General features: G+C 46.4%; 6 protein-coding genes and 2 long non-coding RNA genes across 14 annotated transcripts; 4 read left to right on the forward strand and 4 right to left on the reverse strand.

Moving 5' to 3' along the window:
• Positions 1–8,551: 8,551 nt before the first annotated feature.
• LOC135809281 (very long chain fatty acid elongase 4-like) lies at positions 8,552–18,992 on the reverse strand. The gene is made up of 8 exons (XM_065322596.1): positions 18,839–18,992; positions 16,022–16,112; positions 12,779–12,966; positions 12,488–12,565; positions 11,851–11,907; positions 10,704–10,818; positions 9,521–9,648; positions 8,552–9,203 (listed from the first exon to the last, which is right to left on the reverse strand). Exons 2-8 carry the CDS (start codon positions 16,083–16,085, stop codon positions 9,024–9,026), a joined length of 810 nt encoding a protein of 269 aa, XP_065178668.1. The 5' UTR covers positions 16,086–16,112; positions 18,839–18,992; the 3' UTR covers positions 8,552–9,023.
• A 17,130-nt stretch (positions 18,993–36,122) lies between these two features.
• LOC135809282 (protein lozenge-like) lies at positions 36,123–43,600 on the forward strand. 6 transcript variants are annotated; one of them, XM_065322603.1, is made up of 4 exons: positions 38,246–38,379; positions 38,464–38,543; positions 41,357–41,615; positions 42,824–43,600. In XM_065322603.1, the coding sequence occupies exons 3-4, from the start codon at positions 41,384–41,386 to the stop codon at positions 43,216–43,218; spliced, it is 627 nt and encodes a 208-aa protein (XP_065178675.1). In that variant the 5' UTR covers positions 38,246–38,379; positions 38,464–38,543; positions 41,357–41,383; the 3' UTR covers positions 43,219–43,600. The 6 variants fall into 6 exon arrangements, with proteins under 6 accessions (XP_065178670.1, XP_065178669.1, XP_065178673.1 ...); XM_065322598.1 differs by lacking the exons at positions 38,246–38,379; positions 38,464–38,543 and adding an exon at positions 36,123–36,255; XM_065322597.1 differs by lacking the exons at positions 38,246–38,379; positions 38,464–38,543 and adding an exon at positions 36,288–36,651.
• Positions 43,601–44,797: 1,197 nt separating this feature from the next.
• LOC135810799 (uncharacterized) lies at positions 44,798–69,420 on the reverse strand. Its single transcript, XM_065324235.1, has 5 exons — positions 67,795–69,420; positions 63,706–63,897; positions 60,693–60,851; positions 48,342–48,614; positions 44,798–46,348 (listed from the first exon to the last, which is right to left on the reverse strand). The coding sequence occupies exons 1-5, from the start codon at positions 69,343–69,345 to the stop codon at positions 45,596–45,598; spliced, it is 2,928 nt and encodes a 975-aa protein (XP_065180307.1). The 5' UTR covers positions 69,346–69,420; the 3' UTR covers positions 44,798–45,595.
• A 686-nt stretch (positions 69,421–70,106) lies between these two features.
• Positions 70,107–72,510, reverse strand: LOC135810444 (uncharacterized). Its single transcript, XM_065323937.1, has 2 exons — positions 71,127–72,510; positions 70,107–70,111 (listed from the first exon to the last, which is right to left on the reverse strand). The coding sequence occupies exons 1-2, from the start codon at positions 72,508–72,510 to the stop codon at positions 70,107–70,109; spliced, it is 1,389 nt and encodes a 462-aa protein (XP_065180009.1).
• Positions 72,511–86,036: 13,526 nt separating this feature from the next.
• On the reverse strand, positions 86,037–86,687 carry LOC135810800 (uncharacterized). Its single transcript, XR_010552397.1, has 3 exons — positions 86,602–86,687; positions 86,391–86,454; positions 86,037–86,067 (listed from the first exon to the last, which is right to left on the reverse strand). It is a non-coding gene; the product is annotated as an uncharacterized LOC135810800 (long non-coding RNA).
• A 9,606-nt stretch (positions 86,688–96,293) lies between these two features.
• On the forward strand, positions 96,294–96,946 carry LOC135810801 (uncharacterized). The gene is made up of 3 exons (XR_010552398.1): positions 96,294–96,379; positions 96,527–96,590; positions 96,916–96,946. It is a non-coding gene; the product is annotated as an uncharacterized LOC135810801 (long non-coding RNA).
• A 9,460-nt stretch (positions 96,947–106,406) lies between these two features.
• LOC135810803 (uncharacterized) lies at positions 106,407–121,209 on the forward strand. Its single transcript, XM_065324236.1, has 5 exons — positions 106,407–106,851; positions 108,502–108,693; positions 109,007–109,165; positions 111,455–111,730; positions 120,194–121,209. Exons 2-5 carry the CDS (start codon positions 108,616–108,618, stop codon positions 120,944–120,946), a joined length of 1,266 nt encoding a protein of 421 aa, XP_065180308.1. The 5' UTR covers positions 106,407–106,851; positions 108,502–108,615; the 3' UTR covers positions 120,947–121,209.
• A 2,419-nt stretch (positions 121,210–123,628) lies between these two features.
• Positions 123,629–141,286, forward strand: LOC135809283 (linoleate 9/13-lipoxygenase-like). 2 transcript variants are annotated; one of them, XM_065322605.1, is made up of 14 exons: positions 123,629–123,856; positions 125,605–125,715; positions 126,749–126,786; positions 127,388–127,474; positions 128,204–128,326; positions 131,613–132,080; positions 133,153–133,321; positions 134,072–134,287; positions 134,795–134,946; positions 135,413–135,510; positions 137,290–137,371; positions 138,470–138,551; positions 138,708–138,877; positions 140,287–141,286. In XM_065322605.1, the coding sequence occupies exons 2-14, from the start codon at positions 125,616–125,618 to the stop codon at positions 140,521–140,523; spliced, it is 2,022 nt and encodes a 673-aa protein (XP_065178677.1). In that variant the 5' UTR covers positions 123,629–123,856; positions 125,605–125,615; the 3' UTR covers positions 140,524–141,286. The 2 variants fall into 2 exon arrangements, with proteins under 2 accessions (XP_065178677.1, XP_065178678.1); XM_065322606.1 differs by having other exon boundaries at positions 125,605–125,709.
• The last annotated feature ends 2,893 nt before the right edge of the window (positions 141,287–144,179 follow it).

Genomic DNA, 144,179 nt, shown 5'->3' on the forward strand with positions numbered 1-144,179 from the left:
TGGTTTGCTAAAGAGAATCGTCTCAGTACCTCATGGTTACTAGTATCTGACAAATGCCTCTTATTGCTAGTCTGCATTATTGAGCATAGCAGAATTGATCATGTCACAAGTAGTGTCAAGACTTGATGTCCTACGATTATACTCAGATCATGTTGTAACTTCACGGGAATATCCGTCCTGCCACTTTACGCTCTCCCAAAATTGCCTGCAGGAGTCACGTGCCTGTGCAAGGGACAATGCGTTTGCATTGCTTACGGATGCAAGCGGATGGAGTGTAGACCAGATGAGAAAAAGTGATCCAGATATTCAACTAGCTTGGACCGCCATTATAAATTTGCCTGATGCCTGGACTATCTGAACATTGCTCCAAACCAATCCACAGAAGCAATACCCACACAGGAAGCCAAATGATAAACCCATTCATCAGCTATCGAACCTTTCATCAAAACATAATGCAGTGCATGCCTACTACTACTCAAACGAGATCAACAGATGCCACATGCCACACAGATACAACGTGGAGGCTCAGTATTTTCAAGACCCCGTGCAGTCTAGACAACTAGAACAACGAGGTTTGCACCTAATGTCCCTCGATTTGCTTGCCGTATTTAGTTCCTTGCAATTGAAGCAAGCCGTATCCGAGAACCGGTCACTGAGTTTGCAGTGTCGTCGTCGCGTGTATGTTGCCGTGGTGCTCTCTACCCTCCTGTACGGCGCCTCAACCTGGACAACGAAGGCTCCGGACCTACGACACCTCAACCTTTTCCACCATCAATGTGTCAGATCTATCGTTGGAGTGTCGCGACGGCAGCAATGGGAGACCCACGCAACGTCCTCAGCCCTTGCAAAGGCCCTTGGAGTGCCTGAGGACATTGGTCACATCATATGGGAATGACGTTTGCGCTGGCTTGGACACGTGGCACGGAGGGAAGATCACCGGTTGCCGAAGTGTGTTCTCTTCGGTGAACTGCCTGCCCCGCGCCCCGCGCGTGATCCACGCAAGAGGTGGAGGGACGTTGTTATGCATGACTTTGAGCCGGTTGAGCCACCGGTACCAACATGTGGATGGTACGATGCAGCCCAGAACCATCCGGAGTGGCGTGCCATTGCCCATCGACCACACAAGGCACCCTCTGCTGCTGGCTACGGTTGCGCCTGCGGCCGCATGTTCCGTCGAAGCGGCGACCTGAAACGCCATCAGTCATTCTGTCGTGGACTGGAGAAATAACAATGCGGTATCATTGCTACGCAATGGGCAAGGTCAAGGTGTGTTTATGGTGGTACAGGTAATGCTATGTACGCCTCTTTGGTCGCTCACACATTATCCATTGCCGGCATTGGTTACACGTTATTATCAATTTGTTATGACCTTCGCTGGTCTGCACACCCACCCACTCTACTCTCTGAAGTTGAGACTTTCGTTTGCCATTTCATCCGGTAGTTTGACTCTCTGAGAATATCCCTGCTACATGTACATGTATAATATAATTTATACTTTACAATTATCCTTGTACGTGTCTATCTTCTTGACACCATGACTTTCTTTGAAGGTCTTGTAGCTATGAAATGTTATTTGCTGCAGGCCATGTGTGTGGTGTGGTGTGTGTGTGTGTGCATCCGTGAATGTCCCACGCTTGGCCCGTGGGTAAATATACAGTCATGTATATGTTATATGCCACACCAATTTCGCTATCTGTATAATATTATGCAGCACAGTGGCAGGCATAGAGAGAGAGAGCGAGAGGGAGAGAGACGTTTTAATGTCTCTGATGTGAATTCTTCACTACTACATAATCTACATTGTACTTGTATGATCGAGCGTATGAGTGTGTGTGTGTGTGTACTTGTATGATCGAGCGTACAAGTGTGTGTGTGTGGGTGTGCATTTGCAGATTTGGTGCTTCTCTTGCGACGGGCGTATACATGGTGTGTGTGGGTGCATCCGTGAATGCCCCATGTGTGCGTAAATATACAGTCATGTACGTGTTCTGTGCCATTCAATTTCACTAACTGTATATGCAGCACAGTGGCAGGCATAGAGAGAGAGAGAGAGAGAGAGAGAGAGAGAGAGAGAGAGAGAGAGAGAGAGAGAGAGAGAGAGAGAGAGAGAAGAGAGATACGTTTTAATAATGTGTCTGAGGTAAATTCTTCACTACTACATGTACTTGTATGATCGAGCGTACGGATGTGTGTGTGTGTGTGTGCGTGTGAATGTCCCACGCATAGCCACGTGCGCGGTTCCACACAATTTCATTATGTGTAGAACAGCGGCTGGTAGAGAGATAGAGACAGACAGACACAGAAAGACAGAAACGGAGGGATGCTGCGCATAAAGAGCGACAGACAGAGACACAGACTCAGAGAGAAAGAGACAAAGCACAGACTGAGGAGAAAACAGACAGATACAGACAATCAGACACAGAAAGACCGAGACAGAAACAGAGGGACGCACATAATGAATGACAAAAGGAGAGACAGACACAAAGACTCAGGGAGCCAGAGACAGAGGGTCCTTAGGGAGAGACAGTGAGAAAAAAACTAAGAAAGGGAGAGGCAGATCGAGAAGGAAGAAGACACAGAGACTGAGAGAGAGACAGAAGAGAAGCAAACGGAGAAACAGCGACATAAGTACAGGGCCAAGAAGACAGACAAACATAGAGAGACAAGCAGAGAGAGACAAGCAGAGACAGACCAAGACAGGGAGACAGCTGGAGAGTTACACAGACAAACACAGATAGGCAGACAGAAAGGCCGTGACGAAGATTCAGAGAAACACAGAGAGAGAGAGAGAGAGAGAGAGAGAGAGAGAGAGAGAGAGAGAGAGAGGGGGGGGAGAGAGAGAAGAAGAGAAGAGAGAGAGAGACACGCGCACACGCACACACACAGAAACAGAGAGAGAAAACTGAGAAAGAAAGAGACAGAGAACAGTGACCGAGTGAGGGACAAAGAGAGACACACAGAGAAAGACTGAAGAAGAGAAGCAGACAGAAAAACAGAGACAGACAGATGGAGACAGAGAAACAGAAAGGAAGACAGACAGACAGACAGATGGACAGACAGACAGATAGGGACAGGCACACGGACAGAACGAGATAGGCAGACAGCTAGAGAATGACAAAGACAGGCATACAGAAAAACCAAGACACAGACAGAGACACATAGACAAAGAGAGCGAGGGGCAGACAGATAGATAGAGAGATTATTAGAATAGAGAGACAGACAGACAGAGAAACATGTGGAGACACACAGATACGAGAGATTTCGTTCGTTGGATTTCTAATACTGAAGTAGTATAATACAAGTACGTAGCAGCATAATGCACACAGATCTAGAGTGCTGAGAGTTGTCGAATGCGGCGAAAGCAGAGTGTAGTAGACACTACTGTACAGGAGTGAAGCAAAGCTGATTTGTTGTAATGCTGCCTGACTGCTTGCCTGTGTGCAATAATGAGGTGAACTCATAAAACAGTGAGCCGAAAAAAAATATGATTAAAAAGCCGATTCACAAACCAGGTAAAGACAGGAAGAGAAGGAAAGATATGTGCGCATATACCCTGCACCCGTGCACGCACACACACACACAAACACAGAAGGGAGTTGATAGGTGGAGAATTGCGAAAACAGGGGACCCAGTGTGCCCTCAAGGAGATAAAGAGATAGAGATAGATAGAGAGATATTTTTGGCACAGTATATTCGGCCCTGGTTTAAATATGGCTTTGGAATTTATTTTTCATTGCAATCAGGTTCGGCCTCATTTCTCTGTGCTGTGCTAATGAGTCCACAAAGGACGAAACAGTTCTGTCCCCAGATTGGATAGATAGATAGATATAGATGAAGATAGAGAGAGAGAGAGAGAGAGAGAGAGAGAGAGAGAGAGAGAGAGAGAGAGAGAGAGAGAGGAAAGAGAAAGACATAGGCAGCTGTCTTGGTCATTATCATCCGATGTATTCCGTGTGGCGTAGACCAGGTGTGCATTGAGAATCCTTTCACAAGGCATCGCAATAATTATAATTACGGAATTGGGCAGTAATGCTGTGCTAGTCTTGATATGTTTCACTCAGGTCATGTCTGATATCGTTGGCATAAGAGAAAATCAGTGGGTGTACATCCACTGCACTTGCAAACTTGCGTGTCTCTCTTGCGACGAATGCACATGGTACTTGGTGTCTGTGTCAATTGGCTCATTCTGTGGGCGAGTGGTCACTGCCTGAGTTCAATGTCGGAAAAGGTAAGTAGCTCTAGAGTGCAGTATAGAGAAAATTATGCCAAATACGCGGTCATTAGGAGAGACTATACCAGCAACTTCGACTCATATACTTCAATATCTAATTGGATCTGTACACAAGACGCTGCTCAGTGGTATTGGAGTTGTGGTTGATCAACAGCGTATCTTTTAGGTACATGTGGCATCCATTGGTCTTGTGTGAGTGACACTAGGCATGAAACCGGACAACGTTGGTGAAAGGTTTCATTACCAAAGAACTTGATTGGTTTGCCATTTAGCTTCCTGTGTGGCGTCACATCGTTTCCGTGGACTGGTTTAGATTCTTGCCCACGTTTCCAGGAGTCCAGCCAATTAATAGCAGCCGAAGCTATTTGAATAGCCAGATTATGTCTTCTTATCTGCTCTGCACTCCATCCGCTTGCATCAGTAAGCAATGCAAACACGTTGTCCCCTGCACAGGCACGTGACTTCTGCAGGGAATTCCGGGAGAGCGTAAAGTGGCAGGACGAATTACCGTGAAGTTGCCACATGATCTGAGTACAATCGTAGCACATCAAGTCTTGACACTACTAGTACTTGTGACATGACCAATTCTGCTATGCTCTAATGCAGACTAGCAATAAGAGGCATTTGTCAGATACTAGTAACCATGAGGTACTGAGATGATTCTCTTCGGCAAGCCACCCACTCTGCAAAAAAATGCGCCAAAATTAATAATCCGTCATCTGCCTGCTCCAACTTGACTGTCCTCCTGACAAGTGAAAACCGCTGGCGTTGTCCGGCCATAAACACCATTATTGGCATCAATCCAACGCATTAATCCAACGCCTTCGTTGCTCCTCATCTCTGCAGCTCATACCAATAGGTCTGGCACGTCGAAAAACTAACATACTCGGAGCTACAAGCTACATTTTCAGAGACAGGGAGTTGCAAATGGCAAGAAACCCAGATTCCCTTCACCTTTGGCATCACGAGCAATGACCATTTATCAGCCAGCAATGTTTTACTAGAGCAAAGGCGCTGGCGGGAACAGAAACAGCAACGTTTCTTTCTCAGCAAAAACAAATAAAAAGGAAAGGAACAAAAAAGGATCAACACCATGTACCAGGGATTCGTCCATACCTGGTACCCAGGCCAGGTGTGTACTACCCCTGGAAAGGCTCTCCCACAGATTGCAGTACAAAAGCCACGGCCAAGTGTCCCACTGAGGTGCGGTCGCTTGCCCGGACCGCTGGGACGCGGACACCTACGAAGAGCAGCCTGTGACGTTTATTTTTTATGACAGAAAATCCGCAAAAATAGTTGGGCTTGTCCCTTTAGCCTTTCGCTGCACGGATGATGTCAAGGTACTAATTACCCCCCCCCCCCCCGGTTATCATAATTATAGCTATAATCTGATTGGACTTCAAAATAATTTACTCGGTCCAAAACATGTTCACTGTGACTTCCTCAACCTTCTGAATACTTTTCAAGAGAATTCACAATATCAACCAAATTGCAAGGGAAATTCGCCTCGTTGGGCCATGCTAAATTAATTAAATACGATATCAATAATATGCCAAATTGGAAATGATTTAGGGCTGAAACGATCATTCAATAACTCCTACCGATCAATCAATATCATTAAAACGATCGATATTATGATTTGTTATTGGAGAAATTCCACGGTACGTTTGCTGCTACGTTAGAAATTTGTGGCCGTGCACTGTTGACATCTGCAGACATCTGGCTGGTTTTATCAACATGAACTAGAAAATTTCATGTTTTTCTCAGCAGAGCAAAGAATCCTGTCATCACCCTCTGGCAACTGCTCTTATCTCAGACCTCTCCGGGGGCCACAAACAGTGAACCGAAAAGACAAAGTCTTCTCTGCCGATCTCTTTCAAAGCCCGGCACAAATCAATTTTACTGCATTTGGAAGTACATGATTGTACTCGTATTCACCATCGGATGGAGAGCAAGGGCTCAGTAGAATACTGTCCGGATATGCATGTCTAATAAATCGCTACTGACTCAGCACTCATTTTGAACACCGTACGATTATCGATTGCACTCTTAACGATCGATATGCGAGTTTTCGCCGGCCATAATTGTTTCAGCCCTAAAATAATTGCCAAAGCCGAACTAGTTACACTGAGTTACAATGGACGAGTCACAGTGTACTGTATGCATTTTGTATACTGGCCAGTGCCGGAGTGCCGCTTCACAGATCACGATTGCCTAGTATCTTATAACGGGTTGTCTGTTTATCAGTATGATAGCTTACTTCTCCACTGAGGTACACTGTGTATGCACAAGCAGACTACAACAAAACCAGCCGAAGCGGTGGTAGTGTAACAGCCTGTCAACAGCAGGATTGCTAACAGCATAGCAATCCGATAGTCGATACTTGCTTCACTTCACTGAATGCGATAGAGGCGGGTTAAAAGATAAAGGCAGCATAATAATTCAATGACTATCTCAATTACGCGAAGCTGCAAAAGATCCTGTTCTAAAGGAGTAATCTATAAAATCGGATGTGAAGATATTTGACTCATTTGAGTATATAACACTTGAGACTGTCACTATTGAAACATCATTACGGATATACATGTATGTAACATTATTCGGGTATGATTTTTTCACAGGCATGATTGCGCATCAAACACAAACATTACCATCTTACTTCTTAGAGGGTGAGCCAGTTGTTAGGAATAGGTTTGCTTGCCAAATTTAGGTTGGTGTACCCCGCGACTATCCCGCAGTACATGCACAGCTAACACACAGTGGCACCGTCACTTGGATGGGACGCCGCCGGCTCAGGAACTCCACTGATCAGCTACACCACAATTTCTGGCACAACGCTGGAGCCATTCACGCAGGGATTCGGCTTGGAACAGCACACGCAGCAGCCATGCATCAGCTCACAGACAGCTTCACTTGGATTGGACGAGCAACCGGGACACTCCTGTACTTTCTCCAGATGGTGTTCCCCGCCGACAACATTTTGGTCATTGGCAGATATATCGGCTTGCCCTTCTTCGCCTAGTTGAAACTCTGTGTGATTTCGCACACACAGTCCCTGCGGCCGAGTAGGATAGTAAGCCTGCAAGAATGTGCAGGTTGGAGAGAAGTTTGCACAGCAGTTTACTCTGTCCGGATAGCTCAGGGTGTTACAAGAGCAGTTAGCCCATCCAGAACAAAACGCTGTCTTGTGCGCTGGGGCCGCAGCACTACCGCTGTGGCTACTGCTGCACACGGCTCTGTCCTCTTCGGTGACTGACGTGAAACTCGAGTTCCAGTTCTGGCAGCAAGTCAGATTGCAGCGGGACGCGTTGTAAAAGAGGAACAGATCTTCTGCTAATGCTTTTCCCTCGTCACTGTCCACGCTACATCGGCAGCAAACTTCGGGGTAGCTGTTTTCCAAGCCGCCGAGCTCATAGTCATTATCCCATCGAACCGGACTGGTCAATGCTGGTAACGAACCAGACCAATTGACCAAGACTACGACGGCCAACAGGAGTTTGCCATTTTGACCCATTTCGTATCCCTGAGCTTCAATGAAGAGTTAGACTGAGACACAGGATTATGATTCCAATCGCCACAAAGCTCGCTAGTTGAGACAGACACGGCGTTTTCCTCTCCAGGAGGCAGGACTCTGCTGTCGCCCAAAGTATAATTGATTTTTCGCGGACTAATTCCTTCCTGAAATCGATACAGTACAGCTTTTCCCGTTTATTTATCCTGGTGCCACACCGTTCCAAGACGTCAGGCATACGCAATCCGAATCATCATGATCATACTGACTGTAACCAGGGGGTACTACAAAAAAAGTAACCCACACTCTTCGATTACCGGGGGTAGAGTCTACTCTCTACGTGTAATTGTAATCTACAAGCTGCTCTTTGACACAAGTAATTATTATTGACGCACCAAAGACAGCTATGAGTTATGGCTGCAGGCAGGACCGGCTTACCATTTTTGCGCATGTAGTGACGGGGACGCAAGCTGCATGACATTGGCACCCCAAAACTACAGAAGTAATAGTATTAGTAATACTGCAACTAAGTAAGTTAGTGCAAGCCGGAAAAAGCCAGCACCCGTTTAACTAGAGATTTGCAAGTACAGCCTGAGGCCAATTTACATCTGGAAAAGTTAGCGCGGATTGGGGACAATTTCATTTAATAGGGTTTTTTTGCAACAGTTCTGCGCATTGCATGCACGGGCTTACTGTTGCAGCTTCACACCCATCGCGCAAAGCACGAACCCTTCCAGCCGCTGATTACAAAGGTTTCCAGTCTCATGATTACAGAGTCAGGAGAACGACGTGACCGTGTTATATTATACTTTTGATACGCTGTGATTATTCACCAGACACTTGTGCAATTATTCCTGTCAGCTGCCTCTTGCATGATAGAGTAGAATGTGAGAGTAAAATAATTTAGAACTCATCCTAACAATCTGTGAACAGAGCAATTCAGACAAGAGAAACGTGAACACGATATATGAGCCTTCTTCTAATTCTGGCTATAGAAATAAATATGCTACTGTATTCAAAGCTCATAGTTTTCTGTGCTGAGGAAATAGATTTTGAAGGACACTTTCAGCGGTGCAAACAATATTATGCCAATATAAATATCAGGATAAAATCAACGCAATCGATCATCGATATCTCTGGGTTCTAAGTTCTGCTGAGGTAGATAAGAAATAACATCCAAACAATCATGTATGGCTCAACGGGCATAGCGAGTGGGCAGACAGATCCATGCCCTGACCGCCTCCCACCCTTCCTTCCAAGGTCCTCCGATGGTTCACAGCCTCAGTTCTGTTTGCCCTTCTCTGCTTTCGGTGACTTCTGGTAGCTCCTCTGGTAGAACATGGAGAAGAGAACGAACAAGCTTCCAAGGTACAAGAACATGATGACCTTCCACTCCGCGGCGTGATCACATTCTGCCCAGAAGCTGTAGATGATGATCAGCAGGCCAGCCAAAAACTGGATCTAAACGCACACACAGCACAGTGCGCGCACACGCACACACACACACACACACACACACACACACACACACACACACACACACACACACGCGCGCGCGCACGCACACACACACACACACACACAGCACAGCACAGTGCAGACACAAGTTCAAAACACATAGACCGGCAGCAAAAGAGTCCGCAGTGGCAATACACACATGCAGTGCCCATGCCGCCACCATTCACGACTTGATTTGCCAGGAACAGTCACCACCCACGGCTGTACTGGATATACTGCAGCAATGCCATCTTCAATGCCCGACCCGCAATGCTACTCACCAACTGCATCAGGGTCAAGTATTTCTTCCACCAGAGATACTTCTGGAACTGCGGTCCCAAGCCAGATACAAAGTAATAGGAGTACATCAGAAAGTGGATGAAGGAATTGAAGCATGGCCAGAACCAGGCTAGGAACACACGCAGGAATATAAGCACATAAACAATGGAATTAAATTAGGTGCAAGCCGGGCTTCGATCTACACACATACCCCCCCCCCCCCCACACACACACACACACATGCACATCCTCAGACTCGCGGGCACACACACACACACACAACAACAACAACAACAACAACAGCAGCAGCAGCAGCAACAAGATAAACTCATGTGTCCGAAACAACGCACTTCACGATCAGGAAGCAAAACCGAACGGCTCAGGAAATTCCTGTGCCCGATTCCACAGTCTGCATTTTTGGAGAATGGCCCAAGCCATTCAGCATGTCGGAGTAAAGTGCTACCACACGAGCTCAACCGACATTCGGATATTAGTTCACGTCAAAATTGCTAGCTTTTACAATTTCCCACATCTCTGCCAATTCAGGGCTGACAGAAGCTGGAAGAGCAACTAATCGTAACTCATGCAGTTGCTCACCCAGTTTTCATTCGGTTGACTTTATTTGCACAAAAACAACAATAGGTCCGAGTGACAATACATGTAGGTCGAGTAGTACAGCTGTAATTCTAGAGTCGTGGTCAGAGATATCCGACCCGCGCGTCAAAAGTAGCGCTGCCTGTCTATTTCAATGGCATCATGCACGGTCCAAAACCCATCCAAGGGCCGCATGGGCCTTGACACTGCCGCAGTTCCGGCTCATGAGATTTCTTTGGCCACAAATGTATTAACAAACCCCAAAGAGAATATAGTACAATGAGCACACCCTACACCACACCAAGCTCAATGGGAAACTATAGCACTGCAGTACGCAAAGACTAGCATAATCACGCACGACATCATACTGCACTATGGTTCGCAGTTCACGGTACAGTAAAACCTGGTTTAAGCGACCACGCCACGCTGCAAGCAAAAGCGGTCGTTAAAGCCAGGCGGCGTTCTTTAGAACCAGGTCCCACAGTGTCTGTGTAGAACTGTTGGTGCATGGAAAAACGGTCGTTAAGAGCAGGTGGCCGCTACACACAGAGGTCGCTTACACCAGGTCTTACTGTAGAACATGCAACTTACAAATTCCACCCGTGTACCACCTGGCCGCCATGTAGCCCACCACGAGAACGACAGCATGGTGATAGACGTGCAGGAAGGTCACCTGATTAGTCTTCTTGCGCAGTATGAAAATGATCTGGACGTGAACAGCCACAACAGGTAAGTGAGCGACGACCATCTAAGACCAGCGCAGCACATCGCGTTGCCAATTGCACGCACGTGTATACCCAAAGTAGATCTCTTTACAGTTTTAAAATGTCACTGCTACCACACTACACTCATGCTTCATTCATGCGTGCGGTCCGGGACCAGGCACTGCCTGAAACATATATTCGAATGAGTACCGGCCAAATATACGGCATTATGACGTCACTATTTCCACAAAAAGTGATAAAAGAGTGCTAGTAGCATATCCACTTCAACTCGCTCAAAGGGTAGACAGAATTACGTACACGCTACATCAGTGTTTGGATAACTGGGGTATGAGTGTATCAGCAATCACTAGAGTCATTTTCTCAAACTTTCACAAGTTCCTCAAATCTCACAGTACTCATGAAACCTAGGGCATTGGCGAAGGAAGGACGGAATATGATCAGCACAACATGATGCATGTATATACACCACAGGTGAAATACACATGTATAGGGGCTTCCATAATACACTAACATTGCTTTTCAGGGGCGTCGGACACATGATCATAATCATTACGGTATTGCCCAAGTACAACATCATCGCTTATAATACATGTACAATGATATTGAAATGGGAATGGGAGAAACTTCAAGTTCACTGTAAAGTTTCAACTGCGAAGTACCTGGTCAAAAGCGAAAAAAAAATGCAAACCTCGCCAGGACCGAACCGGGGGCATTGCTTGTCATGAGCAATGCTTTAACCAGCTGAGCTAAACCCAGACTGTTATTTTAATGATACTGGATCAGAATTTAGAAAATGTTAAAGGGAGTGCCCCAGACTGACATCTACGATGGTTGACCGCACCATCCTAAAATACCTTCCGAAAGTGACACCCCACATTTCATACGGACTACACCTCGGGGATCAACAGATTTGTTAGCTGATGGTATGTATAACACTACTTTGAATAAATTGTCCCTGTACCTTTTAGCTGTCATACATATCATCAGCTAACATACATACCAAAGTAAATTACCGTGTCTGAAAACTCAACGCCCTTTGATATGTAAGTCAACCAAATGACGGAAGCCAGCTGTGCAAGAGAAAAAAAATGCATACCCAACACACAGGCATTCAATCACAGAGGAGCAGCACATGCGGAACCACTCTTGTTCGTCGTGATCCTGAATTCCATTGCAAGAAATATGATTTTGCAGCGAAGATGCATCGTCACCTACATGTAGAATTAATTTCACACAGCACAAATAAGTCAAGCTCTACTGGCCATGGTCCTCACATACACACACAGGTAACTGGTTACGTAGCATTCACCCAAACTGCCATTTTCGAGCTCAGTCACAGGGAGGTTACAGTCACTGATCATCAGTGCACCTTTCCCAGATTTGGCATTTTGTAGTTGCAGTATTATATAATTCTGATTTGTATGCCCCGGGTGCTCGGATGCTGTCTCTTACAGGTCAATAGATTCAATCCTGTCACTCAGCATTGAAGGAGTCCGGATGGATCGTGCTTCACCGCAATGAATCACAGGAGAACCCCGATCAGCAGAAAGTCGCGTTCCTCGGAAGCCTACGGTAGTGCAGAACCATCTCCTAGTGCACGCACACTAAGCTCTAAGCACATCACCATGCACGGTAATCAGAGCTACTTACGCGGACGGCTTTCGGATCGTCGCTGTAGTCTATACCAGTGCAATAGCGGTTGTCAAGGTGATAGGTGACCAGATGTAGCTGCATAGAATCGTAGGAGAAATTCACCACTGAGAATCAAATAAGGTCATCCACCCCATTACGCTTAGCATGCATCAAATTGATTGTTTCTCCGCCTAGCGCTCAACCTGTATCTGCGCGTCACGACATATCGGCATGAAGCAATAACATGAAGAATCACAAGCATGCATTGCATTGTGCAGTGGTGTTCTAGTGGCATGAGCCATAAAGTACCTCCGTCATCATATAGCCGCTCCACACAACCATCAGCAGATTGTAACCGGCCATCAACCCACGCAGTTCAAATGGCTGTCGGTTCTTCATCAATTTTGGCCCGAAGAAAACAGCCAGCAAATACACCACCAGCCACACTATCATTGGCAGCGGAGAGCGTACTAACGGCCAATCAATACTTCTTGGATCTGCAACACACAGACACAGACATACATGCACAGACACACACACACGCACACACGAGTGCACAGACACACACAAACAGACACACCGTGTGTGTGTGTGTGTTCCTTGAACTGCAGACCTAGCAGTGTGGTGGAATCAATAGCAGTATTGGGGAACGTTTACGCTCTCCGACGTAACATGTACATGATACATACAACTCGGCGTAGCCAGTGACTGACAAAACATTCGTTACATCGTAACGAATGACGTAACGAATGAGCTTTGGAACAATGCTTGTTAATTATACGCATTCCCGCGTTGAAGTGTAGCAGCAGTATGCTGCGTCCACAGCTTCGCTTATGCAGAATGGCTTGGGTGAGAGGAGAGGGGAGAGAAAGCAACAAGGCAACCAACATCTATGAGATTGGTCACAATAACACGAAGAGAACCAACCTACATATGCATGATTGCACAAGAATGGAGACGACCAATTATAATGGCTATAATCATTGTGCCACAAAACCGGTACACAGGAGATCTGACGACAATGTAACGAAACATAAAACTCAGTTACTCAATACAGGTTCCACTAAATTACAAGAGAACAATGCTACAACGTTAGAATTGCCGCTAAATTATCGCAAGTGTAGAGAACGAGTCCAATACAAATGAAAACCATGAACAGACTGTCCCGAAGTTATTTTGGGAACAAATTGTACTACATGACTGTACTTGCTGATACTGACGCTGAAGGAACACGAATTTGAGTTGAATACTCACGAAGTCTTGTACATGCACATCATTATGCGCCGGTGTTGTGGAGTAAGCAGGTACGTCAGTCACCAATCCAGCTTCAGCTCCACGCTCGCTTCAGCAGAATGTTGCCCGCGTTTGCTTTGCCTCCACACGGATACACGACCAGCGCAGAGTCCCGCAGCTCCATGGCCGTAAGGTCTTGATATTCGCCGTTAGCGCCGTCAAGTCTCAGTCCACCTCTCACACCAAGCCGCCCTATAAAAATCGTTCTCTCTCCATTGGAGTGCTCCCCAGTTGCGCGAGGAGACTAGAGAAATTCCTCCGGTGAGCGAGGAAGAAGAGCGGAGTTACCCAACTCAACCCAACTATGCTTGTTTAGTATGAGTATTAAGTGCAATACTGTAAGGCCAGTAATGTTACTAACGATTTAACGAATTTGAACAATTCGTTAACATTTGAAGTCATTACGTGCAAAACCATATGTGTCTGTACAGTCATTTGCCGGTTTTGAGACAGAATTCGTTAGCATTTTTTCACCTCGCTAACCTACACAAATCCGGAGATCGTTAACATTAATTGATGTTAAAATATCTGGTCTTACAGTAGGTCAATCCTGGCTGTAACAGCGTACCGCAAACCATGCATTTCAGTTATAACTAGGGGTCAAACGGGTGTACCGGGTACCCGGGTACCCGCCCGTTAATCTCAGGTACCGTTAGTAAAAGGGTACCCGTTTGTAAAAAAAAAAAGAAAAAAAAAAAAAAGGTGATCCTATCGTATTCCAAGACTCAAAATAGGAGTGCGGATACTCTTTTCCTTTTTCCTGTGCATTCCCGCTTTCGACTTTATCAGGCAGGAGCAGGCTGAAAGACAGACTTGACAGTTGTTCTCTCCACTCTAGTGCAAGTAAAAATCCTCGTGCTGGAGGTTTTTGATTGTGATGTGAGAAAATGCAAGACTTGAAACTCGTTCGAGGTGGCAGCTGAGTAACTAGAAAGTTACGATGGTTCTCCGACATCGAACCTGCCACAGTACTTGATGAACTAGTGTCACCAGGCTGAGTGACCAGTCGGAGTGTCACAAACGGTGATGTCCGTAGGTGGTAGCTACTTCGAGAAGTACATGTATGATACTCATGGTTGTAGTTTGTTCCTTCAATCGACGAGCTGAAAAGTAGTTCGAAATATTGCATACAAGATTACGGATTTGTGAAGATTCATTTCACAAGTTCAACAAGCTAGCAGTAGCAGCTAGCTGGCCAGCAGCACATCAGCTGTGTCAGGCACCCCAGCTAGCTATGGGCGCGAACATCTTCTGAATGCAACGAGTACCAGTTCTCTGCGAACATAGCAAATAGGACTGCGCGAGATCACGGAAGTTTTGCTAAACCACTCTGTCCTTGCATGGCTTGAATCACATCGATCTGCAGTTGATTTGCGTACATGTATCAAAATACATGTAGCTTGTAGGACCATCTACATGTACGATTGTAAGTTACTGCCTGTGAAGTTATGTACATGGGCAAATGCACGGATGACATTCATTTGGAACCTTCATTGCCATAATAATAATTATGATACACGAATCAATTGCGAATAATAATGTAGTATCAAAATACAATCTGAGAATATACAAATTAAAATCATTATTTTACGTGAGAAATGCGCAAAAAAATAATATGGCTGCTAGAGGGTACCCGTTAACCCGCCCGTTAAGAAAATTACCCGTTCGTTAGTTAAAGGTACACCCGTTTGACCCCTAGTTATAACAGATACCCGTCTACCCCTGACTTCATCTTGTGAAAGAGGATGATCTGCAGAAATGTGGAAGTCATCAGGTTACCACAAGGCAACTTGAACTGGATAAACCATGACAGCAACTTCACACTTCAGGTTTAGAATGCTGTTGTCGATGGCCGCAGGGCGGAAGGTAAGGATATTGCATGCACGTACCTGTATGCCGGACCGTGGAGTGAATGAGGAGTCTGAGAAAGACCACCTTTGAATAGTTGGAAACTTGGAATATATTGGCAAGACTGACTCATACAGCTCCTCGAAATGATACCGCGGGCCCTGTACTTTCCTAAGTGCTACATGCTCTACCACATACATTCATTTCTACATTGGGAGGTGGAAATGGGCCATTCATTTTGCGATGAAGTAGAACACTAACGGGAAGAATAGCGATTGTGTCAGCAGTTGCATAGGAACCGTGTTCAGCAATGTGAGAAGACTCAGTGTTGATCTTGCAACACACTGCCTCAAGAGAGTCCAGTAGCCTGTGCGAAGATGCAGCATCCAGCGGGCTGCCACGGGTTCTTACCTGGCTTAACGTGCCACGTGTTCTCCCAGAACTGGAGCGCGCCATCAAGTAAAGTTTCCGCCATGGCGGAACAGGTATTTTGGTGGTAGTGCTGCAAAACAGAGCAGCATACATCCAAGCCACATGGACAACAGGCGTTTAGACAAAGAAACGGGAACTTATGCTGCAAAGGCTATCTGCGTACACATGGTACCGTCACTGCCTATTATGAGCTCAGTTGCATTAGTTTCTTACACAAAAAATAGTATAACGCCGGTCATCAGTCACACCACCGGGACTCGAACCAGGGACCTTGCTATTCGCGAGCAATGCTCTAACCAACTGAGCTACAGTATGAAATTGCTAGTATAGTGTATTAGTGATACATAGAAAGTCAGTGTGCGTACAGTACAGCTAAGACAATGGTTCAATCACACCTGCCACGCACTGCACTTCTGCAGCCCAGCTATTGTAGTCTTGTAAAGTAAAGTTAGCCGGATTCGCGGCCGCATCACGTCTCGTGTTTAGGAACACAAGCAAATACATTCACATCGGCGGGCCACCACTTTGCCCATATATCCATAATATTATATCCTCAGTGTCGAATGCAGACCTCACAAGTGAGTCAGGGGAGAGGGGATAAGTCTCTCAAAAACCGGGCGCGTAAAGGCCCTATAACCCCATAAACCGCATCCTTGTTTCCCTCACACAAAGCAAGTGAGTACTAGTACCAATTCACCGTGGGTGTCGGCACCGTTCATTGCATGAAAAGTGGTACTAGCCCACATCACCACGATTGAGAGAGTACTTAACACACTCCATGTAACCAGCGCAGGTTTGAACTCGCAATCTCATGATTCGCAGGCAATCCTACAAACCAATCGGCTATTCGCGTTGGTTGTGTAGGCACTTTAATAATGACACCACTTATGTTTTTTCCTTGCATCACTCACTTCCATCAACGTGAATCCAGGCGTGACAGACCATCATACCTAGGTACCTGCACACTTGCTGCCGGTCTTGATAATAAAATGATTGTGATTGATACTTCCTCGACCTATGTTATTAAATTTTGCTATTGTTCGTAAGGCCACCCTTTCTTTTTTCGTTGTTTAACCCTTTGTCCTTTCGCCCATACTTGAACCGTACACCTGTGTACGGTTCAACCCATGCATGTTCAAAGCGACCTGGAAGCTACGCGGATCACCCGATCCACATGAAAATTCACGTGCACACAGCCTATGCTATGTAGAGGATGATACACGGGTCGCTGGGGCTAGTTGCCATTTGAAAAATTTCAGGAAATCAAAGTCGAAGTTTGCTTGCGCCGTGACTTCCGACATGGCAGCACGCAGGTCGCTTGATGCAGATGAAGTGCTTGTTTGAGGATAGCTGGAGAGACCCAAGCGACAATCCTATGTCCTCTGATGAAGAGAACGAACTGGACGAAGCCTTAGTAGAAGGTGTTGATTCTGATTTTGATGACGACCGGATTATGATGTCGTAACCGTCGACCCAACTGTCGGACATGTCGACCGCTCCGATTTGAGCGCAGGATCGGCAGAACAGCACTCGCGTGGTGAAGAGAGTGTACCACCGCCGTGTCTTACCCGTCGTGGAGCAGCAGAGTCAGCTAGAATGCCGCAGCACGTGGAGCGGGAGCGTAGTCCGATCCCAGAGAGGTCCAGATCTCCGTCACCTGCGCGCCGTCAAACTCAGGGTCGACAGCCGCGCAGAGCGAGCAGAGTAGCCGCACGGGGCCGCAATGTCGTGCATGTCGCCACTGGCACTCCTCTGGCTAATGCTCCGTGTTTGCCCAACATGCCAGAGGTGCTACTCCAGGTCATACTTGTACAAATTGCACATTATTATACATAGGAAAGAACTTGAACTTTGAATTTTGCCGATTTTTGCCAAAAAATCATTTTTGATACTCTTGTTTAGCCACGCCTATCTGAGGAATTCAACCCAAACTGCATTTTTAGTTCACAATTATCATAAGCTTTCAGGAAAACATAAAGTGTACATACAAAATATCAGCTGCTTGGGAATGGTGAGTGGATTTGTTGAAGCAGGTACCCCTCACATACATTTTGGGCAAAAGGACAAAGGGTTAACGTCCGCGCCCGCGTACCTTTTTGCCTCCGACCGGAAAAAAAACAAGAAAGTAGTAGTACCAATAATATGCGAAGTTGTAAATGCATGATTGTGTAGTTTCACAGTGTGCCGATCATGACCCTTAAACTTATCATCTTGCCTCCCGGGCATGCCTTTGTCTTGTGTTCTTTTTCTTTTTTTTGTTGGCTTTTAAATATCGTACGGTGTGTGCCCATGTAAAAATCCAGATGTAATGAATTCATGACATGCTAACTCCATGCTATGTACCTGTTTTGTTGGATTCATCAGGCATGTGCTCCAATGTACCATCAAAGAGTGTTGTTCTATGCCTGCAAGTGCCGTTAGAACCAGAAATATTGTATATATCACATGCTTTACTGGTCAAAAAGTTTGATTGGGGTTTCCAGTTTTTGGAATGGGCTTGTTTTTTCCGCCCTCCCGCGTACCTTTTCGCGAAAAAAAGGACGTTAAACAATGAATTAACAAAGGGTGGCCTAATGGCAAATTTCAAGCGCAGTAAACTAATAGTGGATATCCATCGTTGCCATAACTAGCTTCTTGCACGCGATGTTGTGTGCGGAATGCGCTCGACCCATTCGATTCGTGGTTGCCTGAAAAGCAGCAGCTTTGACACCAACCCAGGTGTACCACGTGTAGTGTAAATATAATTTCGGAACCTCTTTAGCAATATTTTGCCTCGAATAATCTACAAGAACTCACCGCAATGTAGAAGATCCACACGCTAGCTTGTCTCGTGTTTCGGAAGAAAGTCCACACCGCCAGTTGCTATTTGCAAAGAAAACTAACTTTGAGCAGCGCGACAACTAAGCTTGAAAAAAGACTAGTGTCGTAGCGATCGACCAAGATTCCGTCGACGTCCCGACTCCGTTACTATTACAGTCATGACTGATTGTATCCTCCACATCCGACGACGACGCACATGCATGATGGACCATTGATTTGGCCGTTTGACTGGGGAAAACAAAACCGTCGAAAGGCATACATACTTCGCGTATTTCTGACCGTAGTGTGGTGACTTGAATCGTGCATGCCCGGGATCGGGATCGACCGAGTGTTCATGTAATGGTGTTGACGGCCGCTACGGACAAAAATTATTATACAAGACTCTTGATCTTCACAAGATTTTTCAGCTTCACGTGCTGAGCTCGGTCTCGCCATGGACTTACCCCGTGACACGACCATGGCGCGACCCAGCTCAGCACGTGAAGCTGAAAAATCTTGTGAAGATCGAGTCTTAATTCTTGTATAATAAATAAATTATGTGCATGTGGTCTACACAGATACTGTCTGTGCACGTGTGTGTGAGTGTGACAGCAAATACAAAGGATCAGTTGGGGAAGTGAACTGCCTGAAAAGAGAAAAAATCGCCAGACCCACCAGGACTCGAACCTGGGACCCTGCTTGTCATGAGCATTGCTCTAACCACTGAGCTAGCCTATAGTATGGGACCAGGCCGTTCTCCCAATCCGTTCAAAAATTAATCACTTTTCGTTCACTTCTGGTAGGGTCCAGAAACTGACCGTGGTTAGTCCCCTGCCCTGGGGGAGGGAGAAAGACCCAAGTGCCATCAGTATGTGTGGCACGTGTTGTGAGCTGCATTTGGAGTGGAAAACTTGTCAGCGCCTTCTAGGTTCGGCCTGGTCCCATAGCTCAGTGGTTAGAGCAATGCTCATGACAAGCAGGGTCCCAGGTTCGAGTCCGGGTGGGTCTGGCGATTTTTTCTCTTTTCCGGCAGTTCACTTCCCCAACTGATCCTTTGTATTATTATTATTATTATTATTATTATTATTATTGTGGAAAGGAAAAGGACATATGGATGCGAGAAGAGTAACTCTCCATCACTGTAACTGGATACTATAATACAGTCAGAAAGTGCAATAACTAGGCACAAAACTGACAAGAGTACTGAGACATCCGACGTCCTGACACCTAGCTTCAACACATCTCCGTAGCGCTAACCGACAGCCTTCCAACTTGGAAGGTTCAAGGTTATGGAAATACCAAAGAGGGGAAGGCAAGCGCAACGAAAACGAGCAAAAAGCTACAGTCCCAACGGAACAAAGAATGTCGATTGTTACTGAACCGTGTGACGAGACCAGTACGATACAGTAAAACCTGTGACTACCGACCACCCCTTGGTGCCAGCAAAAGCGGTCTTTAGTAGCAGGTGGTCTTTAGTTAGAGGTTTGCACCGTGTGACCATATATAGATCCCATCCTGTCCCTCCCATGCTTCTCCGTCTTGACCATTACTTTTCTTCTTTTATTCACCATGGTTGGTTAACACCCACATCTCCCGTACTGGCTGATTTTCTTCTCATGCCATGAGGTGTTGTCTATAATAATAATAATAATTATTATTATTATGAACTTAGAAGTTGCGACTTCGGCGGTAATAGTCAGGAAGTTGGTTGCTCCACCGAGGAGCACACGCTTCTTGCCGAACTTGATACTTGACTGACTCACGACTGCCATCCGGAGCACACGAGGAGCACGTCGCACCTTCCGCTCGGCAAACCTGAAAGAAAGCACCACTCCCTGCTCAATACACAGTGTTTTGGGGAATTCACCCCTCATCAGTTGAGCTTGAGTAGGCTGAGGAAGATTGTGCCTGAAAAGCACCACTTATATACTGCTCTCCAGGCCAAACCATCACCAGGGATACAAACTTACAGAGACGCTTTGTTTCCAGCGCGACAAACACCTCGTGAAGCCCCAGGTAGCAGCGTGAGTCAGAGTCGCTCATGGAGTTGTGCTGAACAGACGTTGAGACCCAGTATAGCTATTCACAACGCTGTCACCTCCAACAACTAGTCGCACGTCCGCGTGAGGGACAACAATACGAACTTAGAAGTTGCGACTTCGGCGGTAATAGTCAGGAAGTTGGTTGCTCCACCGAGGAGCACACGCTTCTTGCCGAACTTGATACTTGACTGACTCACGACTGATGAGGGGTGAATTCCCCGAAACACTGTGTATTGAGCAGGGAGTGGTGCTTTCTTTCAGGTTTGCCGAGCGGAAGGTGCGACGTGCTCCTCGTGTGCTCCGGATGGCAGTCGTGAGTCAGTCAAGTATCAAGTTCGGCAAGAAGCGTGTGCTCCTCGGTGGAGCAACCAACTTCCTGACTATTACCGCCGAAGTCGCAACTTCTAAGTTCGTATTGTTGTCCCTCACGCGGACGTGCGACTAGTTGTTGGAGGTGACAGCGTTGTGAATAGCTATACTGGGTCTCAACGTCTGTTCAGCACAACTCCATGAGCGACTCTGACTCACGCTGCTACCTGGGGCTTCACGAGGTGTTTGTCGCGCTGGAAACAAAGCGTCTCTGTAAGTTTGTATCCCTGGTGATGGTTTGGCCTGGAGAGCAGTATATAAGTGGTGCTTTTCAGGCACAATCTTCCTCAGCCTACTCAAGCTCAACTGATGAGGGGTGAATTCCCCGAAACACTGTGTATTGAGCAGGGAGTGGTGCTTTCTTTCAGGTTTGCCGAGCGGAAGGTGCGACGTGCTCCTCGTGTGCTCCGGATGGCAGTCGTGAGTCAGTCAAGTATCAAGTTCGGCAAGAAGCGTGTGCTCCTCGGTGGAGCAACCAACTTCCTGAATAATTATTATTATTATTAACTGGTTTGAGGGAAAGAGACAAACGGGAAAAGTCTGAAGAAAAAATTGACTGTCACCACCAGGACTCGAACCAGGGACCCTCGCTTGTAGCCAGCGATGCTCTAACCACTGAGCTATGGTGTAGTCGTCATCCAAGCAGAGACCGTTCAATGTTTTCTTCAGACTTCGTAATTATTATATTTATGATATGTTTGCTGTTTGCGTTATGCAGAGCTCACTAACTTGTCAGTTTGAGCACTCTGGCAAGGCACGTTCGGGCCTGATTGGAAATTTTTATTTCCATTGCCATCAGGTTCGGCCTCATTTCCTCTGTGCTGCGCTGATGAGTTCAAAAAGAACGAAACAGCATGCTGTCCGCAGATTGAGTATGATTATGTTTATCAAAATGCAGCAATTTCCCAGGACTTGCGCAATGCCATTCTTAATCCAGGTCAAACAACACTTGGAGAGAAAGACGGAGAGATACAGAAAGAGAAAGAGAGAAGATTAATTTGTTTGCAGACATCAAATTCAGCTGCTACTTCTGAAGCCAGGAGTCAAACGTTCCCTGTGGAAGTTTCGTTTTGCGCTGAGCTTCAAATGTGTTCATGCGATCAATCGTACCGACTATCCTTGTTGTGACTTCTCGATTTTTGAACGCGATCCTTCAGCATCAGGACCTCGCGGGTCTGCTTTGTTTCTGGATTCCTTGACGCCATCGTCGATTCGTTTGTATGACTGGGGTGACAGAGCCGCTCAGTCTTCGTCTCTCCTCCGAGTAGTAACATCGAGCAGAGCGCGCTTTCGATGCGCTCTCCAAGCCGTTTCATAATTATCATGACATGTTTATTCTTGACAGCGCTTGAAATTCTGACAGGTGTATTGCAGTCCACACGGACTCCACAGTCAAAATGGCCTGCGCACATTTGTTCAGCTGTAGTACCGAAAGATTCCTTTCAGGATCATGGAAAATCAGCAAAATTTCAAGAAGGAGCTTCGAGCAACATTTTATTTCCTACATCGCGGTCGCTAGTTACGGGTCAAAAATCGTCTTTGGGACAAGAAAAGGCGGTCGCTGGTCGCGTTCAGCAGGTAGTCGCTAGTCACAGTGAATTTTGAATGTGAGACCGTCCGTGCCTGGCCAAGTGGTCGGTAGTACCAGGCTGGTCGCTAGTCACGGTGGTCTTTAGTTACAGGTTTTACTGTATTTGACAAAGCGGTCTACAATGGTCTACATGTAACTACAATTCGAAGCAGCAAAGCAGCACACCACCCAACTTGGGTGGGTCATAAATATCAAAGATAAGTAAAGAAAGGGGAAGCTTTGCGAAAACAAATTATACAAGCCGAAAGCCAAACTCCTACAGTACTCCTCATGCATGACGTTGTGATGGACTGTCGGTTAGCGCTACGGAGATGTGTTGAAGCTAGGTGTCAGGACGTCGAATGTCTCAGTACTCTTGTCAGTTTTGTGCCTAGCTATTGCACTTTCTGACTGTATAATTATAGTATTCAGTTACAGTGATGGAGAGTTACTCTTAACTCGTATCCATATGTCCTTTTCCTTTCCACATTTATTTATGGCTCAACATCCGAGTTTCAAATTATTATTATTATGATAACAGTATTATTTGAAGAAAATGTTGAACGGCCTCTGCTGGGATGACGACTACATCATAGCTCAGTGGTTAGAGCATCGCTGGCTACAAGCGAAGGTCCCTGGTTCGAGTCCTGGTGGTGACAGTCAATTTTTTCTTCAAACTTTTCCCGTTTGTCTCTTTCCCTCAAACCAGTTAATACAGTATTATTTATTCATATTTTAATAGGGCAGTCCCCACAGACTCAAGGTCTTCTTACGGGGTACCCTAAGAATGAAAGTAATACATGGCGAAATAGGGATGGCGATGCAGCAGTGCGGATATCAGATGGAGCACTATTCCATCTGTCTGCAGTCAAATAAGAGAGAGAAAACAGACCGTAGCGTGAATAAACTCGGGGTAAAACAAGACCATTGGAGGAGTGAAGGCGGGTCTGACATTGCAAAGTGTTAGCTGCTGAAGAGCGAAGTACAAAGAGGTCTCGAAGAAGGGCACTGGTCTGGCCTAGGACGCAACGGAAAACAATTGAGTACAATTTTAAACTGAAGCGGACTGAAATTGGCATTAAAGAGAAGCGTGCGAGAATTGGGGCTGAATGGGAGGACGAGGGGTAACCAAACACTATCCGTAATGCACGTTTACTGATCTTGATCAGGTTATCATATTCTGTGGTGCGAAGACAGTGTACATACGCATTACTCGCATACTCAAGAGTGGATTGTATGAAGGATAAGTAGAATGTACGTTTAGCTCGGGTGGTCAGGAGGCGACGTGTTCTGTACATGGTACTTAGCTTGGCGCCAACTTTCCTCCGGAGGGCTGCAACTTGTGGTTTAAAGGATAGATGATCATCGATGATCAAGCCAAGGTATTTTACGCTCAAAGCTGAGGAAAATAATACTAATACCGTCGAGCATTAGGAGGCGGCTAGCAGGAGTGGTCGGAGTACGGATATGCATGCACTGAGTCTTTGCAGTATTGAGTTTGAGACCACGCTCAGAGAGATAATAGGCAACGTGAGCAATGTCTCTTTCCAAGGTAACTACGGCTTGCTCTGCACATGAATTGGCAGCGTATAGTGTAGTGTCATCTGCATACAGCAACGTGGTCGACTGCTTAACATGGCAGGGAAGGGAGCGGGTGTAAATCGTGAATAGTAGTGGTCCCAGGACGGACCCTAGTGGGACGCCACGGGTGCAGTGGTATGGCTCACCTGGGGAAGACTGGGGAGTTACGACTCTCTGGGTTCGGTCAGCCAGGTAGCTCTGAAACCAGGAGAGAACTGTGTCTCCAAGGCCACAATCAAATAGTTCAGAGACTAGAAATGTGTGATCTACACAGTCAAACGCTTTACTTAGATCAAGGAATGCAGCTGCTACGCACTGGCCTTTATCTAGACACCTGTGCCAACTATCAACACAGAGGGTGAGAGCATCCTCGCAGGAGTGGGAACGCCGGTATGCAAATTGTTGAGGCGGTAAAAGGTCAGGCTCAGATTGAATATATGTCTGCAGCTGTTCGTAGACAACGCGCTCCAATATCTTCGATGCCACAGGCAATAGGGATATCGGACGGTAATTGGTTGCCTGGGTGCGATCTCCTTTCTTGAACACTGGGCAGATGTCTGCTGCTTTGAAGCCCGTGGGGAATTGTCCTTTTTGAAGAGACTCGTTGACGATAGTAGTGAGGGAACTAGCAATGTACTCATGGTTACTCTTCAGGAGGACTGGTGGTAGCCCATCGGAGCCGGTAGCCTTCCACGTTTTCAAACGTCTGAGCATACTGGAGATGGTGTTTACAGAGACTGGCTTGAAGGATAATATGAAGGCTCGCTGGATTGGTGGCCCAGCGGGTCGTCTGGAAGCTGAAGTAGAGGAGTCTGGGCTGGTGACCTGCGCTTCAAATACCGTGGTCAGGGCAGACGGGTCGACGGGAAGAGTAGCTGGGAGCTTATGGCGACCTAGGAGGCGGTTCAGTACTTTCCACTGAGCATGTGCGTTTGCGGCATTCGATGAGAACTGGCGGATGTAATAAGCTTCTCTCAGCTTACGGTTGAGAATAGTTCCAGCGCGTCGGGCAGCACGGAATTCTTGTCGAAGACGCTCATCATTACTACATTAGGATGCTTGCGTAGCAGTACAGATGAGCAGAGCAGTGCAAAAATGCCACACCATAGACATTAGAGAGTAGTTGGGTGGACACTAGGGGTGTGCGGATAATGCTCGAAAAGGTGGCAGATTCTGCTCGAAAAGCAGTGAAAATGGCAGAACCATACGAACCTTATGGCGGGCAATTCCTCGAATTCTGCTCCATTTCCTTATCCACATACCAAGCATGCATGAAACTTACCAGAAAAAGTACCGAATTCTGCCAATTTTTCTGCCGGCATTATCCGCATATGCCTAGTGGACACACCAATCCCCCCTTCCCCCCCCCCCCCCCCAATAGCCCTTTCCCAAAGGTGCTCGCCCTTTTTTCGTCCTTTTTGGCCCTTTTTGGAAAAGCCCGTTTCTTTCGGCCTTTATTGCGTTTTTTGGGTAATATCGCCCTTTTTGAGCTTTTTTAGCTGAAAAAGTCCTAAAATCTGTTTGCTCATGCATGCGGTCACAATTTCCGAGTGCTCGATATCTGGATGGGCCTTGCACGCCGCATTTTCGGGGCGGGCAACAAGTATTAATTAAAGTTGGTTAAGCTTGTACCCGGTGTATAGAATGCTGTAAAAAGTGGGTTTTTTGAACTTTACTTCCTGTTTTGCCTTTCGTGGACCCATAAATGGAAGAGTGCGTATTCATTTCTCAGCTTGGGTTCATATCTGAACATGTATCATGGCTATCCTTCACTGAAAAAAGAGCACTTTTTGCCTGTTTTCACTGAAAAAACAGCACTTGCATTTCGGAGGCTCGGCCTTCGAATGTGACAGTGTGTGTTAGGCCCAAAATCGCTCCGTTTTCATATAATTCATAGCGCTTTAAAGACAAACACATTCAACCTCATTTCCCGCCAAAACCAACCCTTCCCAGAATCTCTTTGGCCTTTCTGAGCCGTTTCTTGAATGGATTACTGTGACAGTGTTCTGGGGTATCACTGCACTGGGAGGGTGGGACACTGTCACATTCTCAGCCTCACCTCCTTATGCAACCTCAATTCCACGTCAGACCTTTAGGGTCCTAGCGGAATTTACGATTGCATTTCGGAGGCTCGGCCTTCGAATGTGACAGTGTGATTTTCAAAGACAAGGCTGAGATCAAATCCCAATACAGTACTTGCTCAAACATGTATTCTCCACAGTGATAGAGCTGGAAAAGCAATATTATAGCATAACAACCGTTGAACGTCATCCAGTGCAAACATGAACGACAGCACTCGCTCCTCAGGGTAACTAGCCTGACAAGAGAAAACCTCCACACAATTTACGGCACCCTAAGTGATGCACAGACAGTGCCACTCATCCAGACTACATTACACATTGTACAATGTACATGAATGCAATGTTCGGATATTCCCACAAATACTAATACTGCAGTTGGGTTACTACCACGGATTGCACTATCAGTAGGTGAAACATAGGCACCCTCAGTCCGGAGAGGCAGCAGCTGAGTAGGGACAATGGAAGGATGATTATGAATGGCTGAGCTATTGAGCACAGCTTGTGACCATTATAGTGGGATACAAATGTATCAGGCTGGCTCCAATTGGCTGCCAGCTAGGCATCTGACATACAGATGACAGCCTGGAAAGCGGCTGCAGCTGAGGCGCCGCGAGTAGGTGTAATGAGCCTGGAAGGCTGGATCAATTCCCAAACAGAGACAAGATACCCTTCAGCCACTGTGCCAGAGTGGATGAGCCCACTGGTATGTGAGGAGCTGGGATTGCCAAGCCAGTGGTAGAATGCTGATTGCTCTGGTTTCAATCGAAACTTGGCTGTGCGGGCTCTAAATTCTCGAGCATAATCAACTACATTTGTAGGCTAGCCAGACTACCTAGTACTAGTAGTAGCTTGGGAACGAAGAATGAGTTTGGACTTCCGGACCTCTGAGCCTTTGTCGGCGAGGTAAGCTGAAACATCAAGTAGCACCTGCATTTAGTTGATATCCAATGAGGTCAGCTCAAATGATCGAGCTGACTTTGCAAACGCAAGTAGCATTATAGCAATAAAAACTGCTTTATGGCAGTTTTCTAAAAAAAGTTATTGTGTTCTAGTCCATGGACCCCGTCTAAAAAGTAAGAAATTAACGAAATGTGATAGCCGAAAATTAAAATTTCACACAAAACCTCACAATAATCACAGCACTTGAAATGCTGCTTTCAACCCTAAACTTGTACTGCACCAACAATTGGCAACATGCATGTCATGCATGCATAGGAAAGAGGATCACGAGGGGAAAAGGTCTTCTACATGTAGCTTTTCATTTTGTGTGTGATTATTGTGAGGTTTTGTGTGAAATTTTAATTTTCGGCTATCACATTTCGTTAATTTCTTACTTTTTAGACGGGGTCCATGGACTAGAACACAATAACTTTTTTTAGAAAACTGCCATAAAGCAGTTTTTATTGCTATAATTTCTTTTGTTTTTTCTGTCACCAATCAATGGAATGCCCTATCTCAATATGTAAATTTAAACTAAATGATGGCCTTCACATCATATCAAGAGATCAATACTAGTACCGTATTATACGCATTGATGTGCAAGCCTTTTCTTGCAGAAAATGGCAAAATGCATGTTCTTTGTGCGGGGAAACATGTGAGTACGTAGTGGTGGACCGTGGTGATACTTTTTTTAAACGGAGGTCATTCTGTGCATGTTGCTGTAGCAGAATTTCATGACTCTGTCATAAAATTGGCTTGCCTTTCAGATCTCCCCACCCTCGATCAGATTTATTTGAGAAATGTAACCAGGTGCGTGTCGCAGATGTTTTTGTTGATTCTGTGTTTATAATGGTTTATAATGATGGGGTTTCGTGATATGCATCATATTGCACTGAAATCGTAATCCTGTTGATGTCGATACAACTTTTGGAAGTAGTTCAATGACTTCAAACTGTTAGTCCACGATTTTCTAAAACAACACAGCAGAAGAGGAACAATAAACATGTATTTAAAATACGAACTTAGAAGTTGCGACTTCGGCGGTAATAGTCATGAAGTTGATTGTTCCAACTAGGAACACACACTTCTTGCCGAACTTGACACTTGACTGACTCACGACTGCCATCCGGAGCACACGAGGAGCACGTCGCACCTTCCACTCGGCAAACCTGCAAGAAAGCACCACTCCCTGCTCAATACACGGTGTTTCGGGGAATTCACCCCTCATCAGTTGAGCTTGAGTAGGCAAGAAGCGTGTGTTCCTAGTTGGAACAATCAACTTCATGTATTTAAAATGTAAACAAATACATTGCTGAGTCCGACACCTCCTTCCAACAACTACACTGATGTTGAGGATAAAGGGGCAAGGCTATGGTTGGAGGTACTGAGAGATAAACAAGGCACTCCATAATAATAAATTCTTACAAATTTTTTGGTGAGTATGAATGATATCCAGTCGAACCTCTTTAGGACGAACCCCAAGGGACCGATGGTATTTATTCTGTGAGTTTGTCTTAACCTATTTATAACCAGTGAATACAATTATTTCTCCAATAGACATACGAATAGATTTCTTCTACAGCGAAAGATGATTCTAAGCCACACCAACTCATTGACTCGTCTCATATGAAACAAATGAGTCACTAGAGAGGTTCTGCAAAACGAAAATGCGTACAAACTTTCGTTCTACATCATGAAGTGCGAAACTTCGCACGAACTTTCGCAACTTTGGACGCGAAACTTGCAGGGAACGCGAAATGAAGTGTCGTAGGAAAATTCGTGAGATCGGGTCATGGCGTACGTGCACTTGGCCCGCGCAAACTACGAAAATGTGCAGAACGCAAAATTCGTGCAAAAATTCGTACACGCTTTCGCAAGGACTGTCGCGAAACTTCGTTCGAATTTTCGTTTTGCAGAACCTCTCTACTGAACGTTTCTTTAGCAACATGACGGCAACTGAAACAGCAACAGAGAAAGTACGATACATGTTCTGCACATTCTTGCAGGTACTACAAACAGATTGCAGATCGTAATTCTTGCTTTGGCGGCACGAAACTTTATTTGGGGCAGTGCAATCTCGGCGGTACTCACAAATAATAAATCAAACAGCCCAGACGTAGAGACTAGACTCCAGTAAACAAATCCAATCATACAAGTACAAGATCTACACGAGACGAGACTGCACCCATTGGCTTGTTTCGTATGAAGCAAACAAGTTACTGATCCTCTCCACAATGGAGATTTTCCCTGATTTGCGAATAAATTTTGCAAACTCGGTCAATGGGTCCTTGAACCTTTCCCTCCAGATTGGGAACTGCCAACGATAGTATGTCACTGACCAGTGCCTTACTTGTAACGTACCAATGTACAATGAATATGAGTACTTCGACAACACATCTAACATAAGCCTTACCGTCAAGAAGGTGAACTCGCGTTCTTCGCACACTGTAGACAAGGGCAAAGAGATAAAAATGGATCTAAATCCGAATAAAATCAGCACACGTTTCCGTAAATGAAAGGGTGAGTAAAAGCAAATGAATCGAAGGAAACAAAGAGATCCTGTCAGCTTTTCCATTATTAATTTTATTGCATTCCGCCCAAAATCAGCACACCTTTCGTAAATGAAAGAGTCAACACAAGCAAATAAATCAAAGGGAACTGGTCAACTCACCTGTCATTGAGTAATATTCCGCGAAAGGAGGTCTCAGCAGCGCCGAAACGAAATAAGCCAGGCCAGGAGACGAAATATCCGAAACAGCTCATACAAGAAGCAGTTCCAAAGAAGGAAGTTCCTCGCGCATGCACATCCGAACGTTCGAACACGGACTGCACTGCATGCATGCAACACAATGTCTGCCGTGCACGTGCACCGCACGCGGCTACCACCCGTTGGTAGATCTAATACCGAGCACCTTACGTAGAGACTTACGTAGCCTAAGTGAAATACCGAGCACCTTACGTAGAAACTTACGTAGCATAGCGGTGTCGTTTTTCTTGCCATGTGAACACAATAATAGAAAAGCTGACAGGATCGCTTTTCTAAATAATACTAGCATTACACACTAAGTCTTCGTGGACAGAAGGGGCACCCGAAGTTGAGCTTTCAGACCCAGAGGCCAGAGCACTACTCTTATCCTACATCATCTTCACGTCCCATGTGTTACCACACTATGGCTGTGGTGGTCGCTTTTGGTGATATATACCACGCAGGACGCAACACACATGCAAGTCTTGGCTAAGGGGGAAACCGGATGGGTTAGGCAAGGGGGACGGCAGAGCTGACCGACACATGTTGATAGTGCGGTACTGCTTACCTTCGGAAACCTGATCAGCTAAGAAGTTAGCTAGTGAGGCAGCCATGTGATCTTCCTACCGTGCACCCAATCAGCTGTTCTATAATCGGAAGGCTGACTCGTATGAGACAGTAGGTCCGTCGCGTCTCCGTGTGGAGGCGTCTGCTGAAAGTCCCAGCTGAGCTGTAGTATGCCTGAGATGGTCCAAATGGCTAGCCGGAGGCCCTGCAGTGGATGTAGATTCTTCCCATGGATCAAAGAGCATAGGGTCGCGCTGTGGCAGCTGCCAAGAGCACTAGATCAACATCTGCAGCAAGAAGGGATAGAACCCTTGTACCAGCTAAACTAGAGCTACTAGAATTGCTCGCTGGATCCGATGTTCCCGGATGCAGCGTAGACACGCGTCCACCAAAGCAAATGGTGGAAACAGGTAGCCGTTCCACCACATGGCCGGCGGTGCCGTCAGGGCATCGGACCACTCTGCCACTCGGTCTTGGCCGTGGCTAGCTGATGTACGCCGGCAGCTGGAAATTGTGCCGCGTCACGAACAGATCTCGGACAATTGGATGGCGACTCTCCCTGATCAGCTGAACCAGCCCTGTATAATTGGATTGAGCTGCCAATCGCCGCTCTCTTCAATGTTCCATGATAGAAAACCGGCCTCAGTGTTCAGGCGACCGGCACATGGAGGGCTTTGCGGTGTAGCAGGCGCTGCTCGACTCAGGTCCAAATGTCCTTGGCTAGTTGGCATAGCTGATGAGAATATGAGTCTCGTATGTCCCGCCTTGGTGATCAACATAATTATGCAACTGCTGTTGTGTTGTCCATCTCTAGCCCAGCAATACTGTTATCAGTGACTGGCAAGAGCAAACGTCTGCAGGCCCAGGAAAACAGCTTGAAGATCCTTCCAGTTGATACGGAAGTAAGTTGTCCAGATGTGTCCATGGCCCTCCCGTGGCCCGGTTCTGGCACACTGCGCCCCGACCGTAGTCGGATGCATCCGATGATATGATTAAAACTGGCGGGGCTGGCACTACTGCCATGGCATTGTGTGCTGCCGACTGGTGTGACCACCACTGCAAGGAGGCCGTCCTGAGGCTCGAGCGTCAGACATATTCTTGTCCCAGGCCGCTCCAGAGCCCGGTGTAACTGGAATTGGAGATTCCGAAATCAAAGCAACGCTACAAGTAGGCAAATTGCTATCCGGGATGCTACCATCCTGCCAATGAGGCTTCGCAGCTCTCAACAGCAAGCTTCACCACACCTAGGCTATAAAGTAAGACCCGTACCCATGGCATGGGGCACAGCAGATCTCTTTTCCCAGTTAATAGCTGGGAACGGGTATTGTACATAACATAACCGATCCACCGCGAACATGTCGATACTAATAATAATGCACTCCACAGCTTGGCGTAGTGACAAAGGAGTCTGCGGGGTCTTGGTGCGTATGTCGCGCCAGAGCTGGACTGCCCCTGAGAGCCTTCTCGCCAGGCTGTCCGATACACCAGGGAGTGTTTCCACTTCTGCGCTGATGACCACTGGGGATGCGCATATGCCACGACCGATTGGTCTGGTATGGGGCCCCGGTCGGTAGCTTCCGAATGGCAAGGGGCCCCTGCGCCAAAAGGGGCGACCGGCCGCTAAACGGGCAGGTGTCACAGCAGAACGGAGGGGACTGTGGAATGCCGTATAGTTTGAAAGCGGGATTAGTGGCGACGCTGTGCTCGCAATAGGTGCGATGCATCCACATTGCCTGATTTAACCTTTTCCATGGTCTTGGCGGAAAACATTTTGCCACTGAGATTTCCAGTCTCCGGCAGCTCTTAGCCAAGAGCTTGTGCTTGGCTTCTATCAACCAGTTCCGCCTCATTTTGGATAAGGACGCATTGGCATACACAGCACCCAACCACATCATCAGCCCTTGGCATCAGTAACGTGTCTGTAGTACGGTGTGCGGGGTCTCGCATGCGCCTCCGCCATTATTGTTGCATAGCAGCTACACCTTACGCAGTTATCTGGTTATGGATGGGTCGGGCAAAGTACGTGGACTGTTTTGTCAACATAAGTATCCTGCATCATGACAGGAGCCTCAATCGAACACGATCATAATTAAATCTACTGGCCGCGACCAGCGTCTCTGGATCGAATACAGCTTCCAGCAGCTGTCGTTCAGGCTTTCTCCCTGACCCTTGCTACATGTCATGACATGTAGATTAAAAGTATAATAATAAGGCTTTGGAAATTTTATTTTCCATTGGTATCAGGTTCGGCCTCATTTTCTCAATGCTGCACTGATGATCATATCAGTCCACAGTCATTATGAAGGATGAAACAGCATGCCGTTCCAGTGTCCGCAGAGATTGAGTGTAGATAAAAATAAAATGAAAAAATGTTTATTTTTTTTGTAATTAATTTTTATTTCAAAATTTTGAAGGACGCTTCACGCAGCTTCATTATACTTGAATTGTTTGCAGGCAACCTGCCTACACTCAAGAGAGCACTGCATTTCACACAAATCCGTTGGTATCGTTACAACGTTTCGGTCTTTATGACCATCATCAGTAATAATTTTTATTTATTAATTTTTATTTCAGACTGATCTGAATCAATCATAGGCCAATTCCTTTTCATGTACACAAGGCATGGCCATCGTGGAAATAAAGAATATTACTTATTAGTACAGACAGTATCACTATCTAATATTCTACTGACGGATTTCCGCCCGTCAAATTGGACCGCGCTGAGTTTCCGCTCAGCCACGGCCGTTCCAGTTCCCAACTCAGCAGCTGGATTTCCGTCCAGCTCCGAGTGATCGGAATACATAATAATCTACTGGCAGCCGCCAGTGCCTGCGGATCGAATACAGCTTCAGAAGCTGACGATCGGCTAATTCTACTGACAGATTTCCGTCCGTCAAATCGAACCGTGCTGAGTTTCCGCTCAGCCACGACCGGTCAAGCTCCTGTTGAGCACATCGTCCAACTCAGCAGCTGGATTTCCGTCCAGCTCCGAGTGATCGGAATACATAATATAATCTACTGGCAGCCGCCAGTGCCTGCGGATCGAATACAGCTTTTAGTAGCTGACGATCGGGCAAATTCTACTGACGGATTTCCGTCCGTCAAATCGAACCGTGCTGAGTTTCCGCTCAGCGACGGCCGTTCAAGCTCCTGTTGAGCAAATCGTTCAACTCAGTAAACTGGATTTCCGTCCAGCTCCGAGTCACGATTGGAATCCGGGTCGCCACCCGATGCCACTGAGTTTCCGCTCAGCAAGGCATGCACACTGCTCCGATATGAGCATGTGGCGTTGCTTACGAGGCCATGGTTGTGACAAGAATGTCAGAGAGAAGTAAATAATTGAAACGTTCACAAAACGGAGCGAAGAAAAAGGTCGAAGACGCTCATCATTACTACATTAGGATGCTTGCGTAGCAGTACAGATGAGCAGCGCAGTGCAAAAATGCCACACCATAGACATTAGACTAGAGAGTAGTTGGGTGGACACTAGGGGTGTGCGGATAATGCTCGAAAAGGTGGCAGATTCTGCTCGAAAAGCAGTGAAAATGGCAGAACCATACGAACCTTATGGCGGGCAATTCCTCGAATTCTGCTCCATTTCCTTATCCACATAAACTTACCAGAAAAAGTACCGAATTCTGCCAATTTTTCTGCCGGCATTATCCGCATATGCCTAGTGGACACACCAATCCCCCCCCCCCCCCCCAATAGCCCTTTCCCAAAGGTGCTCGCCCTTTTTTCGCCCTTTTTGGCCCTTTTTGGAAAAGCCCGTTTCTTTCGGCCTTTATTGCGTTTTTTGGTGAATATCGCCCTTTTTGAGCTTTTTTAGCTGAAAAAGTCCTAAAATCTGTTTGCTCGTGCATGCGGTCACAATTTCCGAGTGCTCGATATCTGGATGGGCCTTGCACGCCGCATTTTCGGGGCGGGCAACAAGTACAGTCAGTATCGCCTATAGCGTTGGTGTTTGATTTTGAGCATTTTATCACTATAAGCGATATATTACTATGACCGATACTGCATGCAATGTATGCGAGTGGGGTGTCAAACGACTCGGCGCGCCATGCACATACACACTACTTACATGTACAATGCCATGTAGCTGGCTGTAGCTGCTGACACACAAAATCTGGATTTCCTCATGATGGAGGCATATTTTGACAACTAATTACTTGTACGAGATAAACTCACCAAACAACACTCACTGGACAAGTTCTTCACGCAGAAAGTAACACCCTGTTCTCCTCTGCCATCACTTGATTTTACATCAATCACTATAACCGATGCAATAATAATGTAATAAAGGTCTTTTGAAATAAGAATTTGATCACTATAGGCGATATATTACTATAGACGATTATTAGTATACGCGATAACTGTGTATACTTAGTTATGGCAAATGAAAATGAATTTGAGAAATTGATCACTATATCCGGTATATTACTATAGCCGCCAACCTTATAGGCGATACGGACTGTATTAATTAAAGTTGGTTAAGCTTGTACCCGGTGTATAGAATGCTGTAAAAAGTGGGTTTTTTGAACTTTACTTCCTGTTTTGCCTTTCGTGGACCCATAAATGGAAGAGTGCGTATTCATTTCTCAGCTTGGGTTCATATCTGAACATGTATCATGGCTATCCTTCACTGAAAAAAGAGCACTTTTTGCCTGTTTTCACTGAAAAAACAGCACTTTTTCAGCACATTTTGAGGGACGCGAAAAGCACTAAGTGCGAATTAAAAGAGCACCTTTGGGAAAGGGCTACCCCACAACATTATTTTAAGTAAAATAGTTACTTCTCAGTTCTCACCATAGAAGCTGGAAACCAAATTGTGCAAACCGTACAGCGCTTGTGACAAATCTACAAGTACATGTACATGTACCAGTGTGTACCGGTACAAGCATTTTAGTTCGGAGCGCGGCATATACATGTGGGTGCTAATTATTTACATCTAGATCTACTTGTACATGTACATACATGTACGCGCGATATACGGTGCGCGAAATGACCGTCACGTACATATCTACGCACCCACGCGTTTGGTTCTGCAAAATAAAGACGCAGACTCTACTAGCTACTAGCAGGGAGTAGTACAATACTGGTATTGTACTACTCCCTGGCTACTAGTACCTACATTGATTACTTTTGTACATGACTGTATCAGTGTATGCAAGAGTACCCCCACTAATGCATTATAGTCTTGTTACCAGGGAGTCGTATCTATACGACTCCCTGCTTGTTACAATGTCATGTGTATGCAGTCTTGAATCATTGTGAATGGGATAAGGTCATAACCAGGGAGTATTTTACTACTCCCTGGTCATAACAGATAAGCAGTCACAAGACTGGTGCAGATGTCATCGTGACTGAGCTGCTGAGTGCTGAGTCTGCTGACTTGGTAGACCGTCTCCGCGGTTGCCGGTGCCTGATGCCAGGTAGCAAGCAGCTCATTGGGCCGAGTTCTGCTTTCGTCCTTTGCGAGAACCGCTTTGGTGCTTGGACTTCGACTGGTAATCTTCGAGGTAAGCAGATACATGTAGTGTTAGTAGTCAGGGTAGTAGTAGAGAGACTTCGAGGGGCTACAACGTCTTATCGGTATAAAGAAGAATTCAGGCTCATCGTTGCGAGCCATTCGTCGGCTATGCGGTAATGCTATAGCGTGTAGTGAATTTTCTTGGCGTGTTGAACAGTTGCGCACTGCGAGTGAGAATCACTGGCTGCTAGGAACAGTACTGTGACTGCTGACTACTGTAGAAGCTGCTCTGCCACGTAGTATCCCAGGAACCCAAACCCGCCGTCCCTCAACGCTCAAGGCCTCTAGCAACAGTTCGCTTATCTGGCATTGCGGATTCGCGCTGGCTGTGCAGGCCACGAAGATCATCAATACTAGTAGGTAATAATAAGACAACTGCAAGACGGTAAGACCTCAGCCAGGCAGCATCGACAGTGGTCTCTTATCGATCTCGTTCTGTTGATGTGTGGCTACAACGCTGTAGTGAGTTATAAGACGTACTCAGTACACCAATAAACGTAGGCCGTGTACTACTACTAGTACAGTAGCTTGCAATCCCAGCGACTAATTTCCTTGCACTTAGCAGCAGAATTCTCCACCTGTCACATAGCACTTGGCAGTAGTTTTTGTTGGCCCTATCATGAAGGCTTCATTGAAGCGCAGGCTCTCATTCTGAGCGTACAGTACGGATTGATGTGACTACCAACTGTTATCAAGTTCTCTACATAATCGTACTCAGTAAACGCAGTAATTTTATCCAGAAACCGGAACGCAAAAAAAGAGCTTGCACTTTTGCTGCACACCACCACACATGCAACACAAACTACAGTCAACTTGGCTAATAACAACTGCGGATATAACGACAATTCGCGAATAACGACTGCGGATATAACGACCATTCGCGAATAACGACAGAATTTCCATGCCCAGAGCAAAGTCCCATCTAACTGTAATACATATAATGAGACTTCGGGTATAAGGCTGTCCCTGCGGGAATTTGCGGAAAAAATCCTCGAAAACTTGCGCAAGAAATTGCGGCAGAAAACAACAAAAAATGCGGCGAAAAGTGCGGAACTTGCCAGGAACGCGCGGAATTATTGGCAGAAAATTGCGGATTTGGGCCAAATCACGAAATTTGTTGTATCCTGAGAATCGCTATTTGCGTACTGTGGAAATAACCTACAAGCAGGATCATGGAAAGCACTGTATACTGCGTGAAAAGTGCAGAAAATGTCAAAAGAAGTGCAGAAAACAACAACAAAAAACGCGGAAAATCGCGGGTCTGGGCCAAAATCGCGAAATTTGTTGCGTCCGTGGAATCGCGATTTCCTGGAGGGACAGATAAGGACACTTCGCGAATAAGGACACTTTTCTGATGCCCCGCCGAGTGTCGTTATAAGCGAAGTTGACTGTACATGTACGCTCACATAAGACCTACGGAAGCCCAAGCCGCGTAATAATAGTCATGATGAAATGGACACTGAGAACTTGAAAGTGGACTGGACGAAACCAATGGCCTGGAGTGCAAATACCAGGACACAACCGGATGCGCAGACGTGGATACATTTCGATTTGGCAGCTGCCTGTGAGCTAGCGCCTCCATGTACTTTCTACCCAGAATTTTACTGATGGCAGAATATACATGTACTTACCGGTGCATGGACTTTAAATAAAATTCCTCAACAACAACAACAACAACAACAACAACAACAACAACAACAACCCCTCTCTAGTATTATTATTGTTACATCCTCATATTTTCCCGATTTGGTCCCTTTTGGTAGTACCCAACACTGTCGAGCTAGTAAAATAAACTATGTAGAGCTGCTCACTTTATTTTATTCCAGGCCTGGTCAGACTGCGGCAAAATCGAAATAATCCTAGGATTATAATCCGAATCTCCATAGTAACTTGCCGCCAGAGCGGCAAAAGCGAGAGTTGACGCTCCAAAAAAAAAAAGCAAGAACGGACCACGCTTTTCCGCTCCAAACAGGATTTGACGCTGATACGCCATTGACGCTGATAATCACTGATTTTTTCATCTCGATATCGAGGAGCTAATTGGCCACGGACAACAACAAAACTCATAAGGATGGTTGCAAGGATTGCACTGAAGGTGTTGGCGATCCCCAAGGTGAAGGAATTTGACGTCGTTCTTGGAGATTACCACTTGACGCTCGAAATGAAGTTTGAATTTTCACTCTCCCCACATGTGTAGTGTGATCGCGATTCAAATTCTGGACGCTGTTCTGTTTTCGTCAGGCAACCAAGACTTGCCGCAGTCTGACCAGGCCCTAAGTACGTACTCTGATACACATAATTATACTCTTGCTTAGTATGTAATCTCGTACTCTAGTTTATGCTTTAAATAGTACTTTATTTGGAGTAGCGCTGAGCCGGGTAGCATTTTCTTCGAGTATCGGGTTCGGGTAGTTTTCCACGGGTAGCACCGGTACCCTATCGGGTAATGTTTCCATGGTAACACCACACTGCACCCCTTCCCTTACACACTGGGAAGACATGCGGAGTATTACATGAATTTATTCCCGTAGCTATGCAGAAGACGTTACTTCAGTAACGTCTGGCGCTAGCCAGGGTCCACACAGCTTTAATTTGGTGTTTGTTTGTTTGTTTGTTTGTGTCACGCCTGGAGCTATCCCGTATCTGTCCCGTATCTGTGACTACAAAGGCTGTACAGGATTGTACATAACAGCTGGCCACAATATTGGCTGGTACCGTATCTGTCCCGTAACGTACCATCAAGCACAGCTGGCCACAAACAGCTGGCCACAATATATGGTATAATATGTGATATATGGTTCAGTTCCAAGAGGAATCTGGAGCTCGCTGAACCAATCGATAGTCGATAAGCACTGGCCGACGAGGGACCACTCTTTGCAGGCTCTGAGGGATGTATCGAATGAAGAAAAGTTGAACTGACTTGGTTCGGGAGGGGTGGCAACACTTCGTGTGTCTCGCTGACCTTGTAATTGGAGTCTGGCGAGGACAATGTCGTGGTCGGAGGTACCCAGCGGTGCGGCAGTTGAGAGGTTAGAAAGAAGTAGTGGGTGGTTTGTTATAACCAGGTCTAACGCACTGGCATGACCACTGTGTTGGGAGTAATGTGTGGGAAAGGTAACGAGCTGTGATAGGGAGAGCATTTGAAGCAGACACAGCAGTTGATGACGAACCGCATCTGTGGTCGATCCATACCATTCCGAGCAACGAGCGTTGAAGTCCCCAGAGACGAGAAGCATGGAGTCGGGCATAGATAAGCGTTGCAAGATGGCTTGAAATTGAGGAAAGAAATTATCGGTTTGGCGGTCTGTCAATGATGGCGGCCTGTACACCGATCCTAAATAGCGCAAGAACGTGAAGCAACTTGGAAGAATGAGTATGAATGCGAAGTGTATCGGGGAATGAATGTAGAGCGATTGTGCGGGTTCGAATCCCAGGTTTTGCCTTGAAATAAAAATAGGAGAATTGAAAATTTATAACATCCCTATGCTTTTTTTTGTGAAGGTCATCAAGGCAAAAAAGCATAGCGTAGGGCCCTGAGCTTCCAAGCTCTCTCGTTTGTACACGTGCACTGTACATGATGTCATCTCCGACTTTGAGTTTTCGGGTACTATTCTGTACCCGTCTACCCGAGGTCCTCACGGGTACTATCAAGAGTAGATAAACAAGAGTGTGCAACTCGCGGATGGGTTGGCCCACGGCGGAATTTTTTGTTGACGTAATCTTTTCGACGACGCACGCGCTATGAGTCTTTTGGAAAGTTTTCCCTCGTGCACTTGGCCGCATTTGCACTACAAAGTCGGTGCCCAGCACGTGCTCTCACACAGCTCTGCAGCAAAATGCGCGTTCTTCTGAAAAAAGGTGACGTCAACAAAAAATTCCGCCGTGGGCGGGGGTATCTGCAGATTGTGCAGGAGAGATCCGGAGTTGCACACTCTTGTTTATCTACTCTTGGTACTATTCTGTACCCGTCTACCCGAGGTCCTCACGGGTACTATTCTGTACCCGTCTCCTACCCGAGGTCCTCACGGGTAGTACCCAACTACCCATGCTCACCCCTAATTTGGAGCACGGCAGTATCGATCCGTGTTGAAGTATGTCAGTAGTTGTGAAGTACAATCATGTACATGTACCTTGGATAGTAAGTAGAGTACACTTTCCTGTTACCCTTCAGGAAGTAATTAGTTATACTGTACCATACCACACCATACCACACCATACCATACCACACCATACCATACCACACCATACCATACCACACCATACCATACCATACCATACCATACCACACCATACCACACCATACCATACCATACCATACCATACCATACTATACCATACCATACCACACCACACCATACCACACCATACCATACCACACCATACCATACCATACCATACCATACCATACCATACCATACCACACCATACCACACCATACCATACCACACCATACCATACCATACCATACCACACCACACCATACCACACCATACCATACCACACCATACCATACCACACCATACCATACCATACCACACCATACCATACCATACCATACCATACCACACCATACCACACCATACCATACCACACCATACCATACCATACCATACCATACCATACTATACCATACCATACCACACCACACCATACCACACCATACCATACCACACCATACCATACCACACCATACCATACCACACCATACCATACCACACCATACCATACCACACCATACCACACCATACCATACCACACCATACCATACCATACCATACCACACCATACCATACCACACCATACCATACCACACCATACCATACCATACTATACCATACCGTACCGTACTATTACTTTCAACCAAATGAATCCCTCAATAGGCATATTGCCTTTGGGTCATTTCATAATATTAATAATAATAATTACTACTAGAAGTATACCACACCATACAATTACTTCAAAGTATTTTACCATACCAAACCTTACCACACCACGCCACATCATAGCATGCCATACTATATACATGTACCTACGCTGCTGATACATGCACATATCCGTATGTGGTGTACATGTATCTGTGTGCTGTGCAGTTGGTCACACACTAGACTAGTGCTAGGATGCCACATCACCACGGCGGCGGAGGCCATCATCACCATGGCGGCGGAGGCCATCATCACCATGGCGGCGGAGGCCATCATCACCATGGAGGCGGACACCATCATCACCACCGACCTGGACCAGTGTTTGGTGGCCATCATCACCATCATGATCCTGGTTACGGTAACCGTGCCTACGTCGGGTTTGCACCGCTCGGCTGGTCCGGCTGGCGGTACGCCCATCCACGCCGCAGTAAGTCCCCCCCCCCCCTGTGTGTGTGTGTGTGTGTGTGTGTGTGTGTGTGTGTGTGTGTGTGTGTGTGTGTGTGTGTGTGTGTGCGTATACATGTATGTGTGTGGTGTGGTGTGTGTATGTAGCGGTGCATGTATGTATGTTCATATGGTAAAATGACCATGTGATCCGGTGTGAGAGGCCACAAAGGACTTAGGTGAGTCACTCTGACCTACACGAAGAGAAACGTGTTCGTCGTGGGATGATCCTCCTGAAAATGCACACTCTGTTTTACGTCTCTCTTCATAGAGCAAGCCGAGGTGGTAGACATACCATGCCAAACAACTGTGGTACAGTCAGACCTCGCTTAACCGCACACATCTGTTTTCCACAAAATATCCGGATAGGCGAGGGAACCGGATAACTGAACACACATACGGTATATGCATGTGGCATGTCAAAAGCAGTGACATCGTACATACATGTACATGTAGACTAGACGGGTCCTATGCAGTACAACTAACGTGCACAGTATGTAAAACAAGCGAGGAAAATGACAAGTGCATGCAACTGAGTGCTGTCCGCATGCACCCAGCAGGTCAAGGACCTCATTTGCTTGTACAACTCCCTGATTCTAGCTTCTGCAAGCCACATGCAACCGGATACGACGAAGCTTTTTGTACACATTTTAACCAGTTTGTACACAAAATCATGCACCGGTATGCGGATGGTGAGGTCCGGTTATGTTGTATGCATAACATATGCTGCACATCGGTAACCAGCGATTTTCTTCCGGATGGCGAGGGATCCGGAAAAACGAGGACCGGATAAGCGAGGTCTGACTGTACACAAGCTATCTTGTGCGAGCGTGCAATTATGAGTGTCTAAAAATCCTACAAAAAGAAGAAAAAAGAGCAATCCCAATACTAGTATTGCAACGGAGGTCGGATGCCAATTTATTTTATTCCAGAACAAGTCAAGTTCGCATGCATTCACGTATTTTTCTCAGTCATTCCCTGTATAATCCTGAAGAGGAGGGAACGAACACGTTTTATACCGGATGTGAAGTGTAAATCCCAACACCGTTTAGCAGATTAAAAGCTGTACGGTGGTACATGTATGTGTGCACACCATTTCGAGAGTTTTTGTTGGTGTTGTCTTGAATTTCCTTACCGTTATGAATAATTTACATGTAAGCTTTGTTTGGTGGACGTGTCTACTTTTTGTAGGGTTGACCATTCTGGTAATGATCGTTGTCATCTGCATGATCATCCCGGGAGGAGTGATGCTAGGGCTGTCCTCGTCAGACGTGTATGCGTCAGGATTTGTGGCAACAGCCATTGCCCTTATTGTGATAGGAGCCATTTGCCTTGGCATAGCACTCTTCCACTACCGACGCCAGACTGTCTACGGGAATCCCGCTTCTGTCACCATCGTGACCGACTCGCCCGCTCAGGCTGCTGCCAGCGCGCCGGTGTCCTATGGAGCAGCCGCGACCACCGCACCGTATGCGCCCCAGCCGGCCACCAACCCGGCGTATGGTGCAGCACCAGTCTCACAAGTTCCCACCGGCAACGGCGCTGCGGACGCACCGCCAGCATACAGCGCAGCTGTAAAGTACTGACTTACGCAGCAGAGTTTCGCATCTTCGTAAATCTTCCAAAGGCCTAGATATTCATAGGCTCATGACGTGTACTAGTACTTGGAGCAGGCCTCCAGAAATGTTTTTACTACTATAGTACTTCGAAGTATTTTGTTGTTTTTAGATACGAACACTCCTTATGGAATATTGATATTATCTTTTGGCAAATCCATGGTGGAAAGCTATCACTTCTGTCTATCCCCGTTATCTGGTATCTTTGCTGCATACCATAATTATATCCTTCTAATTAAAGTTTTGCACATATCCTTGTCTTATTGATTGCGGTTATCAAATTATCGTCTCCTCGCCGTTTGTTTACATATTCGGGAGTGAGTTTTAAAAGGACACTCGTGTCTCTCTCGAATCCGGACTTGGAAGTTACGGATATCTCGGTCTACCGGGGCCGCGGGTGCAGGCAGGGAAGTAGGTATTTTGCCTACGAGAAGATGCAAACATTCTGTTGTGGCACTCCATAAGAGAATGAGTCACCATAGATGGTTCTTCGTGAATGCATCTACATTTCCCGGTGGTACGTATGGTAGCATTTCCCAATTGCAGCGTCTACCCGTATTATCTCTATCACAAGTGCTGTCTCTTGTAGAAGCCCAGTCTCTATTATAAGCGCACTCCAAGGGGGTTTCGAAGATATACAAGCGCAGTCACTCACTCCAATGCCGGTATAAGCGCGGCAGGGCTTGTAATGGAGAACTGCATAATTTGTTTAATGTACATGTACAGAGTGATGCCTTTAGCTGTACCATGTTGACCATACCGGTATAGGTATGGTGTCCACTCCCTGGCACAGGGTACAGTCAACCAGGGAGTCGTAAAATACCGGTATTTTACGACTCCCTGCAGTCAACCCTAGTACTCTGTATATGAGATTAGCGGCGGATGTCTTGCTAGCAGGGAGAAGTAAAACACCGGTATTTCACTACTCCCTGCTTGCTACTGTTTTGAAAACTGGTGGAAAAAGCGACGTCATACGCCAGATCTCCGGCTCTTGCCCATTCAAACATATGTGATGCAGAGATACAAACTTTTCAACGTCTTAGGCGATGCTTGGTCCCGGGCCGCCAGAATGCTAGTTAAATTTGTTTGGAAAGGACAGACGGCAGAACTAGTAGCAGCCGGAGAAGAAGATACAGTGTGTATCGGTTTTATAGTGTGGTCGTGTAAAAGAATATACTGCTTACAAGAATGACCTCTCATGTTTTCATAATCATAACATGGATTTCAAGTGCACTTTCATTCTTACCGAAGCAATTTTATCGCATAGTAGAATATATCGGTCCTAAGAATGGACTTTGTGTAGCAAAACATGCCAGGTTAATACAAAGCGCATCGCCTGTAGTAATAACATCTGTCCCATGCAGTTCTGATCTGACTAGCGTTGCGTCGTAGTGCTGCATGTTCAACTGTTGTGGTCATGTAACTCATGTTGGATAGCCACATGGTAAGCCTATGGGACTATGACCAGCCGCATGCACAGTAGCACTACGTTGCACGTACGATGATCTTCCTGCCCCTGCGCACATTATGATATTATGTCACACTTGATGTATCGTGTGTAGGAAATATCGGAAATAAGAATAGAAAGTCGTTTTTCAAACACCCAAGCTATAACTGATACCTACTGTACGTTTGATCTAGATTATTTCCATTCAAATGAACAATTTGGCATTCTAGAGTACTGCAGACGCTACCTCCACGACACGTACATACGATAGGCACAGGCCTATCCAGATGCTAGAAGTCTTCCGATGCTTAAAAAGTTGCACTAACTTATTTTAATAAAACAAACCAGCGAATATTTAAAAAAAGTAAAAGTCAAAATAATGGCATTTGACTAACGTATGCATTGCGGTACGCAAACAGCAAGATTAAGAGGCAAGATATTCTACAGCAGGTGTTATTGCGCATGAACAATGCAGCATTGCAAGTCGGTCCTTTCATGTCCTTGGATACAAATTTCCGGTCTCGACTTGTACTATAAAAGGACACAAACTCAAAGCTTATTGAGGCAGAAACTTCCATACGTGTCAAGTCTAAGTATAGTGAAAATCACCTCACCTGATGAATAAAGTGAACATAGATGGCGAAATTGCCAGGTTATGTCTGCAACGGTTCCGAATCAGCAGAGCTACATCAGTGCTTGTGAATTGTCTCCAATGACTTTGATAATGCCATTAAAATGACGGGATGCTGGTAGCAGTGTGCAGTGTACACCTTGTTTGCAATGTTGACAGTTTTCTCCGTGATGAAATAACCGCTCCATTCATCATGTAAATGGAATGAGTTAGAAGTAGCAAGGCTGCTGGCACACCGTCTCAGCTAACTTACTGCAGTTCATATGACCTTACTTTTGTTCTCCTCGATGAGTGAAAATGAGGAGGAGAAAAGCGAGAACTCTGGCAGCCAAACCAATGCCGATCAGCATGAACAAGCAGAAGGCAAAGTTGGTCAGGCTATAGTCCTGGAAGCCAGCATTGTACTGTACGTAAAACGCCATGATTGGATGGTATGCGTTTGCCTCGAGTTCAAACATGGCCTCGGAATACCACTTGCTGTAAGCCATGGTGTACGCAAGTGGTCCGATGTAAGTGTACGTTTGAAGCTTGCAGATGGTTGACGACGATCCACCTGACAGGGCAGCGCACATCAGGGCAATGACGATAGTCCCCATCTTGCTGTTGTCTGGATGGAGGACTACAGAGAGGAAGTACCCAGCACCCAGACAAGCCCAGTAGGTGAACATCAGTACGATGTACATGTCTTGGTAAGATGCTCGAGGTGCTGTAAATAAGTAAAACGGGCCCAAGAAGAAGACGGGATATAAGATGATGATCGGGATGTGTCCGACAGTGATAGACATGAAGTAGGCAAGTCGGTTGATCCCACTGGAGCTCTCTCGCCAAAAGATGGGACGGGTTTCATCCGTACCAAGCGGTCGTAGGGCTGTGATCATGCCGGTGAGACCCAGTGCAAGCCCTGCCATTACATGGGCCACTTGCCATTTGAGCAGGTCAGACCGCATAAACAGGATGCCAAGGACAATTCCACACACAGCTACCAGTGCAAGATCCGTTGCGAATTCCACGCGCGTTCTTAGCTGTGCACGAACACCACAGCAGCAACCACGACAACAACAACAACAACAACAACAACAACAACAACAACAACAACAACAACAACAACAACAACAACAACAACAACAACAACAACAACAACAACAACAACAACAACAACAACAACAACAACAACAACAAGAACAACCATGAGAGTAACACAAAGACAGTGGCAGCACAACCCATCACCACCTACAGCAGCGGCAGTGGCAGCAGCAGCATCACCGCCACCACTACGGCATACTGTATAAGCAGAAATATTCGTCTGGAATTTAGTTTCGTCTTTTTCGTCCAAGGAGCTTTTGGACTAAATTAAATGTAGGACGAATATCGATTTGTCCAGCGTTTCTATACACTCTTATGGACGAAATTTTCAACCGGACGAACTCCTTTTCTTTGGAGTTGGACGAAATTATTGACCGACGAAATTTTCTGCCTCTACAGTACATGTAAGTCAAAGAACATCATTCTCGAAAGTATTCATCACCGAACATCATTTCGCACTTCATCGCCACCGCAAATATATCGCAAACGCAAGTATTAGATTTCTTGGACCGAAAAACGCATATTTTAACAAGAATTCGGTAGAACTAACATATTATCCAGCATCCACGGGCACGGGCATGATATATGGTGCGTTTTGCATATATCAGTCGAACTGCGACTGACCACATGGAGTGGGCTGACAACTGAGGTTTGGCTCACCATACTAGGGAGGTTAAGTCCCACGTAATACGTGTGTACTTTACGTGTGCGTGTATGTACCACGTGATACTTAGTGACCCACGTACAGCCGTTTTCTGATTCACGACATACCGTGTATGGAGGCTCACCCACGTTCCACCAAACGTGGGTGAAAATCAGAATGGAGCGCATTGTGCAAGCTGTGAGGGTGCTCAGCTGAAGAAGTTTCCGAAGCACGAAATCAAAATATTCGATGAGCTTTGAAGCTTCATCTTTGACCAAGTTTGGGCCTTTCGCTGCATACTTTTGTTTGTTCCGTGTGAATAAAAACAACATTGCGAACGTGGGTCCATTGCATGAACTTTACGTGTATCACCCACGTTCCCGTATCCGTTACGTGGGACTAAACCTCCCTACTATGTCCTCCAAACAGGTCCATGGACATAGCCATGCAAAACGCTTTTCACAGCTTTCTTCTTCTGCGGATTTTCGCGCAAATTCATCTTCAGCCTCGGCGTCGCGAGTGAGTGACTGAACAACAACTACAACTTCAAACGAACAACTACAACTACTGCATCAGCATGAGAAGTGCAGCTAGCTGTGCGGACACTTGAACTGTGGCTTCAGGAATATTCCAGTCAGTCGTGGGCTGACATGCGATGAAGAACACTATTCAGACAATTCGCAAACTAAAACTAAAAACTTTGTCCTAACGTTAAAAAGGAGATGAGACCACGCCAGCGAGCTTCCATGGTTTCATGAGGATCCGGGCGTCTTTTTTTCGCAGCCTTTCACATACACCGTGTGAACACACTCTGGATATACCGGTAAGCAGTGTTGTACTGCAATCAGTTATAAGCAGTTTATGCCTCGTGTGAACTGCACCTTAGAGTGGTGTTTCATAAACAATATTATTGGCTCAAAAAGCCAATAAATACTGTTTATAAAATACTCCGTTTTAGGGTAAAGTGCAGTGCTGCATGGAAAAGTGCGGTGGTACTTATTGAGTCAAAGCAAATTTATTTGAATTTGATACTGTTGATGGTGTGGTCACTGATGAGTGTGGGTATTTGTCACTGAAGGTCAAAATATGGAGATATCATCGAAACCCCAGTTATAGATCACGGGGATTAGTGGGGGTTAATATGAGCTGGGTATAATTTTATATATTTCACAATTAGAACTGTCCCTACTCTCATGGTTGGTTGCAAGGATGTCATTCTGTCTGGCCAACTTTACCTGCGAAAAATTTACAACCAATATTTTCAAGGCCCTTTCTAATTCTCAGCTTACCATTATCAGCATGAAACGCCTGAGCATGTAGAGGAATTGCGTGATCATGGTTGGTCGCACAACCGGCTGAAATTTCTCTTTTGGGAATGATGCAGGTGCATTGGGTATTTTCTTCCTTTCTTCCTCCCATAGATCAGCGACTGTCTCTTTTTGAATGCCGTCGTTGGCTTTGGAAGCCTCCTGATCAACACGAGTGTCAACACATTCGAGGTAGTAGTCCGCGGGATTGGTCTGGCCAGTGCATTTGTTATAGCCAATTGAATCAAAGAACGTCTGATGCAAAAGCAAACCATGAAAAATCAAGAAACCATAGTTAGTGCAGCTTCATCGTGACAGCAATTCCCACAGGTAAATAGCAGTGCACCTATTGGTGTCGGGGTCCCAACGCATCCCAACACTCAACAGTATACTATCAGTTATAGTTACATTACATTATATTACTGAAACGGAAAGCCATCTTTGTCTCCAACCAAAGCAACAACTCGCGGAGCAACCAAAGAACTACTAAACTGAAAAGAAGAACCACATGGTTCAAAACCAATACACAAACCCGGCCCGTATCGCGTATGCCAGCGACACATGCATAAAAGCAAGACTTAGTACAGAATGCAGAAAAGTAGCTTGCATGAAAAGTGCGTAGCGTTCACACCTGTATGCTAACCCGCACTACAACTCGCGTACTATACAAGGGACGCCAGCGACACGTGCATAAAAGCAAGTACAGAATGCAGAAAAGTAGCTTGCATGAAAAGTGCGTAGCGTTCACACCTGTATGCTAACCCGCACTACAACTCGCGTACTATACAAGGGACTAGTACTGCGCAGTAGGCACGCATTCAAATAAGCTGTAGACATGCACTGCATAAATCTCCAAGTCCTCGTACAAACTGTGCAGTGCTGCAAAGGTACAAATAAATAAATATCAAACAAATATCAATGTGTAGATCAGCGACATCCTCCCCACCAAAACCTAGTGCAGGTTTTACAAGTCCAACCATTGCCTGTCGCTATACGCTGGGCGAGCAGAGAAGGTAGCGGATCATCCCACTTGCCTTGTTCCTTCCAGGCCTCTTGCAGGAGGATCTTGCCTGTCAATACTGCCGGTGACACCGAGTCGAGCGGATCAAATGTCGCTGCTATGCACTTCAATGGGGTGCGCCTCGTCCATGTCTTCCAGAGTGGCAGTTGACACTGCATCGCTACGTGAGAGGGAGAGTGTGTCGGCTGTCAAACACTAGACGGCGCTGAGGGCATTGCCTGTAGCTGCTGAGGTGCTGTGGCTGTTGCTGCTGCCACTGCTGCTGCCGCTGCCATTGTTGAAATCACTGCTACCATTGCTACTGTCATCATGAAGCAGGGTATGGTGTTTGTTGCCACACTTGCTGCAAGTAACACTACTGGCACAACTTCCCCGGCTGTGCCCTGTCCGCAGGCAACGATAGCAAAGGCCATTGGTTTGCGCATACTCGCGGCGCTGAGCAACAGGCATGCTGTGGAGCGTGTTCTCGTCATCGGCAGTGGACAGCGTGAAGCACTGTGCTGATACACCCTCGCACTCCCAGGCCACAGGCTTCTTGTCAGATACAGATACACCATGGGCCTCCTGATACGCTGTACCCAGCTCCGTGATCTCTTCAAACGTTTTCTCGCCGATCTTGTTTTCCAGCAAGTACGCACGGAGGTCAAGCGAGCATCCCTGGAGCACAAATTGGCGGACGATTGCCATGAACATCTCACTGTTCCCACTGCTCTGCTTCTGGCCCTGCGGCCCTCCAGTTAGCGATGCCCACTCTTGCACCAGTTGCACTACATGGGTTACGTACCGGAAAAACGTGTCCTCCGTCTGCTGATGCAGAGACAAGAGCTCGGACCACGTCTTCTCGGCAGTCTTGCCAAAACTACGTGTCACTTGAACTTTAGCGCTTTCATAAGTTGTGACATGATCCAACACCGGTTCAAGCCTTGTCCCCATCGCAGCCGAACGGAGGGCCAACAACCATGTCGATTTTTCGTAGCCATTTTGCTGAACAACAGCCTCAAATGTTATGAAATAACGCCGGATGTCCTGTTTGTCGGTGTATTTTGGCACGTCCAACTTGTGGGGGCGCTTCTGCGCGTCGTTACTGCCACTACCACTCGCGGCCTGGAGTTTTTCTATCTCCTTCTTACTGTCCAGCTCCTTCTCAGCGATTCGTTCTGCACGGTCTTGTGCTCTCTGGTCCCTATCGGTTGCTTCGGTGAGCTTGCGCTCCACGAAAGAGACCAGTGCCTCGCCAGAATACCCGTAATCCTTGCCAAGCTTTAGGTAACTCGTCTCCAAGTTCATCCATCCAAAAGCCTCAGCGCTTCCACCAGCACCAGGCGATTTCCTTTCGGACTCGGCCATGCTAAGCCAGCACGCTACGATGCACGATTCAAATTTTACTGGGTGGTCGCCAAATATTGGTGTCGGGGTCCCAACGCATCCCAACACTCAACAGTATACTATCAGTTATAGTTACATTACATTATATTACTGAAACGGAAAGCCATCTTTGTCTCCAACCAAAGCAACAACTCGCGGAGCAACCAAAGAACTACTAAACTGAAAAGAAGAACCACATGGTTCAAAACCAATACACAAACCCGGCCCGTATCGCGTATGCCAGCGACACATGCATAAAAGCAAGACTTAGTACAGAATGCAGAAAAGTAGCTTGCATGAAAAGTGCGTAGCGTTCACACCTGTATGCTAACCCGCACTACAACTCGCGTACTATACAAGGGACGCCAGCGACACGTGCATAAAAGCAAGTACAGAATGCAGAAAAGTAGCTTGCATGAAAAGTGCGTAGCGTTCACACCTGTATGCTAACCCGCACTACAACTCGCGTACTATACAAGGGACTAGTACTGCGCAGTAGGCACGCATTCAAATAAGCTGTAGACATGCACTGCATAAATCTCCAAGTCCTCGTACAAACTGTGCAGTGCTGCAAAGGTACAAATAAATAAATATCAAACAAATATCAATGTGTAGATCAGCGACAGCACCGCTGTGCTCTCCGGCCGACCTCAACACGTTGCCACAGCACACCATCAGCAAAACGACACTTCAGTTGGTACTCTGCTCCTTCAGACAGCAGCTGTTTCGATCATCAGGATCTCGTCAGTGAAGGTTGATAATGTAGAATGGCTGACAGTGGTTACATGGGAATGAGCAATAACGAAAACGAAGCCAGAATTTATACTGCCGTTATACTCAATGATGCAGACAGCCAGACTGTTTCGGCCAATGAGGCCTCATCAGTGCAACTCCGAGCTTAAAATAGGATTGAACTGTCAGCCATGGCTACGAGAACCACAGACATTAGGACAGCTCGATGGACTAGTCTGGCTGAGAGTGCTTTTAAACTGCTAGAAGCAGCGGGCAAAGCATAAAGCTAACCAGCGCAAGTGCGTCCTATTGAGAGTGCTCTACAAGATCGAAATCGAGGAGCGAAATACTCAATGATGCAGACAGCCAGACTGTTTCGGCCAATGAGGCCTCATCAGTGCAACTCCGAGCTTAAAATTGGATTGAACTGTGAGCCATGGCTACGGTATAATAATATTACTGCTGACACCCGGTAGAGTGCTCAACCTGAAAGGGAGCGGTCCTACAAGGAGGAAAACTTCCTTCTGCCAGCGGAGAGGGCTCAACATAATAATGTGGAGCACTATTACACACAAAAGGCACAACGGAGGTTTACAGAATTGTCGCAACTCAGAGTTTCTTGCTCAATGCAATCATCAGGCGACTAGTGCCTTTTCTGTGTAGGGCTGTGTTTCCATGAGGCGTTTCAGCCCGGGTTGAGTTCGACCCGGGTCAGATTTCAACCCGCCATGCACACAAAATGAATGGCGCGTTTACATGACGCATTGCGCTTGACCCGGGTTGAAATTTCGCCCGGGGTTGATTTCAACCCTCCCCTTGGGGGGAGGGTTGAAATCAACCCAGGTCAAAGATATCGTACTGTGCGTACCTCGCGCCAGGTTTGAACAGCACTGCACATGCAAATTTTGCGCGAAAGGATTCACGTGACCATACAGGACTCTAGAAGTGGAATTTTGGCGGCATATCAGTATTTGACCCGGGTCAACTGGCTTCATGTAAACGCTTACCTATGTTGTCTATCGTACAGACTTTCAACCCGGGCTGAACTCGACCCGGGTTGAAATTTCTCATGTAAACACAGCCTAATAGCGCTCCATATTATTGTGTTGAGCCCTCTCCGCTGGCAGAAGGAAGTTTTCCTCCTTATCATGAAAATATATTGGCAAGGTACGTTCGGGCCTGGTTTAAATCTGGCTTTGGAAAAGCAATGAAAATTTATTTTTCATTGCCACCAGGTTCGGCCCGGCCCCATTTCCTCTGTGCTGCGCTGATGAGTCCACAAAGGACGAAACAGTTCTGTCCGCAGATTGAGTATAATATATTATTATATAAAGTCAACTTGGCTAATAACGACTGCGGATATAACGACAACTCGCCAATAACGACCGAATTTCCATGCGCAGAGCAAAGTCTCATCTAACTACATACATTTCACTTCCAGTATAGCGACTATCTGAGTAGCGACAATTTCGCGAATCCGCCACGTGCACCGGTGCCCTTCAGGGGGGGGGGGGGGGGTTCCGGGGGCCTCCCCGGGAAATGTTTCAAAAAATGAAGCAAAACCCTGCATTTTGAGCGAAAAAAGGGGGATTCCGGGCACCCAGAAACCCATACGGGCACGCGCCTGCGAATAGCGACATGATTTTAGTGCCCCATAGGTCAAGTTCACTGCTTGAATAACGACTTTCTGGACTGTTGACAGCTATTTCAAGTACCTGTCACTCAAGTACATGATTGTGCATGTACCTGTCATGCATAAATAAGTACCAGAACCCATGGCAGTGGATAAAGGCACACATGCAAGAAGATGCAGCCAAGGGGGGGGGGGGCTTCTTCTTTATTTTATTTATTTTGCTTCAAAATAATGTAGGTTTGCAGCGTACGGCAAACCGTAGTTATCGCAGACAACCGAGCAGCAGGCAAAAGCCACGCGCGTGGCTAGGCGCGTAACAATGGGGGTGTCAGGCATGCAATGGCAGGCAACCGTACTAGTAGAAAGCCCAGGTTGCACCAGGAGCACTAGTACGCCCACAGGCGAGACTACCCCATATTTGCATGAAGGTTGTAGCGCTAGTATTAATGCAAGGATTACGGCAGACAGGGCGCGGGCATGGCGCCCAGTCTCTATATTAGGAAGCAGGTCCTTTCGTGGCACGAAAGGGCTCCAGCCGCGGCGCGCGTACTAAGTCTCAGCCAACGCATAGTAGTATTAGTACTAACCGAGCATGCAAGATAAAACTGCAACAAGGCGGTACGGGGTAAGGACTAGTACAGTGCCAGGCAGAGACAGGCGGTATGGCGGAGAAATGCATATCACGTATGGAAAAGGCGAAGTCCCCGGGGGCTATCGGACCCACGATAACAGACACCACCATGCTTATATGGAAAATAAGGCGTGAGAGCTCACCAGGTAAGGTGGGCCGCGGGCAGGAAGACAGAAAAGAGAGCTAGAGGCCCAGCACGGGCCGTATAAGCGCGTGGCATACGCAAATGGTGTAAGACGTACTCACGAAGGCCACCACGCGAGAATGCGGCAGCATGGCCTGTGTACGAGAGTACGATGCCGGGGCAACGCAGGGCGGACCAAGCTGTGGTGGTGCTACACAGCCTACAGGCACGAGGCACCTCAGCAGTTGGAGGTGGCGATCGCAGTGTCAGCATCAGTTCTGGCAGCTAGCAGCAGCAGATGGGCTTGATTTTTTTTTCAATACTATCAACGAGGAGCAGCAGGCAACCCTCATTTCACAATGGTGATTGCATAATCACATGGCAAAACAACAAAAATGCAACCCCATTCTACAGTGCTATGATGTGTGTTGTGGTCCCATTCGCTTACCCATAAATGGATGACACAATCTATATAATTATCGTTCTATGTACTCTGTACTCTCATGAGTCTATCGATGTACCCGATCCGTTCCTGGATCAGTTACCTATGCATTCCCGTACTGTGTACATATACACATCATGACAGTTTATCTTTATCTTTCCTTCTTCTTGTAAATAAACCTCAGTCGTTGTCTGGAGCTGTTGAGTGGAGTCGTGTGTTTGACGTTGGGACAAACCCAAACGTTACATGGTGTCAGAAGTTTGATTGCAGAAATGTCTTCTGCAAAGTTCCCACTCCCCGGCGCTTTCGACTTCTCAGCGCCAGAAGCATGGCCAACCTGGAAAGCCAGGTTCGAAAGATTTCGCTCCTTGACCAAACTGGGCGAGTCAGACCAGCCACGCCAGGTGGATACGCTTGTTTATTCCATGGGTCCCGAGGCCGACCCGATTTTCGAGTCTTTGAACCTGTCGGCGGAGGACAAGAAGAAAATTGCCCCTGTCCTTTCAGCATTCGACAAGTATTTTCGGCCTGGCGTGAACGTGATCCACCAGAGGACTCTTTTCGAGCACTGCGTGCAGTCCCCAGGGGAAACTGTCGAAACGTATGTCCGCCGACTACGAGCCGCCGCCAAGTACTGCGCATTTGATAAACCTGATGAGAGAATCCGAGACCGACTCGTAGCTCACATGACGAACAGAGAAGTTTCAAAAAAGCTACAGCTCGAGGATCACACCTCACTGGACTTGGAAACAGCCGTGAGTCTTGCTCGGAAAACGGAATCCGTGAATGCTGAAGTCGCCCAGCAATCTTCCTTGGACGGGCATCTCGGCAAGCAAGCTGCTGCAGCTATAACTAGTCGCGCTCGAGGCCATGGACAGCGCTCCTCGCCTGCATCCAGCAAGTCGTCTAGTAAGAAATCGTACCAATCGTCAAGTGGAAACTTTCGCAAGTGCTTGTGGTGTGGTTCTTCAAAGGATCACAAGGCAAACCGCGATGAATGCCCAGCGAAGTCAAAGACGTGCTTGACTTGCCAGAAGACAGGCCACTTCGCGTCAGTTTGTCGTAGCAGTTCCAATGGTTCTGGACGCGCTGCACATGCTGCGTCGACGACAGGACATGACGAAGACCCAGCACACTTTCTGGGAGCAGCCTCGACTCAAAGTAACAGTGCTGACGCACCCTGGACTGTGCAGCTCCATGTGTGTCACGCGGACGTCAATTTCAAGATCGACACAGGCGCAGACCTGAATATCTTGACCCGTGACTGTTTCCACACACTGCCAGAACGACCAGCACTCAGTCCCACCAAGTCTCATGTCACCGGAGCAGATGGCAAGAAGCTTGACATTGATGGCGAATTCAGTACTGAGGCTACCCTGCATGGTGTCTCGTACTCCATCACACTCCTGGTCATTGCCACTGGTGGTGTCAACCTGCTAAGCCGCCAAACCTCGCAGAGAATGGGTCTAGTCCAGCGAGGCCACATAGGTGTGTCAACTGCTAGCCCTGCCCTTGGTTGCATGCTCGGCGACCCAGTGAAGATTGAGCTTCGCCCCGATGCAAAGCCATACAACTGCGTCAACGCACGCCGGGTGCCCATCCATATCCGCCTCAAGGTTCGTCGCGAGCTGGAACGGATGGAAACTGAGGGGGTGATAACGAAGGTAGAACAGCCGACAGACTGGTGTGCGCCGATGGTCCCGGTGTTGAAGCCGAATGGCAATGTCCGAGTGTGTGTCGATCTGAAAAAGCTCAACGCGAGTGTCAAACGGGAGCATTTTCCGTTGCCTACTGTGGACGACACGCTGGCAAAGCTTAATGGGTCAACCATTTTCTCCACACTCGACACCGCATCTGGTTTCTGGCAAATTCCCCTGTCAGAAGAAGCCTCCATGTTCACCACGTTCATCACCCCGTTCGGCCGGTTCAAGTTCGAACGCCTGCCGTTCGGAATCACCAGTGCTCCGGAAATTTTCCAGCGCCGTCTCCAGCAGCTCCTCGGTGACATCCCGAATGTGGCCGTATTCATTGACGACATCATTGTGTATGCTGCGACGATGAGTGAACACGATGCTGCCCTCGAAGCCGTCAAGCAGCGACTCATAGACGCCGGTCTAACGCTCAATCCGGACAAGTGTCGCTTCCGCCGCACGTCACTGAAGTACCTGGGCCACCAGATCAGTGACAAGGGTGTCAACCCAGACCCAGCTAAGCTCGAAGCCATAGAGAAGCTCACAGTGCCTAGCGATGTCGACGAACTCCGTCGTGCACTAGGGTTGATCACCTATCTGTCTAAGTTCCTGCCCGAGCTGTCTACCGTTGCTGCGCCGTTACGCGACCTGCTCTGCAATGACACTGCATGGCAGTGGACTGCTGCGCACACCGAAGCCTTCAACCGCCTGAAGCAACTCGCCGCAGACGCACCATGCCTCTGCTACTATGACCTGGAAGCACCCACTTTGCTGACTGCTGACGCCAGCAGCTACGGTCTAGGTGCTGCTCTTCTCCAGTTCCAGAATGGTGAATGGAAGCCGGTAGCATATGCCTCGCGCACACTATCAGCCGCTGAGAAACGCTACGCCCAGATAGAGAAAGAGCTCCTAGCCACTGTCTGGGGTTGCGAACACTTCCACCAATATCTGTACGGTGGACCGCGTTTCACTGTTCACACCGACCACAAGCCGTTGGTCCCGTTAATCAACAGTCGCGATCTGGACCGTGTGCCACTCCGGTGCCAACGCCTGTTGATACGTCTGATGCGCTACGACGCGCAGGCCGAGTACGTTCCTGGCAAGAACATGGTAGTAGCTGACACTCTGTCCAGAGCCCCCTTGCCTACAGCACCCGTCAAGGAATCGGAGCTTCACGGGGACTCCGAAGCGACAATAGCGGCAGTCCTCGCCTCTCTCTGCAGCCCAGAGAAGGAGCACGCGCTTGTAGAAGCAACCGCCAATGATGTCACGCTACAGAAAGTACAGCACTACACACTCCACGGCTGGCCAGCTCGAGTCCCCGCTGACTTGGAACCGTATCGCAATGAGCGCGCTTCACTGTCTACTCATGGTGGTCTCCTCTACCATGGATTCCGCATCGTGATTCCAGTAGCAGAACGCGCTAGCACCCTAGCCAAGCTACACGATGGTCATCAAGGCATCACTAAGTGTCAAGCCCGCGCAAAGTCGTCTGCATGGTGGCCAGGTATCTCGATGGCAGTTGCTGAGTATGTCCGGAATTGCACCATCTGCTCCAAGCATCGCTACCAACCACCGGAGCCTCTTCAACCAACTGAGTTCCCATCTCTGCCATGGGAGAGGGTAGGCGTAGACCTCTGCCACTACAATGGTCATGACTACCTCGTCGTCGTGGATTATTTCTCTCGGTATATCCACGCATCTCCGGTCCGCAGCACGACATCGCAGTCAATTATCAAGGAACTGCTGAAGTTGTTTGCGATACACGGTGTACCCGAAGTCCTGGTATCGGACAATGGCCCGCAATTCGCCAGTGCCGAGTTCTCAGCCTTCGCAACCGTGATGAAAGTCAGCCACCGTACGAGTAGCCCGAGATATCCGCAGAGCAATGGTGAGGCGGAGCGAGCAGTACAAACCGTCAAGCGTCTTCTCAAGACTAACGACAACCTTGACGATGCCCTTCTCGTCTACCGGTCCACACCATTAGCGAACGGGTTCTCACCAGCAGAACTGCTATTCGGTCGCCGTCTTCGCACCCGTCTTCCGTCTACGAAGGAAGCGCTCCGTCCCGGCTGGCCGGATATCGAAGCACTACGGAAACGTGAGGCAGCCAGCAAGACACGCCAGAGTGCTAGCTATGATGCCGCACATCGAGTACAGCCACTGCCAGTACTAGAGCAAGGTACAAGAGTTTGGATCCCTGACCTAGAGTCAGAAGCAGTTGTCACTGAACGTACCGATGAGCGTTCGTATACCGTAGCCACAGACGACCTCACCGAGTACCGCCGTAACCGTCGCCATATCAAGATACTGCCCGATGTGCAACCGGCGCCGCAGTTGAATGCCAGTGCACCTGAACCTCCATCCGCTGATGTAGAGTTTCAACCTGCCTTGCGCCGATCCACACGTCCTTCCCGGCCGCCGCCGAGACTCGACCTGTGAACACATTGCTCAGTATTATGTGTTTCTGCCCTCTCTTGTTTGTATGTGCAGGACTCTGTATTCTCTGAGTTTTGCGTTTCTCTTCAAACATAAAATGGGAGATGTTGTGGTCCCATTCGCTTACCCATAAATGGATGACACAATCTATATAATTATCGTTCTATGTACTCTGTACTCTCATGAGTCTATCGATGTACCCGATCCGTTCCTGGATCAGTTACCTATGCATTCCCGTACTGTGTACATATACACATCATGACAGTTTATCTTTATCTTTCCTTCTTCTTGTAAATAAACCTCAGTCGTTGTCTGGAGCTGTTGAGTGGAGTCGTGTGTTTGACGTTGGGACAAACCCAAACGTTACAATGTGTGTGTCTCGGGGGGAGGGGCGATAAGTTGGAGTTACCAGCACACCTACATATACATGTGCAGGAGTTGCATTTTGATATAAAGTATATTTTTCGCAGTAAAAGAGTATTTATTTGTAGAGCTTGTGTTGATACAGATTCCTAGGTTCAACCCCCCCCCCCCCCCCCGGGCAGTTAGTTACATTTTTCTCTCCTTGCGTATTTTGTATCTGCATGTTATTACCCTTTCCGGAATCGCTCGTGAGTAATGTATGAGTCGTGTGGCTACCGTATTTCCCCACTTTACCCGTACGACTGTCTGTTGTGAATTGTGATTGGCTGCTAGTATTATTGTTCTAGAATATTCCAGAGCTGTGAACTGTGATTGGTTAATTATGCTACTGTTTCTAGAATTTCGTCGGCGACCGGTTTTTGTAGATTGCTGATTGGTTAATGACCTAAAAACATGGCTGCCGCTCGCCGTGTGTTTTGTCTTCTTGCATTGTTCTTTTCTTGTGCTCTTTCACTTCTTATCTTTACTTGCCGAGTGTGCAACTAATATTCTGTCCTTACGAGTATTCGTAAAACCACAAAGTGAGTGCTTTATTTACAGTAATCATCATACATTGTACATGTCCCTGTAGATGGCTCCAAAAGGCTTACTTTTCTATTTATTTCCCTTGCATATTGACTGTCTTATAGTTCCTTTCAATTGTAATAATTATAGAAATAAAGTACACATTGACATAGAGCATGGAAAGAGCTTCATTTTGATATGCATGTCATACTATACAAAATATGGGTTCACATTGTTGGAAATGCTCATTTCGCTAGAAAGTTCAAGAATCTATTTATTCATTTATTTCTTATTTGTCTGAAGTCACTAACTAACTTACATTACAATTACAGTCTTCTCAGATATTTATTTACCGGTTTTCATTCCGTTTGGCTATTGCAGACGCTCGTTTGTAGTGTGCGTCTCATACTACGTAACTGTTTCTACGTACCGGTAACTTCTTCAGCGGACACAGATACGTGTAACGTGTGCACGTATAACTTGTCCTACATACGCGCGCACCCCTTTGTGTGCGCATGCTGTTCCTTTTTTGCTATGCTCTTGTAAAATGAAATCATTCTTGTTTTCGAGTTATCTGTCGTCCATTGCTTGGACTTCTTTGGAGCGAATAATTATTGAAGGGAAGAGTCAAGATGTATTCCGAGCCTTGTTGGAATAATGAGCATGAGCCTGATGTCAGTGATGAGGATATCAATTTAGTGAATCCTCCAGTTCCCACGGAATTCGTATGTTGAGAGTTTCGTACACACATACATTCAAAGGGGACTTCGGGTATAAGGACACTTCGCAAATAAAGACACTTTTCTGATGCGCCGCCGAGTGTCGTTATTCGCAAAGTTGACTGTATAACCAATGCTATGGACAGCAAGCAGTTATGCCCCTGGGCCATAGTGACTAACATGTGGGGCGAGAGTAGACACACTGGGCAACATGTCCTTTGGTTTTCAAATGGCGAAAAAGCCCCACAATACCGTACGTGCAGAGTGGAGCACTTGCATGGGTTCGGTTGAGCAATGAACGCACAGTCCAGACATGTATGTACGTGTAAACTTGCAGAGAAGACGTGTACATGCCCACATGCACATAGAACTGGTATACAATCAAATCGGCTGGTGCCAGCTGAAACGACTCCTGGGGCTATTTACGACTCGTATGCCAGTTTTTGAGAAGAATTTTAGTAGTTGCGCAATAGTTTTGTATGCTCTTGTGGTGCGCAAACTGTCAAAGTTTGCCCCCCCCCCTCCCCCCCCCCCCCTTGGCCCCATCCCACTCTCACACATGCAGGCACGTGTACACCCACCCACCCACACATGAGTATGGCAACTCACCTTTGCTGTGGGAACGGGGCCTTGGTAAGCAATTCTTCCGCCTGCTTCCATCAGAATGACGTTATCAAATTGTTGAAAGATGTCATACTGAGGCTGATGAATGACCATGACTATAGTCAGTTTACCAACAAGTGCAATCACCTTCAGCAGCTCAATAACCTGCAGAGTGCAGAAGACAACAGATAGTTTTTATCACCACCACCAGCAGCAGGGGCGTCGGAAGGTAATTTAGTGTGGTACGGTCAGCCATGTGAAGTACAATTCACATGTGTGGGAAGGATGGCTGAGCCGAATATTTTGGGAAATTAGAGCCCAAATCAGTGCATTTTTATTGATTCACAGGGTACTTGGGGCAAATAGTGGTACGGTCAATACCGTAGTGACAGGACCGTGTCCGACGCCCCTGACGACCAGCCTTATACTCAGTATTCGTATGATTGTAGAAATAATAGAGAACATCACCAGTTGACCACCACCAGCCTTTGGGTTGGCTCACATATCGCCGGTACGCGCCAGGAGGCACCGGCAGCGAGCCAGCTCCCGGTCAGCCCCCGTGCCAAAAGAGATCACATGCATATGGTCCGAATACTGCTGTAGAACCAAATCTACTACTAAGCATTACAAACTGTACCCAAAATGCTATGACAGCCTGGATTGAAAATTTGAACTTCAATTCTATTGTTTCTTTAGTAGGTAATGGGACAGTGTAAGGCTCTATCCGTGATGGTCACTTGGTGATGCCTTTTACTGCAGAGTAAGCGATGGAGTCGAAATTATGCATGCAACGAGAAGAATGGATTGGTATGCTGACATTATTTCACACCTTTGAAGCAACTAAAAGAGTGGTGAATAGACCTAATGTTTAGCGTCAATTTAGGAAATTATAGGACGAGCCTTGGTTTGAAATGTTGAAAAGGTCTGTGTCCCGGCACCGGCGATCACTGGCGTGCACGGTTCACATACCACTTTTGATCAAAATTGTAGGTGATCGGTGCCGAGGCAGATCGCAAGAGCTGGGCATTGCCCAACGTCTACAGCCCCCACCACACATGATTTATCAGGCGAATTTGGAGCGCATTGTAATTAGGGCTAAAACGATCGTTCAATAACTCCTAACGATCAACCAATTTTAATATCATTAACGATCAATTTATTGGTTTTCTCGATTCTTGTTGGCTCTACCCGTGTACCTCGAACACCCGTTTAGGAAGAAATTCCATGATACCTTTGGTACGTTAGCACTGGACTGTTGACATCTGAACCTTGTCATCACCCTCTGGCAACTGCTCTTATCTCCGACCTCTCCCAGAAATGAGGCAAAAAGACAAAGTCTTCTCTCCCGTTCTCTTTCAAAGCCACACATCAATTTTATTGTGCTTGAAAGTACACAAGTGTACTCGTATTCACTATCAAATGGAGTGCAACGGTTAGAATGCTGTCACTGATATGCATGCATAAAAATCGTTAGCACTCGTTTTGAACACTAACGATCATCGATTGCACTCTTAACGATCGATATCGGTGAGTTATCGGTATAATTGTTTCAGCCCTAGTTGCAATAATTCACATTATGCACAATCCACCAGGAGAGGTTGCGAAAGGCACTCCCGGCCCGGCGCTATGTGACCCAAACCCTTACAGTGCTCATTGTGGAGACAGTGCATAGGTACACAGTAGAAGAAGAGTACTGTGGAACGGATCATTTCAGCGGGTACATTTTTTTTGCATTTATGGATCAGGACCATTCTGCGAAGCAATAATTATTTTAGCGATCTGAGTTCAGCGAAAAAAACACACATTTTGCTAAAATGGCTAAAATATCACCAGCCTCGCTAAAATCACCCGCTTTACAATAGTCTATACATTAGACTTGTAATGTCAAAAAGCGATGTAGGGTGTCTGGCACAGCAAGGGTCCACAGGCTTAAAAACATTAAAGTGTCCATGTGTGTGTGTGTGTGTGTGTGTGTGTGTGTGTGTGTGTGTGTGTGTGTGTGTGTGTGTGTGTGCATGTGTGTGTGTGTGCGCGTGTGCATGTGTGTGTGTGTGTGTGTGTGTGTGTGTGTGTGTGTGTGTGTGTGCATGTGTGTGTGTGTGTGTGCGCGTGTGCATGTGTGTTCGAGCCGACGGGCTGTGTTTCTCGGTGCAGCAGCATGCCCTCATGCACGATGACATTGCCAGATTGTTCAGTAGCACACTCCTTCGTCTTATATAATCAATCTTGAGCTTGAGCACCGGGCAATTTTGCAAAATAGGGTATAAGGTTATGTTTCAAAGAAGCAGATCCACTCACTGTCCTGAAGTATTTTCGTTTCACTGAACCATAACCATATTATATTTGGAGTACAGTAACTCTTTATGTACAGTAACTCTTTATGTACAGTAACTCTTTATGTACAGTAACTCTTTATGTACAGTAACTCTTTATGTACAGTAACTGTTGTTCTTTGCAATAATAACTCTTTAGTACAGTAAAACCTGTCAAGGCGACCACTCGGATAAGGCGACCACCTGTTCAAGGAGATCACTGAAGCCAGGATCAAGCAGGCGCGTACGCCGGTGCCCTTCAAAGGGGGTTCCGGGAGGTCCCCCCAGGAAAAATTTCAAAAATGAAGCAAAATCCTGCATTTTGAGCAAAAAAGGGGGGTTCCGGGCACCCAGGAACCCATACGGGGCACGCGCCTGTCAAGGGATGCTATTTCCAGTCAAATGACCCTGGATAGGGAGACCACCTGGTAACAGAGACCACATTTTGAAGGTCCCTTGAGCGGTCGTCTTAGACAGGTTTCACTGTGTGTGATAAAAAAAGTCATGAAGCATTTTTTCCCACAGGAAGAAGGACAGACATGGAGCTCTCTTTATCGTCTGGAAAATGGCGGTCAGCACACAAATGTTCGGCGTTTGTTGACCGTAATTCTAGGAGATCCCAGTTTTCAACTCCTTGAAATTTCCTTTTTTTTTAATAAACTTGTCTCAACAATGACAAGGTAAAGCTGACCATGTAATAGACATACATTCTTGCTGGTTACGCTGTCCAGTCCGCTAGTTGGCTCATCAAGGAAGAGAATGCTAGGTTCAGCAACTAACTCCATTCCAATGTTGACACGCTTCCGCTGGCCGCCGGAAATCTTTTTAGCGGAGAATTGGGAGCCGATGATGGAGTGCCGAATCATGTGCAAACTCAGGAGGTGCTCAATATTCCTTACCTACAACCGACAGCAGCAAACACAGCAGTAAAGGATGTGGACAAACAGATGAGTGGGGGTTAGTGCGACAACTGTGTGTGTGTGTGAAGAAGAAAAAAATGGAAAAATGAAAAATAGGCATTCACTGGCCAGAAAAAATCACTTCAAAACAGCTGTGTGGTGGATACCAGGCTAAAAATAGTGGCGGTCAATTCATCAGCCTTGCAAGCTGTTGAATGGTGTAATCCCAGCACAAGTTGCTATGTCTAACATAGCTGTTCGCTATCATTGCTTCCGCGATGGGCATATCTGAGGTCTGAGGTGTGTGTGTGTGTGTGTGTGTGTGTGTGTGTGGACATTGTGGTGCGGGCGTATTATTGCAATAGTGTGAGTGATACAACATTTCCTACTGTTTGCATAGCAGACGGTCACGCCAATTTGTTTAAATAGAATGATACTCTAAGTGGGCGAGTGGTTTCAAACGTGAGGTTGTGGGTTGGATCCCCCCCCCCCCCCCCATGAGACCCATCTAGGATTGGGTATGTACCTGACCTCGGCTGGGGAGACTTGGGAGAGGAGACGAGCACTGCCCTCACTATGTTGAGCTCATTGAAACAGGATGTCTCTAACATCTCCCTTATTCTTCGTGTTCCGACGTTGCATTCACAATATCTACAGTTCACTCCTCTCTGACATGTTCTCCCTTCGCCGTGACTGCGCTCACGCAGATAGAGTCACCCGTGGCCAAGTCAATAATTCCCTTTTCTTTACCCATTGTGCAGACTCAAGCTGGAAACAAATCTATTTTAGGATGGCGGCAATAAACAGAATCAGCTGAAGCGTCATGTTACGAAGGTTTTATTGCGAGAGAGACAGAATTCTGTCACTAGTGTTGCTTCATACTTGAATTTTGTCCCCTTGGAGTGTTTGATTGTTATCTTTCACGCACATGGTATCTTGTAAGAATACCTTGTGATACTTTTTTGGTATTGTTTAGGTGTTACTTGGTGCACCTAGTTACAATTGGTGCTTATCTTCACACTTGTCTTAGGAAGAAAATACATATATTTGAAGCATGCCACAATCACAAAACACTATGTACATGATAATTTCAGGGCTCACCACGACCATACAAAATTCAAAAAGCATCGACCACCATTTTGAAAAATGGCGATTGCCGCACAGGCCAGCGTTGGCGCAGTCATAGCGGCTACGCACCCGAGTTCATGCTAATCAATGTACAGCGCTGTACAGTCGAGTTGTAAAATACCAGTATTTTACAACTCCCTGGTCTAGTCTGTACAGCAAAGGGTCAGTGCCAAAGAGAATCTTGTTGTTTGATGCCAGGAAAGACACGAGGAGAAGACGTCCTTTCTCCAAGCAATCTGGGTCATTTCTCTCAATCTGCTTGTGCATGTCGACCAAGACATGTCCGTGATATACTGGTGAACTGGAGTCCTGGCATCTAGCTAACCAATGTTGTCAGTAGAACCGTCAGCGTTTCCTGATCACGGGTCGGCGCACTCTTTTTTGTTTGACCTCGCAGCTATCACCCTGCGAGTGTGGAGTTTCCTGGCCACAAATGAATTCCTTAGTCATGACCATGATGACAAGTGACTGGTATGATTCCTGACTGGCCTGAGTCCTTAGCTTGAGTCAACACGAAGGTAAATTCTTCACTTGGAACGCTTGCTGTCTCCTCGGCCCTTTCTTGTTGCACTTGCAGATATGTGCACGGCTGCCAGGTTTTGTTGGTGCACGCGAGTGCGCACGGCCGACCTCGATGTCTTCAAAAAAGTAAAACAGCGGTTCTACTTGGCCGATTCTCACCGTCGATAGCTCATTTTCTCGGTCTTGGAATTCTCTATTGCTTTACTGTCCCCGACTTCTATTTTTCTCTTCATTCACGTGTTTGCACGTCTTCGAGTTTGAGTGATTTCACCATCCGATCTCAGCCAAACGAAGGCCAAATCGAAAAATTCAAGATGGTAACCCTCCAAGGACATACCTTCTGAACACGAATCCACAATGGCCTAATGTTTAAAGCCAAAGAGTACAGCCAGGTTCAGCTCAGAAAACACCCCACAATTGCAAGAAACGTGCCGTTTGCCGTGTGCTGATTGGTCAAATCCAAATGACCGTTATTGACGCTTTGTACGGTCGTGGTGAGCCCTGAATTTACATGTCAGTGAACAACTTTGCCGAAAATTCAAGCACGTTACACGTCCTCCTCGCCACTATCGTCGCTGGAGGAAGAGCTCAAAACGTTCGATCCGGACAGCTGCTGCATGTTTCATAGCTTGTTTCACTTGTCCTACGGTCTCGAATCACGCTCAAAGGCAGTGCATGCCTGTCACCTTGCCGCTCAGAAGCTGAATGAGACTACCCACGTGTTGGCTGTAAGTTTTATCCCCGTTCGTCGCAATAATGCGACTTTGTTTGAGACAAAAAGGCAGTGCCACATCAGTGTCCTTTTTTCAAATTGCCTCTTGCACTTGTTGTACTTGCTAATCCACACCCAGCCACGCGAGCCGCTGGGACTTGTACATGCAGTGCAGTGCTAGCTTCCGCTTGATGTAGCACCTGTGTGTACTGCACCTAAGTCCTCGCGCCTTGCACCCGTCTTTTCGGCTAGTTTCCTGAAAGTCCTTTGCCCGAGAGTTGGTGCTTATTTTGATTCGCTCCTTGGCCCGGTCCTCTGTGAGCTTCAGAGTGTGTCTGCCAGATTGGTCTCACTTTCTGGAGATGTCGACATGAGGTGCAGTTTATTCGTCAGCGATTTGCTGGTGACAACTCTTCACTAGGCGCTGTACTTTGCGAGCACTGACATTCAAGCTCGCAAAGCGCTTTTTCAACTTTTCTATACCTCCCCGCGGTAAACCATCCTTGCCACCAGACAGCTGGAAGTAGGCAGAAACTGTATTCTCCATCGCTCTGAAATGCGAACATCCCGACCTATTTTACGGACTCGAGCGGAGGTTGCAGTGTTTTCTTGCGTGTTCATCAGTGGCAGCTCCAATTAAAAGACTCAAACGAACCGATCACAACTCCTGTGGTGGTTTGTGCTGCCATGTTGTCGGATGTAATGGTCAATGGTTATGTTCGGAAGGTGAATTGGTGGTTCCATGCTGTATGACACAGGCACAACACCTAAAAATCAAGTGCAAAGACAAGCGGCAATTTTAACTTGGCGGACCAAGTATTTATCACTGTTGATCCTTTACAATAGTCTGTGTTGCAATTTGTTAATTAGCACAACGATGCTTCCTGATGAGCGTTGTGCGAAAGCCAGTTCTATGCACTTTTATACATTTCATCGTTCCTATTATTGTTCTTCACATTACAAGTACATTTCCATCACAGTTATTTCTTGGTCCATCACCACTTTCTCACTTTCTCTAGAATTTGTTCATGACATCTCAATAAAACCTTCGTAAAAATTAATGATGCTTCAGCTGATTTTGTTTATTGCCATCCTTAAACTGTTATCACCTCGCCGCCTGTACAACTCTATTTCATGCCTTTTTTGTTGTTCAAGAATTGTGAAATTTGAAACTCGGATGTTGAGCCAATAATAAAATTAATGGAGAAAGGAAAGGAACATAATTATGGATACAAGCTGAAAGTAACTGTCCACCACTGTAACTAGATACTAGATACTTTCTCAGTGACAGTCAGAAAGTGCAACAACTTGGCACAAAACTAACAGAGTGCTGAGACATTCAAAGACCTGACACAGATCTCCTTCTCCTCTTCTCTGTCTTCGAATGTCTCAGCACTCTGTCAGTTTTGTGCCTAGTTGTTGCACTTTCCGACTGTATAAAGTATCTAGTATCTAGTTACAGTGGTGGACAGTTACTCTCAACTCGTCACATGATCCAATTGTGAAATTATTATTATCTTCACCTTCAAACTTACCTTCTCCGCAATCTTATCGTAAGCCATTTGGCGTGATGAGCGCAGCAAAGCCTGGTACATGAGTACTTCGTGAACAGTCAGGTTAGTATGCATTGTATCATCCTGAGGAACGAAACCCAACACATTGCGATACTCCTCAACACCACTCACTTCCTCACCATTGATACGCAGTACACCAGTGCGCTCCGCATAGTACGCCTTGCCACACAAGCAGTTCAGAAAGGATGTCTTGCCAGTGCCCGAGTTGCCCATGATAGCCGTCAGCTCAGCTGGCTTGATGCTGCCACTCACATTGTTGACAATTGTCTTCTTGTTGCTATGGAGAGTGAGCTTGAGATTTTCAAACCCAATATGTATGGTGTAATCTTTCGGCTTGACCAAGTCCTTAAAGGCAGCAAGCTTGTTCCGGACGCCTTCAACCAGTCCCAAGTCGGTGTTTGCTCTCTTCCTCATAGGTTTCTGGCTAAAGACATTCAGCATCTGTGGTGAGAGGGGCATGCCTCTTTCAACATGTGGTGTGAGTAGCTTGGTTCTATCAGGCCGTGGTGAGAGGGACCTGCTTCTTTTAGCCTGTGGTGAGAGGTGCTGGGACCTTCCACGATGTGGTTTGTTCAGCACGTGATGAACCTGTTGGGGAAACAGTGGAACCCATTGTGAAGAAGGGGGTGCCATCTCCGCATCTTGCAGGTCTGAGCTTTGGCTTCCAGGATTTCCTAGGACACTAGCTGCCGGCGTGAGACTGGCCATATGGACTGCAACCATGGCCTGCGGAATATGAAAGGCTGGCAACGGCTTCATTTCCTCCTCTACATTCGCCTGGCTGCCAAACTTTTCGTTCAACTTCTTATACACCGGGACGGCGATGAGACTAATACATGCCCAGACTACACATAGCACAACTCCAAACAAGTTGAACGCGGGTGCAGTTGATCCAGCTTTACAGAAAGCCAATGATGGGCACTTCTCGGGTTTGTGCGACCCTTCTCGGCAGTAGTGAGACTTTGGACAGAGGATCTTCTCGCCTCCACCAGGACAGTAATACCCCTCTTGACATGGCTGATCAGTTGTTGCACCACCACAACCTATGCTGTAATTGGAACCTGTGTTTGGGATCCGCCTCTCGGATCCAACGTACGGTTCACAACAGCCACCTGGATTCTGCACACTACACCGTTCACTTGCAGTCTCTACGGTCGTGTTGTATTGCTTGCAGTAGGCACCTGGGGAGCACTTGATCAGGCACAGTTTGTTCATGGGACAGAAGAACCCATTCGGACAGGCCCTAGCCTCCGGACCAACTGCATAGTAACCTCCCTGACACGCTGGGTGTTGCCACGGCCCAGGGACGCAGGCAGTATTGTTGCTATGTGCTTCTCGTATGGTCCGGCAGCAGAAACCTGAGTACGGCGAGCCTCTGCAATCGATGTCCACCGGGACAAGAGGCACGTCTCCATACTCCACACAGATGGATGAGCAACGAGTGGATAGCACTAGCAGTAAGAGCAGCGCAAAGCCCAGCCTACTGGCCCTGAAATTAGATGGCGTTGACATGCTAGTACATGTAGCAACAGTACATAATGAACTTTAGGTAGTATTATACTTCTCACAACCACCCCCAGAAAGCCTGGCTGCTTCTGGTCAGTTTGATTTGAAGCTGAGCTACAATTTGTAGTCTATGCTTTCATAGCACGCTGTTTTCCGCCTACAGACGTAGACAGTGTTCCCCCTGGCCCTACGCGCTTGGATTCTTTTTGAGGACCAGGCCGGCTGCATTGTTCGCGGTGCGTTTATATTTGGACAAAGCTCTCGGAGACGTGCCGTTATTGTATACTACAAGTAGACAGACTGTACTGCGCTTTTACATAGGGAGTCGTCAAATACTGGTATTTGACGACTCCCTGCTATATATCGAGTTCAATTTTTGTCAAAATGCGATCGGGCGGGACTGATCTTGACTTATACTGACTTATAGACCGCTTTTAGCTGCAATGATTCTACGAGTGGCCGGATCGGGTACTGTGTGTACATCCACCAAGATCAGATAAGATCCCAGGGAGGGAGCTAAAATGAGCTCCCATGAAGCTACTTTTGTGTAGAACCTCGCGTGACCAGCAAGTTAGTCATGTTTCTTCCAAAACTAACTAACTAACGTTACTTGCTGATCTTCGATAGCATGAGTCTTACCCGAAGTAGCCATTGGCGGACTATGCTCGGCCAGTCGTCAAATTATGCTTTTGATTATGCCACAATTAATGAATTATGCCAACAAATATGCTGAATTATGCTGAATTATGCTCGGTTCCACTATGTATTCACGCTGTACACAAAGGATTGATAAACCACGCATACACACACGCGGCTCCAGGGCTTTCTGACAAAGCTGTATTATGCCCTAATAAACTTAGCATAATTTTTGTCTAAAAAGATTATAATGCAATGAATATAACTAAATGCGCACTCATATCACAACCATGGGGACGAATCATGTATTCCAGAAAGTTTTCTTGTCACAATTATCAATGGAATTCGTGACTAAAGAGAATGATGAAACTACAATGGGATTTATACACTTGGAGTGGAACAGCGAGGATACAAGCATAGTGAGAAATATAGTACAAACCTAGGAACAATTTGCACAGTTAATAAACTATAGGTGAGGTGAGAAATGATAGGAAATTCAGCAAGTGCAGTGTGACAATGGACATGCATGTGCAAGTGTGTGTGAGTGCGAATTTACTGGAATAGCGTAAGTGCGGTGACATTTTCTTTTTGTTTACAAAGATTTGGATCACGAATGCGAATGTAGACTGCTTCTAGAACTTTCAACTGCTTGAAACTACATGTACTTGCAGAACGAACAACACTGAACCAAGAATCATCATAACTTTCACGACACACGGGGTTAGACAACAAATGCAATTTAATTGCCGATGTATTCTTCTTCTTCTCACCGCCTCCGCCTTCACTTGGTTTCTGACCGCCACCGTCCTTCACACCATCTGTACCATCATCGTCATCATCGTCATCGTCCTCTTCATCATCGCTGCCACCTTCACCTGTCATCGGCACTCCCAGCAACTGACCACCGGGTTCATCATCGTCACTGCACACGTCGCTTCCACACTCCTCCTCCAGCTGCCGTCGCGTTCTCTTCCTGACCGGTCTTCCCTTGCCATTGCCAAACACCTGACAGTCGTCAACTCTTCCGCTGGCATCATCCATATCCGGAGAGTTTCGATGCATCTTTCCAGTCACCTCTGCAAACCGAGCTGCCGCCAGCCGTTTGCTCCTTCTCAGCTTTGGTGAGTTGCGGTTGTCTGCGTCCGACGTACCGGTACTCGCTGATAATGAAGATAAGACACAGTGTTCGTCTTTGTTTACATTAAAGTTTGTTCCCGATTTCTGCGTGCTGTGTTGGTTTTTCCGAGACACCGTTTGTGGAGCAGAAGCCTCTGCCGGAACGGACAGTGGAGTCGGGTGCTTACGTGGTCGGCCACGCTTTGGTCGGGAGGACCTAGCCGCCTGTGACAATAGCGAGAGCGGCACGTGTTGTTTGATACGTTCGGACAGATGTTGAAGGGTCTTACCAACATACCGACTACCACATTGTCGGCATTCAAAGTAGTAAATGAGGTGACTCAATTGTAGGGTTGGTAGGACATCCTTCAACATCGTGAACGAACGGATCGTAGTGAACACGGTAACCACATTGGTGGCAAAGTAGGTTTTCTCCACTAGGGATTTCACCACACGGGCCGTGTCCTTCGATTCTTTCCCTTTCCAGGGCAAGCAAAGAAATACGCGGCACGGCAACGGTCCGATAGGTGTAGTTGTTAGAAGTTTGTCGAGGAGCTGCTGCGGGTAGCCATTCTTCACAAATACGGAGCGTAGAAAATCAAGTTCCTGCTGTAGCTTTGTTGGTGAACAAATGCGTTGTGCCCTATTTACAAGGTTACGAACTAAGTTTGACTTGTACTGGGAAGAGCAGAACGAGTCAAACATCATGTACTGCCCGGTGAAAGTGGGTTTACGGTATACTGTAGTCAATACACCAGTCTGGGTCTTTTCGACTAACACATCCAGAAACGATAGCTTATTGGACTCTTCATGTTCACACGTAAATCTAAGTGCAGGATGGATTGTATTCAGTTTCAGCAGAAAGTCGTCAGCGTCTGCTCTCGAATCAAAGTACATGTACGTGAAGGAGTCATCCACAAACCTGACGTACGGCCACTTATCTATCTTCGATTCACAGTACCCAACAAACACATTGGCTAGGACCGGACCCAATGGAGAACCCATAGCCACGCCATCCGTCTGTTTATACATGATGTCGTCAAATGAAAACTCTACACCACTCGTAACCATCAACATCAAGCGGCGAAAAGCCGCTTCGGACAGCCATGGTACATCTTTTATTTCCTTGTTGTGGTACAGTGTTTCAGCACAGATATTGATTGTCTCGGATAATGGTACGTTTGTAAACAGACTGACAACATCAAAGGAACACATGTGCGCAGAAGATGGAACTGGGTTCTCATGTAAGATTTCAACAAACTGGAAGGTGTCTTTGACGTTGTGCTTACAGTAGAAATCCAGCACTGGCTGGATCATCATACACAGCCATTTGGATATTCTGTATTCCGCTGAGCCAGTCATGGAGAGTATCGGACGTAGCGGGCAAGATTGCTTGTGAATTTTTGGCAAGCCATACATCCTAGGTCGCACTGAACCGATTGGCTTTATCCGTGCAAATTCAGATGCGAATATTTCATTTGCGTTTTTCAGTGTCTACAGGTATTTCACTAGTTGCTTTTCTCGGATTAGAGTTCGATCGTGCGTTGATACAGGGCCAAGCAACTCAAATTTGGTCCTGTCATCCAAAATGTTGGCCATTTTGGACTTATATTCAATTCGACTTATGACTACAGTGGCGCGGCCTTTGTCCGGTCTCGTGATGACTATATCCTTGTTCGCTTTCATTTCTGACCGGGCTTTCATGTGCTCTCTCGATAATGAAAAGGCTTTCCTATCCACCGGCTGCTCGGCATGTTCCTCTGCTATAGCACGGAGGTTAGCAGTGCATACCGCTTTCTTCGATTGTGTTACCGGCACAAACTCTTCTAGTTTGCGGTAGAATAACTCGAAGTCGGCCAGGACCTGTTCTTTCATGTTGGATTTTGGCGGTATTCCGAAGTCAATGCCTCTGGAAAGTAATTCCTTCTGTACTGTAGTGAGTTCAATGTTTGTGAGATTGATGATGATGTTGGTGTTAATAGATATTGAACCAAAACGCTTGTTCCTAAGCCATTTGATATTCTTTGAATACTTAGCGATGAGTCGGGTCTGCAGTTTATCATCGTTCTCCGAAATGAGCATGGAAAAGCGGAGAAAGTCATGCTCCGAGAGAAATGCACGGGCTTGACGATACAGCCACCGGAATTGTGACCGTACTTTGCCCAAGGTATCAGTAGACCTAGCTATGTCATCTCTAATGAATGTTTTTTCGATGGCCAAAGACTGGTACGCTTTGGCTTTCTGCACTCTCTTCTGGATTTTTGGACCATGGGGTGACGGCCATGGATGGAGGTTCCTCCTCGGATCCTCCACAACAGTCTGCACAACGGTTTGGGCTAAACAATGAGTTTAGGGTCGCTACATTCAACGTACGAGGACTCACTGCGCCATGGAAGAGGCACTCGCTCGAACGAGACCTCAAGCGGTATCGAGTTGATGTTTGTGCAGTCCAAGAAACAAAAATTTGTGAAGCAAATTGTACCGTGTTACCGCTGGGGTACCGGCTCATAACGTTCGCTCAGGACCATGGATATCAGCGAGGAGTAGGCATTGTCGTCGCTCCTCGTCTGGACCCGTTCCTGTCAAGATACTGGAGCGTTGGTGAGAGAATTGGTGTTGCGGAATTTGTTTTCCCTTGCAACAAAAATAATAGTAATTGTAAACCAACTCACAACACGGTACGTGTCATAAGTGCATAATTATGGCCCTACCGCTGTTTCCTGTGAAGAGAACCCATCGCTGAGAGAGGAGTTCTACAGCGCCTTGTCGACTGTATGGAAAGATACAACGAGAAGCGGAGTTCTATGCTTCATCGCTGGAGACTTCAACAGCAAAGTTGGAATTCGTAAGAGAGCTGATGAAAGTAAATGGCTAGGCTCCTTCAGCAGAGGCGCCAGAAATGATAACGGACAACACATGTTGGAATGGTCAATTGAAAATGATGCCTTCTTGGCCAATACAGCTTTTCAACACCGCCAGAGCCACCGCACTACATGGACGGGTTGGCGGCGACCTGGGAGTGGAGAAGTTGGCCCACAACCTGTCTACAACCAGATCGATTTTGTTCTTTGCCGTACGCAACACAAGCCACTGCTGTGTAATGCACGTAGCTATGCAGGCTGCGAGACACCAACGGACCACAGAATAGTCATTGCCACACTGCAGCTTCGTGCGTTATTTCCAATCTGGCGGAAGGGAAACCAGACAACTAAGCGTAGCTTCAACACCTCGATGTTTACTCAGAACCCCCAGGTCTGTAGTCAATTCCAGGAGGAGGTAGACAAAGCACTGGCAACGCAACAAACGCAGCAGGGAACTGTTTCAGCTGAGGCACGTTTCGGAGGTGTGAGGGACGCACTGGAGTCGGCTGCAACAAAAACAGTTGGATATAAAAAGAGAGCCGAATGTAGCCGAAAAGCCCATGATCCTGGCATAGCCCTTCTATCAGCCCAACAAAAAGAACTGCGGGTAAAAATCGACTCGACAAAATGCCCAGACGGGAGGAAATCACTGAAACGCGATCGGAATCAGATATTACACCAGATACGAGATATCGCCCGGAACAACTCTGAAGCCCGCCTGGACTCCTTCGCTCAAGAAGTAGAGAAGCTGAAAAACAATGCAAGGGTCTTCCAAGCAGCCTCTTTGCTGCGGCGGCAGTCTCCCGCGCCATTGGTTGTTCATGACGCTCTTGGACGGATAATCGCCAACGATAAAGAAGCGGCAGAGAAGGTAGCTGACCACTTCAGGCAGCAGTTTCGGGATCCATCCGCAGTAAATGATATTCTGAGACCGCTGGGCTCGAAGTATCTTGAAGATAGGATCAGCGCTGCGGAGGTTGCCCTGGCAATTAGATTACTGAAATCGCAGAGGGCAGCTGGGCCGGATGGCATCCCCGGGGACCTGTTCAAGCATGCTGGTGAGAGGGTCGCACATGAGATCGCTGCCATTCTAAACCAATGTTTTGCGGATGGCAGTGGAATGGATCTTGGATGTGGAACACTAATCCCGCTCCCGAAACCAGGGAAACCCAGAGGGCCGCTAACCAGTATCAGGCCAATAATACTCTTGAACTCTATACGCAAATGCCTGTCAACAATCACACTTCGCAGGATTATGCCAAAGATTGACTCCTACCTATCTCCAACCCAGAGCGCTTCCCGTCCGGGTCGGAGTACCGCGGATATTGTCTGGTGTGGCCGGTGGCTGGCAGCCAAGGCTGAACGTTTCAAGTGGCAATGTACGGTCCTCGGAATGGATATGAGCAAGGCGTTCGACACAGTGCAGCGGGGAAGATTGGTGGAGGTAATGAAACAAATAGTTAACACAGATGAGGTACGAATGGTGGAGATGTTGTTGCACAACACAAGGCTAAGAGTGAAGATAAAGAATGCGCTCTCGGCAGAATTTCCAACATCAATAGGCATCCCACAAGGAGATAGTTTGTCGCCGGTGCTATTCACCTGTTATCTCGAAGCGACAATGCGTTGCCTGCGTCCCAGGATATCGCCAAGACCTGCCATACTGAATATTGGAGGGACAGCCTACACGACTGTCGATATGTCCATACCTTGCGAAACAGCATACATGGACGACGTTAACCTGTACTCCACGGACCGTCAACATCTAGCGTGCGCACTAACAGAGGCAGAGGTAGTGTTCAAAGAGTGGAACCTCAACATCAACCCTACCAAGACCGAGTGGACCCATCTATACCAAGAAGAGGATGTTGCAAGAAGAGGTGAGGAACGATGGAGGTCCACCCGGTTGCTTGGTTCACTGTACGGAGTCACAGAAGACCTCAAGCGCCGGCGCCAGCAAGCCGCAGCTGCCTTCAACACACTTGTCAACCTGTGGATGCGGAGACAAGTTATCTCAGAAGCAACCCGCCTGAGGTTGTTTGATGCATTTGTGCTATCTATTTTGACCTACAACTGCGGCGTGTGGGTGCTTTCATCCCGGGATGCTACAGCAATGGATGCGTTCCACAGAAAGCAGCTCCGCCGTCTATTAGGGATATCTTACCCGGAAATTATCTCCAACACAGACCTATATGCCCGCTGCAATGCCGAGCCAATATCCGTACTAAGCAGAAGAGCACGGTGGAAACTGTTTGGTCATGTTCTACGCCTCCCTGAAGCAACTCCAGCGCAGGTGAGCATGACAGCGTATTTCCAGCGACAGAATCGGGGCTGGCTCGGACGCCCGCGCATCACCCTACCAGTGGTGATAGACAACGAATTAGCTAAGGCAACGTCCATGCGTCTCCGGAGTCTGAAGGACCTGGAGACACTGCGTTTGGTGGCTCGGAACAGGCAATCATTCAACGATATAATCGCACAGGTCACATTGTAGAGTGCAGATCACCTAGTGCTTTCAACAATAATAACGTACTTCCACATTATGGTTATATGGTTATATAGTGCTTAGCAAATAGTTGTCGTCATCTTTGTCTTCACACCCATGGACCCAACTACATTGATGCTTTGCATTCTATTCTCCATGTCACTAACACATATTCACACTTACAGACACAGCTCTCCACTTGGCTCCTTCACTTTCTACCAACACACTTCACCATTGCTGCTGGTAACCACACTTCTCGTGCTTTCCCTTCACATCGCACTAACACATATTCACACTTACAGACACAGCTCTCCACTGGTCTCTTTCGCTCCTTCCCTTTTTACCAACACACTTCACCATTGCTGCTACCCTTCACACATACAAAGATTTCCAGCACTACCGCACCACACAGCATATATACTCGTTTCAGTTTTTGTTGGCTTTAGTTGAATGGTTTTCTTTTTCACCCTGAAGATGGGCCATGCCCGAAAATTTGGTGCATTCAATTTATATCTAATATTAAAAAAATCAAAACACATGCGGAATAGTATGGCTGAGGTGTGGCCCCACCAACTGGACGGAGGACCCATCACTTGCTAGCGGAGTCGGCATAGCTAAAAAACCGCCAGACCCACCAGGACTCGAACCTGGGACCCTGCTTGTCATGAGCAATGCTCTAACCACTGTGCTATGGGACCAGGCTGAACCTAGAAGGCGCTGACAAGTTTTTCACTCCAAAGGCAGCTCACAACACGTGCCACACATACTGATGGCACTTGGGTCTTTTTCCCTCCCCCAGGGGACCAACCACGGTCAGTTTCTGGAAACTACCAGAGGTGAAAGAAAGTGATTAAATTTGGAAAGGATTGAGAATTTCCAACATCAATAGGCATCCCACAAGGAGATAGTTTGTCGCCGGTGCTATTCACCTGTTATCTCGAAGCGACAATGCGTTGCCTGCGTCCCAGGATATCGCCAAGACCTGCCATACTGAATATTGGAGGGACAGCCTACACGACTGTCGATATGTCCATACCTTGCGAAACAGCATACATGGACGACGTTAACCTGTACTCCACGGACCGTCAACATCTAGCGTGCGCACTAACAGAGGCAGAGGTAGTGTTGAAAGAGTGGAACCTCAACATCAACCCTACCAAGACCGAGTGGACCCATCTATACCAAGAAGAGGATGTTGCAAGAAGAGGTGAGGAACGATGGAGGTCCACCCGGTTGCTTGGTTCACTGTACGGAGTCACAGAAGACCTCAAGCGCCGGCGCCAGCAAGCCGCAGCTGCCTTCAACACACTTGTCAACCTGTGGATGCGGAGACAAGTTATCTCAGAAGCAACCCGCCTGAGGTTGTTTGATGCATTTGTGCTATCTATTTTGACCTACAACTGCGGCGTGTGGGTGCTTTCATCCCGGGATGCTACAGCAATGGATGCGTTCCACAGAAAGCAGCTCCGCCGTCTATTAGGGATATCTTACCCGGAAATTATCTCCAACACAGACCTATATGCCCGCTGCAATGCCGAGCCAATATCCGTACTAAGCAGAAGAGCACGGTGGAAACTGTTTGGTCATGTTCTACGCCTCCCTGAAGCAACTCCAGCGCAGGTGAGCATGACAGCGTATTTCCAGCGACAGAATCGGGGCTGGCTCGGACGCCCGCGCATCACCCTACCAGTGGTGATAGACAACGAATTAGCTAAGGCAACGTCCATGCGTCTCCGGAGTCTGAAGGACCTGGAGACACTGCGTTTGGTGGCTCGGAACAGGCAATCATTCAACGATATAATCGCACAGGTCACATTGTAGAGTGCAGATCACCTAGTGCTTTCAACAATAATAACGTACTTCCACATTATGGTTATATGGTTATATAGTGCTTAGCAAATAGTTGTCGTCATCTTTGTCTTCACACCCATGGACCCAACTACATTGATGCTTTGCATTCTATTCTCCATGTCACTAACACATATTCACACTTACAGACACAGCTCTCCACTTGGCTCCTTCACTTTCTACCAACACACTTCACCATTGCTGCTGGTAACCACACTTCTCGTGCTTTCCCTTCACATCGCACTAACACATATTCACACTTACAGACACAGCTCTCCACTGGTCTCTTTCGCTCCTTCCCTTTTTACCAACACACTTCACCATTGCTGCTACCCTTCACACATACAAAGATTTCCAGCACTACCGCACCACACAGCATATATACTCGTTTCAGTTTTTGTTGGCTTTAGTTGAATGGTTTTCTTTTTCACCCTGAAGATGGGCCATGCCCGAAAATTTGGTGCATTCAATTTATATCTAATATTAAAAAAATCAAAACACATGCGGAATAGTATGGCTGAGGTGTGGCCCCACCAACTGGACGGAGGACCCATCACTTGCTAGCGGAGTCGGCATAGCTAAAAAACCGCCAGACCCACCAGGACTCGAACCTGGGACCCTGCTTGTCATGAGCAATGCTCTAACCACTGTGCTATGGGACCAGGCTGAACCTAGAAGGCGCTGACAAGTTTTTCACTCCAAAGGCAGCTCACAACACGTGCCACACATACTGATGGCACTTGGGTCTTTTTCCCTCCCCCAGGGGACCAACCACGGTCAGTTTCTGGAAACTACCAGAGGTGAAAGAAAGTGATTAAATTTGGAAAGGATTGGGAGAACTTCATATTCAAAGGATCAGTCGGGGAAGTGAACTGCCTGAAAAGAGAAAAAAACGCCAGACCCACCAGGACTCGAACCTGGGACCCTGCTTGTCATGAGCAATGCTCTAACCACTGAGCTATGGGACCAGGCTGAACCTAGAAGGCGCTGACAAGTTTTTCACTCCAAAGGCAGCTCACAACACGTGCCACACATACTGATGGCACTTGGGTCTTTTTCCCTCCCCCAGGGGACCAACCACGGTCAGTTTCTGGAAACTACCAGAGGTGAAAGAAAGTGATTAAATTTGGAAAGGATTGGGAGAACTTCATATTCAAAGGATCAGTCGGGGAAGTGAACTGCCTGAAAAGAGAAAAAAAACGCCAGACCCACCAAGACTCGAACCTGGGACCCTGCTTGTCATGAGCAATGCTCTAACCACTGAGCTATGGGACCAGGCTGAACCTAGAAGGCGCTGACAAGTTTTTCACTCCAAAGGCAGCTCACAACACGTGCCACACATACTGATGGCACTTGGGTCTTTTTCCCTCCCCCAGGGGACCAACCACGGTCAGTTTCTGGAAACTACCAGAGGTGAAAGAAAGTGATTAAATTTGGAAAGGATTGGGAGAACTTCATATTCAAAGGATCAGTCGGGGAAGTGAACTGCCTGAAAAGAGAAAAAAAACGCCAGACCCACCAAGACTCGAACCTGGGACCCTGCTTGTCATGAGCAATGCTCTAACCACTGAGCTATGGGACCAGGCTGAACCTAGAAGACGCTGACAAGTTTTTCACTCCAAAGGCAGCTCACAACACGTGCCACACATACTGATGGCACTTGGGTCTTTTTCCCTCCCCCAGGGGACCAACCACGGTCAGTTTCTGGAAACTACCAGAGGTGAAAGAAAGTGATTAAATTTGGAAAGGATTGGGAGAACTTCATATTCAAAGGATCAGTCGGGGAAGTGAACTGCCTGAAAAGAGAAAAAAACGCCAGACCCACCAGGACTCGAACCTGGGACCCTGCTTGTCATGAGCAATGCTCTAACCACTGAGCTATGGGACCAGGCTGAACCTAGAAGGCGCTGACAGTGAAAAACTTGTCAGCGCCTTCTAGGTTCAGCCTGGTCCCATAGCTCAGTGGTTAGAGCATTGCTCATGACAAGCAGGGTCCCAGGTTCGAGTCCTGGTGGGTCTGGCGTTTTTTTCTCTTTTCAGGCAGTTCACTTCCCCGACTGATCCTTTGAATATGAAGTTCTCCCAATCCTTTCCAAATTATTATTATTATTATTTGATAACCGCAATCAGTAATACAAGCTGGATCGACATTTGAGTACACTGTATTCATGTATTGTAAAACTGTGGAGACAATGTGCAATAAAACGATGAAAAATGTAAAGAAATTGTGTAGAGAAAGAAAGGGATTCAAACTAGTTTTCGTACAACACTCATCAGGAATCGTCGTTGTACTAAAGGACACTGAAACAAAAATTGAACTGTTATAGAAAATCTAAGTTAGAGAAATAACACTAAGAGCAACAACAGTGAAATTTACAAGTGTGAATTTTAACAATCAAAGCGAGAAATGAACAAAGGAGAAAGGAAGGAAAGACAACGTGATAACACATAACAGCAGTACATTACACCTAGAACATTAACGGCCAAGCTTGGCCGCACTAAACACGACACGTTACTTGAACAATTTCAACCCAATTATACTATCTTTCTGTACACACAAATTAGGCTTGTACAGACGCTGATAGATAGCTTCCAACACTTTTAACTGTAGTCCATAACCATGACGACCACGGCACAATACAGTGAACGAAGAGTCGGAATACGCACCGCAACAATCAGGACTAGCCAGCAGATGATTGTACACTGAAGACTTGCTACCACGAAACCTACGCACAACACTAACACTCTCACCGGCACTCTCACCATCACTCCCATCACTGCTCTCCGACCCACTGCTCCCTCCGCCGTCCGTTCCATCCTTCGCTTCCTCTGTACTCTCTCTGTCTCGTCCATCACGCCTGACCGGGTCCATTGAACTCAACTCGGCCGTCCCCCTGCTATCACGTCCCTCCTTTCGCCTTCGTCCGCTGAGTGCGTAGCTTCTGTTGTAGTTGGCTGTTGATCGTCTTGGTCTTTCAATTATGGGCTTGGATGGTGGATTAGTTGTGGTTGCTGTAGATTGCGTTGTTGGTGTTGGTGTGGGAGTTACTGATATGCAAGGTGGGTCTTTTTGAGTCGGCATTTGTAGTGTTAAGGTGGCAGATCCCCTTTTGGGTCCAAAAAAAGGAGCAAAAAACGAAAGTTGTCAGAATGAGGCCATATCCGGCTCATTTTCCTCCTGAAGTGATGAACTTTCCGCTGGTGTAATTTTTTATGCGGTAAACAACACGACGGTTGGGAAATTTTAAAAATTCAAACCAACTCCCACTGCGAATTTGTAAAAAATCAGCTGATCTCCACTATGAATGCAGTTCGCAAGCGCGATCAATCTTCGTTCCGGTTCACTGCGTGGATCGCGGAGGGTGCCAAGAGCGCCAGCTCTTTGTGAAATTGTGTGTGTGTGCCGTGTACGCGTGTTGGCTTGTAGTTGTACCCCGTACCGACCCGTACATCTACTCAGCTCTGCATGCAGTCAGCACCGTACGGTCACGGTGTCAGCACGAACAAAAAAATGCAAATCCGCGTCAAAGGAAGTACAGAAAAGTTGGAAATTGGCGTGTTCGCTGTTCTCTGTAGCTGTTGTCTTCTGGTCATTGGCAATAAGAGGAGATAGTCCGCTAACTACAGAGCCAAGAAGCGTGTTTTCTACGGAAACCAGTTCCAGAGCTCCAAGCGCAGAGATCTGGAGCAAGAAAACGAGTCTGCATCTCGTGCTCAAACTGAAAGTGACTCTGAGCAATTGGGAGTACCTGACACGTCTCGTAGCTGCGAACCCTTGGCTGGCGATCTGAACTTACTTGCAGATGAGGATACTGAGAGCGCTGGTGACACCAATGAAGGCTCGAGTGAGGAGAGTGATGAAGTCCTGGATTCTGACAACTGGAATTTTAGTTTGCAGAAATTAAATTTAATTGCAGAATTTATTGTCCACAATAGCAGTTTGCAGAAAATGTAAAGAGCTGGCCTAGTCTCCATAATTGAAGTTGCATGCAACTACTGCACTTCTGTTGCTTCACCGCCCGCAGTGGGAAAGATATCCAGTTATTTTGAATTGAATAGAAAGAGCGTACTGGCTATGCGCCTGCTTGAACGAGGCCGCGAGGATTTACGGAAATTGTGTGCATTCCTCGATTTGCCAGCGCCGGTTGAAAGAAGAACTACCAGCGCCTCGTGAAGAATCTTCACCAAGCTGCTAAAGCTAGTGCAAGTTTGAGCATGAAAAATGCTGCTGAAATTGTGTTCACACAGCAAGTTGCAGCCGGGGAGGAATCACCAGCCGAAATCGCCGTGACAACGGACGGAACATGGATACGACGAGGATACATCTCCTTATATGGCATGCAGACTGTGATTGCTTGGGAGACGCAAAAATTTGTGGACGTGGAAGTGTTGACCCGCTATTGTACTTTCTGCACAAGGAAGGAGACTCCCTGCGGAACTATTTTGGAAATTCTATCTGCAAGATTGCAGGCTTCGTCACAGCGATGGCCCGTGTTATTTGGGCATCTGTTTGCCACAACGTACAGTCCAAGGATGCCGAGAAATGCAATCAGTTCTGCCCGGAAGGACTCATGGTGCAGGTGGCAGCAATAGAAGTGTGGATATGGCAATGTTTCTGTGGCAGTTTCTTCATCGTCGAACAACACTATCCCTGTTGCAGTCTTTGAAGAAATTAAACCTGTATATGTCCATCTTGCCGACAAATCCCTCCTACAGGGCTGTGTTCGCCGTGCCACACAGAATGCCAATGAAGCACTCAATGGCACTATTTGACATCTCTGTCCAAAGGAATCGTTCTGTAGCTCCATAACTGTTGAGACTGCTGTGTTCCTGGCAGTGATTGTGTTCAATGAAGTCCACAGTGAGCTTGCCGAAGTGGTACAGCGTATGGGATGCACTGTTAGTCCGTCGTTGGAGAGAAATCTAGGTGTCTTTCAAGAGGAAAGCTGTACCACAAGCGTAGAAAGTCGTCAGAAGAGGAGCAAAAGGCAAGTAAGCATTGCAGAGCAGTGAAGAAAGGGTTTCTGGATCAGGCACAGCACAAGGAAGAAGAAACATATGCTGCTGGTGGCTTTTGAAAGGTGAAACTGGAGTGTACTTTTTCATGAATTTGACCCTCTTTTTCATAGACTCCGACAAGTTTGAGCCAACATATCTCAGGGCTTACTTGTCATAGAATCATAATCTTGGGCATTATTCACATCTACATGAAATTTGCTAGGTGCTAAACTAAACAGAACTGTCAATATCCCAGCGAGGTTCTTCCAACTGGCATGTCTCTGAATTATCTGTAAACATCGCGTTTCTGATCTGTAAAACTGAAAATCACAATGCTCCACTGTACATATGTTTACAAGGTTTAGTCTAGTTTAGCACCTCGAGCTGTTAGTCTGCATGAGTTCTGAGCAAATTTATACTGCTGGGCACCATTAGCCTCTGTTCTTTTTTGGCTCAATCCTTGCCCTGTACGTGCGATATGAACGCATTTTGGCTGAGAGCAAGTTCGGCACTTCAAGATATGTGAGATGTGTGAAAATGATTCTGAACCTAGGTATGAACACCCTCAACATCACTGCCAAGTTTGGTTTGGATATTCCTAGCTGTTCATGACTTCTGGTCCAAAGAGTGTAGTATACGGAAAAGGGGAACTGCCACCTTAATGCAGCTGTCAGTGTTGCTCGCGGTCTGCCACTGGCAAGCTCCACCGCCGCAAGAACCGATGGCGGAGGATCAGGAGGAGGCAGTGGGAAGTAGTAAGTGCGGGGCGGGTTCTGGCCCACTTTTTGACCTTTGACCTTTGGGCCAAATAAGGCACACTGTGTCGGTCGTGCTTGGTCTGGCCCGCGGGACCCCCCAGAGTTTGACCTTTGACCCCTGGCATGCCATAAATGTGCCATAAAGGTTCTTTTCCGTGGCGAACGTGCACTTGTGTACGTTCGGTGCATTCGCACCGGGGAGTAGTAAAATACGTACTATTCCCTGATTTGCACATCGTAGATGCAGTGACATGATACAGTACAGTTTCTTTGGTAATGGTGTTTCATTTACTTTTGTATTTTCAGTTCGTTTTCTTTGTATTTAACTCCTCATTGTTTTTTTACCAGGCGTGGGCCATCCCCTGACTTCATAGGTGCCAAACATTTTACGTTTTTCATTTCTATTTTTTGTACTACAGTATACATGGGTCCTTGCTGCTGCAGAGTGCTTTCGGTAACTATCCGTGGTGTGTTTGGCTACTGTTCTGCTTCAGTACCCCCCCCCCCACTTTTTCATGATTTTGAATGTTATCGTTTTCTCGGATTCCGGTTTTCCACTCTGTTATGTTCGAATCCATAGTCTGTTTAGTCTGTACACGATTTGTGCGGAACTTCTCATTGTTTTTTTTTGTTTTTGTTTTTTTTTTACCAGGCGTGGGCCATCCCCTGATCATAGGTGCCAAAGACTATGCTTCTCTTGCTGTCTGATCACATGCGACGTCATCATTATGTGATTTGTTTTCAATCCTCCGCCATGGCAAATTGTGTTTTGTTCGCCCGTAAAAGAGGCTTTTACAGACTCAAAAAAAAAAAAAAAAAAAAAAAAAAAAAAAACTAGTACTACAGTATACATGTAGTATCAAGAGTAAAAAAAAAAAAAAAAAAGACATATTGCGCATGCGTGCATACGCACGCGGAGCGTATGACCTTCAGAGACCCTGCTTGCGGGAAAGACGCAGTGCAACACAAGGTGTACTAGTACACGTGTCATTATACTACTCCCTGATTCGCACTTCGTAGATGTGCAGCAAACAAGTTACAGTCCATTCATCGGAAACTGGCCCGCTGGCTTTTGAAAGTCGGATTTGGGCCAAATTGAGGATCAAAAACCCACTTTAAATCTCAAAATTCTGGGTTTTGGATCTGCTTCTCCATACATTTTGCCATGGCATACCTGTCCTAATTGTGTAAAACCTGGCTGAATTTCTATTTCCCTGTTCTTGGACTTTTCTGGCCTCAAATGTGGCAAGGAGTAATCGCACGAGTCACACGATGCAGGATGTACTGTTGTTTTCACGATATCTACAACTATGTGAGAGAGACACCAAAAAGTTAGGGTGCCAGTTTCCAATGAATGGACTGTAGTTCACGTGCCATGCACTCGTTTTATTCGCACATCGTAGATGTGCACTGACAAGTTGCCCATACAGAGCATGCCTAATCGGCTTTTCGATCGGTTAAGAGAATGTTCAAATTCGGCCATATTATGAGCTCCAAGATCAGAATTCGGCTCAACATAGTACTTGAAGTCACCGTTCCCATTACGTCATGTACATTTACCGGTACATACACCCTGTTGAAGCACTGAAGCATCGGTTTTCGGCGAATTCAACATGCAAATTTTTGAAAATTCGGCGAAAAGATGGGTAATTTCTTCAAAACCACTGTTTTCGGCGAATTTTTCGCCCGGCCGATTAGGGAAATGCCTACTGTCCATGCAGGTCCATTAGATGCAAATTTCTATTTTGATCAGGATACAGTTAGAATCAACCGGCTCCGCCCGCAGTATCATGCATCAAAACAATTATTGAAGGGGTGTCACAGTGAAGCAGTGTTGCTACGCACCGCAAATCCCCTCTGCACTGCACCGAATCTATACTGGAGAATGCAGAGTGACCAGCAAAGAGTCACAACCCGCAGGTATCCAGTCACACTAAGGCAAATCCACCATTCCCCACATATTCACTGTAACAAACACAATACTGTTTACTATAATGCACTTTTATTTAAATGGACTTGGATGAGTCTGTAGAAGAGAACACAATGCACGCACACGCACGCATGCGCGGGCACACACACACACACACACACACACACACACACACACACACACACATCTAGGTTATAGTGTTATACACATATCTAGGGTTTAGGAAGCACGAGAATGTGTCGAAGCACCCACACATACCCCTTCATGCAGTGTACTTCAGTTGCCCAACACATTACGACTGCACAGGACCATCACAAAACACATTACGACTGCTATAGCACAGGACCATCACAAAACACTACACACTGTTACTACACTACACACACAGTTACTACACTACGCCTGTTACAAGTACTTACAAATAATTTTGAAACAAATGGCACACCCCGAAGACGGCAGCTCCAGACCTTCATACATCATCATCTGTAAAACAAAACATGAGCGCACACAAACACTATTAGTGTCACGAATACGAAAGCAGGGTAAGACAAGAGGATACGAAACAAGTAAGTATCGCTATAACGAGGGGGGGGGGTAAGTATACATGTAGACAGAGCAGTGCTTACTTACAGGGTCCTAATACGCTCCACGGCATCCCGGTAGTCGGACTGCAACAGCAGCCCGACCTGGCGACCCTCCCAGTAACGGGTTAGATGGGCCGCACCCGCCAGGTGGGCGACCACGGCTGGGCTTCCCACCAGCCTTTCTCCACTGTAAAAACGAAAGAAACCGCAGAAAGCACAGTGTCATAGAGCTCTTTTGTTGGGGGAGAGAGCTAGGAGCACTGCACACTTACCATTTGTCACAATATATGATGAGAAAGAGGCGGCGCTTGACGCACCGCCTCAGGTGCTGAAACAGGGTTATTACCCCTGACATTCGAACGCTACAGTGACAAGTGAAAGCCATTTGGACTGTAATGATACTGAAGTGAAGGTGTGAACCGCAAAGCAAGGACTTTACCTTCTTCCTGTCGAATTCGCTTCCCAGCTGCATACCGACATCATCCGCTAAAACCCAATCATACCAAGTAACGCAAAGGTCATCAGTTGACCTTTTTGACTTTTCAACTCTTATCCAAAACCACCAAGAGGAAAAAACCAGGATGAAGAAGACGTCAGTTGTAGAAGCGTTTGTGGAGGAGTTGTTACATTATTCTCAGTAAATAGATATGGCTGATACATTCGGTGTAGACGTGGACGACCGGTCGTGGTCTCTCACCACGGGTCCTTTACTAATAGAAAGGCGGACGCCAATAAGAACTGTTGTGGAGGTGGCAGATCAAAACGCGCAGCAAGAAATTTGGCACGTCGATGGTAGACTCCATCAGGAGGACGGACCAGCTCTTGTTGATAGTAGGGGAGTGTCCGCCTGGTGCTATGAAGGTCGCCTTCATCGCGTTAATGAACGGGCTTGGATAGGACGGGGTAGCATCGAGTACTACCTCAACGGTGTCCGTCATAGAGCCGGCGGTCCTGCAGTCAGTTATTGTGACGCCACATGCTGTATTCTACGGTGGTATCACCAAGGAAGGCTCCACAGGGAGAATGCGCCAGCGGTTATACACAGGGAAGGTAACAATCGTGGACGGGAGTGGTACCGATACAACCTTTGGCATAAGGAAGATGGACCTGCTTTCATCTCTCAGGAGGAGGAGGGTGTCTATCAGTGGTACCTCAACGGGGTGTATTACGGTGACCACCATCAAGACCAGGCAATACACCCCATGGAGCTGCAGTTTATTGATGTAGTGCCTACTAAGGTAGACTCGTCAGCAATAAGTCATGAGTCCAGTTGTGTGATTTGTCAGGATGCCCTGGATCGTCCTCTATCCAAGTTGGAGTGTGGTCATGAATTTCACTTCCACTGTATCAAGTAGTGGATCAGTTCTGCCCCCAGCCCAACTTGCCCAACCTGCCGCTACTCCATGACTGCCGAGGACTTGGTTGAGTTCTTGTAGTAATACATGACACAGCTGCATGTAGGCGACTACGAATGACCAGTCATGTGCTACAGACGGACACGGACACGCCACCCTAAGTAGCCATGAGCGGCTCTTTGGACAAGGGCAACAAAGCACCCCGTGGGCGGCCAAGGTTGACACTAGCCACAAGTCTGCTCGCTCAGTTGAATAAGCTGGGTGTGCCCATGAAGACCATGGAAGACCTTTCCAGGTGCCGGCAACAAGCAGAGGATAAGACAGACTGGAAGAAACTGTGCAGCTCGACACTCGAGGACAAATCAGTATCAGCAGCTACTACACGTTGCTGATGATGCTCACAAGACAGAAGTGGGAAAAACACTGAATTTCTTTATTTAGTGCTCAACTACGCGAAATGTGTTATTATTATTATACATGTTCAACTGTACTCAGTCTGGCTGACTGCCATTCTCTACCACACATTACCGGACACTGTTGTGGTTGTCGTCGTTATCGTCGTCGTCATTGTTGATGTTGTTGTCGGTTGTTGTCGTCGTTATCGTCGTCGTTGTTGATTTTGTTGGTGGCTGTTGCTGTCGGTTGTTGTCGGTTGTTGTCGTTTGCTGTTGGTTGTTGTTGGTTGTTGTTGATGTTGTTGTCGGTTGTTGTCGTCGTTATCGTCGTCGTTGTTGATGTTGTTATTAGTTGTTGCTGTCGGTTGTTGGTTGTTATTGGTTGTTCCTGTCGGTTGTTGGTTGTTATTGTTGATTGTTGTCGGTTGTTGTTGGCTGTTGGATGTTGTTATTAGTTGTTGCTGTCGGTTGTTGGTTGTTATTGGTTGTTGCTGTCGGTTGTTGGTTGTTATTGTTGATTGTTGTCGGTTGTTGTTGGCTGTTGGATGTTGTTGCCGGTTGTTGTCGGTTGTTGTTGGTTATTGTTCGTTGTTGTTGGTTGTTGTTGGGCGTTGTTGGTTGTTGTCGGTTGTTGTCAGGTGTTGGTGGTTGTTGTTGGTTGTTGTTGTCGGTTGTTGTCGGTTGTTGGATGTTGTTGTCGGTTGTTGGGTGTTGTTGTCGGTTGTTGGGTGTTGTTGTCGGTTGTTGGGTGTTGTTGTCGGTTGTTGGGTGTTGTTGTTGGTTGGTGTTGGTTGGTGTTGGTTGTTGTTGGTTGTTGTCGGTTGTTGTCCGTTGTTGTTGGTTGTTGTTGGTTGTTGTTGGCTGTTGTTGGTTGTTGTTGTTTGTTGTTGTCGGTTGTTGGTTGTTGTTGTGTGTTGTTGTTGGTTGTAGTTGGTTGTTGTCAGTTGTTGTTGGTTGTTGGATGTTGTTGTCGGTTGTTGTCGGTTGTTGTCGGTTGTTGTTGGTTGTTGTTGGTTGTTGTTGGCTGTTGTTGGTTGTTGTTGGTTGTTGTTGGTTGTTGTTGTTTGTTGTTGTCGGTTGTTGGTTGTTGTTGTTGTTTGTTGTTGTTGTTGGTTGTAGTTGGTTGTTGTCAGTTGTTGTTGGTTGTTGTATGTTGTTGTCGGTTGTTGTCGGTTGCTGTCGGTTGTTGTCGGTTGTTGTTGGCTGTTGTTGGCTGTTGTTGGCTGTTTTTGGTTGTTGTTGGTTGTTGTCGGTTGTTTTTGGTTGTTGTGGTTTAATCGTTATTTTGTTCATTATCCAGGAGGATGTTGCTATGATCTAGTACCATTTTTTCACATATATGAGACAAGTTTGTGTAACGTTAGTGTGACGTGGGGTATGCTGATTGGATGTGAGGTGGTGAGAGTATGCTGATTGGCGATAACAATTAGTGGAAGGGATAAAGTAATGCGCTGCTTGTGCAGCGTAGCCAAACACATGGTCAGTGGGAAACACCCTAGTACAATAAATAAAATAATAATAACATGAATTGCCACCGGCACTTGAGAGACTCGAGCCCCGCCACCTTGTTCAAATCGGACTTGGTAGCTTCATACTGGAACTTAATCTTCTTCTTTTTGAGGTATGACCGTACAAAACGTGCTTGGAATTTTTCATTTTATTTTATTTTTTATTTGTTTTATTTTTTCATTGCAACTTTTTTAGCAGATATCAACTTTTTTAGCAGACTCGTGAAACAACGGTGAATCTGGAACGCATAAATGGTCCATGTCAAAGGCATGACGAGTCTCGAAGTCTTCACATTCATGATGGAACCTTGTCATGATTGACGCATTCCTTGATGGTGCGCACATGAAATCACCCTGGCTCATCTTTTCCAACTCCATTCTTTTCACATCCTGCAACCCATACCCTACTAGTATCAGTGGGGATGCTAGAATCAGAAGAGGCAAGGCAGCACTCTTCCGTGGATGTATTACTTGACACAACACCACCCATACTTGTTTTCTAGAAGTTTTGACTATAATGATATATTGCAGCAGGAAGTAGTATACAGTCAAATAGGATAGGATAAGAATGAATGATCAACTGTCTGATAAAGAATGCAGTTCAGGGTTTAGAAATATGCACAAGGCATAGTCGCAGTAGGGCAGCATGGCGATTTGTTTGTCGAACTATTAGAATGCGTAGAGTGAATAGAGTGAAGTCCATATCCCGACCGGTTTCGCTGTCTGTAGCTCATCAGGGGATGCTTTAAAGAAAAGCCGTGGACTAAAAATTAATAAAATGTGAGTAGGGATATATAGTGGGTTTTTCCAGGGCAATTATCAGGTACAACCATTGGGGTAGAGGACCTCATATCCTCTCCGACGTGTTGGAGAGGGTATGAGGATAGGATTGGTTATATAAAGTAGATATCATGCTGGATATAGTGTCATAATGAGGATGTTGGTGTGAAGATGAATTCTGAATTTAAGATCTTACCTGCTTATGTACGTGAAAGGAGACTTCATGAGAAGGATGAAGAAGAAGAAGAAAAAGAGCAATACGGGGAGGAAAAACAGTGTCAACATCTTGATCATGTTTTACATGAAGGAAGATACGTGTGTTCTTCGTGTGGACTTGTCATGGCGGTGATTTACTTCCCTGAAGATGATGTGCATAGGAGATGTAGTTTGATGAAGAAGCCTTACGCGGTACATGAGCGGTTAAGCGGTGTGCATCGTCATCTTTTGCATTTTCTTTCGAAAACTGAACTCTTATCCGATCAGCTTTGCGTACACACTCTTCGGGAGCAGATACTTGCGATGAAAAAAATCCTGTTTGTACAAGAGTATAAACTATGCTATAGCATTATCCTGCATAGTATACGATACGAATGTGGATGTACTACGTAAACTGCGTTCCTACTTACCTCGTAGCAATGTATCATGGTTGAGGTTCAGTCGAATCATGAAACCTCTTCCTCAGCATTTTCCACTCCTATATGTACTGCATCTCATGGAGTCGACCAGGATGGTGTCTTCTTCTCAACTGTCCACGTTGCGTACGAATTTGCTGATTTTATCTCCATCTGATACATCTCTTATGGCATCATTGATTGATGCCTATTGTTGGGAAACCTATTCACTTGATCACGTGATTCAGAACTTGCACACGTTTGACTCTGATCTTATTTCCATACTGTATCAGTTCACTAAAGTGGCGGTATCATGTAAGGAATCTTTAAGATGAGATATGATTTTGGTGGGCATGCCGCTGATTGGACAAAATGCTTTTGGCGGGTTTGATGCTGGGTGGTCAAATGTTTTTGGTGGGCTCAATGCTGAGTGGTCAAATGTTTTTGGCGGGCTTGATGGTGATTGGTTGACCTAGCTGACACATATTTTATCACTTCAACCCGCCTCCGTCTCTGCCTTGTATAAATACGGGTGGTTGTCCTGTAGTCGAGTCATTCGTTCATCGAATACAGTGCTGATGAGTTGTTCTCCCTTCGCTTCCTGGAAGATGGATAACCTATACGAGCGGCGGGTGAGGAAGAATTCCGCTCTTCCTGCTGACCCTCCTCAAGTTGTGCTCTCTTCGAAGGCAGTACCGGCTAAGCGTCTCTATGTGTCACCTGCTCCTACCAAGCTCCACAAAGAGATTGTGGTAGATGGGTTTCAGGAGGACATGCAACTGTCCTACAAGTCATCAGGTAGATCCTTCTACAAGCCTGGTTATAAGATGTACTTCCCTTCAGGAGCTCTACCAGCCTGTGGTAGTACGGCAACAGCTCGCAAAAAGATGCTCAAGGACAGGTTTACATCGAACTGAATGAGTCCACTGAGTTCATCATTACGAACTTGATCAAGACTTGTCCATCGCTCCGTGACACTCTCCGAAGAGGACGTGTGGAGAAGATCAAGACCAACTTCTACCCATCACGTTCGTCCTACGGTCAATGTCGGGTGTACATCAACGGTGAAAGCAAGCTAGTCCCGACCAGCGGGTTCGAACTGGATGTGGAACAAGATGTTTTCATCTACCCCGGGGCAGTCTCCCTCGACATTGACGAGCAAGCGTTGAAGGTACGTCTTGCTGTTGCTCCAATCGTCTGCATCAACGTGGACCCCAGATGTTTTCATCGTTCTCTGGACGCACACATGACACTTTCTACCACGGAACTGAAACAGCTAACTGAGAGCTTCATATCATTATGCAGTGTCGCCGTCCAACATGACGATCAGCTGGTAGAGACCTTCCAATAAGTCTTTAATGAACTGCATTCTTTATCAGACAGTTGATCATTCATTCTTATCCTATCCTATTTGACTGTATACTACTTCCTGCTGCAATATATCATTATAGTCAAAACTTCTAGAAAACAAGTATGGGTGGTGTTGTGTCGAGTAATACATCCACGGAAGAGTGCTGCCTTGCCTCTTCTGATTCTAGCATCCCCACTGATACTAGTAGGGTATGGGTTGCAGGATGTGAAAAGAATGGAGTTGGAAAAGATGAGCCAGGGTGATTTCATGTGCGCACCATTAAGGAATGCGTCAATCATGACAAGGTTCCATCATGAATGTGAAGACTTCGAGACTCGTCATGCCTTTGACATGGACCATTTATGCGTTCCAGATTCACCGTTGTTTCACGAGTCTGCTAAAAAAGTTGATATCTGCTAAAAAAGTTGCAATGAAAAAATAAAATAAATAAAAAATAAAATAAAATGAAAAATTCCAAGCGCGTTTTGTACGGTCATACCTCAAAAAGAAGAAGATTAAGTTCCAGTATGAAGCTACCAAGTCCGATTTGAACAAGGTGGCGGGGCTCGAGTCTTTCAAGTGCCGGTGGCAATTCATGTTATTATTATTTTATTTATTGTACTAGGGTGTTTCCCACTGACCATGTGTTTGGCTACGCTGCACAAGCAGCGCATTACTTTATCCCTTCCACTAATTGTTATCGCCAATCAGCATACTCTCACCACCTCACATCCAATCAGCATACCCCACGTCACACTAACGTTACACAAACTTGTCTCATATATGTGAAAAAATGGTACTAGATCATAGCAACATCCTCCTGGATAATGAACAAAATAACGATTAAAACACAACAACCAAAAACAACCGACAACAACCAACAACAACCAAAAACAGCCAACAACAGCCAACAACAGCCAACAACAACCGACAACAACCGACAGCAACCGACAACAACCGACAACAACATACAACAACCAACAACAACTGACAACAACCAACTACAACCAACAACAACAACAAACAACAACAACAACCAACAACCGACAACAACAAACAACAACAACCAACAACAACCAACAACAACCAACAACAGCCAACAACAACCAACAACAACCAACAACAACCGACAACAACCGACAACAACCGACAACAACATCCAACAACCAACAACAACTGACAACAATCAACTACAACCAACAACAACACACAACAACAACCAACAACCGACAACAACAAACAACAACAACCAACAACAGCCAACAACAACCAACAACAACCAACAACAACGGACAACAACCGACAACAACCAACAACAACCAACACCAACCAACACCAACCAACAACAACACCCAACAACCGACAACAACACCCAACAACCGACAACAACACCCAACAACCGACAACAACACCCAACAACCGACAACAACATCCAACAACCGACAACAACCGACAACAACAACCAACAACAACCACCAACACCTGACAACAACCGACAACAACCAACAACGCCCAACAACAACCAACAACAACGAACAATAACCAACAACAACCGACAACAACCGACAACAACATCCAACAGCCAACAACAACCGACAACAATCAACAATAACAACCAACAACCGACAGCAACAACCAATAACAACCAACAACCGACAGCAACAACTAATAACAACATCCAACAGCCAACAACAACCGACAACAATCAACAATAACAACCAACAACCGACAGGAACAACCAATAACAACCAACAACCGACAGCAACAACTAATAACAACATCAACAACGACGACGATAACGACGACAACAACCGACAACAACATCAACAACAACCAACAACAACCAACAGCAAACGACAACAACCGACAACAACCGACAGCAACAGCCACCAACAAAATCAACAACGACGACGATAACGACGACAACAACCGACAACAACATCAACAATGACGACGACGATAACGACGACAACCACAACAGTGTCCGGTAATGTGTGGTAGAGAATGGCAGTCAGCCAGACTGAGTACAGTTGAACATGTATAATAATAATAACACATTTCGCGTAGTTGAGCACTAAATAAAGAAATTCAGTGTTTTTCCCACTTCTGTCTTGTGAGCATCATCAGCAACGTGTAGTAGCTGCTGATACTGATTTGTCCTCGAGTGTCGAGCTGCACAGTTTCTTCCAGTCTGTCTTATCCTCTGCTTGTTGCCGGCACCTGGAAAGGTCTTCCATGGTCTTCATGGGCACACCCAGCTTATTCAACTGAGCGAGCAGACTTGTGGCTAGTGTCAACCTTGGCCGCCCACGGGGTGCTTTGTTGCCCTTGTCCAAAGAGCCGCTCATGGCTACTTAGGGTGGCGTGTCCGTGTCCGTCTGTAGCACATGACTGGTCATTCGTAGTCGCCTACATGCAGCTGTGTCATGTATTACTACAAGAACTCAACCAAGTCCTCAGCAGTCATGGAGTAGCGGCAGGTTGGGCAAGTTGGGCTGGGGGCAGAACTGATCCACTACTTGATACAGTGGAAGTGAAATTCATGACCACACTCCAACTTGGATAGAGGACGATCCAGGGCATCCTGACAAATCACACAACTGGACTCATGACTTATTGCTGACGAGTCTACCTTAGTAGGCACTACATCAATATACTGCAGCTCCATGGGGTGTATTGCCTGGTCTTGATGGTGGTCACCGTAATACACCCCGTTGAGGTACCACTGATAGACACCCTCCTCCTCCTGAGAGATGAAAGCAGGTCCATCTTCCTTATGCCAAAGGTTGTATCGGTACCACTCCCGTCCACGATTGTTACCTTCCCTGTGTATAACCGCTGGCGCATTCTCCCTGTGGAGCCTTCCTTGGTGATACCACCGTAGAATACAGCATGTGGCGTCACAATAACTGACTGCAGGACCGCCGGCTCTATGACGGACACCGTTGAGGTAGTACTCGATGCTACCCCGTCCTATCCAAGCCCGTTCATTAACGCGATGAAGGCGACCTTCCTAGCACCAGGCGGACACTCCCCTACTATCAACAAGAGCTGGTCCGTCCTCCTGATGGAGTCTACCATCGACGTGCCAAATTTCTTGCTGCGCGTTTTGATCTGCCACCTCCACAACAGTTCTTATTGGCGTCCGCCTTTCTATTAGTAAAGGACCCGTGGTGAGAGACCACGACCGGTCGTCCACGTCTACACCGAATGTATCAGCCATATCTATTTACTGAGAATAATGTAACAACTCCTCCACAAACGCTTCTACAACTGACGTCTTCTTCATCCTGGTTTTTTCCTCTTGGTGGTTTTGGATAAGAGTTGAAAAGTCAAAAAGGTCAACTGATGACCTTTGCGTTACTTGGTATGATTGGGTTTTAGCGGATGATGTCGGTATGCAGCTGGGAAGCGAATTCGACAGGAAGAAGGTAAAGTCCTTGCTTTGCGGTTCACACCTTCACTTCAGTATCATTACAGTCCAAATGGCTTTCACTTGTCACTGTAGCGTTCGAATGTCAGGGGTAATAACCCTGTTTCAGCACCTGAGGCGGTGCGTCAAGCGCCGCCTCTTTCTCATCATATATTGTGACAAATGGTAAGTGTGCAGTGCTCCTAGCTCTCTCCCCCAACAAAAGAGCTCTATGACACTGTGCTTTCTGCGGTTTCTTTCGTTTTTACAGTGGAGAAAGGCTGGTGGGAAGCCCAGCCGTGGTCGCCCACCTGGCGGGTGCGGCCCATCTAACCCGTTACTGGGAGGGTCGCCAGGTCGGGCTGCTGTTGCAGTCCGACTACCGGGATGCCGTGGAGCGTATTAGGACCCTGTAAGTAAGCACTGCTCTGTCTACATGTATACTTACCCCCCCCCCTCGTTATAGCGATACTTACTTGTTTCGTATCCTCTTGTCTTACCCTGCTTTCGTATTCGTGACACTAATAGTGTTTGTGTGCGCTCATGTTTTGTTTTACAGATGATGATGTATGAAGGTCTGGAGCTGCCGTCTTCGGGGTGTGCCATTTGTTTCAAAATTATTTGTAAGTACTTGTAACAGGCGTAGTGTAGTAACTGTGTGTGTAGTGTAGTAACAGTGTGTAGTGTTTTGTGATGGTCCTGTGCTATAGCAGTCGTAATGTGTTTTGTGATGGTCCTGTGCAGTCGTAATGTGTTGGGCAACTGAAGTACACTGCATGAAGGGGTATGTGTGGGTGCTTCGACACATTCTCGTGCTTCCTAAACCCTAGATATGTGTATAACACTATAACCTAGATGTGTGTGTGTGTGTGTGTGTGTGTGTGTGTGTGTGTGTGTGTGTGTGCCCGCGCATGCGTGCGTGTGCGTGCATTGTGTTCTCTTCTACAGACTCATCCAAGTCCATTTAAATAAAAGTGCATTATAGTAAACAGTATTGTGTTTGTTACAGTGAATATGTGGGGAATGGTGGATTTGCCTTAGTGTGACTGGATACCTGCGGGTTGTGACTCTTTGCTGGTCACTCTGCATTCTCCAGTATAGATTCGGTGCAGTGCAGAGGGGATTTGCGGTGCGTAGCAACACTGCTTCACTGTGACACCCCTTCAATAATTGTTTTGATGCATGATACTGCGGGCGGAGCCGGTTGATTCTAACTGTATCCTGATCAAAATAGAAATTTGCATCTAATGGACCTGCATGGACAGTAGGCATTTCCCTAATCGGCCGGGCGAAAAATTCGCCGAAAACAGTGGTTTTGAAGAAATTACCCATCTTTTCGCCGAATTTTCAAAAATTTGCATGTTGAATTCGCCGAAAACCGATGCTTCAGTGCTTCAACAGGGTGTATGTACCGGTAAATGTACATGACGTAATGGGAACGGTGACTTCAAGTACTATGTTGAGCCGAATTCTGATCTTGGAGCTCATAATATGGCCGAATTTGAACATTCTCTTAACCGATCGAAAAGCCGATTAGGCATGCTCTGTATGGGCAACTTGTCAGTGCACATCTACGATGTGCGAATAAAACGAGTGCATGGCACGTGAACTACAGTCCATTCATTGGAAACTGGCACCCTAACTTTTTGGTGTCTCTCTCACATAGTTGTAGATATCGTGAAAACAACAGTACATCCTGCATCGTGTGACTCGTGCGATTACTCCTTGCCACATTTGAGGCCAGAAAAGTCCAAGAACAGGGAAATAGAAATTCAGCCAGGTTTTACACAATTAGGACAGGTATGCCATGGCAAAATGTATCGAGAAGCAGATCCAAAACCCAGAATTTTGAGATTTAAAGTGGGTTTTTGATCCTCAATTTGGCCCAAATCCGACTTTCAAAAGCCAGCGGGCCAGTTTCCGATGAATGGACTGTAACTTGTTTGCTGCACATCTACGAAGTGCGAATCAGGGAGTAGTATAATGACACGTGTACTAGTACACCTTGTGTTGCACTGCGTCTTTCCCGCAAGCAGGGTCTCTGAAGGTCATACGCTCCGCGTGCGTATGCACGCATGCGCAATATGTCTTTTTTTTTTTTTTTTTTACTCTTGATACTACATGTATACTGTAGTACTAGTTTTTTTTTTTTTTTTTTTTTTTTTTTTTTTGAGTCTGTAAAAGCCTCTTTTACGGGCGAACAAAACACAATTTGCCATGGCGGAGGATTGAAAACAAATCACATAATGATGACGTCGCATGTGATCAGACAGCAAGAGAAGCATAGTCTTTGGCACCTATGATCAGGGGATGGCCCACGCCTGGTAAAAAAAAAACAAAAACAAAAAAAAACAATGAGAAGTTCCGCACAAATCGTGTACAGACTAAACAGACTATGGATTCGAACATAACAGAGTGGAAAACCGGAATCCGAGAAAACGATAACATTCAAAATCATGAAAAAGTGGGGGGGGGGGTACTGAAGCAGAACAGTAGCCAAACACACCACGGATAGTTACCGAAAGCACTCTGCAGCAGCAAGGACCCATGTATACTGTAGTACAAAAAATAGAAATGAAAAACGTAAAATGTTTGGCACCTATGAAGTCAGGGGATGGCCCACGCCTGGTAAAAAAACAATGAGGAGTTAAATACAAAGAAAACGAACTGAAAATACAAAAGTAAATGAAACACCATTACCAAAGAAACTGTACTGTATCATGTCACTGCATCTACGATGTGCAAATCAGGGAATAGTACGTATTTTACTACTCCCCGGTGCGAATGCACCGAACGTACACAAGTGCACGTTCGCCACGGAAAAGAACCTTTATGGCACATTTATGGCATGCCAGGGGTCAAAGGTCAAACTCTGGGGGGTCCCGCGGGCCAGACCAAGCACGACCGACACAGTGTGCCTTATTTGGCCCAAAGGTCAAAGGTCAAAAAGTGGGCCAGAACCCGCCCCGCACTTACTACTGTGGGACCGGGACCGCAAGCGGCACCGCCTCAGCCAAAGCCGCCGGGGGCACTGACGAGGGAACCACCGACGGCCGGAGCAAAGGCGGCGACACAAGCCGACCCGATGAGCCACCACGCCCATTCTCCTCCACCACTGCCACCAACGACGGCGGAGCAAGCACAGTCTGAGAGCCAGGATCCGCGGGTTGTGTAGGCAACGGCTGTGTGGTTAATGGTTGTTTTCTAGGTCGCCCTCGCTTCGGTCTTTGTTGTTGTGCGCAAGGTGGAAGTATGTGACGTGGTGTGTGTTGTTTGATGCGTGCGTTCAGGTGCTGAACAGTCCTACCAACATACCGACTAGCGCATTGTCGGCATTCAAAGTTGTAAATAAGATGACTAAGGTGAAGGGCTGGTAGGACATCCTTCCGCACCGTAAACGCACGCATCGTCGTAAAAACTGGCACAAAGTGTACTGCATAGTATGTTCGACGAACAACGGACTTGACTGCACTACAAACTTTAGTCGACTCCTGTCCTTTCCAAGGCAAACATAAATAGACGGGACAACGAGCAGGACCAAACAAAGGAGCCTAAGTAGTTTGTTCGACTTTCAACAACTTCTGCAACAAAAACTCAGGGTACCCGTTCTTAACGAAAACTGACCGGAGAAAGTCAAGCTCTTCCTGCAGCTTACAGGACGAACAAATACGCTTCGCACGGTCTACAAGGTTACGCACTAAGTTTACTTTATATTGAGACGAACAATAAGAGTCATATACAATGTACTGACCAGTATACGTCGGCTTACGATAAACGGTTGTCAGAACGTCACTACTCGTTTTTTCCACCAGCACATCCAGAAATGACAACTTGTTGGACTGTTCATGCTCACATGTGAAACGAAGGGCAGGGTGAATACCATTTAACACGTCCAGAAACTCGTTACTACGCTCCTCATTATTAAAATATGTGAATGAGTCGTCCACGAAACGTACATAAAGGTCAGGCCACAATGAATCATCAATCTTCGACTCACAGTAACCGACAAACACGTTTGCCAATACTGGACCAAGGGGCGAACCCATCGCGACACCATCGACTTGTTTGTACATGACATTGTTGAACGAAAACTCAACTCCAGTTGTGACCAGCAGCAACAACCGTCTAAACGCACTTTCAGATATCCAAGGAGTGTCAATGTCATCATTACGGTACAAAACATCCATGCAGATGTCAACAGTTTCTTCAATCGGCACATTAGTAAAACTGACGACGTCAAACGAACACATGTGTGCGTTGGGTGGTACAGGCTTGTTGCGGAGCTTTTCGACGAAATCAAAACTGTCTTTTACAGTGCGCTTGCAATAGTGGTCCTGCACTGGTTGTAAGTAAATACACAGCCACTTGGAAATAGAATACTGAGGCGAGGCCGTCATAGAAAGGATGGGACGTACTGGACATGTGGGCTTGTGTATTTTTGGTAAGCCATATAGCCTAGGCCGGAGCGTGCCTGTCGGTTTTATGCGATCGAAATCATTGGAGAATATTTCTCCGTCGGCTTTCAGTTTCTTTAGGTAAGCTACTAGTTCTTTTTCTACTTTCTCTGTTCGATCAAAACTTTCAACCGGGCCGATGGTCTGGAACTTTGATGTGTCATTTAGGATGACAGACATCTTGTCTATTTAGAAAAGCGATCCTGTCAGCTTTTCTATTATTGTGTTCACATGGCAAGAAAAACGACACCGCTATGCTACGTAAGTTTCTACGTAAGGTGCTCGGTATTTCACTTAGGTTACGTAAGTCTCTACGTAAGGTGCTCGGTATCTACCAACGCATGGTAGCCGCGTGCTGTGCACGGCAGACATTGTGTTACTAGTCCTTGTCCGCGGATATCCGTGTTCGGATGTGCATGCGCGAGGAACTTCCTTCTTTGGAACTGCTTCTTGCATGAGCTGTTTCGGATATTTCGACTCCTGGCCTGGCTTATTTCGTTTCGGCGCTGCTGAGACCTCCTTTCGCGGAATATTACTCACACATAGGTGAGTTGACCAGTTACCGTTGATTCATTTGCTTGTGTTGACTCTTTCATTCACGAAAAATGTGCTGATTTTAGGCGGAAGGCAAAAAATAATGGAAAAGCTGACAGGATCTCTTTTCTAACTTTAGCTTTTCCGCTGCCGAGGCCACCTTTTACGGAATACGCGATGACAGGTGATCTCTGAGTTGACCGGTTTCCTTCGATTCATTTGCTTATGCTCGCCCTTTCATTTACGGAAACGTGTGCTGATTTTTTTCGGATTTAGATCCATTTTTATCTCTTTGCCCTTGTCTACAGTGTACGAAGAACGCGAGTTCAACTTCTTGACGGTAAGGTTTATGTTAGATGTGTTGTCGAAATACTTATATTCATTGTACATCGGTACGTTACAAGTAAGGCACTGGTCAGTGGCATACTATCGTTGGCAGTTCCCAATCTGGAGGGAAAGGTTCAAGGACCCATTGGCCGAGTTTGCAAAATAAATTCGCATATCAGGGAAAATCTCCATTGTGGAGAGGTTCAGTAACTTGTTTGCTTCATACGAAACAATCCAATGGGTGGAGTCTCGTGAAAATCTCGTACTTGTATGATTGGATTTGTTTACTCGAGTCTGGGCTGTTTGATTTGTGAGTACCGCCGAGATTGCACTGCCCCAAATAAAGTTTCGTGCCGCCAAAGGAAGAATTACGATCTGCGATATGTTTGTAGTGTACCTGCAAGAATGTGGAGTACATGTATCGTACTTTCTCTGTTGCTGTTTCAGTTGCCGTCATGTTGCTAAAGAAACGTTCAGTAGAGAGGTTCTGCAAAACGAAAATTCGAACGAAGTTTCGCGACAGTCCTTGTGAAAGTGTGTACGAATTTTTGCACGAACTTGGCATTCTGCACAGTTTGCGCGGGCCAAGTGCACGTACACCATGACCCGATCTCACGAAATTATTTCCTACGACAGTTCATTTCGCGTTCCCTGCAAGTTTCGCGTCCAAAGGTGCGAAAGTTCATGCGAAGTTTCGCACTTCATGATGTAGAGCGAAAGTTTGTACGCATTTTCGTTTTGCAGAACCTCTCTAGTGACTCATTTGTTTCATACGAGACGAGTCGGTGTGGCTTAGAATCTTTCGCTGAAGAAGAAATCTATTCGTCTGTCTATTAGAGAAGTAATTGTATTCACTGGTTATAAAATAGGTTAAGACAAACACACAGAATAAATACCATCGGTCCCTTGGTGTTCGTCCTAAAGAGGTTCGACTGGATATCATTCATACTCACCAAAAGACGTGTAACATTTTATTATTGTGGAGTGCCTTGTTTATCTCTCAGTACCTCCAACCATAGCCTTGCCCCTTTTATCCTCAGGATCAGTGTAGTTGTTGGAACTAGGTGTCGGACTCAGCAATGTATTTGTTTACATTTTAATACACGTTTATTGTTCCTCCTTTACTGTGTTGTTTTAGAAAATCGTGGACTAACAGTTTGAAGTCATTGAACTACTTCCAAAAGTTGTATCGACATCAACAGGATTACCATTTCAGTGCAATATGATGCAGGATGACCTTATCACGATAACCCATGATTCTAAACCATTATAAACAATCACCACCACCAGACCACTACTCACATGTTTCCTCGCAGAAGACCATGCATTATGCTAGTGCCATTTTCTGCAAGAAAAGGCTTGCACATCAATGCGTATAATACGGTATTGATATGATGTGAAGGCCATCATTTACATATTGATACAGTACACGTATATATAGGGCATTCCATTGATTGGTGACAGAAAAAACAAAAGAAATTATAGCAATAAAAACTGCTTTATGGCAGTTTTCTAAAAAAGGTTATTGTGTTCTAGTCCATGGACCCCGTCTAAAAAGTAAGAAATTAACGAAATGTGATAGCTGAAAATTAAAATTTCACACAAAACCTCACAATAATCACAACACTTGAAATGCTGCTTTCAACACCAGACTTGTACTGCACCAACAATTGGCAACATGCATGCATAGGAAAGAGGATCACGATGGGGAAAAGGTCTTCTTCATGTAGCTTTTCATTCTGTGTGTAATTATTGTGAGGTTTTGTGTGAAATTTTAATTTTCAGCTATCACATTTCGTTAATTTCTTACTTTTTAAACGGGGTCCATGGACTAGAACACAATAACCTTTTTTAGAAAACTGCCATAAAGCAGTTTTTATTGCTATAATGTAATCAGTTCTGAGCATCAGAACTGTAGCCCGCCCTTTGTCCGGGCGCGTGACGATAATTTCAGTGTTTTTGCGGAAGTCACGCAGGGCTTTCATGTGTTCCTGGCCTAAGGAAAACGATCGCTTGTCTGGAAGTTTGTCCGCATGCTCCTCAGCCTCAGCTCGGATCTTTGCAGCGCATATTGATTGTTGGGCCTCTGATATTGGCGTAAAGCGTAATAACTTTCGATAAAACAATTCGAACTCGGTCATGATAACTTCCTTTTTCTTTGATGATGGGGGAACGCCAAAATCAGTGCCACGGCAAAGGAGCTCCTTCTGTACAGTAGTCAATTCCAATGGGGTTAAGTTGATTATTGTTGTGTCGGGATCGATGTTAACTTGGCCGTAACGTTTCCTTCTGAGCCAGTTATATGTCTTGTCATGTTTGGTAATAAGTTTTATTCGTTGTTTCTGGTCGTTCTCAGAAAGGAGCATTGAGAAACGGAGGAAGTCATGAGATGACAAAAATGTACGTGCACGATCATACAAAGACCTAAACTGGGAACGAGACTTGCACACCGTGTCACCGGACCTGGCAATCTCATCCTTCATGAAAACGCGCTCAATGTTCAACGTGTGGTATGCCTTGGCTCGGTGAACACGCTTTTCTACACCGCTAGGACATACGCCATTGTCTAAACATCGTCTAAGAAAACCTACGTTAAGGGCGACACTACCGTAATGAAAACGTGCTTTCAGCGTTAGATTCAGAATATCTATCTGAGGCTGGGTGTATCTCGATTTAAAATATTTGAACAAACGGCGAGGAGACAACAATTTGATAACCGCAATCAGTAATACAAGCTGGATCGACATTTGAGTACACTGTATTCATGTATTGTAAAACTGTGGAGACAATGTGCAATAAAACGATGAAAAATGTAAAGAAATTGTGTAGAGAAAGAAAGGGATTCAAACAAGTTTTCGTACAACACTCATCAGGAATCACGCATCAATTAACACACACCACGTCACATACTTCCACCTTGCGCACAACAACAAAGACCGAAGCGAGGGCGACCTAGAAAACAACCATTAACCACACAGCCGTTGCCTACACAACCCGCGGATCCTGGCTCTCAGACTGTGCTTGCTCCGCCGTCGTTGGTGGCGGTGGTGGAGGAGAATGGGCGTGGTGGCTCATCGGGTCGGCTTGTGTCGCCGCCTTTGCTCCGGCCGTCGGTGGTTCCCTCGTCAGTGCCCCCGGCGGCTTTGGCTGAGGCGGTGCCGCTTGCGGTCCCGGTCCCACTGCCTCCTCCTGATCCTCCGCCATCGGTTCTTGCGGCGGTGGAGCTTGCCAGTGGCAGACCGCGAGCAACACTGACAGCTGCATTAACACTACAAATGCCGACTCAAAAAGACCCACCTTGCATATCAGTAACTCCCACACCAACACCAACAACGCAATCTACAGCAACCACAACTAATCCACCATCCAAGCCCATAATTGAAAGACCAAGACGATCAACAGCCAACTACAACAGAAGCTACGCACTCAGCGGACGAGGGCGAAAGGAGGGACGTGATAGCAGGGGGACGGCCGAGTTGAGTTCAATGGACCCGGTCAGGCGTGATGGACGAGACAGAGAGAGTACAGAGGAAGCGAAGGATGGAACGGACGGCGGAGGGAGCAGTGGGTCGGAGAGCAGTGATGGGAGTGATGGTGAGAGTGCCGGTGAGAGTGTTAGTGTTGTGCGTAGGTTTCGTGGTAGCAAGTCTTCAGTGTACAATCATCTGCTGGCTAGTCCTGATTGTTGCGGTGCGTATTCCGACTCTTCGTTCACTGTATTGTGCCGTGGTCGTCATGGTTATGGACTACAGTTAAAAGTGTTGGAAGCTATCTATCAGCGTCTGTACAAGCCTAATTTGTGTGTACAGAAAGATAGTATAATTGGGTTGAAATTGTTCAAGTAACGTGTCGTGTTTAGTGCGGCCAAGCTTGGCCGTTAATGTTCTAGGTGTAATGTACTGCTGTTATGTGTTATCACGTTGTCTTTCCTTCCTTTCTCCTTTGTTCATTTCTCGCTTTGATTGTTAAAATTCACACTTGTAAATTTCACTGTTGTTGCTCTTAGTGTTATTTCTCTAACTTAGATTTTCTATAACAGTTCAATTTTTGTTTCAGTGTCCTTTAGTACAACGACGATTCCTGATGAGTGTTGTACGAAAACTTGTTTGAATCCCTTTCTTTCTCTACACAATTTCTTTACATTTTTCATCGTTTTATTGCACATTGTCTCCACAGTTTTACAATACATGAATACAGTGTACTCAAATGTTGATCCAGCTTGTATTACTGATTGCGGTTATCAAATTGTTGTCTCCTCGCCGTTTGTTCAAATTATTATTATTAAGAAAGGTTTGCTCCCCACACCGGAGCTCGCGCTATTCCAAACCTTTCTTACAAATCATCGCCGAAGTCGCAACCACTATTTCGTATTATTATTATTATTATTATTATTATTATTATTATTATTATTATTATTATTATTATTATTATTATTATTATTATTATTATACTGGTACCCAAAGAAAAGTACCCAAAGAAGTTGAAGGTGACAAAAGTTCTAAAGGTGACAACGAAACGCACCAGCGGTCCGTGCTGCTGGGACATGCATACAGATGGCGCTAGACACACGCGTGAAGCAGACAATCTATAGTAATACTAATGATATAATAATAGAAAAAAGGACCAAGTACAAATTACACTACACTGTCCACTAACACCACCCGTTACTAAACAATCAGCTCATGCGATAACATTGCACGACACTGACCGACGGTACTGACGTTCTGGAACAGTTACTACAACTATTACTTGTAGTTCCTTGGTCCTTTTTCTTTTCTAAAGTATAAAAATAATCCTTGGCTCTCCATCCGAGTCGATCCACTGATGATAACGTTGCCACATACATGTATACAATCATGTATACAATCATGTATACAATCATGTATACAATCATGTACAATGACTTTTTGTAGGTCTACATCATGCATACAAGTGAGAGATTGATGCCTGATGCCGTGATGGCAATGATTCTCCCATACCGGTAGTGACGTGACAACGAGGTGAGACTCGTCGGAAGGCCAGACAGAGCGACACATGGGCATTCACTCACTGGCTGTACTGCCAAACAAATCACTGTACTGCATGCCCGCCCGTCGTGTGGGGTTCCTCCGCTGCCACTCTCCTGCCGTTGACGACAAAGTAACTACTTCCTACAGTGTAGTTGTTGTTGTTGTAGGCGCACAAGTAGCCAGTGGCAGTGGTTAATTATTTAGATTGTTGTGGAAGGGATGCTCAACGAAGGTCCGTGGAGCAACTTCCTGAGGCTCCGTCACGGAAAGCAGCTAGGCCGAACGAGGGAGTGTTTCGTGCCTGGAGCGTTCATGTCTGTTGTCGCTCGACGAGGGCGGAGGGCAGCCTGCAGCGCAAGTACGAAGAGGAAGAGGAAGCCTTCTCGTCAACATCTCAGTGGAAGTAGCAACATGGCGGAAAGCGTCGACAAATCATCCCAATCGATCACTCTGGAATCGAGGCGAGTCTCTCTGACTCAATCAGATGCATGCTGCCAGTTGCTGAGCTACAAAAGTAACGAAGTCTACCTCGGCAACAGTTTATCTCCGCGAGCCTGGTGGTGAGAAAGTTTGTGTCTTTCGGAGCAATCATGAAATTTTATTAATGCGATTAATAGTATAAGTGAAGTGGACATTACAAAATGATGAATGAGAATACATGTATCTAAAATGGTTGTTCCTAATCGATTTTCTTGAGACTATCATTAGGGAAAATCGTCTCACAATAGAGGCTATACGGAGAAACAAACTATTTATAGGTTATCGGATAGTGGGAAGTATACAAGGTGAGGTGTGAAAAAAACTAAAGTGGGAGAGAAGACGAAAGAAATTAGAAGAAAAGATGTGAGAGTGTTCTGACGGTGTGAGCTACTACAAAAGGTGAGTGAAATGAAGGCGTGGAAGCAGGTGAATGTGATAGAGTGAGGAACTGTGAGGTGTAGGTGTATGCGAATGAATACGTGTGTGAATGCTAGGTGAAGAGTCTCAGTTTTGTGACATTTTCTTTCTGAATGCATAGATTAGGATTGTGTTTACGGATGAAAACAGCTTCTAATACCTTAAGTTCACGAAACCTACGAGCACCTAATCTATGCATTCAGAAAGAAAATGTCACAAAACTGAGACTCTTCACCTAGCATGTCGCCTAATCATGAAATTGTGCGTGTGCTTTGAATGGCATACTGCAGAACAAATAATATTATTTTAAATTGCTTGTGCACATCGAAGAGGCGCACCTCATTGCTGGTATGACTGTTCTGGCACTGCTTGGAAGTGTTCTTTTCACTTCTGCGTCTACCTTAGCTGTGTTTACAGTGTGAGCACGTTGGCAATCTTCCTACTTCCCCACTTCACATGCTGGTGCCAATTTGTTTACTTTTAGGCTAGCAAACATTGCCACCCCCAGCTTCCAAGAAATGGGCCATAGGGCTTGAAAGTGATGACGTCAAAATGGCCAGGGAGTAGTAAGTTGACAATAGATTTCTATTTTTGGATCCACTAAGGTGTGACTTTGCTATTGCCTAAGTATGTGGGTGCATAGCAACCCACTCATGTCGCATGCAGGTGTGACTTTTATTTCGCCACCAGTTGTAACCCCGCCCCAGTAGCCAAATCAGTCAGTTTCACTGGCTACATCACCATGCTGTGGGTAAGACCGCTTGAAATGTGCTTGGATCCATACAAAAACTGGATCCAAGTGGATCCAGTTTTTGAATTTTTGAAATTGTTGCTATGCTGTGACGTAGCACTTTCAAGCCCTATTACGTGCCCTAACCCGAGTGTAAAAGATTCAGAACTATAGAACAGAAGTATAACGTTTCTGACTCTCATAATATCCTAGATATTTGAATCATTAGTCATGTTCTATGTTCCAGAGGTAAGGTACCGACCGGTATGCAAACACCTTTGGACAAAATTTACATTTTGTGACAAATCCTTTTTGGGATATGCTCGCATAAAATGAGCCATATTGTAGTGAACGTTGCATGGATCGGTCTAATACTACATTTTCCGAGAGTCCATACCCATAATTATCGATGAGAGTCTGTAAAAATAAAACTGGTTTTTTTGTCCCCGAAGGTCGATTTTCCCAGGCAACTGGCCACATCAAACTCACAACATGATCACATCAAAAGGCGATCCTCAGTTACTTGATGCTAAGTTTAAAGTGCTTGTCTATATCCTGTACTACTGTGCTTTCTGTGTTGTAGGTAAGGAACATTGAACACCTCCTTAGTTTGCACAAGATTCGGCACTCCATTATCGGCTCTCAATTCGCTTCTCAAAAGATTTCCGGCGGGCAGCGCAAACGTGTCAACATCGGAATGGAGTTGGTTGCTGAACCGAGTATTCTCTTCCTTGATGAGCCAACTAGCGGTCTGGATAGTGTAACCAGCGAGGAGGTATGTGGGCGGCGTGGAGAGCTTTACCTCTTCACATATTTGTAGAGACGTTAAACTACATGGATCACCTTTGTACTTGTTACTACTATGTTGTTACCTCACAAGTACTTGAAGTATATTGCATAGCTTTGGGAAAACACTACTCTTCCTCTACAGTGTGCGTATGTTCTTCTTTATAACTTTCTACAAACATTGAGTACTGACTGTAAGGCTGGTGGTGGTGATGTTCTCTATTATTTCTACAATCATTGAGTACTGACTGTAAGGCTGGTGGTGGTGATAAAAACTATCTGTTGTGTTCTGAACTCTGCAGGTTATCGAGCTGCTGAAGGTGATTGCACTTGCTGGTAAACTGACTATAGTAATGGTCATTCATCAGCCTCAGTATGACATCTTTCAACAATTTGATAACGTCATTCTGATGGAAGCAGGTGGACGAATTGCTTACCAAGGCCCCGTTCAAGAAGCAAAGGTCAGTAGCCAAACTCATGTGCATTGGTTAGGTGGGTAATGCCGAAAGAAAATATGCAGAATTTGGTACTTTTTCTGGTATGTTTCATGTTTCATGTTTGATATATGGATAAAGAAATGGAGCATAATTCAAGGAAGTGCCTGCCATGTTTTGGGGTTCTGTCCGTTTCTCTGCTTTCCGAGCAGAATCTGCCAATTTTTCAAGCGTTATCCGCCATGGGCCAGGGCACGTGCGTGCATGTTTGTGACTGGGGTAGAGGTAGGGTGCGGGTAGGCACTTCCCAAATCGGCCGGCCCAAAAATTCGCCGAAAAAAGTGGTTTCGAAGAAATCACCAATCTTTTCGCCGAATACGCCATTTTTCTGCTGATTTCGCCGAAAATCGATGTTTTGGTGCCTCACCAGAATGCAAATACAATTTCTGTAGCCATTATCTGCGAAAGGTGTGTGGGAGAATTAGACTGTTATTATTACATACCGAAGGTTTATACAATGAATAAGAACAAATGCAAAGGAGCCATCAAAACTACGCTCCTTTCCGCACAAAACAGCAAGAAACAACTAAGGAACAAAAGAGATCGCGTGCCTTGCGCACGCAGGCACGACAGGCTAAATCAGGTACAGCAGAAGAGAATACGTCATGATGTACAAGAATGCATAAGTACGACGTAAGAAGAGCCGCATGAAGTAGTACACTGTACACATCAAGGGGCATTTCCGGAAACGGTCAACAGGAAAAGAAATCAATGGCTGTCAAGAAATCGCCGATAATTGCGCCGAATTTACAAATTTCGCGCTGAATTCGCCGAAAATGGATGTTTTAGTGCCTCTACAGCATGCAAGTAAATGTACATCTATCCTGTGAGAGGTAACTTCATATGTACCGCTTTGAGCCGAATTCTGACTTTGGGGCTCATAATATAGCCGAATTTGGACATTCTCTTTGCCGATCGAAAAGCCGATTAGCTGAAAAAATCGGGCCGATTTGGGAAATGCGTAGGCGGGGGATAGACATATTTGGGCCATTGCAAGCCAGATAGTTTCTTCAAGGCTAAGTCGCATAGCTAATTTTCATGAAGACCTCATTTTCGTATCGATTTTAAAACTTGACTGCTCGTTCCACAAGAGCATGAAAACTATCCTGCGACAACTAACAATTCTTCTCGAAACTGGCCTCGAGGTTGAGCGCGAAAGTAAATGGTTGCTGGCAGCTTTGCACTAGTATACCAGCTCTATACATGTATGTAATTACAGTGAGTCATGTACAGTCATGATCATGCAGTCTAGACTGGAACTTGCTTGCTTGCTCTGCTCAACCCCTACAAGAGCTCCATGTATGATTTTTGCAAATACATCCTCCTATTAGGCCATGTAAAATATATTGATTGTTTATCGTCAGATTTTCCTGAGAAGCCGGGGCGGACGGGAGGTTTTTAATTTTATTTTTTATTATGCATGTATGGCTGTAGGGTAGGTGTTCGCAACCCCAGACATGCCTTTTCTTCGCTTTTCTTATTTATATATTTTAATGACTGCGAAAAGTTTCGTTTCGATATCGGCCAAAGTTTCTCGTCGGCCAATATTTGTTGATTTACAGTATAAGGAGATAAAAAGAAAAGAAGGAGCAAACCCAAAGTAGGTGATATTAGAGAGGTTCCGGGGTACGATTTTCCGTGCCAAAATCCGTGTGGGCGCTACGGATTTTTTCCAGGCGTGCTCCATACGATTTTTCGGCACGGAGAATCCGTGTGGACTGGCTTTCATACGAACCATGTTTCGTATGGAGATTTTGCGTCATCGGGTGCAGAAAGATTTTTCGCGTACAAATTTGGTACGAGAAACATCGAATTTCCGCGGGAAGTTTTGTTTTCGGTACAAATTTTCAAAATAAAAGGGCATAGCGCGGGAATGTGACGTGTTTGCGAGCGTAACCTAGGCAATTACGGCAAACACATAAGTTCAGTACTCCGGAACATTTCACTGCTCGAAAACGACGTATAAAAAATCCGTAGCGCCTCTACGGATTTTGGCACGAAAAATCGTACTCCGCAACCTCCCTATTAGAGAAATGACAATCCGCAATAAATTCTGCAAATACTTTTGCCTAACTCATAATATTCAAACTGATTGAAACGTTTTTGCAATACAATGATGTGGCCAACGGAAAAAAAACATTTCCATCAGTTCTTATAACATGTACGATGAGCTAGGCAAAAAAGCATAAAAGCATAGCGTAGGGCCCTGATCTGAGCTCCCAAGCTCTCTCGTTTGATGGCTTGCTTTTGCATCAGATGTTCTTTGATTCAATTGGATACGACAACTGCACTGGCCTGACCAATCCCGCCGACTACTACCTCAAATGCGTTGACACTTGTCTTGTGGAAAATGAGGAGACTCGCAAAGCCACCGGAGAGCAGAAAAAGACCGTCGCTGATTTGTGGGAGGAAGAGCGGAAACAAATGTCAAATGCACCTGAATCATTCCCAGAAGAGAAGTTTCGGCCGGTTGTACGACCAACCATGATCATGCAATTCCTCTACATGCTCAGGCGTTTCATGCTGATAGCGGTAAGCGCGCAGTTTTGGGTGAATGTTTGAATTTTCTTACAAAATTTGGGACTTTCCAGTACTCGTATTCTTTGAATTTTGCATTCAAATTTTCAGAGAAAAATCGCAGGATGTGGACAGGCCTAGACAGCACCCATAGTGGAGTTGCACACTCTAGTCTAGCCTGGTCTAGAGGGTAGTGTACTCTTAACGCTGGTCCATGAGGCCTCATAACCATGATCGAAACCATCACGGGATGGGTGACTGTGACTTTAAATTTGACAATATGGATGATGGTTCTTTATGTCCTAGGATGAGTCAACTATCAGCAGTACCTTGTCGACAAATTTCATCCCGGGATAAAATCCAGCTACCATATCATGTCTGTTCAATTGCTAATTTTCTTAGTCTCCCGACAACTAGCTATTTTGATCATCACGGTCTAATGAATGACCGTCATTGATAGCATTGCTAAATCGACTCAAAGCATCAAAACAAGAGTGCTCTAGCTGCGATAAACGCAGTGAGCTTTGCACCAGGACAGATGACTTTGACACTAGCCAGAAAAGGTTGCTCAACCAAGCCCAGGTAAAGGAGCATAATACTCATTCTCAGCTTCAAATTATTTGCCCATGCGGCACCCCGCATACTGAGCCACAGCCAAGCACAATGACTACATACATGCGGTGTGTGCAGGCCTGCTGGACAAGACTTCTTGCCATAATCAGATACAATCAGATAATAGTACAAGCTCAGCAGTAATCGCACTCATTAAACCTAGAACTAAAACAGCCGCGAAGAAAAAAAAGAAATAAAAAAATAACAATCAGCAGCACGTAACCCGGTGTCAGGCTAGAGTACTAGTAACTGAATTCCACAGTCGGAAGAAGAAACTACAGTTGTGTACGGAAAAGGCTGGTCTTATCTGCGTTGAGCAGCATGCGGCTGATAGAGGATGGCTCGAATCGAGGTAAACAGAGTATAATAATGTGGGTGGGTGGTGTTGCCCCGTAGGCGACTTTGGCGACAAGCAACACCCGTCGTATGCAACATACTTTGTATTCACTGCTACACTTTCTGTAGTCTGGGCTTCATGTATGACTATCACTGCCATTGATGTATTGACTTTCAGTTGGCTCCAGTTACAACTGCCGGTACACATGGTACATGAACTGTCTGACCCCTTTCATGCATTCATATGCAGCTGTCACCTAACACCGGCACCGCTTTTGTCATCTACTACTGTAGTATGTATCATTTGCCGCTACGCCAGGATCGGGATTGTAGGCTGTGATCCGTAGGCGTAGATCGGTGTTTTGTTTTCCTTGGTGTTAGTTTTAGGTTCCTGCTTCCGTGGTGCAGGTTATCGTACTTGTTTTAGTTGAGTTAGCTTTTGGCATGAGAATGAAAGAGTAATAATACGGTCTTCGTATAGTACAGTAACGACGTTACGTTGGTGGAATGGTGAATCAAGACGAGAGGTAGAAACAGGTGGGGTGGGGTGTCTGCACACTTGGCAAGAAGAAAAACAATGAACGGCAAATCTGTGCAGACACACTTTTTCGCAGCAACCAAAGCCCTCATACCCATTCAGCACATGCAAATAATTTTGCAGAGAACGAAATTTCTCGTTTCTTTCCCTTCGCTCAGCCAACGAGAAATAAGCTTTTCTCAGCTTCAAATTATTTGCCCATGCATCAACCCGCATACTGAGCCACAACCAAGCACAATAACTACATGTACATACATGCGGTGTGTGCAGGCCTGCTGGACAAGCTGCACAAAGCATAGCAAAGATGGGCACTGCTTGACACGGCAGTAGTGGCAGGATATTTTAGTCCTGCAAAACTAACTTCAACCAGCTGACAGCGCACTTCAGTGATGCCCGACTGATATCACTGCAGTGTAGATTCCCGGCCATTACGCCATCCTCACCACTGCCCCCAGCGGTAGCCACAACCCAACACCTGGTGTCTCCTACTTCGGCTCCAGGAGCCTATACATGCAGCAGCCTCTGACCGACACTCGGTGCCTGATACCTCAAACCAGGATCCAGGCTCCCAAACCAGCCGCAGCAGCCACTCGACACCTGGTGTCTAATACCTCAGATCGGGGATCCCGAACCAACATAGCACCCGGTACTACCTACAGGACATAACCACTCACAAACGTACACACAACATGCACCCACAAACAAAGCTCCGCAGTAAATGCTCCTAATATGAACTCTCGTCTGGCTCATTCTTTTAAAATCAATTTTTCAATTTGATCGACATACGCGCCGTACAATAGAAATAACAATAATACTCCTCTTTGCCAAAGCCGTTCCGACAGTATATCACGTGTAGGATCTCAAACAGCAATTGACACATGATAATACACTACATCAAGGCATTTGAGCAGCCTTACGAAACAGACTCGGCTCAGTGAATCAATGCTGCATGGTTTGATGGCCTATTTGCCTAGTGGTATTCATACGTTGTTGCGGGAAGCTCCTGACGTAGTGACCTGCCTGCCCACATCGATGGCCAATGTCTGCTCTAGGATTGTAGGACAGCCGGGTACACGTGTACCTGGCGCAACCATTTCAACCGGGTCGAAGCCGGGCACACATGTACCTGGCGCTGTCTCACTAGCCGAGTCACATGCTTTTAAACCTGGTTGGTTGGTTTATCTTAATTCGGGCAATAAACAGGAACTAGGCCCAATGATATTAAGGCGAATGGATAAGCCGCATTTAGAAAAGAGAGGACAAGAATTAGAAAATTACGAAAGAAGAAGCATCTGACACATACAAGCCATGTAGTCAGTCCTTTCAAAGTTCGAAAGTGTAAAGGACCAACCGGGTCACAGGTGACCCGGTACTATATTTTCAACCGGGTCTAAGCGCCGCCCAACCGGGTGGATTACCCGGCTCACCCGACGCTGGAGCAGACACTGATCGATGGCAAACCCCAGCGCGTAGATTACCCTGCATAGGTTGTATGGGCATGGGTGACTGCCTAAGCGGCAAACCGGCTCCCTGTGTTATGGGGATATCCATGCTTTGCATGCTTGCCCCCTGCACGGCTCCGGCTGCTTTCTTTTTTGCTCCCTCGGCCTGGATAGCCGCTTGGAGACGTTTCTGCTTTTTTCAGTCCCCAACCACAGCCATAATTTGGCTCCCGTCTTGATAAGCTGTTGCCACCTGGTGGCCATGATTCTCTGCTATCAGCAGCCATTCCTGCCTCTTCTTCAATAGCCTCTCATCTTTCTTTGCAACTTTCCTTCTCCTTGTCTTCGATTTTGATTTCTGGGCTTGGAGCAGATCCAGCAGGTCTGTATTCAGCACGAACTGCTTCGCGTAGCTCTTTGTCTCCCAGCCTGAGACACCGGGTTTTCTTCTGCACTTCGGGGATCTAGAACTGCTAGAATCCGTGGAGGAGGAGGACGATGACCGTGACGAAGACAATGACGATTTAGAGTCTGAAGAATCTCTTCTCTTCCTCTTCAGTGATCTGCCTCTTTCCGTCAGCTTTGCTTACGCTGCGCTCTAGCATCCTTAACTTCATCCCCAGCAGGTCCCTCTCTGCTTTGAGCTGGGAACGTGGCATCCGGGATGAAGGCGCTTCTTCATTCTGCCTCTCCGGGGCAGTTTCGTATTCGGACGATGACGTATTTATCTTGTCCGAATCGGGAAAATCGAAGGCGGACACATCACGAGCACCTCCTTTCCCCCCTCGACCTCTAGCTTTTCCTCTGCCTCTACCAGAAGGACCAGCGCTTGCACCACGACAACTCGTGACGATGTTTTGAGAGGAAAAAACTCAGACAACGAAAACTAAGTATCTGCACACTTGGCAAGAAGAGAAACAACGAACTGAGCAAATCTGTGCAGACACACTTTTTCCTAGCAACCAAAGCCCTCATACCCATTCAGCGCATGCAAATTATTTTGCAGAGAAAAATTTCTCTTTTCTTTCGCTTCACTCAGCCAACGAGAAATAAGCATATCTCCGGACAGCTAGCCGTTTCGATCTTGTTAGATCTCGTCAGCGGAGCTCAGAGTTACTGGCCGAACCCATCGCAATGAAGTCTAATGAAGTCTAATGAATGCGGACAAACATTGTTTAAACCGACTCAAAGCATCCAAGTCAGAGTGCTCTAACTGCTATCAACACAGCACACTTTGCACGATTGCTTATAATACAAGTCAGAGTGCTCTAACTGCTATCAACACAGCACACTTTGCACGATTGCTTATAATAAATCCATGTGTAGCCAAATTGGAGTTCGGAATGAGGCTTCCTGCAGCTCCATTGTAATGCAATTGGGTAGATGGCAGCACTAGACAACACTCCTCAGGCACGCTGCAATTTCACACGGTCAATGAGAAGTTGTGGCTCAGCATTTCGATGCGTCTGGTGACCATCTTCAGATCCGATGAAGTAAGCCAGGCAGACTGTATAAAAATAACAAATTGGATAGGTGGGTGTGGGGAAACTGCTGCTAAAAACACAACGCATTTTGCGCACGGATTGAAGAATTGCTTTGTAAGCATTTTCATCCCGGGATCAAATTCACATCAAAACTTTCATTTTCACCAAAGAAATTATATGTACAGTAAACCAGGCTTGGGAGATTTTTCGCTGGTAGTACAGACGAGAATTTTTGGTCTGTGAAGCTGACCAAAGCTTGTTGGGATCTGCTCAAATCATTCGTTACTTACATCGTATCTGCTGGGTCCAAAGTATGAACAAGTAATAGTGCAACAGGCCTGGAGGAGAAATGCTATAATGATGACTTACCGGTAATTAAGACTACGTTTTGGCGATACTAAAGACAGACAATATTTGCATGCACACGAAGAAGATTGAAAAGGTTGAACAAGGCTAACACTAAGCCTTTTCTGTGCGAGTTTCGTACGAATTATTGAATTTCAAAATTTCTTTCGCAATCGTGTCTACTGTCTCTCTTTTCCACCATGCCTCTGTACTTATCCTTCTGATCAACAAGACGCTAACTTTGTTCGTCTGGGGTGTGCTATACTGTCGACTGGCCCAGGACAGAAGTTGACTCCATTCTCACATTCCATGTCCTGTGTGTACTTGCAAAATATAATAAAATATGGCTACACAAATGATGCACATGTACATCCGCACAAACAATAAGAGGACAGAGAAAGTGTTTTACATCTGAGTTTCACGCACTATTGTGGTGGCAGACTACCCAAAAATTCGCTGAAAATCGAATTTGTAAATTCATATTAAGGACGTTTAGCAACGCGAAAGTTCGAAAGAAAATTCGAGTCTGGGAATGAGTACAGAAACAAAGGTCGAAACTTCGAAAACTTGGACGCGAAGTTGCAGTGATTTGCGAAAGTAACTTTCTCTTTTCTCGGTACGCATTTCACTACAGGGAGTAGTAATTTTACAGCCCCCTGCTTGAGACTGAGCTGCATATACGGTACGGTACTATAAGATTCAAATAGCTTCGAGAAAAAGTCGTTTCGCATTGCTAAACCTCACAAGTTTTCTTTTTCGAAATAGATTTTCGCGAAATATCGCCACCACCAAAAGTTCGAATTTTCGCATTGCTAAACGTCCCTATTGAGTGCTACGTCAGTTGACAGAGCATGAATAGCTGCAAATTCTCTGAAAATTGTGTCCCGATCTGACCAGCCGTTCAAGAGTTATGGCCGAAAATGTGCCCTTGCAAGGAAAGATTTTTTTGTTGCATGCTGTCATTTGTTGGCAGCACTGTATTTGAATGTGAGCAGACCTTGCGCAACTTGTCGTATCATAGAAACACGCGAAAGTGTGCAGAATTTTGCTCCAAGTCCAAAAAAGTCCAAAAAATCACGTTAAAAAACCAAGTATTGGGCTGCAGGACTTTTGCCAGCACCCTCGTGACGTTGCAGATATGTGGCTTGATTATTGTAGTTGACGTTGATTTAGTGACTTTGGCAAGTTTGAGTCGTGTCAAGAAGTCAGGTAGGATTCAGTACTAGGCAGTAGTGGAATGTGAGTGGTAGTCTTTGCCGGTTTCTGAGGGTATCCTGGATTTAGTGTGCAGCGCTTTGGAAATGGCTTGCTGTGGACGTCCCAACACTGGATGTTGTATCAAAGGTACGACCTCGTAGCACGTGCTAAACCTAAAAAAATCGAAAAAATGACTTGGGTCTGTGGGAGTCTGTGAGAGAATGCCCACTCGTTCTGTTGTGACAGATTCCAGGGCCACGTTGAGGGGCCCTACCCATGGCTGCTTCTGGACTTGTTTTAGGTTTGGGTCCCAATTTGTAAATGCATTTGTTTGGCTCCTGGGTGGCTCGCACACCGTGGCACTATGCCGGAAATTTGAGTTTTTCCGGCCTGGAAAGCCTATCAGTGAGGCGCAAGAACTTGTAAATCATGTCCTGAGGGCCAGCATAGTGGCAGGAGTGTGCGGTCAAAATTTCACTCAAATCCATTGAGAAACACCAAAGTTACGGTCAATTGAATGTCATATGAAATTTATGGGTAGGCTGCCCCCTTAACGCGATCATCAGAAACCAGTAATGAGCAAATCTAGATTCGATGTTTCAAGCGTAGCCTCACGGTCTCAGGATAACATTCGGGTACCCACCATGCCACCCAACAGCCACCATTTGTCGTCGTCACAAAATCATTCCTGTCGCCAGCCGCTATAGACTAAAAATATTTTGCCTCGTCTATAAACATTTGCATGGCCGCCGCAGCCCTCTACTTGCTGAGCTTTTTGTACTTAGATCAAATAGCAACCATACGGATGCCTTGACCAGGGGACAGTCCACCCTCGCTTTAGCCCTGCCTAATGCTTCGTCACGGTATGGTTACTACAAGCATACTTTGCCCTACCTGGCTGCTGACAGGTGGAATTCTCTTCCAGCAGCATGCCGCCAGCTGGCCAGGCAGCCTCATTTGCAATGTTCAACAGTATTCTACGCAGCCTCTTTTGCAATAATGGCATAGTATGCAGCCCCCGTTTTTATTTACTCTATTTCGCGCACTTACGGTTTTCTTCATTCAGCTCTATTTCACGCACTTACCTAAGGTACCCTGTGAAAAGACGGGGATTGCCCTAGTAAAATAATAAATACTGCTACCGTAAAGTACCGCCAGAGCGCCCCGTCTCGCGAGAGCTCCCCACCTTGATTTTACAGCCAGAGAAAGGAAAATCGTATGGCAGAGTGCAACGAAGTTTGTACGATGTAAGAATCTTAGTGTACTAAGGTCACACTTGGCAGGTTTTTGTGTGGAGCTTGTGTCCGCTTGAAGGTACTGATTGACTGCAAAACGTGCTATATGTGTACAAGGTTCATGTCGTATGACCTACAGACAGCAGACCACCTCCACAATACGACCACGAAAGGATGAGATGGTGGGCCGCTCTGGCGGTACTTTACGGTACTACTCTGTCCCTGCGGGAATTTGCGGAAAATATCCTAGAAAACTTGCGCAAGAAATTGCGGCAGAAAACAACAAAAAATGCGGCGAAAAGTGCGGAACTTGCCAGGAACTCGCGGAATTATTGGCAGAAAATTGCGGATTTGGGCCAAATCACGAAATTTGTTGTATCCTTAGAATCGCTATTTGCGTACTGTGGAACCTACGAGCAGGATCATGCCTTTCATGGAAAGCACTGTATACTGCGTGAAAAGTGCAGAAAAATGTCAAAAGAAGTGCAGAAAACAGCAAAAAACGCGGGAAATCGCGGGTTTGGGCCAAAATCGCGAAATTTGTTGCGTCCGTGGAATCGCGATTTCCTGGAGGGACAGACTACTAGATCAGCATTGGTTTATAAACCCACATACACACATGTAATAATACACATACACATAGACATAATAACACCGAGGTACAAGTGCGAGAAAACCTAACAAGCGTGTTAGCATTGTTGCAATCTTGTCTCCCAGGAAACTATATATGCATGTACATGTAGAAATGATTCTCGCCCTAGCCCTGCGGACTGCAGACTCACGAGCGTGATGTCAGGTTCTCCCACATGCTCTTCCTCCATACAATTATATAAAATCATTGTGAAAAAGGTACTCAAGAATGAACTCGGATGGAGAGCCAAGGATTAATTAATTATATAAAAAGTAAAAAGTGGTGTAAGTGGACATTATAGTGTAACTTGTAGTTTCTTGGTCCTTTTTACTTCTTATAAAAACAGGTACTCTTCAAAAGTATTAGAAAACGGCAAAGGAGCTGCAACTTTGTATGAAAGTGTGACAGGACGGGGCAAGAACTGTTCCTGTGTGCCATATGTAACCCCTTTCATTAGTTTTAAGCTCATACATTCATGTATACCGGTATTAAAGAAGTTACCAGAGATCTAATACTAGTACCTCCATCATGCTTTTCTGTGATTTAAGCCGGTATTCTCTGGCTCTTGTGGTGGTGGTGGGATTGGTGCTGCTTGCTTTGTTGTTGTCATGGTTGCCGGCTGTGTTGTTGTCTTTGTTGTTGTTATGTTCATGCACAGATAAGAATGCGCACGGACTTCGCAACGGATCTTGCACTGGTAGTATTGTGTGGATGTATGCTTGGTATCCTCTTCATTGAGGCTAGCCTATCGAGATGGAACCAGGCCAATGCATTTTCTGGACTTGTAGTTGGTCTGACCGGAATGATCACAGCCCTACGACCGCTTGGTACGGATGAAACCCGTCCCATCTTTTGGCGAGAGAGCTCCAGTGGGATCAACCGACTTGCCTACTTCTTATCTATCACTGTCGGACATTTTCCGGTCATGGTCTTGTATCCCGTCTTCTTCTTGGGCCCGTACTACTTTCTAACATCACCTCGAGCCTCTTACGGAGACATGTACATTGTGCTGATATTTACATACTGGGCTGTTCTGGGTGTAGGGTACTTGATCTCCATAATCCTCCATCCGGACAACAGCAAAATGGGGACTATCGTCGTTGCCATGTTTTGTACCGCCATGTCGGGCGGAACGCCGACAACCATCTGCACATTTCAGACATATACTTTCATCGGGCCGTTAGCGTACACCATCGCTTACAGCAAGTGGTATTCCGAGGCCATGTTTGAACTCGAGGCAAACGCGTACCATCCAATCATGGCGTTTAACGTACAGTACATTGCTGGCTTCCAGGACTATAGCCTGACCAACTTTGCCTTCTGCTTGCTAATGTTGCTCGCTATCGGTGTGGTTAGCAGAGTTATCGCTTTTCTCTTCCTCATTTTCACTCATCGAGGAGAACAAAAGTAAGGTCATATGAAGTGCAGTAAGTTAGCTGAGACGGTGTGCCAGCACCCTTGCTACTTCTAACTCATTCCATTTACATGATGAACAGTGGGTCGTCGGATTCTGCTCAAGATTTTTTTGCTTTTGATCAGACTCATTAGTATTAAATGCTTTCAGTCTGCTCGCAAAAGACCATGATTCTGCTCAATGCTCTGCTTCTCTTTATTGTATGAGATATCCTCAAATACAATCAAGTACATACTTGTAGGTCCGCATGCCATGCGATAGACACATTCTTTATTGCAGTTTTGGGAGGGTTGTCTACACCATAGCCAATCAGCATCCTCCGTGAGCGGGCAGGTATTTTCGTGTATTGCCCGCTGGATCAGATAACTGTGCACATGCCCATTAGTCGGTTGAATCCTGAGCGTTTCCCGAGCAGATAGCATTTTTGGTCTGATAGATCTAGCCGGTTGACACGCCGATCACCAAAATGACGCAACAAGCTCGGGAAGAATGGAGGGCTCCACTTGCGATGGGCATGTGTAGAATAATCTGATTCAACAGTCCATACATCTTCGTTGTTGTTGTTGTTGTTGTTGTTGTTGTTGTTGTTGTTGTTGTTGTTGTTGTTGTTGTTGTTGTTGTTGTTGTTGTTGTTGTTGTTGTTTTTGTTGTTTTTGTTGTTTTTTATTTGTTTTTTGTTTTACTTGAAACCACGCACCCAATTCGTAAAACAAGAAAGAAGGAGGAAATGACAAAACAGCAGACTAACAAGACATTGACTGAAGGGGGGCTGCAAATGCAACGCAGCGATGGTTATGGGGTGCTGCAGGCTCCGCCGACCTATAGGCTCTGCATCCGCGCCTACTTCACGCATCAGAAGATCTGGAGAAAAAGAGAAACAAAAGAGATTGAAAAAAGAAAGAAAATAGCGAAAGTATAGTGTGGAGAGAGAGAGAGAGAGAGAGAGAGAGAGAGAGAGAGAGAGAGAGAGAGAGAGAGAGAGAGAGAGAGAGAGAGAGAGAGAGAAGAGAGAGTGAGAGAGAGAAAATAAGAAGTGTATTGAAGGGTTAGAACCATAGAGTAGGAGAGGGGGAAACTGTATGAAAGACCTATCTCCTGGTAAGAGTCATTATCACACACGTTCCCTAGTAGTATAGGGGGAGGAGGAGACTTGAGAGATCAGCCCGACAGGGCCGATCAAGAAAGTCGATTTTGGCTCACCTTCAGGTGAGCCAGAACACCCTTCCCTATACTACTAGGCCTACTATAGAATAATCCTTCGTTCGCCAAAGTGATATTCTAAAGAATATTCCTTCGAAGAAAACACCATTCGTTGCATCACTACACGTCTGACAATACATGTACATACTACAATTGTACATGTACAAACTGTAAGTTATCGATAAAGGCTTTAAGCTTCGGAAAAACGTGTTGAAAACACTGACTATAGAATAAATGGAGCGTAAATGGCCGATGATGTGTCGAAGCCGTGGATTTCCTACATGCCTTGTCACTGAGACCATTATGACTGTAACAATAGGATACTAGTAATGGTTTGATTAGGTGAAACATTGCACACACAGCTATTGGTGAACAGGATGAAAAGTGACCTTCGATCGGTTAGTTCAGCCCACACTCTACACGCCGTGATGTCACCGTAGAAAATGCTAGAAAATGCCGTCCATGCAGCCCACATCTTGAGTTCAGACAGTAGAAACAAAAGCTACGGTGCAGGCTAACCACATGTACATCACTACATGTAGGAGTTGGGGGTGATGTGGCGCTACCCCGCGCCAGGCGTGGGGAAATTTGACAGCGGTGTCCTCAATAGATCGGTTGACAAGCGAGCCTTATGATAAGGCATATCACAGGGCAGCCGCCACACACACGCAAGCTCTGCACCATCTTTTGAAATTATTCCTCCACTCGACAATGCCATTCAGTACTGCAACCGCAAATCTCGTGTGGGCTAAAGCCTGAAGACAACTGACTGGACTGGTCGCAGACCCTATCAGTATCACGGGCGAACACAGTAGATTGGATTCTGCATGCGTTCACCAGCACTGATGTACAGAGTCGTACAGTGACAGTGTCTGGTGAAGGTCTGATGTGAGGCCCGATCCGTCATCAGACAGATTGATAGCTTGTCATAATCAGAATCATCTGTCTTCGACCCTTCATGGTAGCGACAGGTGGATCAGATTCGCGTACCCACCCCGGCCCGGTGCACCAAGGTCTGAAGTGCCTAGTTCATGGCTGATAAATATGGTGGTAAAGACTCACCTGGTAATATGGCGGTAAACATCATGGCTGTTAGAACTATGAGAGACAGAGAGAGAGTACGGAGATCATCCATTCCCGGATGAGCGTACTAGTATTCCTCCTCTTCACATTTCCCTCCGTTGACTCAGACGCGACGGGTTGGAAAACGGGAAAGTGCTTAGTGCAATAGTGCATTAGTGGGTGTACGTCTGCACACAGGATAGTCTATGGCTGACATCATGACACCGCGATATTGGGCGATATTGATCGGACACCCACAATCACGTGAACATGTTGAGTGCAGCTCACTTCGCCGTCACCACGAGCACAATGCCAGTAATGACTTGCTTGAGTAATGTTGTTGTTTCGTCTCGTGCCGCGGTGACAACTCTTTGATTTCCCTACTATAAAAGACGAGGCTCGCACTACCTACCGGTATTATAAACCTCTTGCTGTTGTCAGCAAACAGCATCGGTGTACCACTATCACAGCTTTAACTCCAGACGTTCAGTCTTTAGAACAGTCTTAGTTTTCATTGTGTTGTGCAGTGCAGATCCTCTTTCAACTGGTCTCGGCTACGTGTAATAGGTCTAACTAGTTGCTAACACTAGTTCGTTGGATACCTGTATTCGCTCGACGGTGCTCACCGGAAATCCCCATCGGGAGGTAAGTTCTTTGTACATTTGCTTCTCCTTTGGCGAATGGTTTTCGGATCGAGTGACCCAGGCGAGCTCAAAACAATTAGTTATCACTAGAAATACATTGATACAACCAACATTATCATCAATACAGACTTCGTTTGTCTTGCACCGGTTGCTAGGCGACTTTTTGGCCTCAGTCCGGCCTGCGTCGAGGCTGCAGAATGATTGTTCGTCGTGGCTATTGCTGTACTGGATGTTCTTGTCGCATCACAATCCGTGTTTTGCCTGATAACACAGCTGATATGCAGGTGCATGTACATGCTAGAACTCCACTGTACGATATCGTGCGACTGCAGTCTACGATTGAAATACGTATGTGTGCTGGATGAAGCCTCTCTGGAATTGAGGCATTTGACTCCATGGAGTCAAATGCCTCAATGCCAACATTCAGCTGCTGATATCTCCCCCCCCCCTCCCTCTTGCACTCACCGCTGTATTGCCTGAGTACCTGCCCTGAATGTGACTATCAACATCACTAGTTGATTCTCAGCAGGCGCTAGTCCTCGCAGTTCTACTTCTCAGATGTGCCAAGCGTCACGACCTCCTGCAGCTTCCAGGCACCAAAATCAGGACTGCTCCACTTCACACCAGCAGTTGGTGATGGTATAGCACACTCTACATGTAGTTTCCAATCCATACACCATTGGAACTAACTTCACCGCGCTCTATCTCCTAGCGGTTACGGAATACTTCTCCAGTGTGGAGAGGACACCAACGGAAGTAGTTCTAAGAAGAGAAGCGTGGGGAAAGGCCTAACAAGAAGACGCCTATGTCCAAATCTCACTCCCCATGTCCGGTCACGTAAGGTAGTTAAGTTACATGACATATAGGTACTACTTCAAGTACTACACTCTGCTGGTAAGTCTACGATCGACACGTCCACGCCTCTGTAAATTGATGAGTACTGAGTCTAGTCTGTCGTCGACAAGCTTTGCGGTGTTCGCGTTACGTGTACAATGCGATCAATAGATTTACTGACTGTACGTGTGGCAGTGCTTGCTGCCGAAAACGTCCTCTACCACCACAACAGTACCGGTATACCGGCACTAGGTCTTCCTGCACTAATAGTAGTAGTACTAGTAGTAGATCTACTACTGTGCAGGGAGTATGTTCGAGTGACGGGTGTTGTCTGTTGATAATTATTATGACTGTTGTCACGCTGTGTCAGACTGAAACCGTCTGTGGGACATGCTGTGACTGTACTTCGAGCTACATGTACAGCTGCAAAAGGTGTGAAGAGACCTACCCGCAACAAATAGAATGATCCACCCTGGGCTGTTACATGTTACCACTTGTGCTCGGTCGAAAGTCTAGAAAGACTAGATCTTGCGACCTGGCATGTCGACTGTCGACTGTCGGCTGCGGATGCCGACACTCGGCAGTGCAGCTCCGCTACAGTAGCAGTCGTAGATCATTCTACTTCTCAATGTGTAGATATGTCGACAGCGTGCAGTCAGTGGACATGCACTGCATGCACGGGAAATGGCCGAAACAGGAAGCAATGAAAAAAATAACCCGGTATTTTGTGCACATTCTTCGAATGCTGGATTGCTCAAAGTGATACTAGTAATGTCAGTGTCCGTGAAATGTTCCAGTTCTTTATTTACTTCCGTCTCGACACAATGGATTCTGGCCATTAGTATTCTCTCTCGTGTGACATTTTCGTTGCTTTGTTACTTTGGTCGCTTCTCACTTTGTGATGCTACTCTTCAGAACGTTTCACAATGCGGTCTGCCCTGTGGCTGTCGTTGGCTGCACTGCTTGTGTTCCAAGCGTTGGTGCCGGCAAGAGCTGATGATTTCCTGTTCAGTGATCAAGGTGAGAGTAAGTGCCTGTGTTTATGGACTATGCCCGGTATCTGGGTATGCCCGGTATCTGGGTATGCCCGGTATCTGGGTATGCCCGGTATCTGGGTATGCCCGGTATCTGGGTATGCCCGGTATGCCGTGTGCAGATCAGTGAGTGCATGATTGTAGTAACGTTAGTACCGGTAAGTCGGTAGCCGAAGCCGGGATGAAATGCCTGTGCACGAGGACCCGGCGGCGTTTCCATTAGTAATAGTAGTACAGGCTTGGGGAACAAGGATTCGTCAAGTGGTGCATACTGTACTTTTGTGGCAGTGTTTTCAGATATCAGGTCTACATAGTGCCTCGCTGAAGTATTTTAATTTCGACAAGTGCACGGCAAGTAGAAGGGAATGTCCAGATTGACAGAATCGTTTCAGTGACACCATGGTGATCAAATCGAAAACAAAATGGAGCAGTTGCCATGGTTTCCATTTCTCATTTTGAATATCATTGGAGCACCTGCTTGTGTTGTATCATCAGAAGGGTGTGTTTCGAATTCTAAAGAAGGAACGGTCTCTGCTGGGGTAACCACTGGGACCTAGCCTTGTGGCAGAGCATCACTGCACTGGATTTTTTATTTTATATCTTTTACGAATGACACAATCCCTACAATCAGACACACATCAGACAGAGAAAGGAAAAAAAGCACAAAGAAGGAGGAGAAAGGACAATGACAAACCGCTCTGCTTATAAGCTACTGGGAGTCCTTGCGGTGGCAGTCAGTCTTTGTCCTACAGTCGTCCTTTCTCACTTCATCTCCTTCAGACTAATAGATATTGTTGGTTGTGTTTATTTGAATTCGCAAACCGTTGTTGGGCTCAGTACACTTGCATTCCCCATGCCTTTGGCCCAGCTCGGGGTGCTTCAGTGCATGAGGTAACACATTTCGAGATTCCTCATAAAGCAAGGATCAAGACAATAGGTAGAAGTAGGCAATCATGTAGATCATGCGAATGTATACATGTATGTCAAAACATTGTCTCATGTTGTGTGTATGTGTATTGCCGCAGATGAAGATCAGGCGAAATCACGTGAGCGGCGAGGAACGGTATGTATCCAGTATTCAGTGCATCGATGACAGCTCAGCACATTTATCACTGACAGCCTGTGTTTCTTTGCAAGAACAAACCATACAGTCTAGGATAGGTATTTTCATGCTTGAATTTGCAATCTGGCTTCCGGAATATTGCAGAGAACCAGGGGAGGGGGAGGGGGGGAGGTGTTACGAATGAAGTGGGAATCATGGTCATCATTGGGTAGGAGTTTGACGAAAAACATAGAACGGAGGATGTAGTGGGGGGGGGGGGGGTAATAAAATGGGGCACGATGAAAAAGTGAGTGAGATTGGCAACAGAATGATTATGAGGCACAGCAGCAGTGACGCATCTCAAGCATGTTTCATTACACCGAAGCCTAGACCGGCCACAACCATTTGCATATAAACACTGTTAAAATCTCATATACAGCCTGAATATTTTTTCTCTTGTCTCTTCTTGGGATGCCGGCAGAAATTTATGTGTGAAGGATACAACACTTCTTCTATTGGTAGCTATGATTTGGGGGTGTCCACGCCTTTCCTCCATCATCAAAAAGCACATGGAACATTTTGACATGATCAGGCTTTCTGCTGTTATTCTTTTGTACTGCAGTCCAGCCTCTTAGAAAAACTTCTTGGTTACCTGAAGCTGGGAAACCTGTTTCCACGTCCGGATGTAGACCATGAAGGATGTCCTCCGGTGAGAACTGTTTACTAAGTCTTAGTGCAGTGGGTTCCTATACATGTACTCTGCCTGCTTGACGGACTAGGCCACGATTGGCAAAGGCACATGCTGCTCTAATTATCGGACTGAGCATGATGTATGCAGATCAGTGCAGTACATATGCGAAACCCTGAGGCTGACATAGCCTCCGTCTACTACTCTGTTGCACTAAGCACTGTGCCAGTGGCATGTAGGCATTTTGGGTGCTGCCTGCAGATATTATGAAGTTATCAATCATGAAAATTATTTAAATCCACATCTGTTATCTTGTAGAGTGATGACATCATTGTATTGAAACGTCGTCTCGGGGTTGCCTGAGCACACACACACACTGCACAGCGATTATTAGACGACGGCCCCTTGAGGGTGGTGGCATTCTTGCAGATGTGGAGAACTGAGTGCGACCGAGTCTGACATGAGCCGTGAAGTAGATATATTAAATTTTATTCGGCGATGATTCGGCTTTGTGTATCCTAATGAGTACTCTGTAAAAAAAAACAAATAAAAAATAGGCGGATACCACACGCTCTATCTAACTGCAAGCAGTTCTGTCACCTCCTGCAAATCCATCTCCATTCCACATCCCGGTTACAGACTGCGTAACAAGAGCTGTATGTAGAGTATTCACTATTCAACCGCATTCTTCTAATGAACGTCCGTTAAAATTACATGTATGTGTTTTTCTTTTAAAAAAATCGACTACAGGCAAGCTCCGTGTTTGGTCAGTGCAACAACTCCTGGACGGACGTGACCCAGGAGGAAATTGATGCCGAGGCGGATGCCCTGATAGAACGCCGTGCCCAGAATCCCACCGAATTTGTCGACGCTGTGAGTCTTCCAACCGGCTCTGTGTTTACTGTGTGTGACTAAAATGATACATGGGGCATGCTTTCACACATGTACTGCAATCTACTTCATACAAACAACTTACATTCAACACCAGTATTTCACCCCAAAAAAGTCGGTGGGGCTTTTACTCCGATGATCAATTTAACGGTGATAAAAGAGTAGATGTCTGTATTTCGTGGCAAAAATGGGGGAGGGGGCGGTGTGGCTTATACTCCTGTGCGGCTTATACTCCTGTGCAGCTTATACAGCCGTCCCTCTCTAATCCGGCACTTGTTTATCCGGAACCCTTGCCAACCGGCGCACTTTCTGACGAAACCGATTTTTTTCGTTCAATTCCTACATCTTAATCCGGCACTTGAATTCCGCCTCCGGCAGTGACTTTTTGAAACGAATCGCTCAAACTGCACGTAGTTTGATTTCATAATCCGGCAGTCGTAAATCGCGTACCGTACAAGTGCACTCCTTGCCAGGCCAGGCTAGGCTTTTCCAGGAGACAACGGCAGTCATACTTTCTTATTTTCATTTAGCAAGGAGTAGTGTCCTGACAATTTTCAGGTGTGTGTGTGTGTGTGTGTGCGTGTGTGTGCAAGAGTACATGGGAACATAATCTCTGTTTTACTTTATCACTTTTTCACTGTGTATATTCCCGGAGAACAATTGAGAATATAAAGCCGTGCACCAAATACTTGGGTCGACACGGAAAAACCCTGCGTTTTGACATGAACGCAGGCAGGCATAGTGGGATGGTCTAATACCATGATTGAGAAACAGAGGGTACCAGGTTCAAGTCCTGCTTGGAAGCGGAAGGATTTTTTCCAGCCGTGCTGCGACCCACAGTTAATTGGGAACTCGTGGCCTGGCACGAGGAAAACATGGATGCAGTGAATGGGATTTTCGGTCTTTGACCACTTGCTGGTGAGCTGATCTACTCACCTCCCACCGCTTTAGGAGCTGCATCTGCGCCTTGATCCTTGAAGGGTGGTGGCGTTCCTACGGATGCGGAAAACCCGGCTTCCAGCCGAGTCTCACGCGAACCGTGAAATTAATTTTTGACATACATAATTATGATACATGTACATGCATGCAATTGGATAGGGCCGGGTCAGAGGGCAGGATTTCTTAATCCAGCACCCTCGTTAATCCAGCAGAAAACGCCGTAGCAAAAGGTGCCGGATTAGAGAGGGACGACTGTACTCCCGAAAATACGGTAGCACCATTCTCCTCATGAGTAACATGTTGAAGTTATCCATCCATACTTTCAGTACACATTCTTCTCGCAATTTCATTACAACGGGAGAGATGAAAACTGACGTTGAACTAAAAAGTGAGTGAGTGCAAGGGAAATGAAAAGAGAAACTCCGAAGAAACAAAAACGCAGAAAACGAAGGGATCTTTGCTTTTGGTCATCGATGCTCCCCGCTATTCCTCAGTGTTCATGATATTGACATAATATATTTTCACTTCGTGTTCTAGTATTCAAGAGGTCTGAAAGGAGTAAAATAATTACAGGTCTGCTCTCGAGTCTCGATATATCAACTCTCACTTGCACGTAAACCTCGCTAGTAAGTAAAAAAAATCAAATCCCGCGCCGAAACAGCATCACTCCCATACAAATTTTGTTCTACACAACGTAATCCTACATAACATAAACCTCGACATAACACACGCTACGGCGCAGTCCCCGACGTGCGCACTCTCGATACAACGTAAATTCACGTGTACGCTACGATCAAGCGGTAGCTGTAGCTAGCCAGTTTAGTCCTACATAACGTAAACCTCGGCATAACGCAGGCCACGGCGCGGTGCCCGATGTGCGCACTCTCGATACAACGTAGATTCACGTGCGCGGTACAATCAAGCTTTAGCCAGTTTAGTCCTATTGTGCATATATTCTGCGGCATTGGTGGTATCTAATGTCGATGGTGGTACAGTGTGTATATGTTTGCACGGTTGCACCCGCCTCGTAATACCCTTCATTTTTAGGTACATCTTGTACTTTACACACGGTTTTCTACATAACATAACTCTCGATATAACATATTTTGCGCGGTCCCAGAGATTACGTTATATGGAGAGTAGACCTGTACTACTCGACTTTTCAGGATACTGGGCTTTATAAGAAATGGTTTGCTCCCCACACCGGAGCTCGCGCTATTCCGCCGACTTTACTTGACACTTGACTGACTCACGACTGCCATCCAGAGCACACGAGAAGTCCATCGAACCTTCGATTCGGCAAACCTGCAAGAAAGCACCACTCCCTGCTCAATACACAGTGTTTCGGGGAATTCACCCCTCATCAGTTGAGCTTGAGTAGGCTGAGGCAGATTGTGCCTGAAGAGCACCACTTATATAGTGCTCTCCAGGCACAAACATCACCAGGGATACAAACTTACAGAGATGCGCCGTTTCCAGCGCGACAAACACCTTGTGAACACCAGATAGCAGCGTGAGTCAGTGTCGCTCCTGGACGGTGAGACAGACACTGGGCTTTATAACCTGAAAAAGGATAACAGCGCCAAGTTGCACGGACACCGGCCAGGAGCCCATCGAATCAGGTAGCGCAGACCTATCCCGAGTAAGTGTGAACCCAACCAGCGTGATTCACACAACCCATCAGCTATGAAAAATGACAGTGCAATAACTACACATCTTATCATGTCCCCTTCTTGCCTGAATGCAGTATGTAAGAATGTTCCAGAGCACTTCAGGATTCACGCGCGGGCGCGCAGCAAATGTCACCTAGATGTGCTAGAGGCTGTTTACATTGCCAAGCTACAGCCTGAGCTGTGTAGACAGAAGGAATTTGTTAGGAAGCTAGTGCTATTTTGACTTCCCACCTCCCTGTTATAGTGCGTGTACTCTTTGGCGCAACTCACACTATCATTCAGCCTGTGTACGTTTCATCACAATGTTTCCGCCAATATGCTGTATAAATTGACATCGTTGTGCTTCGTCCCATTATCACCATGTACTGATTTTGAAGAGTAATGGTACGAAAGGCCTCATCAGATTTTCAACTAGCTTCATCTCTTCGTGTGCTGATATGTTTCCCTCCGAATAAGTCTCTATAAAAAGGATAATCTTATATTATGTGTATGTCTGCGGGTGTGTGCGTGTGTGTGTGTGTGTGTGTGTGTGTGTGTGTGTGTGTGTGTTTGTGTATATTTTGTATGTGTGTGTGTATGTCTGTGTGTATATGTGTGGTGTGTGTGTGCGTGCGTGGATGGGTCTGATTTGAATGGAAATGCGTTACTGCGTTTAGCTCCAGCAACCCTTGCGTGAGCACATCGAACCGAATGCGCAGTTCCAGATGGATCTAGCCATTGACCCTGAGTGGAGTGCAGTATATACGCCAATTATCCAATCTGCAAGGCAACTAGCTGGGCTTTATAACCAGCTCAATCCACCCACAGGTGAACTGGTCACAGAGTTTGATACGTACGCAAACGTCACCAATTTCTTCCGTGAGACCTACTCCAACTCACCACCGATCCCGGCAGAGTACCGCCCGTGGACGTTCCATCCAGCCACAGACCCCAACATTACTGTTGATGCACGTTGGAACGACGACCGAGTTTTCGCTGCTTCTCGCTTGGCCGGATACAACCCAGGCAGCATATATCGTATTGGATCCCGGGGTCTTCCTCTCTCCAAAGTTCGGCAGTTTCGAAACACAGACTTTGATTGGGACAGCGCTGTTCAGGCAGCATCAGGGTATACTTATCGACAAGTGAGTGCTTCACAAATGCATGTGTTCTCTCTCCATAATGGTACCCAGACAATGTGTGCATTGAATTGTTCAGTGTACTCTTGCATTATACTACATAGTATGTGCTTGTGACGCACATGCATGCATACATATATGTGTGTGTGTGTGTGTGTGTGTGTGTGTGTGTGTGTGTGTGTGTGTGTGTGTGTGTGTGTGTGTGTGTGTGTGTGTGTGTGTGTGTGTGTGTGCGCGCGCGCATGCGCGCGCACACATGCCTGAGATAGATCGATCGATCGATAGATAGATTGACACACAGACAAAAATACAGCCATCCAGGTGCCATCTTCATTCTCACTGGTACCAATTTGACTCAAACACATTTCATTCGCCCTTGAGGCACATGTGAAACCGGCATAAGCCTGCATCAAAAATATTTGTGAGCCAACATTGTTAGATCAGGCAGTGAAAGGCGGATAAAGATTACGATGATAGTTGCTAAATATTTTACATTCAGCACATCGGCCTCATCAAGTGAGGTACCTCCAGATAAATACATAGGCATGTTGTAGCATCGCCATGTACAGTGCTGCCAAGTTTTCCGGTCTTTGGACACCGTCCGAAAACTCACCCCTGTCAGCAAACCTATCTGATAAAGAGTAATCCCGCCGTGTACAGAAATCCCAAGGAGATGTATGTGTAACAGTGTACATGTACATTGGTATAGTGTTCAGATTGAAATCCATGCACACCCATATCACCTTACCACACGGTAACAAATTGGGCGTCTGCAAAATGTGGCTTAGAAGACACCTTTTGCAGACCCCAAAATATTGTTCCTATGATTTGGTTGAAATGTTTTACCATCACTGTATTTGACTGATCCGAAGCAGTCATCTTGCACTGCCAGCAATGGTGCTCAGTGTAGCCCTGCCTGTATCAATGGTAATAATCCCTGGACAGCGAAAGACTGCCGGTTTTTAGCTGTATTATACTGAATGCTGTGTTCTGTGTTCTATGTTCATACAGGCAGTGCACTGCCGGTTTTTAGCTGTATTATATTGAATGCTGTGTTCTGTGTTCTGTGTTCATATAGGCAGTGCTGAGGGGCCGACTATACGCCCAGTATCACCCTATCCTCCAGAACATCACCATTTTCAGAGGTGCTTTTGCCGGAGAGAAATTCCTGACCCCATTCGCAGTGTTTGTCCTGCCCCGTGGCAAGCAAGACCTTCGACCTGTTGCAATTCAGCTGGGATTGTCACGTAAGCATTGCTGGGCTCGCTCGGATGCAGTGGAGCATTATCGACATTTATTGCCTAAGGCTGTGTTTACATGAGGCGTTTCAACCCGCCATGTACACAAAATGAATGGCGCGTTTGCATGACGCATTGCTAACGTACTTCTGTGCGTATCTCGCGCCAGGCTTGAATAGCACTGCACATGCAAATTTCGCGCGAAAGTATTCATGTGACCATACAGGGCTCTAGAAGTGGACTTTCGGCGGCGTATCAGTATTTGACCCGGGTCAACTGTCTTGATGTAAAAGCTCACCAATTTTGTCTATCGTACAGACTTTCAACCCGGGCTGAACTCGACCCGGGTTGAAATTTCTCATGTAAACACAGCCTGACTGTGCATGCTGCTGTATTTACTTCTCTTATTGAACAACAGGCAGGACAAGTGCCAGGTGTTGTGGATTGACCATTCAGTTGTGGGGAGCCATGTTGAGCTTTACACACGGAGTGATGGCGTTGCCTGTGTGTGTGTGTGTGTGTGTGTGTGTGTGTGTGTGTACACGCATGTCTGTGTGTGTGTGTGTGTGTGTGTGTGTGTGTGTACACGCATGTCTGTGTGTGTGTGTGTGTGTGTGTGTGTGTGTGTGTGTGCATGTGTATGCGTGTGTGTGTGTGTGTGTATAATATATGCGTGTGCGTGTGTGTGTGTGTGTGTGTGTGTGTGTGTGTGCGCGCGTGTGTGTGTGTGTGTACATGTTGTTCTTTTCCTGTGTTCAGGTACTTCTCCAGTGCACTCCCCTGAATCATCATTTTTCTGGTGGACCTACTCAAAGATCGTGGCCAATAATGCCAATTCCCTTGAGAATAACATCGAGAAACACTTGCATAATTCACATTTCACGGGAGGGCGATTTGCTGTGGTCACCCAGGCCGAGGTGGCTCCCAACCATCCTCTTCGAATTCTGCTGGATCCTCATTTTAGAGGTGTTCACCGTACGTTAACAGAGCTGCTTTGTTTCCTTTTCTGAGCTGTATGCTTATTGACTATGTCCCACATAGACCAATTTTAGTGACTGGTTTGTCCTTTTTCTAGTCCACAGATCAAGCCGGAAAAGGCTCTCTAACTAATTTACAAAGTCTGACCTTGAACACTCTCTGCTAGGAGGGCAACGACCCGTACACTCTAGATTTTTGTGGTAGAACACTGCTTGCCTGTAGCAGAAGTCCCTGCTCCGAATCTCGGTAATTTCTTGTGCGAGGTCAGTTTGGAGCTCAGGTCTATGAAAGTTCGTAATGAAGTTTCACTGCTCTACGGGATCCTCTCTAGAGAACAAGTTAGTAGTAGTAATAGTAACGTTAGTGCCAGTGGGCCATTTGCATAACGGCTTCTTATCGAGCCTTAATATTAAAATAGAAAATCTTCAAATACAATGTTCTTTCCAAAGCCAGCATCCCGGCGGCTGATAAGCTCTATTTGTACACATGTCTTTTATCGTTCAGAGACCAACTCCATTGGCGAAGTTTCTCTGTTCTCACGTGGTTCAGTCCTGGACTTTGGCACCTTGCTGACGTTTGACGGAACGGCAGAGTACCTTGCCCAGTCCTACCAGCAATGGAACTACCGCGAGATGAACCTGCATCGTGAAGTTGCCGTGAGTAGTACACTGGCCTGGTCGCAGGGATTTAGCAACAATTGTATCCTAGTGCTGACGTGTACTTGTTCAGTGATGGTTGCCATTGAACTGCGGACAATTTTGATACCATCAAATACTTTCTGACAATCCCCATCGATACTACATGTCCTCAACTTCAAATTAAACTTTCTTTATCAAAAACTTATTTGGTCGACCCGATGACCAGGATTCGATGTGCGCTTCCGGCTGCAAGGCAATGCCAATCCTTAAAAGCAATAAAAGGCAAATGGTATCTTAGCCTAGGCCAGTCAAAATGCTGGCATGCTGCTGGCATACTGCTGGCATACTGCTGGCATACTGCTGGCATACTGCTGTACCCATGTAAATGTAGTCTGGTTTCACGGAATCATTGGACCTAGTAGAGCATCAGAAAGTTCTAATCCTGTGTGCTGTCATGTTCATTTGTCATTGTGTTATGTTGCAGTACCGCGGTTGTCGTAACCTGCCGTACTACCCCTACTATCACGACGGCTTGCAGGTCTACAGGTTGCTGCAGCGATACGTGCGCAGCTACGTGAGACTGTGAGTACACCAGCGATGAACATATTGCATGTGGTTTAGAGAACTGTGTTGTCTGGCGGAATGAACTACAGCATTGCCTCATTCTGTTGCTATGCTGGTTATATGGGAATATAATTGTTTTTATAGAGAGGACCATAAGTTTACAAGTTATCCGTTTTGACAGACACACCCTGCTGTAGTGGCCCATTTTACCAAAGGAGCTGCACTTCTCAGACCGAGCAGAAACTCACATCGGGAGTGTGTAGCCGGTTTCCCACACCATCTGCAGGGCTCCTGGCCTGCGCGGAGCGCTGGTGGGTGGTCGGGACGGTGCTGGGTGGGTGCGCTCGATCGTACTGCTGCTGCTTGCGGCGGTGCAGAGATCTCCAATTGGTGACGCTGCGCCACCACTTGTCGGTGTACCTGCTCGTAGTTCCTGGCGTGCGGAGCAGCCTTGGCCAGGTCTGGCTTGTCGAGCAGCTGGAGCTCGAGGGTGAGCTTCCTGTCCACCAGGTTGGCCATGAAGCGATCGTGGATGCGGTCATCGCGAGCGTCCTTGAACTCGCATTTGTCCGCGATGCGGTGGAGACGACGCAGGAACTCGTCCACGGTCTCGGATGGCGACTGGGCGGCGCGTTCGAACATCGTTCGTTCGTGGACGACGTTGGAAATGGGCTTGAAGTAGGCCGAGAGTTTTGTCTCCACTTCCTGAGATTTATCGCGATCGCCGGCGTTGTCGAACGTCAACAGTGGTCACCTGAGGACCCATCGTGTTCAGGACAGGTGCGACCAGTTCTGAACTGCGGAATCGCTCCAGTCCGTCGTCTCATTGAGTCGGATCAGAAAAATCCAATGTTCCCGGTGGCTGGAATCGAGCCATCCTGAAGTTGCAGACAAGGTTCGTTGCAGATCAATGTTATTTTTTATCACTGATCCTGTTCACTGCGCCATGTAGCGGTAGCTACTTAGAGTAGTTTCGCCTGACTGTTTATTGCAAAAGGGGGAACATTATCGGACACTGAAAAGCACAACTAATTGTAAGGAGAGCAGGAACGAAGAGTGATTCCAATCGGGAATCACTGTGTAGAGAAGACAGAGAGCGGAATAGACTACGGTGCTGCGTGCACACAGTAGCGACCGGAAGCAGCGTGCCCAGTACGGGATGCCATGTATAGATGGAGCCCGAGGGCAGTGCACTCAGACATGAATACGCACGCGCACCCGAGTACTGCATTCAGTGCATGCGGGGGACTGTGCCATAGAAGGGGAAGGGTTAGTGATGCGCAGCCAGCAAGCGCAGCGGTACATGAATGCATGACTCCCGCCATGGGTCTATGGTACAGCTGGCAGGGTGCGGTTCTCACACACGTACACACGTTAGATCAATGCGAGTGAGTGTAGGGAGTAGGAAGGAGAAACCAGGAGACAGACAATGCTATGCCTAGGGATAGAGTTCTGTCATGATGCTACTGATTACACTACACTAACGATTCATGATAAGCAGGATACTGTAGAGTCGAAATGAATTTTTTAAACGCACACCAAACAGATGACTACCAGGCCCTAGGCTCCATAGAATCCAAACCAAAGCTGTTATGAGTTTGACATTGGTGTCATTTGTGGTCACTCCTAAGCAAACACAGCCGTAAAACTATGTGGATTTGGTCTGTAGTGCTTGTGGGAGACTATGGGTTTCTGCAGGTAACGCATTGCATTCTTTTTTCAGATCAGGCCAAGGTAGTTCCCACAATTGCAGGACTTTGGACTACAATGTGTTAACTCTGCTTGGTTGCTTTACAGCTACTACTGCTGTGATCGGCAAGTACGCAATGATGAAACCCTGCAGCGATGGGTGGCTGTGCTCGCCAACGATATTTACCAGGTAATGTATACTCTGTATACTATGTACTCTGTATACTCTGTATGCTCTGTATACTCTGTATACTCTGTATACTCTGTATACTCTGTATACTCTGTATGCTCTGTATACTCTGTATACTCTGTATACTCTGTATGCTCTGTATACTCTGTATACTCTGTATACTCTGTATACTCTGTATACTCTGTATACTCTGTATACTCTGTATACTCTGTATGCTCTGTATGCTCTGTATACTCTGTATGCTCTGTATGCTCTGTATACTCTGTATACTCTGTATGCTCTGTATGCTCTGTATACTCTGTATACTCTGTATACTCTGTATACTCTGGCTGTAATTGCTACTACAGTACAGTGAATTTTGGAGCAATATTGATGCATGAGATCGCATGCAATGCCCCTCCAGACTGCTGGTTGCGCAGGTTTTGGCCCACAATGGAAAAGTGTCAAGTGAGGAGAGTGGACAGCATATGAAAGGGGGTGATCGCCATCTTGGAAGCGGATTCATGTAACAAATTCTTGTTGGCTGACCGCAGCAAGACAGACGAGAAACAAATTATTGCACAACATGTTTTCGCTCCCAACCATGGCATCTACTGTTTTCCTTCATTCCTTAAAACCGCTCAAACAGCGTCCGTCGGCACAAGAGCTTTTTCCCAGCTGGCTCAATCCAGAAAAATCAGTCCGATGGTCCCGGATGGTCTACTTGCGCAGCGACCCACTTCTGGCATCCCAGCGCAAGCATTTTTCGATGCAGATATTCCACTCTCCTTCTATTGACATACAGTTTACATCTGGATGCTGTTCACTACCTAATATGTGTCATTGCTCTTACTGTACAAACCTGTAGGGATGCCACTCTATGTGGAGCGAGAATAAGCTATCATTCGTCCCACAATATCTGTAAAATTTCATTTTTTTTTACCTATTCTGGTAGCAGAGCGCACCTGAAGCCATAGCAGTGTTGCTCTGATGACAAAATACAACCAGGCTGCACTCTTTTCACTGTGGATGTGTGTGTGTGTGCGTGCGTGCGTGCGTGCGTGCGTGTGTGCGTGCGTGCGTGCGTGCGTGCGTGTGTGTGTGTTGTATGTCTTCCAGGGAAGAGCTGGTCTTCCCAGTCGTATTGACAGCGTCTCGGAGCTCAGCGACCTTCTGACTAACATCTTGTGGCTATTCTCTGGTAAGATTGATTTGAGCGGTTCAAAGCAAGCTGATGGGCAAGGATTACAGCAATAAAACGTGAAGGCATTGTGAAGTAGTAGTGTATGACCTAGTCGCGGTATGCCTTTTCTCTGACCTACTGCCCTGTGTATCTTCCTTCCTATGGATATCCCAGGCTACCATGATGCGTACAACTTCCCCAACGCCGAACTGATTTATTCTCCTGCCGCTGGCTTGATTGTTGCGCTGCGGCCCGAGGAGATCAATGCGACTCTTGCCGCAGCCACCACAGAGGACAACCTGGGATATTTCACCTCTATTCTCGGAACGCTCACACCTACACTGGTGAGGTCATGAATCCAGGGTTCAGTTCCTATTGTACTTGCTTGACATGTCACTGAGTTGTGTGTTCGGGTGAACAATCCTACAGTGCTGCTCAATGAAATCGAATCGTGTGAGTCAAGGTTGTGCCCTGCACCAGCTCACATACCAGTGTTCACAGGTCTAGGGGCTGCATAGCGCTGCCCGCCGGTCTGGCATATACTCACTTGATCAGTTTTCATTGAGCAGCATGTATGTTGTGTATGTTGCTGCTCTGTCGTGGAAGCCTGCTTTTGTCAACGCGGTGCTTTGATCATGAGCCGACATGCAAACTGCATACCCGATACTGCTTGTGCACTCCTAGTTTCAGTCCACTTTGCATTTGGTGTTATGTAAGGCATTAACGCATCACTCGTTATTCTAGAGTCTGAGAAGACACCGGTTGGTCATGTTGTTGAACATGCAAGTCGCTGGTGAAATCTTCCATCCAATCATTACAATTATTATACTTGGTCTCTCTTGCTCTCGCTGTCTATTTTCTCTCTCTCTCCATCTCTCTCCCCATATGAGTTCCTATCAGTTGCAGTGAACACCTTGAGTGGAGAGCGCTTGCTCGAGCGTTGAACCCGGGTTCTGAATCCACCATACCCAGTTCGCAAGGCTGGGCGGGGTTGTGAGCAGGCTTTCATTTCATCTTTTCTTATTATTTCTTATTATTTCTGCTTTTTATCTCATTACAAATATTCTGCGCATTTTTTCTCCATCTGCGCTTAAAATCTAGACTGACAACCTGCTTGTTAAATCATGCACCTGCTTTCAGGCGTAAAAACCCTGCTGTAGAGGTCTCAGTCCTCATTTGTTAGACTTACCTGTCTTTATAAATGTAACTTACTCTCTCTCTCTCTCTCTTTCTCTCTCTCTCTCTCTCTCTCTCTCTCTCTCTCTCTCTCTCTCTCTCTCTCTCTCTCTCTCTCTCTCTCTCTCTCTCTCTCTCTCTCTCTCTCTCTCTCTCTCTCTGTCTGTCTGTCTGTCTGTCTGTCTGTCTGTCTGTCTGTCTCTCTCTCTCTCTCTCTCTCTCTCTCTCTCTCTCTCTCTCTCCCCCCCCCCCATCTCCCCTCTCTCTCTCTCTCTCTTTCTCTCTCTCACTCTCTCTCTCACTCTCTCTCTCTCCGAGTCTCTCTCTCTCTCTCTCCGAGTCTCTCTCTGTCTCTCTCTGTCTCTCTCTCTCTCTCTCTCTCTCTCTCTCTCTGTTTGTGTGAGTCTCTCTTTGTCTGTTTCTCCTCTTCTCCCATGTGAGGAGGAGGAGGCGGCATAGAACTCTATAGCCATGTATACCCTGATTCTCAGCAATTGCTCTGGTATGTTTTCGGGCATAATTCTCCTGTCCTGTCACAATTGTCAATGTTGCCTTCTGTTCTTCCAATGATCTTCAGGCAACTCAAAGCACTTCAATATCTCTGACGGGGATGAAGTTCCAAGACCTTTTGGGCAACAGTCCAGCTGCGGCCACAGTGGATGAGCGCACAGAGACCCTTCACGAGTTCATCCAAGGTCGACTTGACACCCTGGAGGAACGTCTGACCGAAGAGAACAGAATGAGACTGGCACGTGGCCAGCTTCCATACAGGCACATGCTGCCCAGTCAGTTGACCGGCAGTATCTCCGTTTAGACCTGTTTCTTGCCAGTTGAAGCAAGTAAGCACTCGCCATTCGTACATGGCTGCTAATGCCACACAATCAGAATCTACTGACTCTGCCTTCAATGCCATTCATGGTACATGTATATGTGGTAAATGTGGTGTACCTGATGCCCGTAGTCCTAATCCCAAGGATCACAGTGACTTAGGATGTACGAGCTTTTCTCCAGTCCACCTCTCTCTCTCTCTCTCTCTCTCTCTCTCTCTCTCTCTCTCTCTCTCTCTCTCTCTCTCTCTCTCTCTCTCTCTCTCTCTCTCTCTCCCTTCCTTCTCTCCCTTCCTTCTCTCCTTTGTTTCTTCTCTGTCTCTGTCTCACTCTTTCTTCAGCCTTGTGTTTGTCACTCCAATCCGTTTTAGATGTTTTACCTTAACTTTTTTCTTCAGACCTTTCCCGTTTGGGTCTTTCCCTCAAACCAGTGAATAAGGTGACTCTTTTTGCATTTACTGATTTAGATCTACCTGTACATGTACTATAACTTATAGTATAAGCACACACAGTAAACACTTTAGCTGTCTACAATTGAGTAAACATGCATACCTTTAGCTGTACCTGTGAATATTCAGGATGATATTTCCCGCAGCTATAACATGTCATCCTGCCTACTTGTATGCTTCAATCATCAGCATTCTTTTTAGCATCGGAAGTTCTTCTAGGCATTCCTCTAGTATTGACCTTAATGCACTGTAAGAAAATGTGACAGAAAGATAACTTCTAATAACGGTGCATTTCAGTTCAGCAGGTGGCTGTACAATGCGTGGATTGTACTCCTCCGTGTGGGGCTAGGCTGTTGGTTTCCACCGCGAAAAATACTGTAAAGTGACGTATGCCTGTACCGTCGTGCACGGAACGGTATTTTCATGGACTACTCCCTCCCTTTACACAGGTTCAGGGAAGATGCGAGCTGTGTTTATTGTATTTTATTTATTTTTTAGTTAAATAATCATGTAGTACCAAGAGTACAATACTGTAGCGAGAGTTCCCAGATTGCCTGGAGTGCTCAACACCACAAGGATGGAGAAATTCCACAAAGGCAGAAGAGAACAGAGAAGTCTCAATGTGTACGATGGAGACGGTTGGCAGTTTTGGAGCTCCTGCTCCGGCCTCCTTTTCTTTTAGGATTGAGAAGGACTGGTCTGCAGACCACTTGTTTTACGCCAAGGCGCTCAAGCAGAGTAAGGTAGATTATGTCAGGTCTGCCAGGTGGACCTTCAGGGCAAGCCTGGTCATTGCGTTGTTACAGTGAAGAGTTCTGCTGAGCGGGAAAAGATACTGGACGCAGGAATCCGGATTTCCGGTAAGCAGGTGCTCTGCGAGATTTCCGGGGTGGACTTAACCCATCTGCATGTGTTTGGGTGACCTGTCGGGCTTCAAAACAGTAAATTGTGTGCTGCGCTGGGCCAGTTCGGCCGAATTGTTGGGTCGCCTCAACAGAAAAAAGTATTGTTTGAGGGATTGGAAATAAGTACTGGCACCCGTGTTCTCAGCCTGGTCCTCCGATCACCAGTTCCATCTACGGTTACCGTAGGTCAGTTGAAACTGCGAGTATGGCACCGCGGCCAACAGCAAACATGTTGCCGGCGCTGCAACAACAGTGGCCACGAGGCTAAAGCATGTCCCAGCCGTGGTGCACAGTCTACAGCTAGCTTCCCGGCTTCCACAAGCACAGCACCGCAACACAACCGGTACGAGTACAAACCCTCCCAGCGTCAGTACAGCCACTGATACGGGTACGGTGACTACCCAGCCCGCAGAAGCCGCTGTAGAGCCAGCTGTCGTCAGTGTGGAGACAGGTGCAGCTAGCAACACAGGGCTGAACACTGCCTCAGTCAACAGCTATCGCCAGGCACTTTTAGCCAATGGGACCAGCACTGGCACAACTGATACCAGTAACCATGTGCCGGCTTTCAGCCAACCTGGAGACAAAGAAAAGAGCAGCGGGACAGCCCCCTCTCCTGATGACGATGGCTTCAGACTGGCAGCAGGCAAACACACCTTCTCCGCCACTGTCCTCTCAGGGCGCACTGAGCCACCTGCCTCTGCCTTGAACGACCCGCAAATTGCGTGGGCTAAGGAGTGTTCAAACCGTGAGCGCAAGAAGCTGGCAGAGAGAGTTGAAGCTGCCCGCAGAGGAAGCCACTAGTGCAATGAAGGTAATTACGGTTAATACTTACTGCACTTGCTCTTAATCCCCATGCTGATCCCTTCTTCCCTAGTAATGATAGATCATCAGAACACAATTTCTTTAGCTGTATCTTTTTTAAATGTTAATGGCGTCTCTTAATCCCTTAGCACCCAGCTTTCCCCCCTCCAAGTTAACTACTAGTAGTGTACACAATCAACATCTCTCCCCTGGGGCTGGCGCTGGCATCCCAGGTCCCAGTGCTTATGGCTCTTGTACCCAGAATAACCTCAGTTCTGCCCCTGCTCACCGCCTTACCCCACTGACACAGTCCTTCATAAGACTGGGCTTTTTGAATGTTTGTAGTCTTCGAAACAAAGTAGCTGAGGTCGCCGATATCCTACAGCAATACAACTTCGACATATTTGGCGTCGCAGAAACCTGGCTTGACAGCACAACGTCAGACAGTGATATTGATATACCAGGTTACTGTGTGATACGGCACGATCGTCCAGTGCGCAGAGGTGGCGGTGTATGCTTTTATTTCCGTTCCGGACTCCAGGTAAAACCGCGCCCAGAGCTTTCCGACGCTAACATTGAATCGTCCTGGATCGAAGTCAAAGGGCGACGAAGGCGACAACTAGTTGGGTGCTTTTACCGGCCACCTGACGAGCCCATCTTGTACTGGCAGAATTTTGAAGAGCAGCTGCACAGGGCTTTCGTGGACAACCCAAGCATCACAGTCATTGGCGATTTTAACGTTAATGTTTCAACCCCCTACCCACCTTGTCCTATCGCCAGGAAATTTCTCGAACTTTGCAACTGCTATGGCCTCACTAATCACGTTCATGCTCCGACTCGTATCTCACTGGCGTGCCCATCAGGTACAACTATCGATCTCATTCTTTCAGCTAGTCAAGACATCAGTGAGTGCCACGTCCTGCCTTTGACCATTAGCGACCACTTTGGGATTGAGGCTAACCTGCACCTTCAGGTTTCTCGCAGCGTGTCACCTCAGGCAGTAGAGCGGGTCCGAGCTCAGAGAAATACTCGGTCGGTGAACCTCTGTGAATTCCGTCGGGATGTCAGCTCCGCAGGGCTGGATGATTTTACTAACACGCGGGATGTGGACAGTAGTTAGTGCGGGGCAGGTTCTGGCTCACTTTTTGACCTTTGACCTTTGGGCCAAATAAGGCACACTGTGTCGGTCGTGCTTGGTCTGGCCCCAGGACTTCCCCAGGGTTTGACCTTTGACCTTTGGGTTAAATAAGGCACACTGCGTCGGGCGCGCTTGGTCTGGCCCCGGGACTCCCCAGAGTTTGACCTTTGACCCCTGGCATGCCATAAATGTGCCATAAAGGTTCTTTTCCGTGGCGAACGTGCACTTGTGCACGTTCGGTGCATTCGCACCGGGGAGTAGTAAAATACGTACTATTCCCTGATTCGCACATCGTAGATGTGCATTGCATGCAGTGACATATTGCGCATGCGCGCATACGCACGCGGAGC

The sequence above is a fragment of the Sycon ciliatum genome, chromosome 2, assembly GCF_964019385.1.
Source record: "Sycon ciliatum chromosome 2, ocSycCili1.1, whole genome shotgun sequence".
NCBI lineage: Eukaryota > Metazoa > Porifera > Calcarea > Leucosolenida > Sycettidae > Sycon > Sycon ciliatum.

Bases quoted from the DNA above. Each gene is read 5' to 3' on its own strand.
- LOC135809281 (XM_065322596.1), bottom strand. From the start codon at position 16,085: ATGGCGGAAACTTTACTTGATGGCGCGCTCCAGTTCTGGGAGAACACG. The intron at 10,819-11,850 runs GTAATTTACTTT...GTTCACGTCCAG, and splicing joins GCGTTGAGTTTTCAGACACG to ATCATTTTCATACTGCGCAA. The intron at 9,204-9,520 runs GTGAGTAGCATT...GTGTGCGTTTAG, and splicing joins ACTTGACCCTGATGCAGTTG to ATCCAGTTTTTGGCTGGCCT.
- LOC135809282 (XM_065322598.1), top strand. From the start codon at position 41,384: ATGCCACATCACCACGGCGGCGGAGGCCATCATCACCATGGCGGCGGA. The intron at 41,616-42,823 runs GTAAGTCCCCCC...TACTTTTTGTAG, and splicing joins GTACGCCCATCCACGCCGCA to GGTTGACCATTCTGGTAATG.
- LOC135810799 (XM_065324235.1), bottom strand. From the start codon at position 69,345: ATGTCAACGCCATCTAATTTCAGGGCCAGTAGGCTGGGCTTTGCGCTG. The intron at 63,898-67,794 runs GTAAGTTTGAAG...TGTCGGTTGTAG, and splicing joins ACGATAAGATTGCGGAGAAG to GTAAGGAATATTGAGCACCT. The intron at 60,852-63,705 runs GTATGTCTATTA...TGCACTCTGCAG, and splicing joins ACAGCGTAACCAGCAAGAAT to GTTATTGAGCTGCTGAAGGT.
- LOC135810444 (XM_065323937.1), bottom strand. From the start codon at position 72,510: ATGTATGGCTTGCCAAAAATTCACAAGCAATCTTGCCCGCTACGTCCG.
- LOC135810803 (XM_065324236.1), top strand. From the start codon at position 108,616: ATGGAGTTGGTTGCTGAACCGAGTATTCTCTTCCTTGATGAGCCAACT. The intron at 108,694-109,006 runs GTATGTGGGCGG...TGAACTCTGCAG, and splicing joins ATAGTGTAACCAGCGAGGAG to GTTATCGAGCTGCTGAAGGT. The intron at 109,166-111,454 runs GTCAGTAGCCAA...CTTTTGCATCAG, and splicing joins GCCCCGTTCAAGAAGCAAAG to ATGTTCTTTGATTCAATTGG.
- LOC135809283 (XM_065322605.1), top strand. From the start codon at position 125,616: ATGCGGTCTGCCCTGTGGCTGTCGTTGGCTGCACTGCTTGTGTTCCAA. The intron at 135,511-137,289 runs GTGAGTACACCA...GTTGCTTTACAG, and splicing joins GTGCGCAGCTACGTGAGACT to CTACTACTGCTGTGATCGGC. The intron at 138,878-140,286 runs GTGAGGTCATGA...AATGATCTTCAG, and splicing joins GAACGCTCACACCTACACTG to GCAACTCAAAGCACTTCAAT.